Source organism: Brachycentrus maculatus, unplaced genomic scaffold, assembly GCF_059751285.1.
Source record: "Brachycentrus maculatus isolate JH-2025_06_01 unplaced genomic scaffold, ASM5975128v1 h1tg000361l, whole genome shotgun sequence".
Lineage (NCBI taxonomy): Eukaryota > Metazoa > Arthropoda > Insecta > Trichoptera > Brachycentridae > Brachycentrus > Brachycentrus maculatus.
Window position 1 is genome coordinate 696,701 of NW_028281110.1, and position 133,300 is coordinate 830,000.

At 31.4% G+C, this 133,300-nt stretch overlaps 2 protein-coding genes across 2 annotated transcripts; one reads left to right on the plus strand and one right to left on the minus strand.

Annotated features, from left to right (window-relative positions):
* The first annotated feature begins 572 nt into the window (after nucleotides 1-572).
* LOC148303589 (mitochondrial disaggregase-like) lies at nucleotides 573-9,395 on the plus strand. Its single transcript, XM_088269715.1, has 11 exons — nucleotides 573-1,133; nucleotides 2,864-2,915; nucleotides 3,870-4,069; nucleotides 4,806-5,035; nucleotides 5,729-5,843; nucleotides 6,226-6,404; nucleotides 6,490-6,651; nucleotides 7,047-7,209; nucleotides 8,002-8,204; nucleotides 8,287-8,419; nucleotides 8,863-9,395. The coding sequence occupies exons 1-11, from the start codon at nucleotides 899-901 to the stop codon at nucleotides 8,985-8,987; spliced, it is 1,797 nt and encodes a 598-aa protein (XP_088125841.1). The 5' UTR covers nucleotides 573-898; the 3' UTR covers nucleotides 8,988-9,395.
* A 4,819-nt stretch (nucleotides 9,396-14,214) lies between these two features.
* Trpgamma (Transient receptor potential cation channel gamma) lies at nucleotides 14,215-103,415 on the minus strand. The gene is made up of 23 exons (XM_088269724.1): nucleotides 103,335-103,415; nucleotides 78,863-78,993; nucleotides 59,183-59,420; nucleotides 50,140-50,282; nucleotides 47,238-47,427; nucleotides 44,988-45,170; nucleotides 40,847-41,081; nucleotides 39,749-39,898; nucleotides 38,636-38,891; nucleotides 37,789-37,922; nucleotides 33,071-33,176; nucleotides 31,943-32,138; nucleotides 31,464-31,655; nucleotides 29,853-29,888; nucleotides 28,448-28,631; nucleotides 27,249-27,370; nucleotides 25,837-26,009; nucleotides 24,089-24,187; nucleotides 21,067-21,251; nucleotides 19,365-19,468; nucleotides 18,187-18,286; nucleotides 17,216-17,361; nucleotides 14,215-16,550 (listed from the first exon to the last, which is right to left on the minus strand). Exons 1-23 carry the CDS (start codon nucleotides 103,392-103,394, stop codon nucleotides 16,461-16,463), a joined length of 3,453 nt encoding a protein of 1,150 aa, XP_088125850.1. The 5' UTR covers nucleotides 103,395-103,415; the 3' UTR covers nucleotides 14,215-16,460.
* Between the last annotated feature and the right edge of the window lie 29,885 nt (nucleotides 103,416-133,300).

The window sequence follows — 133,300 nt, forward strand, 5'->3', positions numbered from 1 at the left end:
CCATCTTGTTCTTAACTTATCGATTCCCTCCTCATAAAATTTGGCCGGTTTTGACTGAAAGAACTCAAGGAATAGCCTTATTTACTGTTCTGAAGTGAATCTTTTTCCACAACATTTTGAGTGTGTCCAAATACTTGTTCACAAAATCTGGATTATCTCCATTTACAGGAGTTATTTTCATATTATTTTTTGACATCTCATCAAAGATGAAGAAGAATATGGAAGTCTGGGCATTTACGGGGCTTACGACCGTCATAGGCTGGTTTAAGTGATCACTTTACACACTAGTGTGTAAAGTGATCACTTAAACCAGCCTATGACGGTCGTAAGCCCCGTAAATGCCCAGACTTCCATATTCTTCTTCATCTTTGATGAGATGTCAAAAAATAATATGAATCTTTTTCCATTCAAAAAATTCTGCAAGGAACAGAAAAGGTGGTAGTCTGTTGAAGCAAGGTCTGGAGAGTATGGTAGATGGGGCAAAATAGGGAAGGGGACAGCACTATTTTTTATGTATTTGTGAGTTCGTGAACAATTAATTAAGGTTTGGAACATCGCTGGCGTTATTTTAATTAGTTGGCATCCGTGACTTAAATATGTCGTTTTTTTGACATCTTTCGTTGTTTGACATAAGATTCTACGAAAATCTTTTAACTTTTTTGAATTTTCAATTAAACATTTTAACTTGGGAATCGCATACAATTGCCGTCTCTACGGAGATCTCCGGAGCTTCATAACTGATCTGGATCCCGTATTAGTTATTGAGAAATAATAACATTGGTTGCATACTTATTGGATCAGTTTTGTTTGGTATTATATTCATCAATATTGTTTCCTGTAACTCTCGGAAAACAGGAACATAAATTTTTTTTTTCGTAAATTAAATTGATATTTAAAAATGTGGTCACTGAATATATTATTACAAAACCTGTACGCAACGCGCCGACTGTCGGTATTTCAAGTATGCACTATTATTAAATATTCGATCATCAATCGTCAAGCGACCAAATTAAAATATGATGTTTTATTTAATAACTTCCGTCAGAATCAGAAAAAGTTTTTAAGGTTTACTCTGGGTACAGCTGGTGGTGGGAGTGGAATATTTTTCACCACTTCTGTATTGAATTATAACGGTAAGGATATTTTTCTTTCTTTCTGTCCTTTTTCTATTTTAAATTCTTTTGCATTATACAACATAATAGAAATACAAATACAAAACAATATATATGTATAAAATATAAATACTAAAAAAGATCTCACAAAGGCATGGCCTGTGTGTGGGAATACAATATAATTTAAGTCATAGTAAAGGGCACTCGCAAGCGAATGTTTTTGCCTAGAATTTTCACTCATGAATTACATGAAATTATAGTAACTTTAAACATAAAGAGTTAATCCACTCATAAGTAGGCATAGGCTATGAAACTTATAAAGTTGAAGCCTGAGCAGGGACATGATAAACGGTGTTGCATAAGCTGTAGCTAGATTTCAGAGTCACTTGGACGTTAGGTAATTAAAAAAAAAGAAAAGGGCACTGGCAAGAATACAATAGTTATTATAAGAAGTAGAACTAGAATAAGTGTTCATATAAAATACAAAAAACACAAAATACATGACTAATAAAAAAAATATGAAAAAGTAAAATAAAAAGTAAAGTAAAATATCTTATATCTAAAATCTTATATCTAAATATCTAGAGCATATATTGATTGATTTATGGTTGTAAAATGCCCTTATCTCCTTTCTGTGTTATTCCACTGAGGAGACTTAACGCATTGCAACACAAAGCTGGCGAATCGCTGGCCAATTTGTCACTGACTCACAAAGCCGGCGATTCGCCGGTTTGTCTTTGAAGTGATTTTTTTAACATTAAAATTGAATGACACAACTCTGAACTGAACACACTCTTTCAAAACTACCTGGGAGTGAGCCATAACGATCTAGCTTATGAACAAACAATAAAACAGCTTTTATGTTTTACCATTTTTATTTTGTGTGTGATTAAGTCTTAATGTATTTATTGACTTGGCGTTTAATTTGTAGAACTCCATTTTAATTTATGTATTAATTTTAAATCAAACACAGATTTTTTGAGTCTACTAAGTTGTATTTTATTAACAAAAAACACATAAAAAATTATATTGTGACAATTGTTTCGCCCTAACAAGGCGAAACAATTGTCACAATATAATTTTTTATGTGTTTTTTGTTAATAAAATACAACTTAGTAGACTCAAAAAATCTGTGTTTGATTTAAAATTAATACATAAATTAAAGTCTTAATGTTGTAATAAAATTTTAATAAAAAAAGTGTCAAAATTCAATAGTGTGCTGTATGAACAAATTATGTCATCTTTATTAAGGTGGAGAATGACCGGAGCATTTCATCAGCATGAAAGAGCATCACCGAGCATCCGAAACTATGGATGGAGCGCTCGGCTCACTGTACTGACTGCCTGAATGCTCGCATCGTAACGTGTTACGTTATGACGAAATGCTCCGGTCAGTCTCCTCCTTTAGTGGTGCTGTTGGTTAAAGTAGTGTGTTGGTAAAAGGTTTAAATTTGGCTCATTGTTGCAACAAAATATAGCGTATTTAAGAAATGTAATTTTTTTTTCAAGACTTCATTAACACTTTTCATGCCGGCTATTCAAAATTGATTTGTTTTTGCATTTATTACTTAATGCTCATTTTACTAATGAGAGTCAAGTGTTTTTGACAGTGTCACTATTGAAACACGCAGAGAAATCTCTTGGGATAATTGTGACATACAAAGTTATGTTAATTAAAAAAAGAAGCAGCCTCCTGGGCTCCACCGTGCTATGTATACACAAAATAAAGTAATCATGTATTATCATTCCAGAAAAACGAGTGTTAAGAGCCGCACAGCTTGGTAACACTTCGGAAGTAATAAAGTAAGTATATATTTCACGTCAAGTGTGAACTTTGAAAAAATAACTACACAGGAGTACGGCTGTCCAAACTTAAAACACAGTAAGGGATATTTTTTGTTGTTGTATGCTTATTGTATGTTCTAGGATTTTTGGACTAAGTAGAATCTACTTAGTCCAAAAATGCAAAAAAAACATACAACAAAAAAATATTCCTTAATGTGTTTTGAGTTTGGACAGCCGAGTAGTCCACTTGCAAACTACTGCAAAAATTAAGTTTTTTAGCCAATGGCGGCAATCGGTAGAAGATTTAAAATAGTAACGTCTATGTTTAACATGATCTGCCAAAATTAATTAAATTGGGAATGAAATGGAATAGAAAAATCAATACTCTTGCAAAACTCGATATGCCGATCGTCAGTTCACTTTAAAAAATCACTAAGTTACCGTAAACTTGCTAAGTTACGTAGTGACTCATGCTAAATCGTGAAAATCCAGCGTCAAAATCGTACTTAAGTTACCTGGATCTTGGCACTAAGTAAGTGCCAAGATCCAAGGTTAAGTACCTAGAATTGTATAGTTATAAGGACCATCAGTCCATTTAATCTTCACATTACTTTGAAAATGTCATAACAAGGCGAAACAATTTTCACAAATTTTATTTTAATGTGTTTTTAACAATAAAATACAATTTAGTATCTCTCAAACAATCAGTGTTTGATTTCAACATGTAATATATAAATACAAATTAAACGTCAAATCTATAAATAAAGAAATACACAATGTTTTCCGAAGCGGGATTCTTCTACACCTTTAGCAATAGTTTTTACATATATTTTATTTTAATGTATACGATTTAAATTTTTTATAGTTTGTAATGTATACATTAATTGAAATAAATAAATTGAAATAGAAAAAATGTTCCCTTTGTGTTTAAAAATGCACAATTAAACTTTTTTTTATATTATCTTTTTCTAGTATATGTGGTAAATCTGGGGAAAAGGTGTCTCCAAATTGTAGACACCCCTTAGGATGGACTCCTCTCATGGCTGCAGCGGCTAATGGGCACACGGACACAGTTAAAGCTCTGATCAAGTGCGGCGCTCAACTAGACTTACAAGATTTGTACCATAATCCACAAAAGACTGCTAAGCAACATAACCTTCACCCCCTCGATGGTAATCAATCGTATAATATCCTGGCATTTAGTTTCAGACTTTTCATATTTCAGATTGGGATAATTAATAAAATAAACAAATAGATCTGAGATTATGTAATTTTTGTAATCGGATGTTTTGCTTTCTTTTTACATTATTTAAATAAAATAAAACAAAAAATTGTTATATAATAAAATAATAACTATATAAGTAAATATTTTTTTCCACATAAATTTTATTTTACCGAAAACCGGGTTTCTTCGTAACCAACATAATCAGACTGGTCATCACCAGTCTGATGATGTCGGTTACGTCAAAACCCGGTCGCTGGTCAAATAAAATTTATGTAGAAAAAACTATGAAGTTGTTATTTTATTATATAAAATGCAGTTCCACCAAGAAATATCAGTACAAAACCTTAATCTAATAAATTCTTACACACATAACTAAAGTGCATAATTTTTTTTTGATTTTTCTTTAATTATTAGGTATAGTTTACAAATAAATCGGTGCCAGTTGAATTCTTAATGTTGTTTTCTGAGAATCTTATTATGATAACCCTATTTGTTAATCTACCATGGAACTTTAATAATCTTTAAATTTGTTATTTCTAAAAACGTATTTGATGTAAAAAGTATCGTTTATAAATTTTAAGAGCATATAACATTCAAGTGGCATAGATTTCATCATCTCTGTTGGGGTTATCGGCGGCTGTTGGCCATCTGCTTGAACATTCAGTTGCATGTTTTGTTGACAGTTATCGCAAGGCGGGAAGAGGAGTTTTGCGAGTCCCTGAACGGGCGAGCCACCTATTCGGGTTTCACAGCTCTGCATTATGCCTCCCTGTCGGATTCTTCGGGAGTGACTCGGGCCCTCTTGGAAGCTGGAGCCAGCCCGATAGTCAGGGATAACGCCGGTAGGGGACCGCTGGACTATGCCAAGGATAAAAGTACCACTAAAGAGCTACTCACCGTATATACAAAACAGGTGAGAGATACTTTTTGCTGCAATTTTATCATAATTATCTTTTTGATAAAAAGTTATTATATTTGTTATCACTATTTATAATTCATTTATCTTCTTTTTGTAATTTTCATTATAAAATATGGTAAGAATCTCGCTGAATTTAATTTACTGGCGAATTGTCCCGAAGATAATGATAATGTATGAGGTGTTCTAATTGATGCACAGCATATTAACCAAGTAAACACCAACAGCATCTTATTTATCATTTCATATTTTTACTTTTTTTTTAATTTCGAAATTCTCACTAAGCACAGCCCATATTGAGGCATTCATATACATTATTTACTCTATTAAAACAAGTCTATTCATTGCTTTGGTAGGGTGACCATCTCAATGCAGTTCTCTGGACCCAAATTGAGTAGCCATTTTTTGTTTACGAATATTTAAATTTTACATTATTATTAGTAACTTTTGTAGCAAATGGCAGGTTATTATGTGTTCTCAGAGCAAGACATGCATGACCCCTCCGGGCAAATAATATTTAAATATTTGGTGCCAGTTTCCTTCTAAGGCACGCATAATATTTATCTCTACCATTTTTATGAGTGTGAACATTAATAAAATTTTACTAATGATTCGAAGGTCGTAGATCTCTTATACATACACTTTTAAAGGATTTATTGAATCTTATCTTTGATATTTTATTTTTTATAGATAGAAGCGTTAATTATAGAGAAACAAGCCGAAGAAAGACGTCGCTTTCCATTGGAACAAAGATTACGCCAATTCATTGTTGGACAACAGGGTGCTATTAACAGCGTTGCTGCCGGTATGTATAACTCTAATCATATCCCTATAACTGGAAACACGTTGCGAGACCGCGTAAGAAACACTGATGTCCGGAGCAAGTGTAAGACGGAAGATATCGTAAGGTGGGGTCGACAACGAAGCCGATACTGGAATGAGCATGTAAACAGAATGTCAGAAGACAGACTTCCATGTATCGCCCTTCAAGGAAACCCTGAAGTACGTAGACCCCCAGGCAGAGCTCTAAAAAGGTGGCAGATAGCTGGCAGTCAATGTCCCAAGAGCGACAGCCGGCGGCACAGACAGATACTGAGGATCTATAAAAAGAAGAAGAAGAAATCAGTCACGATGACAATTATTTAGTCTTCTTAATTTGTGGTTTGATTTAAGTTTTGTATTTGCAGCAATCAGAAGAAAAGAAAACGGCTGGGCCGATGAGGAGCATCCTTTGGTGTTTCTGTTTTTGGGGAGTTCTGGTATCGGGAAAACAGAACTAGCCAAACAAGTAGCTAACTATTTACATCCAAATAATCCCAACGGATTCATAAGGCTCGACATGTCGGAATATCAAGAAAAACACGAGGCATGCCATCCAATTATTTATAACATGATATGAATGTATAGTTTAACTAAATGAATTTATATTTTTTAATACTGATGAATTGTAGGCAGCTAAGTTGATCGGTGCTCCGCCAGGATATGTTGGTCATGATGACGGAGGGCAACTAACTTATCACCTTGCTAAACAGAAAAATGCTGTTGTATTATTTGATGAGGTGGATAAAGCTCACCCTGACGTCTTAACTCTTCTATTGCAACTGTTTGATGAAGTATGTATAAATAGTAATATGTATTGATAATTTTATTTTAAGTACAGATCAGTTTTGTTTAGCCTTTGTGGTATATATCGTAGGTAAAAAACGTTGACTCTAAAATTCCTGTTATTTAAAGCTGAATAAAATACCCGTTATTAAACTCAAAGTTGAATTTACTTTTAAAACCACATTAATATGACATTTCAAACTACTGAGTGTATTTTGTTATATGCATCATTAAGTCAAAATTGCATATTTTCGAGTTAACGTTTTTGCAAGTGATGGGGCGATTCTTAGCTAAGTCATTTTTTCTTCTGTATTTGTCTTTTGTAATGCTGCATACAATATAGATGCAAGCTCAAGTATTTTTGATTTGTATTTTAAAGGACATTTCTGGCTGTTATTTGTAGGGAAGATTAACAGATGGAAAAGGAGTGCTCATTGAGTGCAAGGATGCCATTTTTGTAATGACCAGTAATTTAGCTAGTGAAGAAATTGCCAACTATGGATTGGAGCTAAGGAAAGAAGCCGAGTTGGTGAATAAACATAAAATGGAAGGAAAAATTCTATCAGGTCGATTTGTTATTTTATCAATTGACTCTCTAGTTACTTTGTGCTGACATATAACATATTTTATTAATTTTTAATTAAAAATTTATTCCGTAAATATTTATATTTCTTAAAATCTATTGTGACACAAGTTTAGATGCGTTCTGCATCATTATCAAACACTGTATGTGAAGCTATTTGGTGGGAGCTGTTTTTATTTATTTTTGAACACTGGGAATATGTACAATTTGGGGAGGCGTTAGTCATTGTCATATTGTTAATTTTAGATTTATTATTATTTATATTTTTATAAATTTCTATTGTTTCAAAATGTTGAGGTTTATGATTTTTTGCTAACAATTTTATAAATAACAATCAAACGATAACAACAATAATGTAGAAATCCTACAAACGAAAAGTACTCATACATATGTAATTATAAATAAGTTGTAATTATTTATTCAATATTACCCTGGACTGGTACCTGAAGTGGAGGGCTGATTACCTTCCCTTCATATGTTAACGATCAAGATAACACTGTGTTTATATGACGGAGTGCCTTATGCACCATCGGGGTGCGGATAAGGGTTGAATTATTTATATTTATTATATATAAGTTATAATTTAGACTTTACAAACGGTGTTTGATAATGCCGCGGAATGATTCAAAACACGTGTCACAATAGATTTGAAATAAAATGCTAATCATTAAGCTAAATTCAAATAATTTATTATCATTTTATGTAATTCATGCATTTATTCATCAATATAATAATGAAATTTAATTATTAAAATAAATATTTTGAAATATTTTAGACGTAACACCAGATTCTGAAGGGACAGAAGAAATATCGGTTTCTAAGCTGTTTAAGGATAATATCATTCGTCCAATTCTGAAGGATCACTTTTTAAGAGACGAGTTTCTTGGTAGAATCAATGAAATTATATACTTTTTACCATTTTCAAGACAAGAACTTTTGACTCTTGTAACAAAGGAGTTAACACTTTGGGCTGCAAAGGTATACATTTTTATATCAGTTTAAAAATGTCTTTATGTTTGTATGTATAATTATAACTCTTATACAGAATATTTCTTTCTAGGCTAAATCCCGGCATTCAATAGAATTGACTTGGGAAAATGGAGTCTTGGGTTCTTTGGCAGACGGTTATGATGTTTATTATGGAGCAAGATCCATCAAGTATGAGGTTGAAAGGAGGGTGATTAACAAAATAGGTGTGTATTAAAAATATATACATAATTCTATATATATAAAATTTTGTGATTTGTTGAAATATTTGTACGCTTTTTAGATAAATGAATATATTGAGATTTTTTGTTGACATCTCGATGTAGATAAAGAAGAATATGGAAGTCTGGGTATTTATAAGGCTAATGACCTGTCATAGGATGGTTAAGTGTTCGCTTTACACGTGTGCAACATTCACCATTCTACCCATGATTGACAACCACATTCCTGACTTTCATATTCTTCTTCATCTATGTTAAGATGAAAAAAAAATACTTCCAAGTGGAGAAAACTCAGATTTGTGAATAAGTATTTGAATGCACTCAGTGTTGTGAAATTATTGGCAACTGGGTGTCACATTCTTCCCCCACTCTGCAACTTTATAGGAATAAAACATTTGCCATTTCAATATTTTTTCATTCACTTCCAGCATTAGCCGCGGAGCGTGGTCTGCTGGGCTACGGTTCGAAAGTCGTCATTACCTGCGCAGACGAAGGAACGATTAACATCAAAGTGAAAAAGAAGGGAGAAACGAAGTTCACCGCAATTATATAATCATGAACCGATATAGTTCCTGTTAGTGTTTAAATCTGAGAGATATATATCAATCAAAGATATGTAGGTTCATACGGGTATATTTATAATTATAGACAATCTTCGGTCAATGAGACATTTCCACTCTATGAGAACTATAAACTTTCTGCGTCTTATTATCACCAAATACTTAACCCTTCCTTTACGGTGCTAAAAAACTTCCGCATGCAACGGTGATATGTATTTTGTAGTTCTTCTTCTTTCCATGTTCGCTCCCTAAGTGGAGCATATAGCCAACACGAGACGTCTCCAAGTTACTCTGTCACGTGCCATCTCCTTGACTTCCTCCCAGGTCAGTCCGGCGTCTCTAAGTTCCGCAGAGTATAGTCGGTGAATAGTCGTCAGCGGCCTTCCGGGGCGCCGGAATCCTTAGGGTTAGAAAAAGAGACATGAGGGGTGACTTATTATCACCAAATACTTAACCTTTCCTTTACGGTGCTAACAAACTTCCGCATGCAACGGTGATATGTATTTTGTGCACCATATGAAAATGTGATTTAAAAACTGGAAAAATGTGAATATTCCTATATATTGCTTTTATTGACCATAGTTGAAGTTGAAATGTAACAATTTTAAAATGTTAGCTCTGGTAAGTATTTGAAAACGAGAAATAAAATACATGGCAAGTAGCTGCCACAGCTAGCGTAGCAATATGACCGCTGCGTATCTACTTGACGATACTACCACTACTAAACTTGCTACGACATGCGCGTATATGCAAAGCAAGGCACACACGCATTTTGGAGATTCTGTCCCCGATGTATTCACAACCTATTTATTTCCATCTCTACAAATGAATAACTTTATATTATAATACGTAATTATACTACGGAAGAATACAAAAATTCTGAGCCCGTATCTATTATATTTTATATTATTTTTCTCATTTTTAAAGTCGAGTAGTAAATACATATCACCGGGAGGGAAAGGTTAATGTCCTAATTAAGTTCACTTTGTTGTTAGCGAGGATTGTCTATTATAATAACTAATATTTTTTCTATTTAAAAAAACTCTAGCCTTGTCAGTGCAGTACTTATTGTGTAAACAAACTTAAAGGAGTTGCCTTTAGGTTGATTTACTCCCGTTGATCACTGGCTGGTGAAAGTGTTATCTTGGCTTATGATTACCAATGATACTGGTGCTAACCTTGGGAATGTTTAGAGCATTAAGTGAAGTATAGATGCATTAACTTGTGAACACCTTCCCTTTGACAACAGATATTATATTTTTTATTACTAAAGCCAAATATTTGGATCTCTAATCCTATCATTTACTGTCTTAGAATTATGACTATATATAGATAGGGTTTTTATCATTATTGTTTTGTATGCCATTAGCACTTGGTATAATATCTTGTCAGCAATATGAATCACATTGCAATATACATCCAAGATCCGGTGGGGTATTGACCCAGTAAAATCGGGAACTACCGACTGTCCTAGCTCTTCCCTTACAATTTATTTTAAATCCTTCTATGATATTGATATGATAAAAGTGGCAAGCCCTCTCATACAATGTGGTTGGATTTGCAATCTTTATGCAATTTATCCCATCTGACAGCATTTATTTTAATAATCGCAAACAAATGTGTGTGTACTTAAGGCACCAAATGAGTTATCCCTACCACCTAAAAGTTTGGCCACCCTTACAAGTTTGGCCAAGTATCTTCTTCTTCTAACCCTTATCCACACTCAATGGTGCATAGGGCACTGCTTATGTCAATGCAATTTTTATTGTTAATTGCATGAAGGCAATGTGCGATTTTTGTACCAATCCAAGGTGATATTGAATAAATATAATAGAGGAAATTACCCTTTTTTTGTTATTTATCATGGTGGCCAAATGAGCTTACCACTACATTATGGAGGCGGCCAAGAATCTAGTCTATATTAATTATAAGTATTAGTAGTATTTATTTTCTATAATTTTTTTAAGTAAGAACAATAATAATAAAATAATAATAAAACCCTTATCCGCACCCCAATGGTGCATAGGGCACTGCGTCATATAAACGCAGTGTTATCTTGATCGTTTACACATGAAGGAAAGGTGATCAGCCCTCCGCTTCAGGTACCAGTCCAGGGTAATATTGAATAAATATTAGAGTGAAAAAATCACTAATATTTATTTTACCCCCCTTGGGAATCGAACCCGGGACCTCCGGAACGGTAGCCGAGCGTGCTGACCATTACACTACGGAGGCGGACGATAAGAACAATATGACAGGTATTAAAGTGTGTTTGTTATATTACTACAATATATTCTTCCTTGGTTTGTCAAACGTCTTAAAATTATCTGTTTACTAGAGATTAGTAAATATAGTAAAATTAAATATATTAGTACAATTTTATAAATAAAAGTACATTTTTTATGTATAAACTTTATTGATCATTATGTACAAATTATATATATATATATATATATATATATATATATATATATATATTTTTAATTGTGACATAGGATATACACCTACCTTTATAAATTGTTTATGATTAAAATATAATTATTTTATAAAATGCTTTTTATTTACTTTTATCTTGACTCGGGCGTCGGTCATCACAAATTTTAAAAAGGGAGAAAAGCTGTGTGGTGATAGCTGTGATTACAATTATTATATTTAAGGTATTTCACATACATAATCATGTTTTAATAAACATTCAATACACATCTTTTATTACAAACATGCAATTTTGGACACAGCATAATGTAACAAGAAGATTTATTCTGGAACATTTATTCAATGAACACATTGAGTAAGTTTACACTACATATCGCTCACTCCTTTCAAGAACGTCATAAATCAAAAAACGTCAATTTTCAGTTGTGCATATTTTCGGAATGCCCAGAAAATGTACTATTTCCCAGAAAAAAGGCATATTTTTAACTTAATATTCACCCGCTACAGGGCAGAAAGTGTTGTTTTTGCATTTTGAAGAAAAGGTATTGTTTAATTATTTTTTTAAATAAACTTAATATTTTTCAAATGGGAAAAAAACCTTCATGTTTTACCTAAAAAGATATGTTGCACAGTAAAAATTTCAGTAAGTGGCTTGATATTTATTTTTAATACATTGTATTATATTTTCAAACTTTAAAAACATTCTCCTGAAAAATCGAGTATTTTGATTTATGACGTTCTTGAAAGGAGTGAGCGATATTTGAGTATGAAGTGGTTGAAATTTATTTTAACGTTGTATAGTTGTCATTATTATTTTTTTTTTTTTAACCCTTATCCGCACCCAATGGTGCATAGGGCACTGCATCATATAAACGCAGTGTTATCTTGATCATTAACACATGAAAGTAAGGTGATCAGCCCTCCGCTTCAGGTACCAGTCCAGGGTTATATTGAATAAATATTACAGTGAAAAAATCACAAATATTTATTTGACCCCCCCTAGGAATCGAACCCGGGACCTCCAGTATGGTAGCCGAGCGTGCTGACCATTTCACTACGGAGGCATTAGTTACACAATAATAAATTCTCGAGTATTCATTTAGAATCTGACTCAATTTTACACAACAATGAAAGTTTATTTTTAATAAATATTTACAGTTAAGGTGCATGCCGTTATTTTATTGGTAAAACACTTTGCTGAAAAAGTTTTGTTTCGACTTAGAAATAGACTCTTAAAAAAAAAATAGGGTGGTATGTTTTTTTAACGTCTCCAATGAATTTTCTGAATTAGTTTTAAATACGGATATTTCTAATTACCTATAAAATGACATTTACACACAGTATGCGCGATTGTCCACTACCCGGAATTTGACCGTCCGGCAGTCCGGTTTTGAAAAATGAAAGCGACTACGACAGTTTAGCGTGATTGAATTTACGCGCAACGTGTTCACGCACCGATCAAGAGCATCGATCCGAAAAAATATGGACAAAAGCACAAGCCAATCGTCGTTTAAAAACGCTAACTGACGTGCCGGACGGTAACATTCCGTGTAATTTCGTGTAGTGGACAAATGCCCTATGGATGTAAATTAGACTGGGACTCTGAAAGTTCACGCTATGAACTGGTTGGAAGCATTAGAGATGACCACATCTCTAATGCTCTAATGGTTGTACAGACGAATGCTTCGCATACCGTGGACAGATTTATTCACCAACTTGGAGGTTTTGAGGAGAGCCAATTGCAGTAGACAACTGCTAAAAGAATTAAACATCCGAAAAATTTTCATATCTGGGTCACATCCTGCATAGAAAGAGGTACAGTTAGGTTCAAATGGTATTGATGAGTAAAATTGAGGGGCAGCGTGGTCCTAGCAGAAGACAAACATCTTGGCTGTGCAATATAAGGGATTGGACCGGGATAAGACATGTGGGGGAGCTGTTCCGGGTCACGCAAGACAGAGAAGCCTTCGCCAGAGTGATTGCTGACACGGCACAGGAAGAAGAAGAAGATGGATGTAAAATCTATAGTCGTATACATGCTTTGTTTTCGGGAAGGATTAATCACATATAATAGATGCAGAACTTTGTGTCATTATTTGAAAAAAAAATTTTTTTTTTACAATTCTGTGATTAGTTTAAAAATTGATTTTCTCAATTATATTTTTAAATTTTTTTAATGATTTATGTTTTGTTAATGCTAGATAATATGATATGTAATGGCCATAAAAATAAAATTATATTTTACGTTGCAGAAACATAAAAAGAAAATTATTCCAGAATTCATTCCTATTAGAATAAATATGCCATAAAATTGTTAGATAATTTCCCCATCCAGAGAATTTTCTAATATTTCAAAATATTGTTTCTTTTTATATGTAAATAATAGTACTATTTTCACAAGTAAGAGTACTGGACGAAGTTTTTACATTAAATTTAATTTACAAAAATCATGTTTTTAAGATTGGTCTGCAAAAACAGCCTTTTATTTAGCATATATACTTGCAAATAAACGTTTTACGGCACATGAAATTTTCAGGAAATATTTTTGAAGATACTTTTCCTACTATTTTTTTCACATGGTTAAATGTTAACACCATTGATAAATTTTCAAGGGTCTGAAATATTACACCAATTCAAAAATTGTTTGAGGAATGCCAGATCAAAAAGTGCTAAGTAAATGGGGCTATTTGTTTTTGAATATGAAATTCAGTAAGACTGGGTATTTCTGCTAAATAGCAGAATAAGGGTTTAATATTTCAATCAATAGTTCAATCATAATAGTTCAATCATAAATATAATACTGTAGGCAAAATTAATGCAATCTCGACAAAGATGTCATCACCAAATTAAATTTCCTTCATAGAATTTATTATTGTATATCTGAAACTAATAGTCATTTGGTCTTATAATTATTTTTCCTTAGATAATTTTTAAGTCCCTGTTTTCGGATAAACGAATAATATTTTTCCTAGGAGAAAAGTGAGGGTAATTAGCGGTATGTTTCAATAACATTGTTGTACATAATAAGGTTAATCCAGCCAAGAAATCAGTGATATTACTTTTACATGACTAAAAAGAAAATAAAATATTATCAAGTAACTTTGTTGTAAAATCACTATATATCTTATTATAACTTTAGTTATAGTTTAGATGTGTGGTGGTTTTATAACCAAATTATTTCTTAAATGGAAAATCACAAAGTTAGTTAGTTATAAAGTAATATATTTTCGCCTTGAGGCGTAGGCAGAATGGATCGAATGCCAAACTAGCTTTATACCTGTATCATCACATAGATATTGTTTTTACCGACAAACCGACTTACGATACTTAAACTTAAACATTTTTATCTCATTTAACAAACATTGAAGTATATAACTAACTAAATAACTATCATGGTACTTTTTTGCAAGGATTGGTGGACAGAATAGAACGCCAAACCACTATCTCGGCAAGCAGGCTTTGTGTCTTCCATATCAGTCCGCATTTTTTCTACTTTTGGTAGCTCTATGTTTCGCTTCTGTACATTGATTGATTAGGGTTGGAATAGAATGTTAGACAACAAATATACATATGTTATATCAAAATGACTACTCATTGTGCTTCGAAACATGACATGTAACTGTGATAAATTTTAGTATTCCTAAATTAGAGTTACTATACATTCTCCTTTCCTTAAACTAGAAATTTTTAAGGCCTTAAACTGCAAATGGGTATTTTTTTTATTTGTGAAAATGTAAATGTTCAATGCTTTTGATTTTTTTTACTATAATTATTATTGGGTAATGGCTGTAAAAATCAGCATGTAAATTTTCATGAGTTGTTGAATAAGTCTGGGTTGTTTTAGATATTTTATATTCACTTAATTAAACAGATAAAAATAAATCATCTGCAGTACCTACATATTGAAATTAGTTTCATCTGCCGCATTAGGAGTAAATAGTACATATGGAAATATTTTTCATATCATTTTACTTTGGATGGTGTTATATATTTTTTTGTTGGTCCCAAATATGTAGCTACGATACACATATTTTGAATTAGAATACTGTGACATAATTCTGGGAAAAAATTATATTTAAAAATAAATAATATTCATTCTTCTAACATAATTGAACAATTACAAACATGTTAAACGTAATTGAAACAAATTAGCAATTTTTTATGTAATTTTTTTATCATATGAGGGGTATAAAAGCAAAAGTTTCTCTTTGCAATAATTATTTGCAGTACTCAAAAACAATCATCTTTTTTACCCTTGTCTTGAATATTCAAAAAGTTTTTAAAGTAGCTTTAATTATCCCAATTTCAATGATCTTTTGTCATTTATTATATCCACAAATTTTACAGCTATTATCGAACATAACCTGAAAAGATTAATTACTTTGCATTCGTACCCCTCACCCCCATATAGAGATATAGAACATGTACATTACTAGTACAAACTTGTATATTAAGAAAGCAACAACCCATTTGTAAATTTATAATATCAAATAGGCAAGCAAAATGGACTGACAAATAATGTTTTTCTACATTGGATATTTCTTTAAAATAGAATATGGAATAGGGTTTTTATAATATAACATACAAAGATACTGTACTTTTTATATTATTTGAAAACTGAATCTGATTAATTGGCTGGATTATAAAATATCCTTAACATTAGACATATATTTTTATACAATAGTTGGTTCTTTAAAATATAGGCGTTGATTCACCCTGCTCTGCAAAATATACAAATAAATGTTTATAACCTTACATTATAAATTCATATTGATATAACTCGATTGTATCTTTAAAACATATTCAAATATGTATCTTTCAATAATTTTTCATGCTAACTAAATATATTTACGCCATAAATATTGTTTTTTGTTCACTACAATATCTATTTATAACAAACACCGAAACACAATTTCATTATCATATATTTACATACTATGTAAACAAGTTGTGCATATTATCAGTCACTGAGTTAGTTATGGAAGTTCAGTTCACTCGGTCGTCAAGCCAACAGCAATGTCCGGGAGGGTTGGTTAGAGCCATCCCGATGGTTGTGTGTGTCCGCTTAGAGGAATAATTCCGGGAAGCCGCGGTAACACGACGATCTTACCATTTCGGTGGCCCTGTAAAATAAATAAACTCATTTGATCAAAATCACATTTTCAGCAGAACCCCTTTTGTCCGCCCTAGGCCCTGGTCCGCCACTTTGGTTGATCCAACCGTGCTCTAACTGACTATAATTGACTTTTTTTAAATTAATTTAAAACTATAGGCTCGCTTCAATTTTAATATACATGTATTATTAAATATGTATTTTTTTGCTCTTTTTCAATAATTATACAGCTTTTGTGCGGTTAAGAGAACAATACATAGTCATTTTCAAGTTCAGAGATTGTTTGTTTTATTGTAAATCTATATTTTTTATTTTTACTGATAATCGAACCTTTTTTGCATTCCGACCATACCCTAGTCCCAAAGGTGACATAATAGAGGGGTTTTACTGTATGAATAATTTGAATCTGCTATCTTACAGTGAAAATACATTTACCCGGCCAGAAATTTGAAAATTGTCTCTTAATAACTTAAGTATGGACTTAAACTTTTGACAATAGACAAAACAGTGTGATTTTATAAAATTGTTGATAGTTTTATTGTGAATATCGCGGAATACCTCATTTACTGAAGATTTTAATTTGGATCATATTTTATTGGATGATGAACTTCAAGTACGAACTTGAATTTAAAATTTATTATTTAAAAAAAGATTAGTTTATGTTATTATGTTTACCTTATAAGGAGACTCATCTAACGATGTTAAAAGTGGCTCTAAAGAACTTCCGGCAGGTTTAGTTTCTGTGGGCTTTTTTCTTGAATCAGTTTCTCTCTTTCCTGCAACGCTCTCCTCTGTTGTGGACGGTGTTATCCCTTGTCTCTCTGTAATATTACATTGAAAGCTATTAAATGGAATTCACGGTAAAATCAGGACAAAATTTTAACATTTTTTAATATTTTTCTACTTAGTTCACAAATAAATTGATTTGAAAGCGTTACCTAGCATTCCTGCTACAGTGTCGGATCCAGGAATATGATGAAAGCTTCCAATGTCTTCTTGTAATAGTTATTGGTATTTTGTATTGAGATTTTACAGATTAAATTTAAATATTGATAAATAAATTTAAATATTTTACAGATTAAATTTAAATATTGATAAAATTGATGTCACAATATAATATAGAGTTCCGACTTCTTGTATCAAGAACATGTTACTGCAACTATTTCTTCTTCTTCAAACCCTTATCCGCACCCCAATGGTGCATAGGGCACTGCATCATATAAACGCAGTGTTATCTTGATCGTTAAAACATGAAGGAAAGGTGATCAGCCCTCCGCTTTGGGTACCAGTCCAGGGTAATATTAAATAGATATTAGCGTGAAAAAACCACTTATATTTATTTAATCACCTCCTGGGAATCGAACCCGGGACCCCCAGAACGGTAGCCGAGAGTGCTGACCATTACACTACGGAGGTGGACGAATTGCAAAGTTTACTGATATTAATGATAATATTAATTATTGATGATATTAGTGATAAGCCTCTAAAATGTCTTTCTGTTGAAAAATCAGAAGTATTCTGATGTATTGGAATGCTTGAATTTATTAAATTGATGATAAATAAAATGTATACAATTTTGAATACTGAAAATACAGTAATTAATATTTACGATGTTGTTTTAATAATGAATGAGTATTTTATCCTACCAGGTTGTTTAGTAACTTCAGAAGAGTCTTGACATGTACTATGCGCTGTATGTATTGTATCCGCCACTCGGATAGGAACACTGCACGCTCTCTTCAATATCTGTTTTAGAAGGAGATAAAATTAGTTTGCTATCCAATTTACTTTTTTTAATACTACATATGATTGTTGAGGTAATTTTACTGATTATTACAGGGTTTTGATTGATTATCCTTATAAGTGATTGTAGGTGTCGCTATCGACACCTACAATCTGGGTCAGAAAAGGAGTAAGAATAAAAAATGTAAATTAAGTGAAAATAAGCCAACATTCTTGTTGGGTAATATATCCAAAATTAAACACAGTTAACCGTGAAAATTTCTGGATTGATTTCTACTTTATTTACATACATGATATGTGACGCGTTTTGTCTTATTAGGACATTATCAAACACATGAGTGTTAGTGGAATTCAATCCATTAACCGTGTTTAATTTTGGATATATTACCCAACAATTCAACATGGAATTCTACAACTGTCTGTAGTTACAATAAAAAACCAAAATTCTTGTTGTTCTACCTGGTATTAAATCTGGGACTTCATTTAACATGTTGAAATTTTAACGGCTTCTATATGGATAGAATATCATGTATTGATTGCACAGTGAATAATAAAATATATTGTGATTCATTCATAATTGTGACTTTGGTGATATGGCATTATAAAATATTAAATAATTAATCATTGCATTAAACAAGGGTCTTCTTTCAAACAAATCTTTGTTCACAAATTCAGGAGTTAATTATTTCAAGATTTTTTATTTATTGTTATCTCAACATAGACGAAGAAGAATATGGAAGTCTGGGCAGGGATTATAACTTGTCATAAGCTGGTTTAAGTGATAGCTTTATACACATGTAAATTACCCATGATTGACTACCATACTACTCAAATTTTGGAAGTTATATTTAACCACCTTCTATGTTAAGATATCGGTAAAAAAAAAATTTACAATATACAAAATTTAAACTTATCTACACTATATACAGTATATGATGCGTTATCTTTTTGATGTAGTTTTCGCCCAGCTTTTTTCTTGCTCTCAAACGTTATATATGTAAGCGCGCTAGCTGATAGTTAGTTTCCTTTTGTATGAAATGGTAAAGGATTCAGGAGAATGTATGAATAATATAAGGTTGACCTTTTTGTTTGGTTGTGGATTGAGTGGAGGAGGATCAGGACTGGCGTTACGTGAATCTGAAAACTTTTTCCGTTTTTTCTTGAGGGCTACCAACGCACTGATCCCTGGAAAGTATTATTTAGAAAGGTCAAACAATGTTCACATTACATTTAACAATATCTATATGATGTAATATACATATTTACATATTTAACCCTAGATAACTAAACATTCATCCACGCGGCGACACCCTTTCCCGAAAAAGTCAAGTGCACTTACTTCCCTGCATCCCGCACCCAACGGGCTTTGTTTACAGAATAGTGATTTATTGTTAAATGTCTCTTACATTCATTCCTAATAAACCAAACTTAACTGTCATGTAACCAGTTAATATTTTTAATAAATAATTTTGATAATTTTCACATTTTAAATTGCGTAGTCCGCCTGATGAATGTTTAGTTACTATGAATCTAAAAATAAAGCTAAATTACGAATCACGATAGTAAATAACTATATGCTAAAACAATCCTGATATACATACACCTCTTAGCTAAATGACACACAAATCAACAAAAATACATTAGATGAAAACATTCATGAAACCACAAGATTAAAAATACAGAAACAAATAAAATATAATATCACATTCAGTCAGAGAAACTTCGAGTATTACGTAGGTAATGAAACTCTTTAAGCTACTTGCATAATACTTTTTAAATAACGAAAGTATTTATAAAAAAAAAGCCGTAAAAAGATAAAACTGGAGATAGAAACAAAAAATCGTGTCATTTAGCCACGTCATCTATGGTTGTATGACTCATGACAGACAAGTACTAACAAATAAAATATTAAACATATTAAGTACCCAGTAAAGACACAATATAATTAATTTTTAAATTGTATGTATCTGTAAGACAAAAAAATATCCTGGCAATAACGGAGAGTCAAGTGAAGGTGAACGGCAGTGCAATCTCTTTATAAAAAATTATGGACTAAAAATATTTATTTTATTTATCTAAAAACATTTTATTTATTAAATATTTATATGTTAAAAAAATGTTTTGTCAATAATAACAAAATGTCACTTGAATAGTTTTTAGTCCTACAATTAAAACTGTCAATCTCATCACACCAATCTGTTGTAACTAATTAAATTCACCCATCCCCAATATAAAACAGTCAATATTCATATATAAATTGATTAAGTCACATTATAAATACAAATAATGTTAATAATTCATTTATTTATATGGTATGCTGACTACTGCTAGCCTGGAACTGAATGATTTTGGCAAGCTATCCTATAAAGAGCCTTTACATTTATTGATAGAAGCATTTTAAAATAGTACGACATAACGTTATTCCATTAAATTAACAATTTAAAATACACCTCTCTCAAATCATGGGTATAATAGCGAAAAACTTTAACTTAAACATATGAAATTTTGACTTAATTATGCATATTATGATGTTTTCAACGTTCTATAAATTGGCAAAATACACTGGCAAGTAGTAAATGTCATATATATCTGTGGTTTTAAAAGTTAATTTTACTTTAGGTTAAATAGCGGGTTTATACAGGGTAAAACTTTAAAGAACAGGGATTATTCAAACAGGGATTTTACAGTTAATGTTTTTGGCCAGTATACCTACGAAATGGACCATTTATTAATTATAAAAGATAGATTATTAAAAAATAACAGTAGATAACAATTCCACTGACCATGAGAGTGTGATCGATGTCCAGAACTCGGTTGCGTTGAGTCAAACTTAGCCTTTGAAGCTTGAGACCTTTCTAGACTACGATTGGAGTCACTCGGTGAATCTGTATTGTCACTCGGAGGACTATTAGAGTGACTGTGAGAAGAACCCTGTCTGCAATGGGAGTTGCAAACTGAGTCTTCTGATCTGGAATATAAACATTATACCTTCACATGTACTTAATTCTATATATGGTAAATATTTAAAAATTCTAACTAATGATTCAACGTAGTGTCCATGGGTGCCCACAGAAAATTTTCTAGGGGGGGGCATGATATTTTTAGTAATGTTTTAAAATAGTTTTAATTTACTGTAGCGTATTTGTATAGTGAACAAACGGACACTGTAGTAATGAAGGGCATGCTGTAGCAATTTTGTTTTTTAACACAATATATGTATATTACAAAAATTTTACTATTTTCAATCAATCCAGGGTGGGGGGCAAATGCTCCCCCTTGCCCCCCCTGGGGGCGCCTATGGTAGTGATTTAATCCTTCTGAAAACTTATAACAAGCGTTGGCACAAACTGTGTGATCATATTATCTGAAATTGATTGTGAGTGTATGCACAAAAATAACAGACAATTATTTTACTTAATTCTTAATCACACCCAATGGTTGAGAGTGATTGTTAATTACATAAACGCATGGTGATCAGTCTTGCGCTTCAGGTACAAGTAAGGTATGATAGAGTGAAAAATCAACGCTTTTTTGTTTACCCCACTGGGAATCGAACCGGGATCTTCAGCACGGTAGCCAAGCGCGCTAACCACTACATTTCAGAGGCGGGTAAACAGTGTTTAATAGTTGGGACTATTATTTTGTATTACGCTGCCCTTGAGCAAGCAACAAAATGCCAACCTTATTGAAAATGCAACAATAAAAAACAGAGTAGTCAAATTCTTAAACCATAGAAAAAAAGCAATTTTATCTGTTTAAAAATGTATCGCCACTTGAAAATTTTTTAAAATTTTTATCTTTGTCAAACCTATAACCATAGTAACATTTCTAACTGTGTTGGCCTCTAATATGGTCATAAAACACATTTGGCCACCGTGATCGGAAATATGTATGAATACCTACTCTATAAAAAGCTCTTTTACAAAGAAAATATGTATAGAATGCAACATTAAAAGGATTTGATAATTGTTTTCATATATCTTAATTTAAGGTTGTTCAACTGAAGGATGAAAAAAGGAAATAAAAAGATATTTACCACTACTAAGTACTTATAACAAAATTTCTGTATGAATTTAAAACCAGTTTTCTACAAAACTATACATAATAGGGGTTATTAAATATAAAACAACATTAAAAAACATAAAGCGATAATAAAAAAGCCATTACATGGAAATAAATTACATCTTTAAAATTTTGTTTTGTAGATTAGGCGCTTTGACAAAAGTATATAATTACTGATATTTGTAAAACTCATTCATCATTCAAAAACATTTTGGTGAAAAATAGTTGTGTAATTTGGTAGTTGAACTTTTGTGATATGCATCCACTGGACCATGTTACGGGTTTATTTTTAAAAATTATTTAGTATCTACCGATGGTAGGAATCGGAATATGTGTAGGTAATATGCGTAATAAGAAAGAGGTTTGATAAATTTGGGTTAAAATACCAAAGTTAAAATACCAAATTAATGATAATATACGGACAAAGTAATGATAAAAGGTGGTTAGTTACGAAAGCTGGTGCTTTTAGTAAAATGAGAAAGTGCATGATTGATTAATATGTATTAAAAAAAAATCTTTAGTACATAAAGGTAGATCATTTTGAAAGATTACTCTTCTTTTGACCCTTATCTACGCCCAATCGAGTATATAGGGGACTAAATCAAGGCAAATTGATCAGTCCTGCATTCTTTGTATCAGCCCAGGGTGATATGAAATAAATATGAGAGTGAGAATCACCCGACCCTCCTGGAAATCGAACCCGGGACCTCCAACACAGTAGCCAAACGCGCTTACCCAGACTTTATCTTAGATTTTGGGATAACAGAAATGACATATTTAGATTTACTTTATCAATATTTTATCATACATACAATACAAATATAAAATATAAGTATTGTATAGTGATAGAGATTCTACATTCTCGAAAGATAATTAGACATACTCAATGGAAAATCAGTCAAACATGGAGGAAGGGTTAAGAATGATCAAAATACTATTTGAAATGTACTATTTTTTTTATAAATTCATGGACTTACTTATGTCCTAGAGTATATAGGACCTATATAAACGTTTTACTACCAATAGTCGTTTTATGTTGGATTGTATCGTCACTGTATGTACAAGTATAATCTGTTATTTAGTGTTTTTTTAGATTTGTCATGTGTCAAAACATAGTAACCATAGTATTAGGTATAATCCAGAAAAATAGTATCAGAATCAAGAGATACTTTATACATTATTAAACACCAATATGCAAAGTATGAAATTAGTATGATGATTATAAACAAAATTGTACCGGGGTATTCTGGATACCTCTCGCCGGAACAGAAAAGTTAATCAATTACATCTGATTCTAAGTAAAAATTGTTGGCATGTTGATATGTTGCAGCAAGCAAACTTAAATGTTGTCATTTATTCATTTTAAATATTTTTAAAACAAATGTAAAGTAATTTAAAATTATTCTCTTGGCAATTGTTTCGCTTTCCAAAACCATTTTTAAAAGGAATATTTACTTGAAAATATTATTTGAAAACGTAAACAGAAGGAGAAACACAGCCGTGAGGATTGTTTTGTCATTGTTATGATGCAATTAGAGTAGAAACATGGTAACTGTAATCATTGCAGAATGCCAGGTGTGCAGAATAGTATTTGTAAATGGCCGTTTCTTGTTTAGCTATAATTTTGTCGCTGGCAGAGCTGGTTTTACTGTGTTCCTACTGAAAATGGAGAGATATTCTCGGAGTCGCTCTACCGATTGAAGTACTAAGTCCAAGGAGTAATGAGTCTATATGCCAACACACCTGCTCCTCCCAATCAGCCGGCTAACTCGGCCCACCTTTGCAGCCTCTATAAGAGTTCCCCAGCGCCGTTTGTGGGAAGAAGGTCTCTTCATGTGGAATCTGATTTCAACATTACATATTAAGTCTTCCTCTCATTCAAATCAAATGGCATGCAAACTTTGCTTAAATTTTTCTGCAGTGCATAGTTGTGGAGAAATCAGTAGATACTAGTCAGTCTTTGTATGTCATTGAAAAAAAAGCTTTAATATTTTTACTCTAAAATTTATTTAGCCCCGATTTTGTAAAATACTACCTCAAGGCCCTTAACAATTTTACTTACTTGGAAAAATTTCCATGTAGTCGTAAATAAATAAGGTGCAGTTTGTGATGGAACCCAATACCCCAATGTATTTTAATTATAAAACATGTTTTATAAATCACATTATGTTTTTTTTTACAAACTAGAATGTGTGCAAGGTTCACGCTAAATGGTTCTAATAATACAATTCTATCGACTTTAACAATACATACTTTTTTACAATCTATTTTCATATGAGAAATGTTTTAATATTCAGAGTGTATGTTTTATTCATACAAAAAAACATTGTTGTATTTTTTAAAGAATCATTTGTCATAACATAAGTGTCTTATTTAAAAATATTTTTTTATAAATCTTTATGACTTAAAACGTTTGAAAATTAATGTATAAGTTATTATCATATTAAATTAAATTAAATTCAATGCTGGGTCAGTAATTTGGCAACAACAGTTAATGTCAAATTTCTTATTCATGTTTATATAAATATTAAATTCCTGAATTAAATGTTTTGAGTGAGTTAATTGAGATTATTGATTTTCTAAACATGCCAGAAATCTAAGAGCAGTAAAAAATATGTATCTATTAGTAAAACTATATAAAAAAAACTACTCTAGCAAAATAACTTATTAAATATGTTTTCACCCCAGAGGTAAATACAGATATCCTTTACATTTTACATTCATGTACTTTCACGAAGAAGTTTCCAATTAATACCGAACTGATATTTTTTATTGATAAGATTGTAAAATCAATTATTTTTGAACTTCAAAAGATCTACAATATTTTTGGAGTGTATATAACTCGCAAAAGCCGTTTTATACTATTTTTTACCAAATTCAGTTATTTTGACTCGTTACTCTGAAATACTGTGCAACTGATGAAATGATAAATGTGAGATCACCCTTGAAATGTACGACTATATAACCTTATTCCAAAGTAAAGATAAAAACATAATAAATAAAATTCCTAGGTCCACTCTTAAATGCGCCAAAGGTGCATAAGGCGCTGCAACTAATAGACACTGTGTTAACTTGATCATTTATCTCACGAAAGTGGTGTGATCTGTCCTGCGTTTCAGTTAATGTTAATGAATAAATACTACAGAAGTTAACAAAAATAAATTACTTTCATCCCCCAGGGAATCGAACCCGGACCTCATGCAAGGTAACCGAACGGGCTAATCACTACCCTATGGGAACAAATATTGACAAGGCATTTACACAATATGACATTACAAATATCACAATGTTTCTATCGGCATGAACTATGTGAACAGAGTGTTCATGGGGATTTTTTAAAAGTTTTATAGATACACCTATATTCTATAATATACCTTATGAAATTGGAACTTAAGTGCTGTATGTGATGGGTTAAAAACTTGCGCAGTTCTAGTATATTTGTGTTTGTAATAAATATAAGGGCATGGTAAATAAAGGGGTTGGGAATTGACCTGCCCATGTTGAGGGTGAGTCCACGATGGTAGGGGTTGGCCTCGCTGCTGAGGGAACTCTGCGACGTGGTCCTCATGGTGTGATGCGGAGGCTTGTGGACACTCCCACCGCTGAATATTCCAGACAGGGTAGAGCCAAACATTTCATGGTGAGTGTGAGCCTGCTCTGAATGCTGGAAACGGGTACAATGCAAAATCATCATTAAATTTTATTTAATTAAACCATAGATGTAAAAAAGATCATGATTTGTGATGTAGACTTTATCTGAACGGAAACAAATAAGTATTTGAGAAGGCAATATGGAAACTTTTAACATTTCCTTGGCTACTTTGAGTGATTATCTTATACACTTTGTATCATTCATTATTCTGCCAATGATTAAACATCCATATTACATCAATAATTTAGACATCTGTAAGTATGTTTAAGTTCTGTAATAACGTTTCTTGGTCGAACTGCATTTTTTACAGTAAAATAACCAGTTTATAGTTTTTTCCACTTTTATTTTATTTGACCAGTGACTGGGTTTTGTTGTTATCGACATCATCAGGCTGGGTGTGATGTTGGTAACATCAGTCTAATGATGTCGGTAATGAAGAAACCCAGTTAAATAAAATAAATGTGTAAAAAAACTGTATAGTTATTTTATTATATTCTATAAGTATAGTCTTATGTGACATAGAACATACCACTTGTTAGTTTCGAAGTGTCATCTGTTAAAATTCTTATGAAATAATACAGCTGATATTCATAAACTAATTTGTGAATGACTCATGTATCTAATAAAATTTACATTAATTGTGCATTTTAAATTACTAATTATAAGCTGTGAACATCTGATGAAAGCATTCAAGCTCTATCGTGATTTGCAAATATTTTTTTTATATATTTGTAGTTACACATGAGTATGAACTCAATAATTTTATTTAAAATAAGTTACATATTATCTAAAAAGTTATTTGCCACGCATTTGAATATTATTTTTCACAATTAATTTGTTGTACAATTGTGTAAAAGCTTCAATATTATATGGGTTATTAATAAATAGAAACATGTTTGAAATAAACAAAAGGAATAGCAAAAATACTTACATATCGTTTTAAGCAAAGCTTCATTCAATGAAGAACAATTATTAAAATAGTAACATGTCAAATATAAAGTCACAAAAGCACAAAAAAGTGGATTACAAGTCAGCATGTAATTTGGTTAAAACATAAAAAAATAAACAATACTGCGCTGCATCCATCCGAATAAAGGAAATGCTGAAAAGTGACAGTTGCTGCCAGGGTATTATATATATTATGTGGTGTTAGAATATTTCAAGCAGTCAGCATGGCCAGTTAGTGTGCAGCCTTTGGTAGTACAATGCATTGGGCAAAGCATCTCCGCCGGGGATCTAGTCCCAACAAACCTGGTGATGTAAGGAAGCTATGAATTCGGCCACAGGGGGGAGAGTTACATTATTGGACGGGGCGATGTTGAATCCCTTCATGAGACGGCGCTCCTTCTGCCTGTTCTTCTTGCCACCAGAACCTGTAAAGGAAAGTTCTGTATCGGCATTTATATCAATGAACTTCAAAAGGTCTTACTCTAATTTATAACATGCGAATATCAGTAATATAAACACAACTAGATTAACTAATACATAACACAGTAGAAACTCATAACATATCATCTAAATGCAGCAAGGACAGCCAAACTGCATATTGGGAAATTTTACAACGGAAGCAATTAAACTTTTAAAAATGAGTTACCTCAATCATTTCATAGTATTTTTTTTAATGAAAATTAAGTTTCGTAATGTTTGAATAGCTATTTATTTAACTGATTTAGTACTGAGATTTCTTTCTTATATGTATGCTGATTAATTATAAATTTAGAATTGATGGGCATTGTCAGAACAGGTTTCTTTTTTTACTATAAATGCATTTCTATTTTTTAATATAAATTACCTAGTAATTTATATAATGTTCACAAATAAACTTATTTTAATAAATAATTTTATTTGTGAATATTACTGATGAATCAGAACATCAGAAACGCACAACTTGGGACACAACCTCCCAGCTTGACTGCCAAAATACACAAAATCGACAGCAAACACACTTTTGGCAAAGTATACCACAATCAATATAATAATACAATGCCGAGATAAGCACTATTGATAAATTTAAGATATGTGTGTTGAGATGGTTTGGACACGTGGAATGAATGAGTGAGGAAAGAACAGTAAAACAAATTTATGAGGCAAATGTAGTTGGAAATAGGAACTGAGTAAGACGGAGTAAAACTTTGCATGATCAAGTATGTCAAATACTTGAAAGGGGTCAGGTCAGGAGTCGGAACAATCAGCGGTATGTATGAAGAGATGCATGAATGTGGAAGAGGTGGAGAATATTTGAAAAGATAGAGTGGTGTGGCATTCTATCCTTTCTGCCTACCCCTGCAGAGAAAAGGCGTGATGGTAAGTTACTTAGTTAGTCTTTGTGTAAATGGAGCCAGTTCAAGTCAATAATTAATTTTAGGAAATTTTGTATGTTGGAGCCTTGGTATTCTAGGGGTGAGAGATTTATGTCTATGGCTGTTGAATGTAGTGGAAATAGTACTCACCGGAACCCGCTCCACTGGCTGTGGAAGTGTTCATGCCACTATTCTTGAGTATCTCCACGAGTTCACACCGGAAGGCCGAGATGTCCTGCTTGATCTCATTCACATCATCCTCCGTCACCCCCTGCGACTCCGCCTTTCGCTGCTGGACCGTCACATATCTCCTCACAAGGTTACGCATTATACTCTGGAAACAAGTTACAGGCACACATAATAACACCAGGAGTTAGTCCATCATATCCATAAACTATGGCATACAGTGTTAGTAAAGAGTTACATATTCAAACTGGATCCTGCCAATTCGATGAAAAAGAAAACCCAAATCAGGAATGTAGAAAATATATGTAAATGACAACTAGGCGGAAATATACCGGATATTTCTCTCTTGTTCGAAGACATTTGACATTTCTACTGACCATTTTATTAATATTTATTAAAACACAACACTAAGGAACCAAAATAAAGTATAATTTGAACTGATATTTATTAGGTATCCAGTTATTACTGATGGTACAATATAAAGACAACATACGCATAGGTATACTAGTAAGAGTAATATTTTTAGGAAAAAATAAAAATTATATCAAAAAAATTAAACCTACTTATATTTTTTACCCAAACTAAATATTTACAATGCTCATAGCATTTGATTTATTAGAAGAAGAAAAACTTTAGACTAATTTATAAAAGTTTTAAAATTTTTAAAAAAGTAAAACATTTTGATAAAATAAATATGTAATATTATCTATCGTTAACTTAGAGCGCTAAACTGCAACTTATTAAGGTTTTATGAGAATTTTGTTGCATAGAAGAAAACTATCTGCGAGCGTCAAATTATCAAATATCGGGGAGTAAGCAGTTATGCATTCTAAACCATCAATGTAATATCATGAATATATGTTTCTTTTATTATGTTAGTATAGTTAAAAAAGCCAACACAAGTTAAATATTTAAATCATGCAAAGCACGTTAAAATGCACAGAAGATTAAAATTAGTTTGATTATATTTTTAGTCGTAAAAGAGGAGTTCAGAATGGACTGGAGTGAACCATAATACTACTGATTCGTAAGATTCTTACATGTCAGTATTTTTATAAATATATGCTAATTGGTTTATACCAAATTTGACATAAAAAACAAGTTGATTTATTTATTATGAAATTGAAAAGTGATTTAACCACCAAGTCACCTTCATTGTGCAATATTCATAACGGCCAGAGCCATCTTTTGAAAACGAGCTAAACTAATTTGTACTCTAAATTAATCAATGTCTGATCGATGACATTATCGCTACAGTTAGAAAATAAGAGAACCACAGAGGTCTTTAACAGGATTTTGTAGATTGTTCTGTGTCAGTTTTGAAAATGTTCCATTTCAAACCCCGTACGAAACTACGACTACAACTTACCTGATATCGGAAATCTCGCTCATTAGCCTGCTTCACCTTCCGCTTAAACAAAAAAATCAAATATACTCTCCATTATAAACAAAATATAATTTAAATTTAAATTAAACAGTATTAAAATATATTTCTACTAGTATTTTAACTATAGTTTATAGATAAAATACAACCATATCAGATTTATTTTACCTCTATGGATATATGAGGTGAATCAAAGGTTATCAAATGTGATAATTCAAAAAGATGTCACAGGAAGTGGTACTATACATGCAAAAAAAACTAAAATGGTAAATGCTGATTAAATGTAGTAAGGACTGTTGATGTCTATCAACTGCCAGGCTTCTCTTAAGGAGTGTGGTTTTCTCATCACAAGAGTTATTTCAGCATAATTGGCCAAAGCCAATACAATCTCTTAATATCCTAATACTGAACATAGATAAGAAAAACAAATTCTTTTCAGCAAAAAATACAAACCATATATGTATAAGCAAGGTAATATAGAAGCCACCACTTGTTTTATCAGAAAGAGGTGAATGCTGTCTGTTAGACATACCCTTTACGTTTTAAGGTTCAATAACTATGGTGAATGGTGTTTATTAGTCTAATGTAGAATCTCCTTCAAATGTAGATTCATTTGGCTAAATATGAGTGATACTACTCATGAAATACACATTCTATAAGTGTATTGGTGCATCTAGCTATTTTGATATGCAAGTTTTGTTTATGATCCGTAACAATTGATAGTACTTACGGTGTGTTCCACTTATTAAAGCAAATTGAGAACCAATCGGACATTCAATTCGCTTGATCACTTCAAATCTCGTCCTTGTTCAATATTATAAAGCTTCAATGTATGGACAATCATATAAACCATATTATTATTTTGTGTAAAACAACACAATGAATCAATTGTTTCTGTCTGGCTACAGAAAACGGGTTATAGTCTTTTCTGACAGTTTTTCGGGCAGTGCACCAACACACTGATAATGTATATTATATATACATAGTTTCACTCATACTTAAGCAGAAGAGTAGCTTGTTTGGAATCTTTTTCAAACCCTTATCTGCACCCGGTGCATAGCAGACTGCATTATATAAACACAGTGTTATTTTTATCGTTAACACATAAAGGAAAGGTGATCGGCCCTCCGCTTTACGTACCAGTCCAGGGTATTGAAAGCTGTCCCACCACATTCCCAGATCTGATACAGAAGCATCTAGGCTTCCTGACGGACCCTCTCTTGTACAGCATATTTTTTTTAAGTAAGTTGAGAAATTTATTGAAAATGTGAAACACAATTGTATCCCGATTTTACTGTGAATTTACATTTAAAAACTTTCGACCACCAAATTTTCTAGAACCAGTCCAGGGTAATATTGAATATATGTTTGAGTGACAAAATCCTTAAGATTTATTTAACCCCTTCTGGGAATCGAACTTGGGACATCGAGTATGGTAGCCGGGGGTGCTGACCATTACACTACGGAGGCGGACAAGTGTTTGGAATCTAGTCTACGATAAAAGTTTAGAATTGAAAAATAAACATGGCTGACCGCTGTTTTGGTACCATGATTGGTTAGTAGAAAGCAAAGCTTCACGCCAGATAGGAAACTGACCCTGATGGTCCGCATGTGCTCCTTCTTGGCGCGGGAGTGGCCGCACATCTTGCGCTGCACCCACTGCGACGCGTACCAGAGCGACTTGGGGGTGGGGATTATGTTGAAGGGGGGTGGGACGGTCCCACCCTCTTCGAAGTAGCTCACCCACAACTTACTGCGAGCAAATTTCCACTCTATATCCGCTCTTTCCTAATATAAAAAAAATACATATAATATTTATTATAACTGCAGACAAGTAGAATTCCATAAATTTTTGGCTAATATATCCAAAGTTAAGCAAGGTTATTGGATTGAATTCTAATTTTATTTACATATAAATGATAATATGTGAGGCGTTTCGTCTTATTAAGACATTATCAAGTGTGACAATTTCTTAATAATACCTAGATTCAAGTTTAGGTATTACAAACATTTATTTTATGGTTTAGAGATAAAAAGGCAGATATTACATTGTTTAAATAATTTGTGCTTCTCACCGATATGAGCTGATATGAGTGGTTCATCATCGCAATAAGCAAGTTGAGTAGAACAACGATGTTGATGACTGAGTAGGTGCCAAACATCAGCATTCCCCAAAAACGAGTGAAGGTCTTTATTCCCTCGAGTTCAAACGATTCCAAGTCCACGAGACCGAACACGGCCCAGAACAAAGTTTGAGCAGTCTCGAAAAGGCTGAAAAGGGTGGTAATAATAAACATTAATAGATAAAAAAATAAGGTTAGAAAAACAATTTAATAAATGTCACGAGTCCATTTGTCTGGAGTTGCACTTGGATGCCTTGACTCTGGCCAGTGTCTGTACACGACGGATTCTTCTGTTCTCTGGACACTTTGCGCGTAGCAATGAGGATAGCCTGGAATAACTGGTTGTGATTGGCAGCCTGGAGGGTAAGAGGGGGTGAGCAAGATCCCCACACAATGGACCAAACAAGTAAAGACAGCAGTAGGCACCTCGGTGGTTGGAGCGCTACGTGCAGCGCAGTCAAGGGGTAACTGGAGAAGAGTCGTTGCTTCGTCAAACATCATAACCCTCAGTAATTAAAAGTGAGACAGAAGATCGTAACGTAACTAAATTGATGTCGTAGTCGTACAGGAGAAAGTGACCAACTAACAAAACGGAAAATGTCCAGGAGGGCCATTTAAGTCACTTTTGCTTGGCAAGAAAATAAACATCAATGCTGTTAGTCATTTTTAACAAGTCAATATATTATAATTGCAAGTTTAAAATCCTTTGGGATTTTTTTCAGGGCAATATTAAGCTAGTAAGATATCAAATAGTCAATGATCACGTTTTTGTAAAAAAAATGCACTTGGTCACTTTCTCCTGTATGACTACGATATTATTCTTTTTTATTATTTATTCCATCAGACACGGATTATTCACCTTATGGATGATATACAATATCATCATCAAGGTGTCTCATTAATTGATGTCCCACTAATTCTGAATGAATCTCACCTATGTTCGAATAGAGTAAGCTATACACTTCACAAATTCTTAACTGAGGGCGCCACTGTCAGCCCAAATTCCAAACCTGTCAAAAATTACAACTAACATGAGATCGAAATCCAACAATATTGCGATTAAGCCAATTACCAACTTACTTTGCAAATCGTCTCCATACAACGCACGCATTATGGTCACTAGTTTTAGGGTTGTCGCATTTATTTTTCTCCATTACAGCGTAGTACCACAAGAGCTGGTTCAGACCTGAAATTATTTAAATAAACATTGTCATCACTGGAAATTTAAAAAAATCATGAAATATAAAAGAATTTAAAAAATGTTTTAAATTTTATGAAATTTGTTTAACTGCTTTATTTACTGGCAAACATACCAGTTTTGACCCGAAAGGAAGAAAAGAGAGAGAGAAAGAGAGAGAATCAATATTTTGTTTCTACCCCTTTTATTTTTATTTTCCTTATTTATTTTTATAAAGGAATAACCGCAATGTTTCTACTTTTAGAGGTACTAGTGAAAAATTATCATATTTGTATACGTAAATACTTATAAAAGGCTCGATATTTCAAATATCTTATGGCCTTATCAAGTTTAAATCCGGCCCTGGGTATAACGCAAGTAAAAAAAAAAACAGTCTCGCGCGTATTAGATATTCAAGCATACGTTTAAATTTCTCAAAAGTTTATTTTTTTATCCAATCAGGTGGAGGTTTTCATAACGCAGTAAAAAAAATCTAATAAGATTGTAGATTAGTGCATTTTTTTAAAATAAAAAAAACTCAAAAAAGCTCTGTAATCTCCTAGCCCGTTGCTATGTGCGCCGTTCGTGTCGTTGACTGAACGGACTCAAGCGGTATATTTGTGCAGGAATTCGAACAAAGCTTTTGACCCAAATTCGATAAAAGAATCAGGTGAAATTTTCCAACAAAAAAATCGGGTCATCAATTTGTACGATAGTGGAAAATGTTGAATGTGTAGGTACATATGTACATATTATGTATGTGTGTATGCATAATTATTATTTATTCACTACAAATGTGTTTCAAAATTAAAACAAAGTTGTAAAATACGTAGCAGTAAAATACATCATTGTGAAATTCGAAAAAAAAAGTGTCATGAATTTGTACGATCGTGTAAATTTTTAATGTGTTGGTACATGTACATAACATGTATGTGGTGTATGCATACTTATTAGTTATTCACTACGAGTGTGTTTTAAAATCAAAACAAAGTTGTTAAATACCAAAAGTATTATTTAATGATTTTTTATTTCCAATGCACGTATTGTATTGAAAAAATAACGTATTGTGAACAGCACTGTCATAATTAAATACAGTCATATTGTAGCAGTAGGTTTTAAAATTCTGTAGCACTCTTGACTATCAAAATATCCAAAAGAGACCCTCAGCCCTTGGGTCGGCTAAAAAACGGATATTGAAGGTTAAAAATTCCGTTCGATTTTATTTGACGTATACGTCAGGGTTAAAAAAAATCGGTGGGGATTGGATGAATTCAAAAGGTTTCTTGATTTTTAAAATGATTGATACCACTGTATTGTAGATACAAGTATTGAGGAATTTGTTCAAGTTAACACGTAAATTATCCACCTTTGCCGATCGCTGAATGAGAATTGTTATTTTTGATCTGAAGTTCAATTAGCTATTTAAATAAATCGTTTCCTTAATAAAAATACAAAAGACCTTCTATGTTATTCAAATATTTGAGTAAATTTGTGGTCGGCTTTTTTGTTGAAATGGAAACGGGAGGGGTTAATTTTAGAAATAAATTAATTTTGGATGACAAAGACCAAGTATAAAAAGCAAGTATGTACTGTGTATTTAATGTGAGTGGAATGGTCGGGAGTAAAAATGTGAAAGGTTGAATGAAGAGGATGTTCAGTGCTACCTAAAATAAAATTTTATGTAAGTTAATTCGGTGTTAAAAATAATTATTTTATGTAAGGTGTCCGCGTCCGTAGTGTTATGGTCAGCACGCTCGGCTACCGTTCTGGAGGTCCCGGGTTCGATTCCCAGGGGGGGTCTAATAAAATTAGTGATTTTTTTCACTGTAATATTACCCTGGACTGGTACCTGAAGCGGAGGGCTGATCATCTTTCCTTCATGTGTAAACGATCAATATAACACTGCGTTTATTTGAAGCAGTGCCCTATGCACCATTGGGGTGCGGATAAGGGTTTGTTATTATTATTAATACGGTGCAGGTAAAGTAGATATTTAATTTTTGTATAATTTCAATAATAATTGACAATAGGACGTCACGTGTTCTCACTGAAATCTTATCTAAGGCGATTAATTGATATTTCATTTGATATTTAATTTATTTAATGATATACCACTTTAGGATATAAAAAGTCAAAGAGACGATGGTTCACACATATTTTTTTCACAAAGCAGGTTGCTTTTTGAGATGTTTAACTATTTTTTTGCGATATTCATTTAGGTAGTGTGTCTTTAAACATTAAGAATTGCAAACCTAAATTAAAATCGTATAAATATGCCTGTATTCTGTAAATATTCAAAGTTTGACCGTTTAATAAAAGATCAGTATAAAAAGAGATCAAGACAAGGTGTGACAAATGTTTTTACCTATGGCAAGTTATGACATCCTTTGTTTTGAAAAAATATTTTTAAAACAATGGCTGCGCCATCTGTTGTACGTAATTGCCACACACGCAATGAACACGGGCCGTAGAAGTGAAACATTTTAGGTTCCAGAAATAGTTGATTTAATGCATTGCTTTCTTTGCATTTGTTGGCGATTTTATTATTGCACGATACGATAATGGTTATGTGGAATTTAATTGAAGAAAAGCTCTCTTAATTAAATGGAATATTTCTTTGATTCGTTGATTTCCACTAATGCATACTCTAAGAAAGAAATTATGGGTTTATGAGAACTGAAATATGATGCGAATAAATTAGATGCAAATTTTCTAAATAACGAGAGAATACTGCGTCGATGGCAGCGCCTGATCTGGTCGTAAAATCTTATCAATCGTTGAGTTTCGTCAGAGTTGTAGTCGATGTTGAAATCATTGGCATTATGCCAGTACTTTTCCTAACAATGCTTCACCTTCAATGGTGGAAATTGTTAAGTAATAAATATTAAAACATGTTCAGCTAATGTAAACTATAATATGAAAACATCTACTGGTTTCCTTTGCAACGTTTTTTCACTCTCTATGATACTCTCTACGACGTATGTCGATTTTCTCTAGTGCCTTTACATTTTTAAGCCTTACCTCACCTATAAAAGTTTCGCTTCAAAAAATTATAACTCTGAACTTCCCCGCTGCGTTCTCTCTGAGGTAACATTAATAATATGTTATACCCTTCTGCAAAGTGCCAAGTGATGGGTAGGTAACGGGCAGGCAATAAGACTGAAGTGGGAATAGGGTACGATGGGTCCTGCGGGATAAACTTGATCAACTGGCTACGGTGAGTTTACGTCGGCTATTCGCAGTTAATCTGTTACTGTCGATTTCTAAGCAGTGTAAATCGCGTACCGATTATTCACGAACAGATTCGTCTTATTGAATTTAAATTAGAAATACAAAACTTTAAATATCTATCTTTGGAATTGAAAAGGATTTAACAATAATAAATAGGATTAATACCTCAGCAGCGCACTGATTTATCAATATATTGTTTTAGTTTATCTTTTGTACAATTGTCAAGGACTTTTTTGTTGGTATATATTTTGGTATGACAACAACAGGAAAAATAGTTTTAGTGTGTATTAAGCTTGGATTTTTTTATGTTACGTTCTTCAATTTTCAGTATTTGCAGGCATGTACAGGGTGAGGCGCGGTCACTTCCCTATTTCACTATTTGAACTTGCGACACAAAAGTGACAGTTACTTCCAGAGAGCGTTCCTATAGCGCGCTCGAAAGCACGGGATCTAATTTTGTTGTTGAGATTAGTTAAGTGTCAAAGGTGCTATGGATGAACGAGGCCTACTTTTCCTTGGGCCATTCAATACTTTTTGTGTTACGATTTTTTAAAATAAGGAAGTGACCATGCCTCACCGTGTATAATCATTATATGTTATACCGCACACGTTTTTAAGTACATTACACCTTTATAATACGTAACGTCTGAATAGAGTTAAATATTTAAAGAAAATATGGTCACTTTGCAATAAAATTTGTCTTGGTAAATAAATGCCAATATTCTTTTAATTTTTTTGTTGCAGATGTGTCAATGCTTTTCACATCATTATCAATCACCATGTCTCCATGGAGACACACGTGTGACAATAGGTTTTAGAAAATAGCGGTATATATCAATAATTTTTTTAATTAAAAACAAATAGATGGGTATTACCACAAATTTCTGTTGAATCAATTAATGAACTAACCAAATCAGATAAAATTTCTCGATTTACTAATATTTTACACACAGATCTACTTTCACCTCTTTCAAAAATCATGACATTTGTCAATATTTATCAGAAAATCACTTTCCTTGCACACATTATACACATTTGTCTTCAGCGCCTGCAGGTCTTCTCTACTATCGGCAAGAAGCATAGCATCGTCAGCATACAAAAGGCAACAGAGAGTCAAAATGAATATTTTACTCCAATATTTAAACTTCAGTTCTTTCATGCAAATTATCCATTTAAAGATTAAACAGACCCGGCGACATTACACACCCCTGTTTAACACATTTAGAGATGCCAAACCAGTCACTTACCCTAATGCATGTAGTACTATCCTCGTACAAGGCTGCAATGCCGTTGATAGGTTTACTGCTTACTCCATACTTAGATAACACATTTCTTAGCTTTGTTGTATCAACTAATATCAAGTTAGTATAAAATGGGTATAAGAACTTACCACAAGAAAAGGCAAAGAGGACTAGAACGTAGAGGAAGAAGAACTTCATAATGTCCATGACCATCCTAGATAAGGACACTTGGAGTGGGCCCAGGTGAGGGTTCACGGAGAATATGTATACTAGCTTCAGTGAACTGAAAAATTAAGCAATATTAAATTTTTTTGTCAAAATTTAGGGTCTAAATTCATGGGTCTTAAAACGTCGAATTTATTATGTGTAACTAATGCAATTCAGGCCAATGAAATAATTATTTTTCTTATTTTCTATTTTCTTATAGGTATTTATAGATATCGAATGGACAAACGGATCTGCGATGTAAAGTGATGGGGCAACTAAACAAGGCTGCAGTAATCTCAGGATGCCCGAAAAATTGTATATGGAAAAACCGTGACATGAAGATCGGCAGCAAAATTAAAATATATAAAATTTGTGTGCGACCCATCATATGGGATCGAATGCAGAGTGGACACCGCAGTAACAAAAAAAGAAGACTCTAAGAACATATCTGGCAAGAGTCTATGATATAGAATAAGGAACACCAGGATAAGAGAGAAGAGGAGTGCGAGATCTAGAACATTACTATTATTCTTCTATTTCTAAGTGTAGGCCTAGTGGCCTTTTTTTAGGAGGGATTAGCCTTCTGCCATGACTTTGGTGGTCTGCCCGGAATTCGTTTACCTTGGGGTTGGCCATGGAATGCAATGTGGGGGAGTTTGGGTGTTTCCATTCTCCTCAGATGCGCATACCATTGTCTTCCCAACCAAGCGACATCGTTGATCTCGCATATTTCTCTATATTTTTGAACTGCATTTAGTTTTGAATGAATCTAGGGAATGAACAAAACACCTGAAGATGTTCGCCGCTGAGAAGAGTCCCTCGGACAGCAGCATGGGGTCCCAGGAGTCCCAGTTCTCTCTGGGCTGGGAGGCCGTCTCCTCGCCCCGCATGATCTCCTTCTGCACCTTGTAGTACGACACCAGCCTGAGCGCCACGGTGGCCACGTACAGCGAGTTGGTCACAAAGTCTATCACATTCCACATGTCGTTTACGTACTCCTCCAGTCCAACGTCCCATAACTGTTTCACTTCACTCCATATTAAACCTATGGGCATTTTATATTGTTACCTATTAGCTGGACTGGCCACACATTACTGTGGTCAAATCAGAAGAAAAGGAAGTAAAGAGCGCACATTAAATATCCCTTTTTATATCTCAGCATAGATGAAGAAGACTATTGAGTCTGGGTATTTACAGGCTAGTTAAGTTATCGTTTACACACTTGTAATATTCACCCATGATTGACAACCACATTAGAAAGGTACTCAATTTTTTTTAGATCTCCTACATATATCATTAATCTCATGACGCTGTACATATGAATTCACAAAAGTCATCTGTGTTGGTTTGAGAAAGCTTTTATTTAGCAGAGACGCTTTTAGGATGTATGTATGCTTAACCGACCTATGACAGATCAGAAGCCCTGTAAATACCCAAATTTCTTTATTCTTCTTTATTTATTCTAAAAAATAAGTTTTTTTTTTGAAAAGTGGACAAAATTTTGAAAGATTAATTTATTAACTTCACTTGTGAATCAATGAGTATATTAAAAAAAACTATGAAACGATAATGCAATTGTGATCAACATGACTAGTTTCGAGAACTACAGATGTTCTCATCAATGGATGAAAATACAATACAATTGTATTTTCGCATGCTGATGATAACATCAATAGTTCTCGAAACTAGTCGTGTTTACATTAATAAACATAAAAGTGGTTTTACAAGTATACAAGTGTTTTATTTTAATACTTATATCAATATGTTATTCCACAAAGTTTACACCGAATGAATAAAACATAAAAATGTTATAAGTTACAAGTCAGGTAAAACTAATGTAATGATTGTTGTATTCATGATGCGATTTTTTTATGAATAATGGTAATAAAATATAGGACTTACCGCTAACCCACGCTAGTATAAAACATTCTACAATTGACGGAAGCGATCCCCGTTTGGTCCTCATGTCTTCTTCTCTATCGGGTTGGGGGTCTTCCCAAAGCCATCCCCCAATCACAGATTCAATACGCTGCGAGGCCAAAATAAGCATGACTGAAAATAATTAAATAACCCATGAAGCTTCACTTTAAAACAACATCAAATTAATTTTTACAAATCTATCTATGAATATAATAGAAAAAATGTTTATAAAATTTTACAATACAGGTCTACTACATATCTGCGGACTTTCAGTGCAAAACTATAATTGATGTGTGAACATATCAAAAACATGATCAAAACTTTTATTCATAACATATTTTTAAGCAGTTTAATGTACATATGTACATACAACTATCAATGTTGGATCTGCAAAAAACGACTAAATGAAAAATGAATAACTGATACTATATGATTAAGGTTCTAAAATAACTTGATATTTTACGTTTGCTTTTTAGAAATCGTTTTTTTTTTTTAATTAATACTCGTACGTTATGCATATCAAAAAGGACGTTATTTACTAGCCAAAGTACCAATATTTAAAGTATTTTATTAAAAAAATCTTTAAATTCATCGTACGCATATTATCAATTTAAAATAAGGAATCCTCACTGGGTTTTCCCGTACCGAGGGCACATTTTACGGGTATTGTTTAATGAGTGTTTGTTAGTTATTCTTGTATCAAGATATACGATATGTTTCAAATCTACCCACCTCTATTATCCAATTGTAATCGTAATATAATGTAATGTAATATAATTTATACGTTGTTTCGTGAATGACAATAATATTGACATTATTTATTAATTTTTCATTTTATATAAAATTATTGTACAATTTAAAATATTCCACCCTTACTTGAGTTTTTTCATACTGAGGCCACAATTATTGATAATGAAAGCAGGTAATAAAGTAAATATTCTGCATATTTCAGTAAGTATTCTACAGATACAAATTGAGTAAAACAAAATCAATTTTTATTATAATCAATCACATTATAAATTATCGTAAATAACAGCAAAGAAGGAAGATTTAAATGTATCCTGAAGAAATTGGACTTACACAAAAAAGTGAAATAGCTCGCAGAGTGGCAAATAAATTTGATAAAGGGTTTTCTCATGGTCCTGCCAAGGGCGGAGTGCGGAGCCAGGATGTACGCGATGGAGAACAGCGGGAACATGATGCCGATCCTGACTATCTCCAGCGCCTGCAGGGCCATGTTCTTCCTCCTGAAGCCCGGAAGGCCCTCGTACCAGATGGAGGCGAGAAGCTGCTGGACGTTTGGGTGCGCTACAAACTGAGCAGAAAGTAATCACATATTGAGTGTGTCCAAATACTTGTTCACAAATCGCTCACTCCTTTCAACAACTTCATATGTCAAAAAACTTGATTTTTCAGGAGATCGTTTTTAAAGTTTGAAAATATGTATAATAAAATGAAATAAAAATAAATATCAAGCCACTTTTTGAACTTTTTACTGTGCAACAGATCTTTTTAGGTAAAACCTGAATGTTTTTTCTACATTTGAAAAATATTAAATTTATTTGAAAAAATAATTAAACAATACCTTTTCTTCAAAATGCAAAAACAACACTTTCTGCCCTATAGCGGGTAAATATTAAGTTAAAAATATGCCGCTTTTTCTAGGATATAGAACATTTTCTGGGCATTCCGAAAACACGCACAACTGAAAATTGACGATTTTTGATATATGACGTTGTTGAAAGGAGTGAGCGAAATGTGCGTTTATGCACATTTATGCACAAGGAGTTATTTTTACAATTTTGATATCTCAACGTAGACGGATAGAAGTCTTTGGAAGAATATATAGGAAGTCTGGGTATTTACGGGGCTTATGGCCTGCCACAGGCTGGCTAAGTGTATATTCTTCTTCATTTATGCTGAGATGTCAGAAATGTAAAAAGAAGTATAAGTTGATGCAAAAGAATGTCGAAGTCGAATGTTAAGTACTTATGGAAAACTATTTTCGATAATAAAAATTCAAAATAAACTCATAAATGAGATTATGACTTCGCATTTTAAGTGCCTGAAAATATATCATGAAATTTTGAAAACAAAATATAAATTTATTTTTTATAAGTGAAATAATAATCGAATTTACTTTTATGATAATAATTTTATCATATCATAAGCGAGAAAAATATAATTTTTCCCTTTTTTTTTACAAAAATGTTTATAAATAACTAATCGAAATTTTCGTTTGCCGGTTTTGAGACTTAAGCGTCTCTTCGTTAGGACAGTCACTACAGTAGCATACTAACATACTAACATTGCTAAATATTTATGTAAAAAAGTAAAAATGTCAAAATTGTTATGTTTACTCCCTTATTATATAGTAAATTGTAATCATAAAAGTAATTTTTATTTTTATTTCACTTCAAAATTGTACACACTTCTTTTATGTAATATTTTATGATGAAAAATTTATAACCTTTCTTTCAAACATCAGAAATTTAATGACAGTTACGAAGTTTTCCTTATTTCTAATTTTGTACTACAAGTGTTATCGATTGAGTTTTTGGACGTGTTTAAGACGCGATCTCTATTTTAAGTTTCATTCACGACGTTTCTTAGAGTACTTTTCGTACATTTAAATAAGTGTTCACTTAAAGCTGTAAGGGTAATTTCTGACCCTTCAAGAGTCGCTCTGTGACCCCCAGGGTATTTTAACTCACAGTTTAAAAATCACTGCTTTATTTAAAAAAAGGTTCTAAATACATAAACTTCGAACAAGCTGTGCTCATATAGCTATACAATAGGCTTTTGTCACGATGTTGGATTATTAACTAATAAATTAATACGAAAAATCACAAGACTATCGATAATATTCTAATTAAGGGAACTAAGGGAGATATTAAAGCTTAAACATTAGATATTTGAATAAAATGAAAAACGTGCGATCGCATACGTCATCAAATTTCCGTCATCGAACGTTTTATGACGTCATATGGTTTATTGTCTATGGTTTATAGAGCTGTAACAGTAGTAGTATGGATTGTTTGTTTACCACTACACTACCATTTGTGTTATACAAATATGAGGGGAGGATGGGAGGGAGGGTGGAGCATAGACATCAACAAATAGAGCCGCCAATAATTTGGCAATGACACCAACATTAAAATAACTCCATCGTTTCTGTGACGTCATTCATTGCCAACTTATGAAAATAACGTTTTTTCAAAGGCGAATTTTCCAAAATAAAATGATGAATGAAAATATTAATTAAATCGGCTATTATAAACACAAAACGAGTCTAATACAATATTTTATAGGTTGAGTATGTTAATTTAGATATTCCTCTAATTAATTTAGAATCTCTTTATTATGTGTGTTAATTACATTGCTCAGTAATAAACTGAATGTTTCCTTGGTATAAAAAGATGTCTCGTCGTTGAGAGATTGTTATTCGATTCATCTTAAGTTGAGTAGTAAAAATAAGGGTATCATTATGAAATATTGTAATTTTGTTTCCGCTGTGCTGGTCACGGTTCCGGAAGCGTATACATACCATCCACCCTCAGGTTGCTACTCGGATCTAGCTGACTAACGGAACTAACTAGTTACTTAATCCCCATCACAGCTAAAACTGGGACACTTCTAGAAACTCTGTGATAGTTTCCGAAATTAGTATTTATTCATATTTTCAGTGACAGGGACATTAAAAACAATTGGCAGTAAAATAGAGACATAATTATAAATGTTAATGACAATTCACAGTAAAATTTGAGATGAAATGTGTCATTTTTGTTGGAAAAGTTAATTGAAGACTGAAAAATGGATGAAAAAGGGTTAAAAATGCCTTTATTAAACTAAGAACCGGAACTTATATTTAAATTCTATTGAATATTTAATATAAAAAGTTTTGATTTAGTCTTAAGGTTCAATTAGTTTTTAAGAGTATTTTACTGAAACTTATTTTAGTACTCTACCGTCTGTGTACTTATGCATATGTTTATTTTCTCACAAGTTGTAAGGCTACTTATCTACTCAAAATACGGAGGAGAAAACGCGATTTTTTTTAAAGTCCAGGGAAATTTATGACTCTGGTTAACAGTAGAGCTTGATATATCTCGCGAAGATATATACACAGGTTTTTCTAGTATGTATTCATATTATGTTAGCGTAATATTTTTTTTCTAACGGTCTACTCGAATTCGGATAGCGTCTACGAAAATAGTAATAGCATAAGAAAATATTGGCGACAGAGTAAAGTCTGCGTAGGAGAATGAACTTATATAGTGTCTGTATAAGAAAATGTCAATATGAGAGGAAAATTAAACTCTGTTACTTATCTTTTTGAATCATATATCATACGTATAATTATTTCGAAAAGGGTTGCTCTATTCCTATTTCAATTTTTACGTGTTATTTTTAAATACACGAATATAAAAAAAATCCATTAACAATATCTTCTTCTTCGTCTAACCCTTTTCCGAACTCAAAGGTGCATAGGGCACTGCATAAATTTATCCAATGTTAAGTTGATTGTTTATTATATGAAGTAAGATCAGATTTAAGCTTAAAACAATGTACTTATGTACCTATATGATTAAATACGTTCAAGACACAAATACGCAAAAAATCATAAGTGCTTAAATGTGCTGCCAAAATCTACTTTCAAATACATTTCACAATTCTTTTGGTAAAGGGAAATTTTAACATCTATGAGTAAGATTTTTTTTAGCAGACAGTCTTTTAAGATGATATGTCAATTTAAATAACGTCTAAGTGGAAAAACCCAAATTTGTGAACAAACAATTTGAAACACTAAAATATTTGAAATTATAATATTCGTTTACTTTTCCACAAAAGAAAATCATTATCTACTAACGATTAATAATAATAATAAATTTTGATAATATATGTAGCGGCATTTTCGTAAAATACTACCTCAAGGGGGTTTGATTGCGCTTGAAGTTGTTTTACAAAGAAAATTAGTGTATAATTCATATGTAACTTTGTTTTAAAATCACTATACATATTTAATTATAATGTCTACCGATTTCGAAGCTAACCGGTAGACATTATGATTAAGTTATAATAAAATATTTATAGTGATTTTAAAACAAAGTTACATTTTAATAATAAAATGGAAAATCGCAAAGTTAATGCTTCAAATATATAAAAAAAGAAAATACGTGTATTAACAAAAAAAGATAACATCAAAGTATTCCTACTGTACCTTCTTCTGTCTCAATTTGATTGCTAATTTAAGTCTATTCAGCTGCATTCGCTCTCCGTGCTCGAAGGCAGGTCCCGTGGGATCGTGGTTTAGGAGGACTTCCAGTTCGTGGGAACTTCTTGTATGGTCTAGTAACGCTGTCGCAAACTCCTGACACTGCTTTCTGAGCTCCTGGTACTCTATCTGTAAACACGGATCAAATATTATTATTCTTTTAACCCTTATCCACGCCAAATGGTGTACACAGCATTGAATCAATGTATGTAGTGTTATATTGATCGTTAATTTCAGGTCAATGAATTTTTTCAAACATTGACAGGGATTTATGGACCAGGATTCATTAGGTAACAAATTGATAATTTTTAAGAATAGACTCTTATCAAAGTAAAAATATATGTTTATAATTAAAAAAAAAAAAAAACCCGAGTAAAGAAACCGCGATTTGAGAACAAGCATTTGAATACACGCAAAATATTGTGAATAAAATTTTAAAAAAAAAGGCTTAATCATATATTTTTAATGGTAACTAACTAACAAATCTTCACTCTGTTTCTCAATCTTCACCTCTTCCACATTCGTGCATATCTTCATATATATCCACCGATTATTCCTGACTCCTGACCACCTTCAAGTATTTCAAATACTTGATGATGCCAAGTTTTCCTCTGTCTTCCTCTGCTCATATATCCAATGACAGTTGCCTCATAAATTTGTTTCTTTACACTTTGACCATCTCCACACACCTTTCTTAATTTTATCGGTAATGTTTATCTTATTTTTCCCTTTTTATAGTGATGGGAAAATAATAAATTGTTTGAACCAAAAAAAAACGACGCCTGTATACAATATCATTATATACAGACATCCTACGTGAAAAGTATAAATTACATACGAAATTAACGAAAGAATTAATGTTTTTTTAATGAATTTAACAATTGTGGAGTTTAAACATTTTTCCATTATCCTTAAAATCCATCGCTAACACCGCAGGTGATTAATAGCGATTTAATACTCGGAATAAAGCTAGTTCAGTTCTCAGGTTAGGTACGGTAGAACGAGACTGGCCTACAACGAGCAAATGAGTTTTTTCAGTCCTAAATTGGTTAGATTAAATGCGGCTAGAGATTAAAGGGAGTCTTTTTTGCGTATCTCCTGACGACTTACAAAAGTAATAATGATAAATTATATTTTGTTTAGAGATATGTTGTAGTATAACGCATTGCTATATTCTCCAACGTCAAAATTATGAGGTACCTAATGAATCATAAAAAGAAAAGGAGAGATATGAAAAATAACCTTTCTTATATCTTTTGTTTATCAAAACATACATATCATCACTGACTTAGGTATTTAAAAAGCTACATCAATCAGGTTTATTTTAAAACGTGTTCAAGAAAATACAGGTGGCACAATGGGTATTGATGGGTTTAAGAGTGTTATTTTACATATAATAATAAAGGTTTATGTATTTTATTTACACATACAATGCAGTATCCATTTTTGTTGTTGATTATGACGGCTTATGGTTCTAGCAAGATGGGGCAAAAAGCCATACTCCGCGAATTTGCATGACTGATATAGAAATATATTTCCTTGACGTCCTGTATCCCAACACTATAGTTTTAATTAGTTGACATTACTCATTAGAACTTGCCCCAATTTTTTTATATGGAGATTTTTTCAGGCTAGAACTTCGAACGCTAAATATATATATATATATATATATATATATATATATATATATATATATATATATATATATATATATATATATATATATATATATATATATATATATATATATATATATATATATATATATATATATATATATATATATATATATATATATATATATATATATATATATATATATATATATATATATATATATATATATATATATATATATATATATATATATATATAAATATATATATATATATATATATATATATATATATATATATATATATATATATATATATATATATATATATATATATATATATATATATATATATATATATATATATATATATATATACACAGTCAGAACTTTAATTTTGACCTTCAAATCAAAATTAAGACCTAACTTAGGTTGCGCTTAGTCTTACACTAGGGAGGCAGAAAATGTGATTGAAAATTATTATATAGATATCTAGAGTATCTATCAATTTTCATTTTATTTTCAGTTTATTGGTATAGATTTTTACGACGTCAGAGGTATTTTCTTGAGGATATATTTACTTTAAATTCGTGTTCCATGAAGCTCAATCTTCTCAGCTCCCAGGAGAGCTCGAAGGCTGTGAGGATGGGGTCCTTGGAGGATAGGGCGATGAGACTGGGGCTGGCGAGGGCACGGTATGCGTTTATCCTGGATCTGGAGTGCCTCAGGGAGTCTTCCTGGCGTGACGTCACGCACTCGTCACACCCGCACCTGCGGAAATAAACGATTTGCTTTAGGGTTGATAAATAATACCGAAAATAAACATAAATAATAAATGATTAACAGCCTCATGTGTACTTATAAGAAATTCTGTGAAAAAAAATCTGAGAAAATAAAATGAAGAGATGCATGAACGTAGAAGAGGCGAAGATTATTTGAAAAGACAGAGTGGTGTGGCGTTCCGTTCTCTCTGCCTTACCTGCAGGGAAGCGGCGTGATAGATAGTTAGTTAGGGAAAATAATACTACTGATTTATTTCCACGATTTTTTCTAAAAATAATCTAAAAAAGCAAGCATTTATTTATTTATTTTATTTTCGAAAAAAAAATCAAAACATTATTTTATAAAGCTCGATTTTTTTTAGTACTTCAATATTTTAAAAAACTCATAAAGTAAAAAAACCGATATTTAAAAAAATAAAAAAAAACGGATTCGTTCTTTAAAATTTCTGGGAAAATATTAGCCCTTAAGTATACTATACTTATAAAGGTACGATACTAAAATGTGAAAAAAAGCTTGAAATATTCGCACAACATTATAACTGAAAATTTCAATAAATGCATTTTTGAAGGCTGAAGGGTCATCAGGCTATGGTTTTTTCAGCCGATATATTTTACTGCCTTAAATGATGTACCGTGTTCCGTTGGGTGTTAAATACAACTCACTCATAATGGTGATAGTTTTTTTGCACTTTTTGTTTTGTGGGCGTTAGGCTAAGGGATGAGTGACTGTGATAAATGAGGTGAATTTGTCAGTAAAATCTGAGCATAAAAACGGTGATGGACGTCGTAGGGGATGATGAGGGTGACTTCCTTATCTGACCTATTCTAAACTCGTGCCCAGATAACGCCGACAGGGCTTTTTTTTCTTTGAGTGCTCTGGACGCGTGTAAGGTTTTTGTCCGGTTGTTTTATTTAAAATTTTAGATGTTCAAATGCCTATTGAGTGACTGTTTTGAGAGAAGGTGTAATATGTTTATAAAGCTTCAAATCCGTCACGTTTCAGTATGTTACAGTAGTGATAAGTCGTTACAATATAAATCAGCATGTTTTGTAATTCGTTCCTTCCTTACAAAAATATTATATTTGCATCTATTTCGCAGTGCGCAATTAAGCTATATCAAAAGGACGTAAAAATTGCGTTCAAAAAACGATTACACATTTTTTCAACAAGTAATATATATGTAATAATAATAACATAATAAAACCCTTATCCGCACCCCAATGGTGCATAGGGCACTGTGTCATATAAACGCAGTGATATCTTGATCGTTTACACATGAAGGAAAGGTAATCAGCCCTCTGCTTCAGCTACTGGTCCAAAGGTAATATTGAATAAATATTACAGTGAAAAAATCAGTCATATTTATTTTACCCCCTCCTAGGAATCGAACTCGGGACCTCCAGGACGGTAGCCGAGCGTGCTGACGATTACACTACGGAGGCGGACAGACTAGTAATAATAATAACAATAATAATTTTGATAATTTCTGTAGCGCTATTTTCGTAAAATACTACCTTAAGGGCCTTTCACTGTGATTTAATTGGGAAAAAGGAGATTGTGGAAATGATTTACCGAATAACTGCGTTTTTAGTTTATATATATTATGATACATAAAATAATATCATTATAATGAGTCTTACGATCAATATAATATAAAGAATCAGTAAGTACTGTATTACATGCTTCAATATGGGCACTAGATTGAAATCACTCGTCTGAAGAGACAAACTGATATTTCTACATTGACCTAACCTAAAATAGTTAAAATTATAAGCTAAAATAATAAAAATGAAAATGATATTTTCTGGTGTTTCTCATGTATGTGATTATAATCCAGTATTCGGACCTCTCATATGAATAAAAGAGTTTCTGCTCAATAAAAAGCTTCTTTTCATCTCACCAATAGATGTCTCTAGTGATTCAAGAACAATGTTTCATAATTGGTTCATATAAATAGAACTTCCAAGATTTTGAGTAGTGTGGTTGTCAATAATAGGCAGAATTGGTCAATGTTATACGTGTATAAAGTGATCACTTAAACCATACTATGACGGTCGTCAGCCCTGTAAATGCCCAGATTTCCATATTCTTCTTCATTTTTGATGAGATGTCAAAAAAAAGAACAGGTCAGCTCAAAGTAAATCTTTTTATTGAGCAGAAACTCTTTTCTTGGTATGTGAGGTCCGAATCCTGGATAATAATCACACACATGAGAAACGCCAGAAAATATCACTCTCATTTTTATCATTTAAGGTTATAATTTGACCAGATAATTTATTTACCACATTTTGAGTGTGTCCTTATTCATAAATCTGGATTATCTCCAATCATAGGAGTATTTTTCATTATATTTTTTGATATCTCAAAAGATGTCAAAAAATATTATGAAAAATACTCCTATAACTGGAGATAATCCAGATTTGTGAAGAAGTATTTGAACACACTCAAAATGTTGATATATGTTGTATATATTTTTTCTTTTTTCCAGACCTCCATATTAATTTATTTGTCTTTTTCTATTCATCATCCCCCGGTGCCAGGCATGACGAATTATCGAGTTTCCGCCGTATTTGGTATCGAAGTGAATGGTAAAACATATTTTTGACACAAAAATATAATATATTGTAATAATAAAATAATAAGCACACTGTGTTGTCAATACTGTTTATGCCGGTTGTATAGTAGTAATGAGATCGTTACCTGACGTCGTGGGGCATCGGAAGCGTGGCTCCGCGGTCCAAGAGGATCTTAATGATCTCGTAGTTATCTCTGTGGGCGGCCAGGATGAGGGGGGTGATGTCGGGGGTGAAGGTGGCGGTGTCGGGGGGTAGGGCCTCCCAACTCTGGAGTAAACAACAACAAATTATCATTCTCAGCATTTTGGGTCCAATTAACAATAGAAAAGTCATAAAAATTGAAAGTCATGTTTGCAGACGTCTCCCAGTATTTTAAATAATTTGGTAAGGATCTTGCGTACATTCAAGGGTCTCGGCTAAATTAAAAGTAATATACACAAATATATAAATAAGTATACACACATATATATATATATATATATATATATATATATATATATATATATATATATATATATATATATATATATATATATATATATATATATATATATATATATATATATATATATATATATATATATATATATATATATATATATATATGTATATATATATATATATATATATATATATATAAATATATATATAAATATATATTTATATATATACATACATATATATATATATATATATATATATATATATATATTTAAATATATAAATATATATATATATATATATATATATATATATATATATATATATATATATATATATATATATATATATATATATATATATATATATATAAATAAATATATATATATATATATATATATATATTTATATATATATATATATATATATATATATATATATATATATATATATATATATATATATATATATATATATATATATATATATATGTGTATATAAATATATATATATATACATATATATATATAAATATATATATATATATATATATATATATATATATATATATATATATATATATATATATATATATATATATATATATATATATATATATATATATATATATATATATGTGTGTGTGTGTGTATGTGTGTGTGTGTGTGTGTGTGTGTGTGTGTGTATGTGTTTATTATTAAGTTATTTGTCTATCATGGGTCATATAATCATGGGAGACATGACCAATTGATACGATCTACTTCAAATCTTTCCACCTCCATTATCCAATTATGAATGGATCTTTTATAAGAAGTTTCGTATTTTTATGCCTTTTTTATTTATTTATGTAATTACAAATTACAAAAAAAGTTTCAAAAATTTGAGTATTGTGCTCGTGAATCAAGAATTGTGAATGTTACACGTAATAATTTAAATCAGTCTTCGGCAGGTCGTAAGTCCAGTAAATACCCAGAGTTCCATATCTTTTTCATCTATGTTGATATATCAAAAATGTAACTACCATGATTTGTTTATTAATTAATTTGTTTATTTTAAATATGCTTCTTAACTTATGTTTTTCTCATTTATTTCTTTCAAATATGATTATTACGCCTATTCATTATACCTGTTAATTGTTTTTATATTTTGCCATGTTTGCCAAACTTTTTATAACTTTATTATTTGTGTCTTGTTAACCTTAATAACATGTCCCAAAATGAGAAATAGAAATTACTCATCGAGAATATAATAATATGATTTGAAAAAAAAAAGAAAATTCTGTTCATTAAAAATACGTGTATTTTTGTGACGTGTTTATGAAAACTCAATTTACCATTTTACCCAAACTTGAGATGAAAAATAATAAAAAATCCTTTATAAATGTACACCTTACCAAACAACAAAGGTATTAAATAAATATTTCATGATTCGCTTTCTCGAACAGATCTTTACTTTAATTCTTTGAAATCTGTTCTATTCTATTTTGGGAATGTTACTAGCCTAGGGGCTCAATTGTTTATTTTGCTTGGAAGGAGCGTATTTTCAAGCACAGTCATCGTATACGAATATAAGCTTAAAATTTGGTGGACAATTCTAAATTTGCTTATACATAATCTCATATTAATGTTTTACATTCGAGATACTTATATGGCATATAATGTAAAATAAAATGTCGTAATATGCCATTAGAAATTCTGTCGTTATGACCCTGGACTGGACCTGGACCTGGACCTGAAGCGGAAGGCTCATCACTTTTCCTTCGTGTGTTAACGAAGATAACACACCATCAATAAAGATAACACTGCTTCTATACTATGCAGTGCCCTATGCACCATTGAGTGAGGATAAGGGTTAGAATTAAGGTGAAAAGATTAATTTAAATATTGTATCGATGGCAATTACTTTCCTCGTCTAAACTGACTGATCGTTCTAAAATTAAGGCTTGTACTAAATAACATATTCATATATTAAGAATATCATTAAAACGCTTTTTAAATCATTTTCATATTTCGGCCTTAGGATAAAGAAATTTTAAGTTTTAGGTGATAAATGTCAAAATTTCTCAGGTCGAAAAACGAGTAATTTTTTTTTGGATTTTTGAAGGCACATTTATGCAAAATAATAAATAAAAAGAGATTTACATTTTTTTAAAATTTTGCCCTTTTTTGATAATTATAATTTAATCTACGTATTCATTTATGTAGAGTATAATACCTACATCAAAATACGATATTTAATTATTTTTTGAATATGTACTTTGTACTCACCTTGTACTAATTATAAACTATCAATATTTTTTTACAAATTAGCTGCAGTAAAAAAATTGTTTGATGGATATAAAAGTATTCATTCCTTTATGACGTATGTATTGAAATAAAAAAAAAATAAACACTTGTATAAGACCACTTTTTGAATTTATTAATGTAAGCTCGGCTAGTTTCGAAAACTACCGATGAACAGGTGAAAAAACAAACTGATAGATTTGATTTTTAAAAAATTTTACTTAGTAAATACCACTTTTACTCAAAATCTATCGTGACACGTGTATCGATGAGGATCTTTTTCAAACATCGTATGCGCAATGCATCGAAACACGTATTACAATAGATTTTAACACAAAGTAACTGCCGAATTAATTAATGAAAAAATTGTATTTATGTACATTAATAAACTTAAAACAGTCGAGATGTGTTTACATTAGTAAACTCAAAATCTGGACTTTTACATGTATATTATTATTTCATTTTAATCAACATGTTATTCCACTAAGTCGATGTTATAAACATCTCATATCTTATTTATTGTTTCGGCATTAACTTTGTGGTAAGACATGTTACAATAATTAAAGAAAACACTTTGGTTTTTACCACTTGAGTTTTATTATAGACTACATGTTTCAGAAGTTAAACTTCCATCATTCAGGTCTGTATAATAACTAAAATATAAAATATAAATTTTTTCTATAAATAAGGAGAGGGGAAAGCAAGGGGAAGGGGTTAGTCAAGGAACGGAGTTTGAAAACAAAGGAAAAATTGAAAGCAATGGCGAAGAATTTTGAAACAATATATTATTTAATAAATTATTATTAGAATTCAGGTTTTTTTGTATTTCTAAATTTTCAAGATAATTCATAATTTGGCCTTTATATGTAACATGGTAAAATTATTACACCTTGTTCCATATAAAGGCCAAATTATGAATTATCTTGAAAATTTAGAAATACAAAAAAACCTGAATTCTAATAATAATTTATTAAATAATATATTGTTTCAAAATTCTTCGCCATTGCTTTCAATTTTTCCTTTGTTTTCAAACTCCGTTCCTTGACTAACCCCTTCCCCTTACTTTCCCTTATTTATAGAAAAAAATTATATTTTATATTTTAGTTATTATACAGACCTGAATGATGGAAGTTTAACTTCTGAAACATGTAGTCTATAATAAAACTCGAGTGGTAAAAAACAAAGTATTTTCTTTAATTATTGTAACATCTCATATCATTTATTGTATTATATTTTTAAAAATGTCATGAGATGTTTACAGAATAATTAGGTGAAGCTAGTTGCACATGTCTCGAAGTATAATGTGTCAGGGGTGATGACCGCAGCGAAGCTCCGTATACCCGTGGAATTGTAAGGGATGGAAAATAGGGGAACGGATTGCCTCGGGAAGGGTGGAGAAGGTTCGTTATTCCAACTTTGGTAAATAAATTGCACGAACTATTTACACCAAAGAAAAACATTTTATGAAAGTCAACCTTTATTCCTCTGTCTAATACAAAATCGCACTATTAGAAATTGGAAATAGCTTCACTGGATACAAAATACTTATGTATCTAAAATTTTTTAATAATTCTTAAATGAAAAAAGTCAATAATAATATCAAAATAAACAGACTCCAAATCTGCCAATGATTTTTTTTACTTTATATTTCTTTATAATATAAAAAAATAAAGCTTTTTCCACTTTTATTTTATTTGACCAGTGACCGGGTTCTGATAATATCGATAAAGACGAAATCCGATCACAGATTAAATGAAATAAAAGTGAAAAAGTTGTTGTTTTATTATATGAAATGCAGTTTTATCATGGAAATCCAGTGAAAAACTAGAATTATTAAATTCTACAAAAATAAAATACCTCTTGTCAACAAGGTTTATTTAATAAATTTTATTTTTTCGTTGAAACAGTTAAAGTATTTTTCTTCCTTAATCCTATTAGCACCCAAATAGTACATAGGGCACCGCAACGAATTTATGTGATCGCATTTTTATCTTTGTATGCAGGCAACGCGATTGGTCTTGCATTCTACATTCTTGGTTACAGGAGTGAAGTATTTGATGGAATACAGATGAGGTATGAAGAAACTTGAGAGATAGGACAGTACTTCTATATGTGAAAGATTGAGGAAGATCAATAGGTAATTAATAATAATAATAATTCAGGAGAGGAAATAGAGAATAGAGCTTATGAATAGGACATTAAGGGTTGTTTTTATGTTACACGAATTATTGGAAAAACTCTTGCATTGAAATGTCAGCAATATTAAATAGAAAATTGGAATTACGACTGGAATGACAATGGAACTACTATGCATTTCAACATACCAAATGATATTCGGTACGTTGAAATGCATAGTAGCAACATCCGGCCAGGTAGAAAGAAATATCCGAGTATTTTACGAGCTCACTGGCATGTACGAAATGTATTATTAAATAAACAGTGAAATGACCTTCGATGTAATGTGACTCAGTGTTACCTACAAAATAAAATTTAAATTTAAATTTAACTTGGTGAATGCCACTATGTAAATCTTGAAATCTATTGAATGTCCCAAGGTCACAACTCTAAATTTCAACTCTTACTCAACTCAACTTAAAATTTTACGGTTTTCGTAAATTCGTTCCACATATCTAAATCATCTCAACACACAGTATCATAGTTTTATGGATAATGATTATCTAAGCCTTGGATTATTTCCTCATTTCCTCGTTTTAGTGCACAATCGTCTAAGAAATCGTATTTCGACTGCATTCAGCCTAATTTCATCCTCCTTTTGCCAACTCTGTGCTTCACGAGAACTCTGTTATGTACTATTCTGAAGTTGTGATGGACTTTTATTTGCTACAACAGATTTGAAAGAAAATTTCACTCAGTTTCCAGCATTCACTCTCCTTTCTATATCTTTTTCAATATTTCCATCCCTATCAATCAATCTTTCCATACCAACACCATATCGCTCACTCCTTTCAAGAACCGACAATTTCCAGTTGAGCATGTTTTCGGAATGCCCAGAAAATGTACTATATCCCAGCAAAAGAGGCATATTTTTAACTTAATATTTACCTGCTACAGGACAAAATGTGTTGTTTTTGCATTTTGAAGAAAAAGTATTGTTTGATTATTTTTTTCAGGCTTTCCAAATAATCTTTACATCTTCCACATTCATACACACCCACCGATTATTCCGACTTCTGACTTGAAAACATTCAAGTATTTGAAATACTTGATCATGCCAAGTTTCAATAATTATACTTAAAAATATCTTCATGTACGTAACCGTCTTTTATGCTATATTTTGGTAGTTAAAAAAATGAGAACGCGAATTTTATGGCTTCTTTTGTGTGAAATTGTGCAGAACGAGTGGGTTGTTTATAGGGGAGACAAGCACCAAGATTCTTAAGTTGAATAAACTGCGGATAGAAATATTGGTAAGAGACACTTCTCTTCTCGAATTCACGAAGAGTATCTTTAAAGATATCGCGAGTAATTTATCGACTACACCGAAATAAGCTAGGCTCTTATTTTTCTTAAACCGCAAAAGACGTCCTGAGATTGGAGACAAAGATCTCGAAGCGTCTCAAAGAGAAGTAACTCTGAGCGTTACTTTGCTCCAGAAAATCTAGACTTTTAAGAGTAATGGATGCAAATGGCGGAAGAAAACTATTTACCCGAAATTAATGATGGGTCGTACAGTTAGACAAGCAATGCTTTTATTGCCTCCGCTATTCACTACTCGCTATAAATCCCAGACTTTTTACTGATTCGGTATTTTTAGATTTATTCGCTTCTACGAAAACAGTCTCGCGCGTTTTCCAGAACTACCTACGCGACGTACCATATGTATGATTTACCTTGAATATTCGGATTGGAAAAGGTGATTTCACTCAGAACTAGAGATATAATTGAGCATTTTTGATAAAATTCGACTATATGTATTTACAAACATCGTATAGAAATTTATGTTGGCTATTGTAGTGTACCCTGGACTGGTAGGTACTGAAGAGGAGGGCTAATCACATTTCCTTCGTGTGTTAACGATCCAGATAGCACTGCGTTTATATGATGCAGTTCCCTATGCACCATTGGGGTAAGGGTTTGAAGAAGAATTGTAGTGTTGTAGTCAGCGCGTTTAGCTACCGTGCTGGAGCTTAAATTCTGGTTCGATTCCAAAAGGAGTCTTTGATATTTATTTAATATTACTCTGGACTGGTTATTGATGCCCAGGGCTGATAAGAAAGAAAATTAATTAACATTTTTGAAATCTTAACATAGACAAAGAAGAATATCTCATCACGATCAATGATTTAGTTCATAACAGTCATCTATGATTGGATTTAGAAAGCTTTTATTTAGCAGAGACCCTTAAGTGCTTACTATATGACTGATCCAAAATTGTTTACGTTGAAATATTGACTTAATTATCAATATTCGCTGGCCACTGGACGGACACACCTCTTTAAAATTGAGTAATTCTATTTCCCATACTTTATATATATATATATACTTTATATACTTTAAATATTTAGCCATACCTAGTCGTATAGTGAACTATTTTAATATCACATTTTGAGTGTGACCAAATCTGGATTATCTCCAATTAAAGGAGTTATTTTAAATATTATTTTTTGATATCTCATCAAAGATGAAGAAGAATATGGAAGCCTGGGCATTTGCGGGGCTGACGACCGTCATGGGTGATCACTTTACATACTTTGAAATTCGTTCAAAAATATAGAGTTACCAAGAATTTGATTAGTGTGATTGTTAATGATGGGTAGAATTAGTTAATATTACATGTGTCAGCCCAGTAAATGCTCAAACTTCCTTATTCTTCTTCATCTTTGATGAGATGTCAAAAAATAATATTAAAAATAACTCCTTGAATTGGAGATAATCCAGATTTGGTCACACTCAAAATGTGATATTAAAAAAGTTCACTATATGACTAGGTATAGCTAAGTATTATACAGGAAGCTCTAAATAATTTTAAAAAATCAACCTACGTAACTTTTTTGGAAATTTCCTGCTAGACCTTTCTGGAAGATGAAACTCGGAGAACATCAAATTATAATTTAAACGTTATGCATTATGTATCAAACAAGATGACTATTTACATAGTAAGAAGCGTTTGCTCGATGGTAGACATGGTTGAAGATAATTAATACAGTCTCCATTCAAGTGAAAATAATGCGTGACAGGATGTCGTATTCACACTCCATGGCAGAATTTAGATGGCGGTGTATTAATATGGATATGATTTGCCCATAGCATTAATTATTATGACTTCTTTTTTTGAAGCTAGAAATAGGACAACATTTGTATCTAGGAGATTCATAATATAAAATAAATGTTTAAGAAAAAATGTAACAATTTCATAAGTTAAGTTTCTTGAATGATACTTTATAAAATTAAACAACTTTGTTTAAACCATATTTTAATTATTAGTACACTTTCACCTACCGGTTTGGACAATAACCTTGTTTCAGGGTCAAATCAGGGTTTATCAAATTCTAAAACATTAAAAACGTTAAAATACTCATTAATTACATTCCATTACCAAAAAAATCCACACACAATTTAGGATTTTTTACGGAGTGTGTTTACCAGGTGATATATATTATTATTATATAACTAACTAACCATCACGCCGCTTCCTCGCAAGGGTAGACAGAGAGAATAGAACGCCCCACCACCCTGTCTTTGCAAACATTATTCGCCTCTTCCACATTCATGCATCTCCTCAGATATTTTATGGAAAGATATATATGTAGTAATTAGTCATATTTTCTTATTTTGTTTCTACCTTTTTTTTATATTTTCTCATTTGTTATATTTTTAATTTTTTATATTTTCTCATTTGTTTATTTTAAATATGCTTCTTACATAGAAAAACATACGGTAAATTACCGTATATTTTTCTCATTTATTTCTTTTAAATATGGTTCTTGTGCCTATTTATTATGCCTGTTTATTGTTTTTATATTTTGCCATGTATTAGTATTAGTTTTGGTAATTAAAAAAAAACTTTTTTGTTATTTTATTATCTGTGTTCCAGTCTTGTTAACCTTAGTCCCATGTCCCAAAATGAGAAATAGAAATTACTCATCGGGCATATTATATGTATATCGTAGTCGTACAGGAGAAAGTGACCAACTAACAAAATGTAAAATGTTCAGGAGGGCCATTTACGTCACTTTTGCTTGGCAAGAAAATAAACATCAATGCAGTTAGTCATTTTTAACAAGTCGATATATTATACTTCCAAGTTTGAAATCGGTTTGGGATTTTTCAGGGCAATATTAAGCTAGTAAGATATCAAATAATCAAAAATCACGTTTTCGTAAAAAATGCACTTGGTCACTTTCTCCTGAATGACTACGATATATGACTTATGTATGTAATATGTTTTGAAATAAATTAAAAATAAATAAAATAAGAACTCACATGTGGTTCTCCAACTTTGTGCCTCGTCTCCTCGTGGTCGAGGAGCGCCTCCACGGCCTCCACGAACTCCTCGGAGATGGCGTGCAGCAGCGCGTCCCTGGTCTGCACGCGGTGCTCGATGAGCAGCTCGACCATCTCCAAGTTCTCGTTGTCTATGGCCATCAGCAGGGCGCTGCGGCCGAGTGGATCAACGCAGTTCACGTTTATGTAGTCCGTCTCCTGCGCGCGCTGCATCATCCTACAAAAAAGTTAAAAATTAAATATGCATAAACCACGTTGGTAAGATGTTACGCGAAATAACTTTTTAATTTGTTGCCGACGGAGGTTAGAAGCCAAAATAAAATATGGAACAAAGGCAAAATAAAGGAATGGGCGAATGATCAAGAGTTAATTCTATGAAAATTTAAAAAGAGATTTTTTTCTCTCTCTCTTTTGTGTGTATATTAGGTTAAAATAGATAAAAACAATAAAAAACGTACCGTAGAATGGGCTACTTGAACTTTGATGTGTTACTTGATCCCAGTACAAAAAATATTTAGATCGTGGTATCGATCGAAGTATCGTGACAATAAGTGACACCTGTCAGGGAAACAATGAATCATGTCGATACGTTCATTATTGAAGACCAAATACAGATTTTTTTTTGTACTGGGCTCAAGTAACACATCAAAGTTCAAGTAGCCCCGTTTTACGGTATGCAAAAAGAAAGCGTGTATAAAAATAATTCTGATGAATTGATTCAGCAGTCACTTTGTGGTAAAATCTATCCATTTTAAATTAAAATAATAATAATTATAATATAATGGATAAATAAAAATAAGAAACAGCTCCTACCCCATTTTCAACCTTCAACGTCCCAAGAACCCAACTCTAAAATTTAGAATTAGCTTCACATACGGTGTTTGAAAATGATGCGGAATGCATCAAAACACGTGTTACAATAGATTTTAAGAAATAGTGATATTTACTGAGTAGAAATTACATTAAAGATTTCTAATATTTCATTATCAATACGTATATGTGCGGAAGGGCAAAGGAGGTGTCATTATTGTTGCTTCTAACCAATCCACAAGATTGAGACCACAGAAAAAGATATGTATAAAGAAAAGATGTGTGTAAAGAAATGTATTCCTTTAATTTTGAATTTGAAATTTGAATTATTGTTCCGCCGATAAAACAGTGTGCGACAAAGAAATACCAAGATGGCGGCGTTATGTCAGTTTTGTCAGTCGCCATATGCATTCCGGCCCCGTGTGTAGGTACCAAGCATCCGAAGGACTTGTTTTTTTTCTTAAAGGAACATGAGTATTTTGAGTCTAATTTAAAAAAAAAATGTTTAAAAAAATTTATTTTCAACTCAATTTTATTTTTCAAGAGGCAAAACGAATTTCAAATATTACGTTTATATTCTTTGAAAAAAAGGTTAATCATTCCCGAGAAATTTGGTAATTAGTAACCAGTTATTAATTAATCTCCTTAATATATTTGAACAGCTTGAATGAACAAAGCCGTTGTCGAAAACCCAAGGAGGGGAACCAATAATTAAATCCTTACCAAGCGGAAACACTTCAAGTATTGGAACCTGGCGTTTATTGGTTTTTACAATAAAATCTTTTGAACGGCCTTTTCTTGCTCCTTTTTTGAGCGTTTTTTTATTAACTTTGTATTGAAATAACGCTCAATTCAGGGTTCTGAGAGTTTTTGACATGGGTTCGATAGACAATGAAATATGCTTTGTGTAAATCGAATATTTTATTTTTTAAGAAATATTCGTATATTACAGATCAAAAGGAAATGTGATATATTAAATCCATTTATTTTCAATGGCTCAATTACCTTGTTATTTGAAGACGATATGTAAATACATTACAAATGTCATATTCAAAGCGTATATAAGCAAATCGAAGAATTGAATAAAATTATAAAGAACGTATATTATTTGTTGAAAGTACGTAAAACACCCTATGAGATGAAAGTGATTTTGTAATAAATTTTCAATATTGTAGGAATATTTTGAGGAGCTTGTCAGGTGCAATTATTATAAATGAAGAAATGTGCTTATTATAAATCAAACATATAATTTATATTTGAAGCACAAACTTTGTGAATTTCCATTTTATAATTAAAATATAACTTTGTTTTAAAATCACTATAAACATTTAATTATAACTTAATTATAATGTCTACAGGTTTATATATTTTACTTTCCACTATTTCATTTAAATATACAAAAAAAATGTTTTCTGAAAAACCATTAATAGATTTGCATTTGGTAGCAAAGCACACTCGGCTACCGTACCAGAGGTCCCGGATTCGATTCCCAGGGGGGTCAAATTAATATTAGTGATATTTTCACTCTAATATTTATTCAATATTACCCTGGATTGGTACCTAAAGCGGAGGGTTGATCACTTTCCTTCGTGTGTTAACGATCAGAATAACAGTGCGTCAATACGACGCAGTGCCCTATGCACCAAGGATAAGAAGAAGCAAAGCTGTTTCCATATTGGAAGATATGTTTATACGAAGCTAGCAGCTGATACACAGTAGCTGTCCTTATCAACTGGCATATTAGTATACCAGTCGCTTTCTGTACCAGGCTTTCACAATTTACGCCTGTGATTATGTAGATTGCGCCGAAAAAATTAAGATATCCACAAAAACTCTCATCCTTTCCCAACCGCATCAGCTCGGTGGATCTAAATCAATCAACGGCTGACACTTTCATCCTGAGCCTCGTGGGCTTATCTGAGATAGGAGCTTCAGAGGACGGGTTAGATAAATGATCGAGCTTAAAAATGGTATGAATAACTATTTGCATAGTATTGTTATCCTGCGTCAGTATAACTGGATCCAGCGCTTAACTTGATCATATTTAAGAGCCTGCTTCATCCGAAATAACAATTCAATTTTGTAATTAAAATGTAACCTTGTTTTAAAATCAATATAAATATTTTATTATAACTTAATTGTAATATCAACCGGTTTCGAAGCTAACCGCTTCTTTTTCAAAACAAGATTGAGTATTGATCTGTCTTGATAATGAAGCTGTTAGCTTTGAAACCAGTAGATATTCGGAAGTTCTTCAATATACTCTTGGTTTTGTGATTTAGGCAACAAGGGATTTTAAATATATTGAGGTATTGAAGTCCCTGTATGTTGCCTCAATTAGAAGTCAGTTGGAATACGGCTCCACAGTCTGGTCTCCTCATTATGCTATACAAGCTGACAGTGTAGAGAGAGTACGGCACAAGTTCCTTTGATACGTTAATTTTAAACTAAATATCCCCATTATTGAGTTAGATTAAAATTGCATAATGAAGCGGCTAAAATTGATAAATCTTAGTGATAGAAGGGAAATTACTGATTTGGTTCTGTTATATGAAATTTTTAACAATTTTTTGGATAGCCCTGATCTCCTAAATCAAATAAAGCTAAGTGTGCGTCGAAGAGGTACTAGGCAAAAATCTATATTCGCAGTATTTGTACACAATGCAAACTATGCCATGTTCTCTCCGATTCCACGGCTTCACATGTTAGCCAATGCTTTTGAAAGTATAGATTTATTTAATATATTGTAATCCACCTTGAAGTCTGTACTTTCTCAGCATTTCTTCTCCATGTTATTATGGATATATTTAAATGTTGTGTTTCACTTTTTCTCGCTGCTCGCTGATAGTGTGTGAAGGAGACGTGTATTTACTATTTGCTATTTTATTTTATTTTATTTTATGTTTAAGACTTTTTGTTTCTCTATGAATGTATTCATTCTTGTATTTTTATATTAGATAATGTATATATGTATTATATTAAAGCCATTAGCCGTTCAATAAATAAATAAATAAATATATAAATATAACAAACGTTTTATCATTTCAAATGATTAGTTTAAAGTAAATGTGGACAAATGTTTCCGCACATCGTTAAGTTCGAGCACAATATAAATGTAGTCATATTATTCACAGGAAAGCTTACATTATTTATAAGAAAGAAAGCGTACTGCTGAGGTAACGATGAGAAGTATGGCAGCTTTGCGAAAGTCTGGTCTTAATAAATGTATGGTTTATTTGAGTAAAAACGTTAAAAAAAGATGCCTGGTAAGAAGACGGGAAACTCTACCGACATTATTTATGTACAGGATGAGTGCAAGGAACGAGTAAGGAAACTCAGATTGTTCAACCGGAAATAAAGGATTAAGTGGTATTGTTGAGTACGTCGAAATTCTAGGTTAGTTATTTTTACATTTTGACATCTCTATTTTGAGATGTCGAAATGTATTTCTATTTAGAAAATTTACAATCAAAATGATTTGTATCATACCACAGCTATAAAAAAACATGATTTTTGTCTTAGTAAGAATATGAAAATATATAATTAAAAGTTCATATTAAAAAAATCTAAAACATGTCACAGAAAAAGAAGAAAACATACCCTCTCCAAGTACAATAGGCTTAGTGCAACTATTGTAGAATTATAAGATTGTACTTAGTAGTTTTATTGTATTATTTGAAAAACGAAATGTCAATTATATATTAAATAAATGAAAATATTCCATTTAAATATGAGAGATTTCCTTAAATTAAATTCCACATAACAATTTTCCAATCCTAAAATGAAATTAATAAAAGAAAAGAAAAAAGTCAAGAAATTTGAAGAGAAAAATGCATAATATCAACTGTTTCTAGAACCTTAATAGTTCCACTCCTAACGCGTTGGAGTCTCGTGCTCTTTTTTATATGCAGAACGTTTTTCATTTTTTTTACCTCAAATTCTACTCGTTTTCTTTGACAGTAAACATGTAGAATTTGAGGGGTGTGGACATTTTTTTTATTAATCGCAAAATAAGAAAACATCAATTTAGAAGTATTTAAGGTTAGTTTTAGGAAACTTGGATGGATAGAGTCACAAACTGATAAGGTTTTTTTTTTAAATTAATGTTTTAGTTAGTAAATACCACTATTTCTTAAAATCTACTGTGACACGTGTTTCGATGCATTCCGCATCATTTTCAAATACCGTGTTTGAAAATGATGCGGAATGCATCGAAACACGTGTCACAGTAGATTTTAAGAAATATTGATATTTACTAACTAAAACATTAATTAAAAATAGATAGATTTTACCACAAAGTGACTGCCGAATCAATTAATGAAATTAAAAAGGTTTTCTTAGAGCTGGAGTAGACAGTGAACTTTTAATGAATGTAAAAAGCGCAAAATCTGCTATCTGGCATACATGCTGAGAGTTGGCGATTCCTTCGTGTATTTAACGATCAAGATGACACTGGTTCTATACAATGCAGTGCCCTACACACCATTAGGTACGGGTAAGAGTAAGAAGAAGAATCAGAAGTATTTAAAAAATATAATATGAAAATCTGTGAAAAATTATGACAATAATAGGTTCGTAATTTATCGAGTTTACGTATTTTGTACGTAATTTGACCATCTTAAAAAAACAAAGATGAAACATTCTGTCAAATTAACAACAACAACATTTGTCTTTTTCACATCTTTCCGCATTCCTTTTATGTCAAGTTCCGAGGCGGAAGTCACGCTGAGAATGATGATAAATGATAAAGGCAATGAAGGGAATATGATAGGGAAAGTAAAGGAATTTTGTTGGCAATAAAAGTCGTTAAAGCGGCTGAGATCTGATAGAATGCGAGAGGAAGGAAAGGTTCAAAGAAAAGAGGTGATTTAAACCACACGATGACATCATATTTCGTTATCTAAATCGTAATCCGAAAATTTGAAAAAAATATATTGAAACAAGTAAAATACTAGAATATTTCGAGTGTGTCCAAATTTGTATTTACAAATCTGGGTTCGTCCACTTATGAGTTATGTATATACAGTATCTACTCAATGAATTAGGGCCACCCATTATTTTTTTGAATACTCTGAAATCTTTTGGATTATTATATTTATTTTACATAAATACTTTAAGTTTTCTATTGACATCTAATATCATGTATATTACCTTCAATAATATGTAAAATATACCTGGATTATTTAAGCCTTTACAAAATTTAAAACCCTTTTTCTGAGAAAGGTCCCTAATTAGCACAGGTAGACAGATAGTTGAAAGTTCAAAAATTAGTCCTATCTTATTTATTAGTGAAGTTTATTGAGTTCTGGTTATTGTTTTGTTCAGAGAGGTTATATAGTTATCGTGTCTTGTGAAAAAAACTTAATTTTTAATTTTAGTTCATAAAGTATAATTTTTTTTGTAAACACAAGTGTTTTTTTTGAAAAAGACAAAATGGGAAAAAGTAAAGACATTTCTGAGGAAAAAAAGTCTAGTGTTATAGTGCTACTGAAATTAGGAATACTATCTAATAGAGAAATTTCAAAAAAAGAAAACGTTTCTCATCAAACAGTGGACAGAATTTCAAAATCAATAAAAAATCAGTCACCCGCCTCCAGCAATCGGCGAAAGAACTGTCGTAGGATTAGAAAATCAACACCGAGGACTGATCGAAAAATCGTTCAAAGTGCGTTAAAAAACCGTAGTGCATCAGTTAAAACATTAAAAATAAAATTGGAAGAAGAGGGTATAAATATATCGGTATCAACACTGAGGCGACGTCTTTACGAAGTAAATCTGAAATGCAGGCGCCCTGTAAAAGTACCAAAATTGACACCACGAATGAAAGCGGATAGATTAAAATGGGCCAGGCTACATCGAAATTACTCGGTAGATGATTGGAAAAAGGTATTTATTTAAATTGAATTATCAACATATCATTTTAGTAAATAAACTTATATATTTGAATTAAACTTAAATTTTCATTATTTTTCAGGTCATCTTTAGTGATGAGTGCCGGTTAGAAGCCGTGACAGAGAGCCGTCGATTCGTCAGGAGAGCACCAATGGAACGTTACAATGAGGCCTGTGTGGTAAAAGTTATCAAACACCCCCCTGCAACAATGATATGGTCATGTATTATTAACAATTTACCTGGGCCGTTGTTTTTCGTGGAAGGAACAATGAACCAAAATTCCTATAAGCAGGTCCTCGAACGAATTTTATTGCCCTTCTACCATACACTCGACCCAACAGAAGGTCCATACACCTTCATGCAGGATGGGGCACCTTGCCACCGGGCTAAATCAATAATAAAAATTTTGTCTAACAAAAATCTGCCTTTGCTCCCCTGGCCTGGAAATTCTCCGGACCTTAATCCTATAGAAAACGTATGGAGCATGTTAAAAAATAAGGTTTACTCATTTCCAAATCCGACAGTAGACTGTCAAAAAAAAAATATTCAAAAAAATTGGTCAGAAGACGAAGAAATAAAAAACATAATAAAACAGTGCATTTTAAGTATGCCAAAAAGAATTGAGGCAGTTATTTCTGCCAAAGGTGGAAATACTAAATACTAACTATATTTATATGAAAATATATGCATAATTTAAGCGTAATAAAGTGTTCATGTGTAAATAAAATTCAATGTTGTTTTATTTAAGGTTTTCTCTGAGTTATTCCTGTTTGAATTGAGAAATTGCGTGAAATTCTGCGTGGCCCTAATTCATTGAGTAGATACTGTATATTGATACCCATAAAGTATGATAAAATAAAGAAGGATGAAAGTAAACTGAATGTAGTCAAATGCGATCTCTTAGACGAATGTGCAGCAAAACGATGTTTGACAGATTTTCGAATGGTAATAAAAGGAAATAATGCAAGGCTGAGATAAGTATTAAAGACAAATTGGTGTGGCGTTCATTTCTCTCTGCCTATTCCTGCGGGGAAGTGGCGTTATGGTTAGTTACTTAGTAAGTTAAAAATAATATATCTATATAAATAACTCTAAAGTGGAAAAACCTGAATTTGTGACTAATGATTTGAACACACTCAAAATATTGGAAATAAAATAATTGATAAAAATAAAAGTTTAATAATAATTGAAAATGAGTTTTAAGTATGTAAAATGATTCGGGATTATCTAACATACATTTCATAAAGATCTCTGCTAATTAAAAAAAAATTACTCAACTCAACGACAGATGGTGCCGAGAACTAACATGTGAAAGAAAATGTCAATTGTAGCATAAATACAACTTATGAAATTTGAGTAGTATGCTTGTCAATCATGGGAAAAATGTCTTCAGTGATGATTTGAACCAGCCCATTACATGTCGTAAGTCCTATAAATGCCCAAAATTCTATGAACCATGCTCCTACATCTTTGTTGAGATATCTATTTTGCTTTGTTTAGATATATTTAGTATACATAATACGCACACATAAAGATTGCAATTAAATAGTTTTTTCGTAGGTTTAAGTGGTTTGTATCTTGAAATTCTGACACAAGAGAGTTACTAGATTACAAACCGATTGAAATTATTGTGACAGTATTTATGGTTTTATAAAAAAATAGATTATACAGCATTTCATGATTCGCTTAGCGTTAAAGTAAGATGCATAAAGTAAATCGAGAGATATTCATCATGCGTAATTAATTTGGTGAAATTCAGGAGAAATCAAGGAGAAAATTGGTCTACATTTCCCTGATAACTTCCCTAGATATCGACAGAATAAGCGGTTCTACCTTCCGCTTTCTATATCTGGTAATGACAATCTCAGTGGGGAGTGTACTTCTCTGCTTGTCTATCGATTTTGTTCAATATAATCGTGATAATGAAAATAATAGCATAAAAATTAATGTTACCATTATTTTAGACTTATAAACTGAAGAGTGACATATATTGAAAAAAAGGTCTATGAAAATTAAAGGAATTGAAAACAATTGAAGAAATTCGAAACGCAATAAGTAGATGATAGTTCGAAAAATGACAAAAATGTCAACGTCAAAATTCCAAATCTTTACTAGTACCTCGAAAGGATACATGCAGTTTGGGCTACCGCAGTTCATGTCACTCGGAATCCCATATTAGTAGAAATTTCTATTGCACAAGTTCCACTGTTTTCATATATTATATATGAAGGCGTTAGAAGCAAACTTGGAATTATACATACAACAAAAAAATCATAATTGAGTAATTATAAGTCATTTTTCGTCTACTTTTATTAATTGATTTAACATTTACGTTGTGGTAATATTAATTTCTTTCAAAATCAAAAATCATTAATTTCTGTAAGATAATGATGTAGAGTGTATCTGAACACATCGCTCACTCCTTTCAACAACGTCATATCTAAAAAAAACTGATTTTTTAGGAGATCGTTTATAAAGTTTAAAAATATAAGACAATGTATTAAAAATAAATATCAAGCCACTTATTGAACTTTTTACTGTGCAACAGATCTTTTTAGTTAAAACCTGAATGTTTTTTCTCCATTTGAAAAATATTTAGGAAGTTTATTTAAAAAAAAAAAACAATTAAACAATACCTTTTCTTCGAAATGCAAAAACAACACTTTCTGCTCTGTAGCGGGTAAATATTAAGTTAAAAATATGCCGCTTTTGCTAGGATATATAACACAACTGAAAATTGACGATTTTTGATATATAACGTTGTTGAAAGGAGTGAGCGACATGAACAAAAAGTTAAACTATTATTAGTCTTTATTAACTTAGCATTAATTTTAAATAATAACCTACATTTGATAAAAACAAATACGCTTTGAAACTGTCTCTAAATGTCATTTAAAAGTAAAAATTTTAACAGTATACATAGATTTACAGATTAAAAAAGTTAAAATTATATAATTTATATTTCACAATAACACCCTTAAATACATTGTGCGTTTTGTTATGAATTTATTTATTTTTAATTAAATATACAGAAAAAAACGTGAGTTGTTACCCTTAACGATATAATCGCGCAGTATTATGTTTAATCTTTCCACATCATCCCCTTCGAAACATTATATCAAGGTGTCATAATGTTCTTATGATTTATTAAAAGGTCTCCCGATCTCATTAAAATCCCCTGTAACCTTCCTCAAGGCATTACTGAAGTGGCTCATTAGAGGTATTATACTCATTACATCTCACGAAACATGAGATGGAGTCATTTTGTGAAAAGGGAATTTTTCCAAGTTGTCACGACTCAGCGCATAAACTTTGTAACTAATAAAACACAGGTCATTCAAAAGACTGAGGATTTTATATAGGTTTAGAAATTAACACATTTTTTCAGACGTGTTTTATATAGATTTACATTGCATACAGATATTTATTGTGGTAGTGCATTATATTACAAACTAGCTATAACCTGCCACGCGTTGCTCTCGCTCAATTTTTTTACATGAAAAAGAAAGAAAATAGTAAAAAATAAAAGAAAATAAACGTATTTCTAGTATGTTTAATTTAAAATACATGTGGGTATACAAAATTTAGCAGCTGCCAAGAAACACGTTGTGCGGCATGATAAATATTTAGTATTGTATGTGTTTTTTTTACTTACACATATATGTATATACACACATACACGGACTTAAACTAAAAGATATGGTCGAAAGTTGTGGAAATATTACATTTGTTTGCTACAGTAAAAAAACTCTTATCCGCACGTAATATGCACAGGGCACTGCATCGTAGGGAGGCAGTGTTATCTTGATCGTTAATTGCATGAAGGCAAGGTGATCAGACCTGCGTTTCTTGTACCAGTCCAGGGTGATATTAAATAAATATGAGCAACATTTTGAGTGTGTCCAAATACTTGTTGATTAATCTTGATTATTTACAATTAAAGATTATCCGTAAATGCTCTTAGGACATTATCCAACACTCTGTGTTTGATAATGTCCTAAAAAGAGGAAACGCGTCACGTATTAACATATACATAAATAAATGTAGAATTCAACCAAATAAACCATTGTTTAATTTTGGATATATTACCCAACAATAAAACAAACTTGTTTAATTTTATAAAGTTCATAAAATGTGCCACAAAGTATCTGCAAAAAACATTCAAGAAATGTATATTTTTATTCGACCAGTTTTATTTCTCCCTGCTCGAACTAAGTACATGTTTTTCCAAGTGAGGGGTGAGAAATGGGGGGTAAGACAGGTGGCCTGATTCACCCTGTATATTGTCTTATAAAAGACTTTCAACGGTCACAATGGAGTGCATTAGCTGGCAGGATCCGATAACAGATTTATAATATAACAGTACATGCATCGAGCTCCTTCACGTAACGCAAAACGAATCACCAAGGACTACTCGTACAGCGGAAAACTAACGATTATTTATAGATTTGGCGTTAATTTGTAGAGCTCCATCTTAATTAATGTATTAAATGTTAAATCAAACGCAAATTTTTTGAGTCTACTAAGTTACTTAACTTAACTGTTTAAAAAAGCACATAAAACAGTATTTGGTGACAATTGTTTCACTTAGTTATGGCAAACGAAATTTTTTTGAAAATGCCATAACTAGGCGAAACAATCGTTATAAAATTGGTTTTTTAAAACAATAAAATACAACTTAGTAGATTGTGGTGAAATTGGTTTTTGTTGAAAAAATATTTTTACCTGGGGTAAATAAAAGTACTTATGTAAAAACAGTATTTTTATAAAGCAATCGGTAGACTACTTTAGGGTATTAAAGGTTTTAACAAACGAAAATTTATATTTTTATTTACAAAGATATTGGTAAAAAAAGTAAAAATAAATAAGTATAAATAAGAAATAGCTCCTTCCCCACTTCAACGTCCCAAGGAGTTTCTAAAATTCACAATGCCAAATCAATCAAATCAGTGGTTTTTGAAAATGATGCGGAATGCATCAAAATGCATGTCACGATAGATTTTTCAAAAAAGTGGTATTTACTAAGTCAAGCTTAACTTAAAAATGACGTAGAGATGTTTTTGAATGAAAGATAACTATGAAATACTGGAAATAAAGTGCAGTCTTACTGTTTGAGAAAGTGCAATGATTGATGACGTTTTCTGTACATTTTGAGGCACGTTTGAACCAAGTTAAGAAGAATAAACAACTTTTACAGCAAACACTAATGTTCACATAATCTTCACAACTCACACCAAACAGTGAGATCAAAGAGTCGCGTCTATGCGAATTGGCTCGACCTCATACACTGCTCTCGAATTCCTCGTGTCAGCAAATATTTTCATTGTGTTTTCCGGGTCTAATATAACCCGAAGGGTTATAAGTGAAAAACACTAATACAAGGCGATCGGGTCGTTCATTTAGCCATGTGTATGTGGAAACGTAATGTCATTGTGTAAGTGTTGTACGAACACTCCACGAGTACAGGGGAACGCCCAATAAACCAAACAGGGGTCTTATATTTATCAGGTTACATTGAGGTAAGAATGCAAGGCTGAAAAAGCATTATCGTTATAATTAAGAAAGGTGTGTTGAGATGGTTTGGACATGTGAATCGAATGAGTGAAGAAAAAACAGTAAAACAAATTTATGAGGCGAATGAAGTTGCAGATTAAAGCAGAAAAAGACCGAAAAACTTGCCATGAGCAGGTATTTCAAATACAACGTAGTAAAGTGGTCAACAATGGTAGAATGGTGAATGTTACACGTGTGTAAAGTGATCACTAAACTAGACTACAATAGGTCGTAAGCCCTGTTAATACCCAGACTTTCATTTATTGAGATGTCAGAAATGTAAACATAACTCTCAATTTCCAAGAAACCCAGATTTGTGAACAAGAACAGATACACTAAAAAAACAAGTTTTTCATATTATTTTTTGACATCTCATCAAAGATGAAGAAGAATATGGAAGTCTGGGCATTTGCGGGGCTGACGACCGTCATCGGCTGGTTTAAGTGATCACTTTACACACGTGTAACATTCACCAATTCTACCCATTATTGACAACCACACTACTCAAATTTTTGGATACAGGATTTGGTCCTTACATACTAATATAAGAGTTTCTGCTTAATAAAAAGCTTCTTTACATCTCACCAATAGATGTCTCTAGTGAAGTTCTAGTGATTCAAGAACAAGGTTTCTAAATTGGTTCATATATAAAGAACTTCCAAGAATTTGAGTAGTGTGATTGTCAATAATGTCAGCCCCGTAAATGCCCAGACTTCCATATTCTTCTTCATCTTTGATGAGATGTCAAAAAATAATATGAAAATAACTCCTGTAATTGGAGATAATCCAGATTTTGTGAACAAGTTTTGATTTTGGACACACTCAAAATGTTGTAAACAAGTTTTTATTATTTATCGTTCACTTTGTGTTTTATCACTTTTAAAAATTGTAATTTTTCAAATATATATTTAATTTAAAAGTAGTATTACACAAAGTGAACGATAAATAAAGTTAATGAGAGTGTAATATAACCAAACAACAAAGTTATAGATACTTTTAATGTACAAAATATACTCAAAATATTGTGAATTTTGTGTGTGATGCTTTTTTACGGTTATAATACACGGTACATTAGATACAAACAATGTTTGCTATACATAGATTATAATAATGCCAATCGATCAATAACCATAAGTTGACAAGTATCCGCAGATTTTCTTTGACCTTTCAACTGGAAGAATAAAAATGACCGCTTTAATGGTATTTCTCTTGAAATGGGAATGATGGCTATTAGGAAGAGCATTGAGACGTAAAGCGGACTCAATCATGCGCACTCATCATTCATAAAAGCCAACATTCTACTAGCCCCCGCGGCTAATCTTTTATTGGAATTTGAAGAAAATAAAACAAATGATAATAATTCGCTTTAAACAGCAATCGAAACCCCTCTTTCCATCCATATCCCAACCCTTGTTTCTGTTTTAAAAAATTCAGCAAATTATTTCTTTAAATTATCATCTTCCGTTAAAATAATAATAAAATGTGTCGGGTTGTGGTCTCGTGGCTAGTGTCGCAGACTCTTGAGTCAGAGTTTCTCGGTTCGAACCCACTCTACCAGAATTTGATACCTATTTCTAATAATGAGCCGCTTAGGCTCACAGAAATAGTATGAAATTAAAGTATTTTTGTAAATGACAAAAAACAAAAATACTTCTCTTTAAAAACAAAAAAATAATACTATGAGGGTTTTCTTTAAAAGGCATATAAATTAAAACAATATTTTAGTATTTTGTATGTAAGATATATAAAAATCATTAGTTGATTTGACATTAGTATCTTGGAATAACATGACAATTTAAATATTAAAATATAACACAAACTATACAATTTGTATTTTCACCTGTCTTGAAAACATTTGTAGTTCTGAAAACTAGTTGTGTTATTACATTAATGTAATCAAAAGTGGTCCAAGAGGTCATATACCAAAAGTGTTTTTATCTGAATTAAATGTATGATATATTTTACAGCGTGAAATGTATGAACAGCGTAATTAATTTTAAAATTGAAAAGTAGAAATGTCTAGAAAATTAATTGGATTACAAAAAAAACTCTATGTACGAACAACATTTTGAATGCGTCCAAATACTTGTTCATATATCTGGATTATCTCCAATTATAGGAGTTATTTTTCATATTATTTTTTGACATCTCTACATAGATGAAGAAGAATATGGAAAAATAGTCAATCATCTCACCAATAGATGTCTGTGGTGAAATTCGAGTGATTCAAGCAGTATGTTTCAAAATGGAACCAAATACGGGTATGGAAATTCCAAAAATTTGAGTAGTGTGGTTGTCAATCATGGGTAGAATTGGTGAATGTAACACGCATGTAAAGCGATCACTTAAACCAGTCTCTGACAGTTGTAAGCCCCGTAAATGTCCAGACTTCTATATTCTTTTTCATCTTTGTTGAGATGTTAAAAATGAATGTTCATATTCATTACATGTCTAAGATGTAATATATTTTATTCATGACGTTAATACCCGAACAAGATGTTGTAAATAAAAAGTGTATGCAATGAATACTATAAGCATATACATATATATATATATATATATATATATATATATATATATATATATATATATATATATATATATATATATATATATATATATATATATATATATATATATATATATATATATATATATATATATATATATATATATATAAATATATATAAATATATATATATATATATATATATATATATATAAATATATATAAATATATATATATATATATATATATATATATATATATATATATATATATATATATATATATATATATATATATATATATATATATATATATATATATATATATATATATATATATATATATATATATATATATATATATATATATATATATATATATATATATATATATATATATATATATATATATATATATATATATATATATATATATATATATATATATATATATAAATATATATATATATATATATATATATATATATATATATATATATATATATATATATATATATATATATATATATATATATATATATATATATATACATATATATATATATATATATATATATATATATATATATATATATATAAATATATATTTATATAAATATATATATATATACATATATATTTATATATATAAAATACATTTATTTCCCGAACTTCTAGTATCTCCATGCAAGTTGACAGCTCATATTTTCATTTTCGCTTGTGTGTTTTGTCTCCAAAAATGTTTGTGAAGTGTCCGGTAACGTTGTTGACACAAAGGTCATATACTTGGAAGCGCTTTCGATCATACTTTGGTAGAGCTTTTAACCGAATTAATATGGTTGAAAATTTACAATAATCATGGTGTATAAATGAATGATACTACATACTGTGTTATGTGTTGATCAAATTTTCTAGCATTGGAATATACTTAACATTCTAACTCTCAAACTATTTTATGTGAAAAACACCCAATCGTTTTTTAATATAAATTCTTAGTAAGGTATTGGAAAACACGATACGAACATAGAATTTAAATTATTCTTGAACACGATAAAAGATGAAATATTTTTGTTGATACTTGTGACTTATATTGAATTACGTATTGAATAAAATTTTACGATATGCTGTTAATTTTAAGAAGTAGAAATTTTATTTCAAAATGGTAAATTTATATATTAATCACAAAGATTTCCTATTAGAATTACAAATTTACTTACAGCTTAAGTTATGCTCACAATTCTTTGAGTGTGTCCAAACACATGTTAACAAATCTGGGTTCTCTCTACCTAGGAATTATTTTAACATTTTTTTACAAAATTGAAAATCATGTTTTCAGTCGCGTCCCAGTTTGTAAAAAATCCGGGTTCAGATCTCGCATACAAATAAAAGGGTCTCTGCTAAATAAAATGCTTTCCCAACCGAAATATACATGGCTTTTGTGAACTCACATGTATAGTGTTATGAGATTGATCAATATATCTAGGAGTTCCGAAAATTTGAGTCACCCTATGGTAGATCGCAAGGTCTGTAAATACCCAGACTTTCATTTCTTCTTCATCTTTATCGAGAAGTCAAAAATGTAAAAAAAAGTTCGTTTGTTTAAACATTTAAATCTCCTAAAGTTATTCACAGATTACTTTAAAAATTGTCACAACGTTGCGTTTAAACTCGTGTTTTTTTATATATCTATTAAAACAAAAATGTTTATGCTTTTAATTCTTTTCTTTTGAACCAGACAGTGCCACAGTGCATGGCCGGGTGCAACTAGTCCTTTAATAATAATAATAATTTTGCCACAATTTCCAAAACCCTCGACTACGTTTGACAGTACACATTTTTCCTGTACACTCCGTATACTAGATGGAGAGTGTAAAGTATAAATAAGCCATAAGGTGGTTTAATTTTTATTCAGATTCGCCAACAAGCACCTCTGGAAAATTTTCCACTTTTCTTGATACAAAGTATAAGATTATGAGAAAAATTATGTGAGTGTGTTGGAAGGGGAGTAATCCAGTACATGAAAAACCAACGTAAATAATAAAACAAAAATATTAAAGGAATTATAAAGATAAAACGAGTAAGAAATGGGTGGGTAATTTAATGATCAATTCTCTCCATCTACGATAACGAATTATGGACTTAATGCTTATTTTGAACGTTTTTTTCGAATGCTTGGCTTTAATTAGTTTAACGAAAAAACATATTAAATTAAAATTAATTAAATAGAGGTAAGATGAATCTCAACACACCTTTCAAAATTTTATCGATAATGCTTATCTCAGCCTTGGATTATTTTATTATTTCACCATTCGAACGTCTATCATACATCGTTTTGCCACACATTCGTCTGAGGGATCGCATTTCGACTGCATTCAGTTCTCTTTTGCCAACTCTATGCTTCGCCTTCATACATAAGGGTTCGAACCAGGACTCCGTTATGTACTGCCAGTTTAGCCTTCGATGATAGGTTTTTATTTGCTATAACGGATTTCAGTGCACTGCTAACTGCAGAATATTTTTATAGTTAATAGCAATTAATGCATTAATTTTCAAATCAAACACAGATTTTCAAACGATTGAAAACTAGGCGAAACAATTGTCACAATATAAATTTTTATGTGTTTTTAAACAATGAAATAGAACGTAGTAGACTCAAAAAATCTGTGTTTGATTAAAAAAATTATACTTAAATTAAACTGGAGTTCTACAAATTAAACGCCAAATCAATAAATAAGTTCATATCAACCCTGAAACCATATATACCAGTCTGGTAAAGATCGTATTTTCAGGCACCTAACCACGTTATGCGGTATAGGTAGGTAATTACATCGTTGATTTTGTTGTGACAAGTTTCTCTCTCTCTAGATTTTTGGAACTCAGTGTGAAATATATTTCTTCAGATACTGATTAAAAAATACTAATGAATGAAAAAAAACCCTACCTTTTTAGGTTAAAAAATAATTTTTCAACACCTAAATACAATTTCGAATTATATCACAAAATTAAATTAATCACGAGTTAATTAAATTTACATGTGTGGATTATATTTTACGAAGGTAAACAAACCATAATAAATTTTAAGCTGGCAATTAATTAGAAAGTCAACATTGGAGTGTATAAATTAACACAACCGTAGGGGATGATATATAAAATGAGGGTGATTTCAAATGATGTTTATGCGTGGTTAAGGTTAGGTCCTTTATTGTATGTATTAAGCTACACGTATACCGTACATACACACACGTACATTGTAGCGAGGGGTAGTATCGTGACATCGCTTAAATGCCTTCATTAGGGGTGCTAATCATTTAATTACAATTGCTTAGTATCAAACTTTAAAAAAGGTCGAAAAACAAAATATACAAGAATTATAACCAATTATGCATATTATTGAGTAAAAAAATTATACTGTTTTTTTTAAAAATAACATTGTTTTATATAGGATTATGTTCATGCCAATAGTTTTGTAAACAAAATTTAAAAAAGGGGGTAGAAAATGAAACATATCAGATTAATAAGTAATTACACGTTGTTGACTGAAGAAATTATACGTTATATTGTAAAATAACACTGTTTACATAATTATTTTCACACCGATAGTTTTGTCTCACAACTATAATTCACGAATATTTAAAAAAAATACTTTTGATACATAAAACTCTAAAAAAATGTTAAAAAACTAATTATTTCACATAAAAAAGTAATAATGCATTTTTTGTTTTTGTTTAGTTTTTTCCAAAGCCTCCACTTGTTAAAAATGCATGTTGTTCAATGAATAAACTTTATTATTTATGTTTAAATAATTTTATTTTATGTTTTCAATAATTATTTTCATGCTTATAGTTTCATCTACCGAGGATATTTTGAAATAAACGGTGTTAAATATAGTACTGAAAGCCCTTATTACATCGTTATATAAAGATTATCAAAGTAAAGGGTAATTGACACTTAAGAAATGGAGCTTGCGCTACCACTTTCGAAGTTTTAGAACAAAGTATATAGTGAATATGTATTTTATATGAAAATCTTTAAAGCTTTTATCACATTTTATGAAAAATGACTTTAACGATATTGGTATTATTATTCCAAACCTATAAATCTGCTTATGTTGTAATATCATTCCTGATAACTAAAATGCGATCAAATTTGGAAATTTCAATGATGAATGCTGAATGAATTTATTGATATTTGGGATTTATATATTATTTTTTTTTATTAGTTAATATGTAGAAAAATATTATTTAATATGTGTAAATTTAATATGTCGATATTCGATATTCTTCGAGAGTGAAAAAAAATCATTATGGGTTCGTTAGGTCTGATATTTATATGAAGAATCTACTGAGAAAATGCTTAATATTTAATAACTTGTATACCATTTTTAATAAAGTCTTTCATTTGTTTTTTTTTGACAATTTTATGACCGGAGTTATTCTGAATGGTTTGATTTGACTAAAGTTCCTGTTTTTTTTTAACCCTATCTCCACCCAATAGTGCATAGAGCACTGCACAGTACACAAGTAATATAGTGTTATCTTGATCGTTAAATACATGAAAAAAAGGTGATCAACCGGGCGATTCGGATACCAGTCCAAGGATAATTTTAAATAAATATTGCAATGAGAATTCACTTATAATTATTTTAATTTTCCTGAGAATTGATTCTAAGTTCTCTAGAGCGGTAGCAAAACGCACTGACCACTGCACTACGTAAGCGGACAAAGTGTCTAAAGAAAATGCACGATTTCTTAAGGAAAAAAAAGTAAAAAAAACATTATTATTTTAAAAACCGATTGTACAGTAAACATTGCATAAATTTTGTCTCTTCATATATTTTTTTCTCTCTTGATAACATGACCAAAATTGTCAATAATATGTGATATTTGTTGATCTTACCGTCTGGTAGACGCAACGTCTCCTCGCTCGACTGCCAAGAGGAACTTTTTCTCATCGAGAGACAGCTGCGCCATCTCTTGATGAGGTCTGACGACATTCTCTTCCTCCATCATGCCGTGGATGCTGTGCCTCTGGAATCATAAAAAATATCCATTAATTAAGTAATAAGAGGGGAAGCACTTAAACTAACATAAATTGGGGTAGCGGTGAAAGAAACGGGTCAAAAAAACGCTTCTGGAATTCAAAATCTGTTTTTTTTTAGTGATTTTTTTAGCCGCAGTAGGACAAATAAGTCGAGATTAGACGAAAAAGTAAAACGTTTAAATGTATGTTTGTAGTTTTCTGGTTTTGAAGTCGGAAAACTTATGTCACATTTCAATATTTATTGTAAATTTCAACAGATGACACTATGGTCTTATAACGAATTAAGTGTTAAAAAAACACATTTAAAATTTAATTGTAAAATTTCAAATAATTTTAATAATTTTATAAAATATCAAAAATCCATTATTTCTTCCTTAGAGTATGAATTAATGGAAATTGATGTACAAAATGAATATTTCATTGAATAAAGAAAGATATTTTTATCAATTAAATTCCACATAACTTTTTTTTATCCTAAACTTCAATAGTTTTTTATCCAAATATTTAAGTCAGTTCAATATATAAACTCAATTTTAATAGCTACAAATCAGTAAATATGGTTTATGGACCGCAAGTAATTGCATGAAATAGTTCAAAAACTAATGTTTTGTGAAACGATTCCCGATAACCTTTAGAAATCAGCTTACCGAAAAGGTTTAGGGTTTCAAACACATGGGAATACATGTATATATTTAAGAAAATGGGATTCAAGAACTGAAATTGCGCTTAGGACTTGCGGGCACCGTATGAAAGCTCTCGCAGATCAAAACTATACTTGGTGAAGACTAAGTGCCACCTACTTAACGCCTGCATCATACATATCCTATTTTACGGGCATGAAATATGACACGTTACAAGGGGCTACAACAGGCTAATTTCAGCTTTAAAATATGTGTACGTAGATTCTAGCTGACGGTGGTATGACTTCGTGAGGACAATTTCCTATCACAGTGGTCCCCAACTTTTTTTACTATTAAATTAAAAATTAAACCCTCAATCGCACCCCAATGGTGCATAAGGCACTGCGTTATATAAACGCAGTGTTATCTTGATCGTTGTTAACATATGAAGGAAAGGTAATCAGCCCTCCGCTTCAGGTACCAGTCCAGGGTAATATTGAATATATGTAACAGTGAAAAAATCACTTATATTTATTTTACCTCCCTTGGGAATCGAACCCGGGACCTCCAGAACGGTAGCCGAGCGTGCTGACCATTACACTACGGAGGCGAACAATTTTTATTATTATGGACCTGTAAATGTTTGATAACTTTACCGCGGTCCGCTGAGGGAGGAAGTCAATTGTTTATATTTTAGATTATTTTATTTTGATTAAATAATACAAATATTTTTTTTTAAATATGCTTAACAAATGAAATGCAATAATATAAAAAATAAGTGATTTAACATTTCAAGTCACTAGAACGCTAAATGAATGAGAACCCTGAACTTATTTCTTTGCAATAAGACGATTTCATCCGGGGTGATAGGAGACAATGACACCCAACGTGTTGGCGGTAACTTGGCCTGAATGCGTTTTCAACATAATGTTTTTTTTTGGGTATTACAATTTCTTAATTGGGTATATTCTACTTTTTTAAAAACGTAATCCAGATTTTTAAACAGGGCTCAGGCGACGTGGTATCATTTGATTAGTACTAGTCCGCGGTCCAAGGGTTGAGGACCACTGTCCTATTACAATGGTTGCATCTACAATGGTTACTACTGTCAATACAAATATTTTTTTTCTTTTGAATACTTTGTTTAAAAACAAAGCAGGAAAAATAAAAAGCACTGTCATTTTATCATGTTATCATGATCATGTTGAAGTATAAATATTTATTATTAAACTAAATCAAACATTTAAATACGATTTTAATGCATATCCTATTGTTTATTTGATGAAGCGATACATTAAATTCATCCCACGTTCCCTTTATGATATTTTTTACGTTTTTTTTTTTTGCATTTGGAGTATATAAAGCAGAGTGTTTTTACGATGAAATAAACACTTAAGAGGTATAAAATAAATAAAACTCGTATTGAGATGTGTTTTTTGATGGTTCACTTATGAGATAATAATACGTAAGCTAAAAGAATGAAAATAAATACAGAAAATTTTAAATTATAGAACCTTATAACACGATTTGGATATATTTTCCGTGTGGCTAAATATTTATTCACAAATTGATGGATTTGGTTAATTATTAGATAGTGCATTGTAATTTAATGGGTAACGAGAGAATGACCAGGAAAATATATGTGGCGAATGTCGAGGACGGCTGAAAAAGACTTGGCACGATTAGATCAATCAGAACCTAAAATCTGGTGGTGTCAAAAGTCTGCGTAATCGGAGGAGATGTATGACTAGATGTATGGTGTGAAGGAGGCGGAGAGTGTATGTCAGGACAGAAGAGTGTGGCGTTCCATCCTCTCCTCCTACCCCTGCGGGAAAACGGCATGATGGTAGTAGTAGTAGTGGCATTGTAATTTACTCAGGACATTACTTAAATAAGATAAACATAATATTCTGAGTGTGTTTAAATCGTTGTAAACGAATTTAGAATTTGCTCTACTTCAAAGTTATTAATACCACGATTTTTTTTATCACAGAGATTCATCCCGAATTAGTCCACATATGTAATTTTTTTGATACTTCACCAAATTAACAGAATTTTAAGTGTGTCCAAATACTAGTTCATAAATCTGAATTATCTCCAATTAGGAGTCACATAGATTTAGGAGTTACAAATATTTTTTTGGAGTTCAAGAAAATAACTTCTTTCATCTCACCATCGATGTCTCTAGTGAAATTCTAACAATTCATGACCCATGTATTTATAGAAATTCCAAGAATTTGAGTAGTGTTGTTGTCAATCATGGGTAGAATTGTTGAATGTTAAACGTGTGTAAAGTGATCACTTAAACCAGCCTATGATGGTCGTAAGCCCCGTAATTGCCCAGACTATATCAAAATATAATGTCCGAATTCATTACATGTCTAAGATGTGATATATATATATATTTTATTCATTACGTTAAAACCTGAACAAGATTTTGTGAATAAAAAGTGTAAGAAATGAATACTACCTCCTGGACGAGATGCTAAATAGCCTCCGGTAAAAAGAACTCACCGAACCCTTTGTAATCTTGTTAAACCCTGTAAGGGTAGGAGTTTTTATTTTTCAAAGAGCAACTAATATAAACCCCCTTTCAGTCCCTTTAAAGCATTCGATTGTGGTGAATCTAAATACTGAGTGCGAATAAATTCCCTTTTGCTGGACAATTTTTTTCTAAGGAAGAAAATTAACTGATAAACATTACAAGTAAATTATCGTGATAAAATAAGTTTCATTAATTGGTTTGGCAGTTTGTGGTAATCTTTAGTTTTAATTTCACTTGTTCAATACAACTTGATCTAAAAGTTTATTATGACACGTGTTTTGATGCATCCTGCAAAATTTTCAAACGCCGTACATATGTTAAGCTTGTCATAATTTAAGAGTTTCCTTAGGACGTTGAAGGATGAAGAAAATTTAGAACCTTTACATCAAAAACGTAGATTTCTGATTTTTTAAGTCAAAAATTGCAATATTTTGAAACTATAAAAATGTGTAAAAATAAGAGTTTACGATAAGTCAATGACTTAAACTTTCCCCTAGTGTCCATGTTCTACTGATTAATAAAAACACAAATTGAATAAAAAACAGCGCCTTTCAACGTTGCATTGAAATACGTGTCATAATCGATTTTTAAGAAATAGTAGTATTAATTCATTGAAATTTAAATTAAAAATGGTAAAAATGGTGATAGATACAATTATTTTATTTAAAAATTAAACACTTAAATTATACTACTTAATGAGATTTATTTCATTACGCACGACTAGATTCGAAAAATAATAGATCATTAAATGGTATAATAAAAGCGTTAAGTTTTTATAAAAATAATAAATATCTCATTCCATAAGGATAATGCCGAATCAAGACATAATGTACATTGATACAAAATGTTTTTATTGAGATTTAATCGTTTTGAGATTATATTGATAGGGTAGTCTGATAATATCACAGTTTCTGTACATAAAACGGTATTTGAAGCAGTAACTGTCATCACGAATATCCATTATTTCTGAAACGTGGGATGGATTACCTTCGTTTATTATTTACTTCAAGAGGAGCCATGAAAAATATATACACCTGTTACAATTCCTACACATGACACGAGTTATTAAAATTGGTACCTCCATATATCACATATATGAATAACATATATGTTTTTGCGTATCTGAATCGCAAAAAATATAACAAAAACACATATTTATTTAACAAATAATAAATTAGACAATCTATCATAATGATCATGAAATATTTGTCACAGGAAAAGTAGATTGTAAGGGCGTTTGTCCACTACACGGGATTTCACCTTCCGGCAGTCCGGTTTTAAAAAATGAAAACGACTACGACAGTTTAGCGTGATCGAATTTACGCGCAACGTGTTCACGCACCGATCAAAGAGCTCCGATCCGAAGAAAGATGGACAAAAGCACAAGCCAATCGAAGCCAATCGTCGTTTTAAAACGCTTACTGACGTACCGGACGGTAAAATTACACGGAATTCCGGGTAGTGGACAAGCTCCCTAAGGGATATTTGAGAAGAGTAACTTAAGAGTACTTTGCCTAAGAAAAGTACACTCTAGCTTAAAATATCAGTAATAGTTTAATGAAAATAAACTGATCAGGTTTTTCTAGGGGGAGCTGACTATGCCCGCTGTAGTTAAATAAAAGTTGTTTACAACATTTTGAGTGTTTCCAAATACTTGTTTAAAAATCTGGATATCTCTAATTAGAGGAGATAATCCAGATAATAATAAAAGTTGATTTAATTACGGTTAATTCTGGTCTTCTGGAATAACATTTTCAAAAACTGATCAAATCATAAGTTTGAAATTTTTATGACATCTCAACATAGATGGAGAAGAATATGGAAGTCTGGATATTAACAGGGTTTATGACCTGTCATAGCCTGGTTAAGTGATTACTTTACACACGTGCAACATTCACCATTCCACACATGATTGACAAATACACTACTCAAAATTTTGAAACACCTAGATATGTCATTAATCTCGTGATACAGTACATATGAGTTTACAACTGCCATCTGTGTTTGATTGAAAAGCTTTTATTAAGCAGAGACCCTTTTATTTGTATGCAAAATTCAAACCCGTTTTATCTGCTAAATAAAAGCTTTCTCAATCCAACATAGACGGCTGCTGTAAACTCATATGTACTGTGTCATGAGATTGATCAATATATCTAGGAGTTTCGAAAATTTGAGTATTGAGTTGGATTGAGAAAAGTTTTTTTTAGCAAAGCCCCTTTGATTTGGATGTATGTCACATATAAGTTAATCAAATTTCGAAGATGTAATTTTCGTTTTTTTTTATAAAAAAAAATATATTACTTTTTATAACAAGGATTTTGATGTAGTGATTTATGACAGTAATACGATGTAATTATCTTAGCAATAGTGTACGGGTTATGAAAAGCGTAAGAACTTATCTCAGAAAGTTTTAAGCATCATCGTAAATTCTTGATGATCATAAATTTCGGTTAATTAAAACAAAATCCTGGAAAACGGTACCAAATCCTCGGTAATTAATCGCTGGGGGTTTATAAAAAAGCAAACTAATGCTATGACTATTATATGGAATGGTTAGAATAAAATCTAACAAACCGTGAAAAGTTTAATTTACTGTAATATTATTCATTCAAACCCTTATCCGCACCCCAATGGTGCATAGGGCACTGCATTATATAAACACAGTGTTATCTTGATCGTTAACACACGAAGGAAAGGTGATCAGCCCTCCGCTTCAGGTACCAGTCCAGGGTAATATTGAATAAATATTAGAGTGAAAGAATCACTTATATTTATTTGACCCCCCCTGGGAATCGAACCCGGGACCTCCAGAACGGTAGCCGAGCGTGCTGACCATTACACTACGGAGGCGGACAAAATGTAATAATATACTTACATTTTTTTATACCATAAATAATGTTAGGTGACATGACTTTCAATGAGCAGGTTACCAATTATGGACACTAAAAATTCAATGAATATTAAAATGTAAAAATATCTAGAATTACCTTATAATATATAATAAACAAATCAGAAAATAGTTAGTTTTACCCAAAGTAACATGTAAAATATTTTTTTATAGTGTTGTCATTTGTGTTTTTAAAGTATTTATCAAACATTTTTATCCCCATAATCTGAAGGGTCATCTGGTACATGCGTGTGCAGTACTGTATTCATGAAACAAGTGAAACACAATGATAAACATTACTTAAACAACGTGTGACACCTCATTGTTCATATATAGCATCTGACATGTACACGCCCGCATGCTATCTTATTCTATCGCTTTGTATCGTTGTGTATACGTCTCTCTCTTTTTCCCCACTCCCGCGGTTTTGGAATGTATAGCACTCTTTCTATCTTTCTCTACGTTATATCTTTCTTCTCTCTCATGTAACGAAATGTGCCACGTTTATGAAATTTCACCCTCAATTCTCAACCAACTATCGAATATCGAAATGGTTTCCCTTCAAGAATATTTTTTTTTATGTTTGTACGTCCGAAGAAAGCATTCAAGTTTATTTATGTGTATAGGAGAAGTGTAAAAATATGTTGAAAATAGAAGTGAAACCGTATAATTGGCTCAAAAAGAGCTTTAACTTTTCGGAATATGAAAAGAATATATGTTTATTTAAAAAAAGTTTTTTTTTTCTCGGTTATTTTTTGGCTTCAGTCTGAAAGCTTAATTGAAAAATTCAACATAAGAAAAATTTCGATATTTTAATACAAGCTTAAATCAATCTTTGTATTTTTGTCGAACTAGGGGTGATAAAGCATAAAAAGAGTGTTTTACGAAAAAAAAAGTTTTATTGTTATATATGAACATGTGTATCCTAGCATAAAATGGTATATTTATTTAGTGAAGCCATGTAAGGTTTTCTTTATAATCTAAATAAAAGAAAATTCACCCCCAGTTAACATAATGTTTCTTGTTAGCGCTGTTTATTTGAGGTAACATGTATTTTGTACTTTTTGAATATGAGTATTTTCGTAGTCACGATTCTTATCGCGAATACGGTAGACACTTTATTTAATTACAAATATTTGACATTTAAGCATTTGGTAGCATATTGCGCACATTTAAAGTACAATATGGATGTTTTAGCACCCACTTTACGACTAACGAGCATCTTTTAAGCGCACAAAAGTATTTGTTTTATTACACAAAATTTAAAAACATATGGTAGTCACAAGGGATGATAATAATTGATCATGAAATTATTTCATGTAATTTTTTTTTCATATACTTTTTTCAAAAATTCATTAAATATTCAAAAAGAGTGTAAAATTAAAATTAAATTAAGTAAATTCATCATTTTAAAAGTGCACAAATTGAAGTCAGCTCTCCTATCTGTGTTTAAATACACATGTGTATATATGTGTAATGAGGGTTTATACAATTTATAAGGAACATTTTATGACATACATATATGTAGTTCATTATAACAGGCACAATGATATTGATAAAATTTATCCATGATTGACAACCACACTACTAAAATTTCACATATGAGTTCTCGGTACCATCTACGGTAGAGTTGAGTAAGCTTTTTACTAAGCAGAGATCCTTATGAAATATTTATAAGATTCATCTCAAAATATGTTACATATTAGGGGATGCTTAAAAACACCATAAGGGTCTCTGATAAATAAAAACAGCTTTCACAACTTAATCATAGATGGCGCCGAGAACTCACATATGAAAGAACGTGTCAATAAAAAGATATATACATGTTCCGAATGTTACACGCTTATAAAATGATCACTTAAACCAGCCTATGACAAGTCGTAAGCCCTGTTAATTCCTATATTCTTCTACTATATTAAGATAACAGTTTTAATAACTCTTAAGCGGAAAACCCAGATTTATCGACAAAGATTTGGACGCACTCAAAATATTGCGAATTATGATTAAGTCAAATTTGAATGTCATCCTTACCATCTTTTTGGTTTATTGTTTCACAAAATCGTTTCCCGGAAAAAAATTCAAAAAGTTAGACTGACTTTCATCTGAAATGTAGACTGATGATTTTTGAATCAAGTATGTTATACATACATCCAAGAGAAGCCCGTATATTTTTTTTCGAAACAATGTAAAATTCTCAAAAATGAAATAATTCCTGTAAAAAGTTGAAGATCAATACTGTAAAATTTGACAAAAGCTTAGGTAGAGAGTCACGTTATAGACACAGGAGTATACATCTTATACAATTAGATATGCGATTACCTACGTACATGTCTCGGGTGATAAAATTTTATATATTATACACAAAATTTAATTACTTATGCTTTACGGAGCCGAATCGAGGGAAATGGTAATGTACGGTGGAACCTCGCTTAGCGAGCATCTATAAAAATCTAGTAAAAAATGACTCAATCAGCGAGCGTAGCTTCGTATAACGAGTGACGAGAAGAATACCGGGAATTTTCAGTATTGTAATTCTGGTAAAGCTTACAATACCGGCGCAATAACTGAAGTGCTGAAAGATGCTGTATTCTTCATTGAGAAGCGTCAGCATGCTAATGTATCGCATTTTTTCGAAATTTTTAAGCGTCGGTGTAAACAAATGTCTCTAGACAAGTATCGACTAAAATAATTGAGCAGGAATTAACAAACAATAAATTGCTTTGTAATAATGTTGTTTTTGTACAACCTAATCTAGTATTCTATGTTGGTTTATTCTTCATACAATAGAAACGAAGATAAAGGTAATACAAACCTTCTCTTAGAAGACTTGCGTAGTACGGATATGAAGAGCAAAGTCCCTTTCTTTTGATTCATAAAGTATCATTTATATATTTTTGAATCATTATTTATTCATTACTGCATTACATCACATCCGACACTTTATTAAATCAAAGTAAAGGATATATATTATAGGTGTCTTAGCCTGAGACGAGACATCTATCATTTTATACTAAAGAAATATAAATCTAAAAGATTTTCAAGGCTTATAACCTGGCATTTAGCTGGCTTAAGTGATATATTTATACACTTGATGTAAAGTTCACCATTTTGCTCATTATTTTTCATTTTGCTCATTCATTTTGCATTAATTTTTGAAAGATGTATATATCCGCTATTGTTGGATTCATTTCGTATGTAATATGTAATTTTGATGGATTTGGAATTAAGACTGATGGTGGTGCCTTCGTAATTACTCGTATAAAGCTTTCTCCAACTTTTTCTTATCACCTATAAAATAAAATGAAAAGATGCATTAATGTGGAAGTGGCGTGATAATTTATTAGTTACTTAGTCCAAACCATAAGATATAAGGTATTATATTATAGTTTAAAAAAATATATTATTTTGCTTGTATTTTTTAACACTGTTCTTCGGCACGGGTACTGTCTTTATCCGAAATCTTTCGCCTTTCTATTATATTTTATATTGATTCATTTGAAAAAAAAAAATGTTTCGTTTAACGAGCGTATCGCGTTACGAATAACGAGGTTCCACTGTAGTCGTTTCTGAATATTAGTATAAGACGATACGTACATATTACTTTAGCAGTGGCATGTTTTAGATATAAAGTGAGTACGAGTGGTGTGTGTGGTATTATGACTCCCCCAAGGGAGGGGCTGCTGACTCAACAGTACTGAGTAAAGGAGATCACGTAAGGTTTGTATAGGTAATCATATTATTTGCCAAGCACTTTCTCACTTACTCGCTCACCTTCGCATCGTATTAAGGAGATAGCGTGTAAAAGGGGAGAGGTTCGTACCTTGGGCAGTTTTTTTCAGTCTCATAAAATGGTTAATTAACAAAGTACGTTAATTTTTTTACTGTACCGAATAGATCGTTTATTTATAATCAACTTGTTAGAAGATATAATATACTTATCATGCATAGTATACATAGGAATGACATTTTACAAGACCTCTTCTCTTGGCCTTGGCCTTGGCCTCATCCCGTACCTTGGACCATGTGGTGTCGTACCTTTATGGTGCCTCGGCCGTGTAACAACATGACGTCATCCGTCTATGGTTTGTCGGGCCGACCAAGGCACCATAAAGGCTTATCTGGAGGTAGAACAGTAAGGATAGGGAAGGTTCATGTGAAAAATACATCTCAAATACCCAGAATAAATGAAAAAATAATCTTTTTTGAATTTATTTTAAATTGGCAGAAATCAGTCCCGCAATTGAGCATCTAAGTACGCCACGGTGCTTGTCAATTTTTTTAAATTTATATGACGGTAAGTTTTTTAATTTAATTAAAGTGGAGTACCAATATCCATAAGATTAAGTAAAATTATAAATAATCCATTGTGGTAATCCTCCCTTGGAAAACTTTTTTAGTTTGCCTCATTGTGGTAATGAATAATGAGGAAACTTCTGGCCCCTTAAACCTTCCACTGCTTTTGTTGGCACGACCAGCAAAATGTTTTTATTTTATGCTTTATACCGTAACAAGCAACTTTCACAAAGTATGAAACAATTTTGTAGGGGTTGAAATGAAATCGTTACCACTTTTAGAAACGTTATAACATAATAACGATAAATACTAACTAACTAACTAACTAACCATCACGCCGCTTCCCCGCAGGGGTAGGCAGAGAGAATAGAGCGCCACACCACTCTGTCCTTGCAAACATTCTTCGCCTCTTCAACGTTCATGCATCTCCTCATACATCCCCGCCGATTGTTACGACTCCTAACCTGACCACTTTCAAGTATTTGGCATACCTGATCGTGCCATGTTTTTCTCGGTCTTCCTCTGCTTCTTTTCCCACTAACATTCGCCTCATAAATTTGTTTTACCGTTCTTTCCTCACTCATTCGTTCTACATGTCCAAACCATCTCAACACACCTTTCTTAACTTTATCGATAAATAAATAACAATAAATACGTTGTTTAAAAATAAAATCACTAAATATTTTTTGCTGCAATATTTTGAATGTGTCCAAATTATTGTTCACAATATCTGAATTTGTTCACTTTGGAGATTTTAATAATAACAGCGTACAGCAGATCTTTTCATTTGAAGTTTACAGAACTATCTCGAATTTTGAGTTGTGTGGTTGTCGATCATGGGTAGAATAGTAAGTGTTACCAAGTGTATAATGTGATGACTTTAACTAGCCTATGACAGATCGCAAGTCCAGTAAATGCTCATACTTTCATATTTTTCTTTATCTATATTGAGATATCAATTTAAAATCTTGATTTCAATAACTCCTTAGTGCAGCAAATCCAGAATTTATTTACAATAATTTTGACACACTTAAAATGCTGTGAATAATGAAAACTGGTCTAAAAATGGGTTTAAGTCAAAAATTAAAATGATGTGTTTAGGCTTCTCTTAGTATGTTAACTTATTCGAGAAGAATCCTTCATAAATTTATTGAACGTACTGCTTATATGTCACCGACAAAGTAACACTTATGTTAAAAGATCTTTTCAATTGAATCATGAGAATTTGAGTATTAGTGATCATTAAAAAGTGTGAATTTACACCATAAAAAATACCAGTTGTTGATGTTTGGGTGCTTTGCCAAAATATTTGAAATTTGAGTTGTGTTGTTTTCAATCGTGGGGAGAATGGTAAATGTCAAACGTATAAAAAGTAATCACTTAAACAAGCCAATGATAGGTCGTAAGTCCTGTATATGCCCAGACATACATACACCTTAATTAAAGGTGAGATATCAATGAATAATCTTTATAAAATTAATTCATTTCAAAACATATGTTTCAACATCTAACCAAATATGTTTTAGTTAGATTGACTACTAGAAGATTTGTTTGCACTGAGAGTAGAGAGAGAGAGCAAACTGACATGGTAGTCTCTATTTTCCATATTTGTACTATTTGCGTAAAAATATTACATCAGGTACTTTGTTGTATGTTACCAGTTAACGTTGTTTCAGATATATGTTACCTCAATGGTACTGTCAAATTAAAGTTAAGTTATTTGTGTAAAACAGTCGGAGCTTAAATAAATAAAAAGCATTCGATATTTTTTATTTATATTTGAAGTACTTAATTTGTGATTTTCCATTTTATAATTAAAATGTAACTTTGTTTTAAAATCACTATAAATATTTTATTAAAACTTAATTATAATGTCTACCGGTTTCGAAGCTAAGACTGATTAATACAAGTATTAATAAGTCTTGATAAAGAAGCGGTTAGCTTCGAAACCGGTAAACATTATAATTTAGTTAAAATAAAATATTTATAGTGATTTTAAAACAAAGTTACATTTTGATTATTAACAAATTATAATTATTAATTTAACAACATTTTGAGTGTGTTCAAATGCTTGTAGACAAATCTGGCCATCCCATTTGATCCATTTGTTCCATCCATTCCATCTGTTCACTAACCATTGAACTCACACAACAAAACAATAATATAAATATAAACCCAGTTTTCCTTGAAATAAAAAATCGTTTTAAGTTAAAATTCCTTATTTTATGAATGACATAAATAAGATTTAAAAGAAAAATATTTTCAAAAAGCATGGATCCAAATAAAAGGATCTCTACTGAATAAATGCCTTCTCAAAGCCACGTAGATGGTAGGTGTGAAATCATATATACTATGTCATGAGATTAATGATATATGTAGGAAAAAAAAACTAACTAATCATCACGCCACTTCCCCGCAGGGGTAGGCAGAGAGAATAGAACGCCATACCATTCTGTCTTTGCAAACATTCTTCGCCTCTTCCACGTTCATGCATCTCCTCAAACATACCCGCCGATTGTTACGACTCCTAACCTGACCACTATAATATATGTATAATAATAATATATGTATTATAATAATATATGTAAAAAAAATAATATCGAATATATGTAGGAAATTCAAAAAATGAGTAGTGTGGTTGTCAACCGTGGGCAGAATGGTGAATGTTGCACGTGTATAAAGTGATATCTTATCCAGCCTTTGACAGGTTATTTTCCTTCCTCTATGCTGATATGGGGGAAAAATAAATAAAGGTGACTTTAACTCTCTTTTTTTATTTCATATTACCATGGACCAGTACAAGAAGCCCAAGACGGGTCAAATTGCCTTCATGCAATAGACGATCAAGATAACACTGCTTCTATACTATGCAGTGCCTTATGCACCAATGAGTGTAGATAGGGAGTTAGCTAAAAAAGATCAAGTTGCCAGATTCCAAGTAAAAATAAACCCCATATTTCATTTCCTAACATACCAGCAATTTTGGTTTATCATAATGGTACTTGATTTCACGTTATATACAGAATTCCAGTCAACCCAAAAGGAACAAAGAAGGTTCTACTGGAGTCAACGCCCTTAGAAATATCTTCTTACGAAAAACACTAGGCGAGATCGTAACTTTTTTTGAAGGAGAAATTTATTCGGCTAATAGAAAAGGTTTTTAGTTTCATCATTGACCGTGTAGAAGAAAATTTATCTTAGATGTACAATGGTTGATTTATTTAATGGATAAAAGTACGATTAGAGTTATTTTAAATTGTAGTCGGAAATAATTAAAATGAATCTTATTACATAAATGTATTATTTTTGATTCCAGAATTATACATGATGGTTTTCGAAAAAAAAACGAAGTAAATTATTCCCAATTTTCTAATAAAACCCTCTTTCTTCTTTATTGTTTTTTGCAGATACTTTGACACATTTTACAAACTAAGTGTTTAATCCTGATGATGACAAGGTTCTTGTCGAAACCGGTTGAAGAAAAAAATTACTAATAAAAAAGTGGTTAAAAACAAAGTCTTTTTATTTTATAAAACCCCTTTTCCTAAGGACCGTAAAAAACTTTATAATTTATAAAAAAAAAATAGTTTATTAAAATTCATAAATCTTCTTACGTAATTCATAGATGGCTTTGAAAGTTTGATCCAACGTTGCATTTGAAAATACGCGCATTTTTATACCCGTGAAAAGTATTGTTTTGATCGGAATGGCAGCGCCATCTTTTTAACTTAATTGCAACATACGAAATACTTAACGTTGCTCATGGCAAACAGCGTGCTTCTTGACAATGCTATCACTTAGCATTTTCAATGTTGCAAATTGCAATATATGAAGATTTTTAATATTTGCATTAATTTTTTTTAAATAAGACAAAGTACTTTCTATTTAATTTTTTCCACCAGATATTTTTTTTTTAAAAAACTTCAACTTTAGTAAAATGTTTGTTTGGTCTAAATCATGGGTTGGCAACCTGCGGCCCGCGAGACATCTTGGTGCGGCCCGCGAGGTTCTCGCCGCAACGCACATGACGGACGATATTATACACAATCGAGTGAAAGGAAGCGAGAAAGGGAGCGAAGGGAATCTCATTGATATTATTAAATACAATAAAAGTCGTTAAAATATACTTAGCGTTTTATTTTTAAAACTAAAATATTTGTACATAAATATTGTATGTATACCTACTGCAAGTGCGGCCCGCACTGATCCCCATGAAAAATATTTGGCCCTTTTACAACAAAAGGTTGCCGACCCATGGTCTAAATCAATCTTGGATGGTGATTTATATTTTTTAAATAAATAATATTTTTTCCTTTAAACATGCTTCTTACCTTATGTTTTTTTGTATGCCTATATGCTGTATCTTTATTTATTTTATATTTAACATTTTGCCCTGAATTTTTTATTTGTTACTTTCTTATCTGTTTTTCAATATTGTTAACCTTAATCCAATGTCCCAAAATGAGTAATGGAAATTACTCATCGGGAATATAATATAATATGTGACTTATGTATGTAATATGATTTTTAAAAAAAATATAAAAATACATACAATTAAAATGCTTACAAAATAAATGAAATTACTCTAAAATATAATATAAAAATGTTTAAACGTTTTATGGAAGCAAAAATCAATTAACTTATGTTTATATTTAGAGATATCTTTACCAAAGGACCAAAAAGACCAGCTCATGGTGGGAAATCTCAAAAGGGTTGTAATGTTCTGAGACAAGGGGGTGAATAATAACAGAGAAATTAAAATAAATACTCGCTTAGTTGTATCTGTTTCAAGAATAACGCCTGGAATCCAAGCTCATAAATATAGATAATCTTTTTCACTTCGCAAAAAAATTAAAATAAATATTTGTATTCATAATATTGTGGGTGTGTCCAAATCAGGGTTTCTCCACTCAGGAGTAATTTTTACATTTTGACATCTCAACAAAGATAAAAAAGAATGTGGATGTCTTGGTATTTACAGGGATTATGACCTCGATTATGATATATATCGCTCACTCCTTTCAAGAACGTCATAAATAAAAAAATGTTTTCAAAATGCCCAAAAAACGTAATATATCCCAGCAAAAGCAGCATATTTTTAACTTAATATTTACCCGCTACAGGGCAGAAAGTGTTGTTTTTGCATTTTGAAGAAAAGGTGTTGTTTAATTATTTTTTTAAATATACTAAATATTTTTCAAATGGAGAAAAAACATTCACGTTTTACCTGAAAAGATATATTGCACAGTGAAAAGCTCAATAAGTGGCTTGATACTTATTTTTAATACATTGAATTATATTTTCAAACATTAAAAACGTTCTCCTGAAAAATCAAGTTTTTTGATTTATGACGTTCTTGAAAGGAGTGAGCGATATGTATGAGGTCCAAAAATTTGAATAGTGTGATTGTGAAACATGGGTAGGATAGTGAATGAACACGCCTGTAAAGTGATTACTTAACCAGCCTATGACATATCATAAGACCTATAAATACCCAAACTTTCGTATTCTTCTTCATTAACTTTAATATGTCTAAAAATTTAATTGATTTTTGTTTTTATTAGCTCCTAGTGTTTTACAAAAATAACCCACCAAAAAATGTAAATAAAATATTTGTGCATATAATAAGACAATATAAATTTTCCTTTTTTAAAAACGAATTATCAAAAAATATATTTTTTATATTGACATCACCGGGAATCGAACCCGGGACCTCTAGCATTGTTACATTAACCTCCAAATCACCTTTTCAGGTACATATAATATATTGAGAAATCTATAGAATTTTGAAAATAATTCCTCAAAGGTTATTGAATCATCTTCAAATTAATATTTGAACATTTATACAATACTCTTTATCTTAAAATATAGCAGTACAAAATGTGGAAACAACTACAAAAATACGTAGAAAACGGGTGTGTTAAAATGAAATTCATGTTCTAGAAAATTTATCCACCCTTTCAAGAAATCTTGTTAATAATAAATTAAAAATCGATACGGCTTGTAACTTAAAATTCGAAATTCTCAGAGCTGTGGCAGCAACTGCGTTGAAAAATATTTTCCAATATCCTGTGCTGTTTTCCTGACTTGAGATGTCGTCACCTTTCTGATGCCAACTTCCATGAATTACGGTTGGTACCAGGACTCATAAAATTATAGATGTAATAAATATCAAGAAAGATTATTTCGATTTGTAACACTAAGAATATTGAGGTATCTATGCACATGTATATTTTATTGTCTTTATTATGTAGTCTGTTTTCCTTACTAGAATATTAAATCTGTCCAGTGGTTTTCAATTTTGCGAAATTCTTTGGTATGATTTCAATTCCAACAATATTTTTGTATCATTTTACAGTAACTTTTACTTGAGATTAGAAGCGTTTAGGGTACACAAGCTAAGGACTGGGAAATATTTGGCAAAAAGCTTGCAAGTATTCCTTGAAGAATATAAGAACCTTTGCATTTATGGTATATAAGAGAAAAAGCTTGTATGCTTAAATATTATGAACATCCTTTTACAATATTTCTTTCATCTAATCTTAAATTTTTTTTAAACCCTTATCCGCACCCCGATGGTGCATCGGGCACTGCTTTATATAAACGCAGTGTTATCTCGATCGTTTACACACCAAGGAAAGGTGATAAGCCCTCCGCTTCAGGATCAGTCCAGGGTAATATTGAATAAATATTACTGTGAAAAAAATCACTTATATTTATTTGACCCCCTGGGAATCGAACCTGAGACCTCCAGAACGGTAGCCGAGTGCGCTGACCATTACACTACGGAGGCGAACAGAATCTTTAAAATTAATACACAGTATTTTGCTTTTTATCAAAATATTTAACAAAAATTGAGATTTAGATTGCTCCTATTATCAGAGACATTCGCCTCATACGTAAATATATATTTTAAGATTTATTTTTTCACATTCGATTCACATGCCCAAACCATCTCAACACACCTTTCTTAATTTTATCGATAGTAATTATATAAGCCTTGCATTCTTTCTTTATATCACCATTCGAACATCTATCATACATTTTTTGCAGCACATTCAACTGACAGACTGACTTTCATCCTTCTTATGTGGTTGGTAATAGAAGCAGAAGAAGACTGAGGAAAACTTGGCGTTAAAAGTATTTAAAATACTTGAAATTAGTTAACTCGGCGTGTATATGCGAAGAGATGCATGAATGTGGAAGAGGCGAAGATTTTTTGGGTTTGCAAAGACAGATTGGTGTGGCATTCTTTTCCTTTTGCCTACCCTATGCAGGGAAGTGGCGTGATGGTTATTAAGTTAGATAGACATTTATGTAGATTGAAAAACTAATTTTGTCTAGGAACGACGTTAAATTATAAATAAAACACTTGCCTTTTCCACTTGTATATTATACTTTCTTAACTTGTTTCGGAAGCTGCATTTGCTTCCATCTATAAGTTTGAATAAAAACTCTAGTTTATATTCAAACCCGTAGATGGAAGCATTTGTAGCCTCCAAAACTAGTCGTTATAATATAATACTCAAGTGGTAAAAAAACAATTGTTTTATTTATAATTTAATCATATCTTACCACAAAGTGAATGCCGAAACAACAAATAACGGAAAAGTAATTAAATTTGAACTGGTAAAAATGAAATTTCCTGGATGATTGCCGAACAAGCCAATTAAAAATTGTTATTTAGGCCAAAGGTGCGATAACCCTTTGTTCCGGGTACAAACTACAATAGTTCGTATCTAGTGCACACGTGTGAGGCCCCACAACTTGTAATTTGATAAACCTAAAACATTTCCTGAACTCTAACGGAGTATTTTTAAAATTCATTTAAATATCGGGTAAGTGGGTAAGTTGATTCTCTAGAGAGTGGTGGTTTGTTGGTTAGCTAGCAAAACACATAATGATAACGGACGTGCAATGGAAGTTTATCCGTTTTAATATTAAGTTTTCCTTACATATCGCTCACTCTTTTCAAGAACGTCATAAATCCAAAAACCAAAATTTTCAGCAGAACGTTTTTAAAATTTAAAAATACAACAAAATGTATTAAAAATAAATATCAAGCCACTTTTTGAACTTCTGACTGTGCAACAGATCTTTTGAGATAAAACCTGAAGATTTTTTCTACATTTGAAAAATATTTGATATATTTAAAAAAATAATTAAACAATACCTTTTCTTCAAAATGCAAAAATAACATTTTCTGCCCTGTAGCGGGTAAATATTGAGTTTAAAATATGCCGCTTTTGCTGGGATATAGTACATTTTCTGGGGATTTCGAAAACATGCATAACTGAAAATTGACGATTTTTGATTTATGGCGTTCTTGAAAGGAGTGAGCTATATGTATATGGTACTGTTTCTTAAAATCTATTGTGAATGTGTTTTGATGCATTCCACATAATATTTTCATACAACATATATTTTAAATTTCTTTAGTTAGCTTATATTTCATTTAATACAATCTATTTCCCACACTTCGGTAGTGTAAAGGCAAAGGGGTATATCTGTTTTGAAGGAGAGCAAAAACAAACTTATGAAATTGAATAACTCATTTATTTTATGTATTTTTATACGCACATACCTTAATAAAACTAAATAAATATTTGAACTATAGCTATATCCTTTTTCCAGATTATGGAAAACACTATTTTAGACATTTTGTGGAACAAACTTAGAAAATGAAAAATTTGATAGATATACCCTTTTGCCTTTACATTACCGACTTAATTTACACCATACGAGAATATTAATATCTTCTTACTGTACACAAAACATTTATTTTTCAATTCTTTCAGACGCTTTTCTTTCTTTATACATTCAGGCATCTAATTATATATTTTAAAAACATTATACAGTTCTGCAATTCTGTTTTTTTTTGTTTTTTAAATGGCAGTCTTATTTTATTCTTACTTCTAGTTCTTACTACATATGTTTATAAAATTTTCACCTAAATTTGTTGAAAATTTTGCTAAACATGCTAAGTTGTTTGAAAATTATGTGGAATGCATAGAAACTCGTGTCACAATAGATTTCAAGAAATAGTAGTATTTGACAAGTAAGAATTAAATTCAAAATCGACCCATATTACCAAAATATGAAAATAATAATCAAAATATCAATACTTTTAAAAAGTTGTAATTTTCATTGACAATATTTAATAAAAAAATAAATTAATCACAGAAATAATATGAAACACAAAGTTACTCAAGGAATTTGCACATATTGAAAGTACCTTACCAACATACATTGGTTGCAGACATTGCTGTCGATTTTCTTTTCTCACTTTCTCCTCCAATTAAAATTCAATTTGTGGAGAAAGAGTAGTAGAAGTAGAAAAAAAAGGAGGAGAACAAGAAGAAGAAGTAGTAAAAAAAGAAAAAGGGGAAAAAGAATAAGAAAATGTAAAAAAAGAAGAAGGAGAAAAAGAAGAAAAAGAAAAAAGAAAAAGGAGAAGAAAAAAAGAAGGAAAAGAATAAGAAGAAGTAGAATATGAGGAAAAATTTGATAATATTTACTGTCCCAATTCAGTTTTTTGGCTTATTAGTCGTCAAGGCATTTTGTATTATGAGAAGTATGATTAAGATTCAAAACAAAATCATTAAATTTCAATTAAATATCGATGGCTATAAACCAAGAAGTAGATTCACTAGAACCCGGAAAGCAATATAGGAAATTCCTATCTGCCTTTGACTGGCATGTATTAATTGAGTAAAGGTGAGATTCCGAACGACACAGAACCCTTCGGACACCACTCAATACTCCTTACCTTGCGTTTCCTCTCGGGAAACTTGTTTTATTAGTGGTTCCCTATGCCGCGTAGAGCGAGACGGGTACACGTCAAGTCCTTGGATGGGAGAGAGATGGATTAAGGTCTCCTTTTATGCGGTGGATAAGTTCGTCGGAAAATAGCTTACAAAACGTCGGACGAAAAAGGCACAATTTATGTTGAAAAATTGGGGTAGTGTCGGTTAGATCCTACGCAAAATTGCTAAGCAATGAGTTAAAATCGGTTCAGAATCGCAGTGTTTAGCAAAAAAAAACAGAAAAATGGAGTATCATGGAAATTAATATAAGGTTATTTTAAAGCGTTTATTTTTAAACTTAATGGAAAAGTAAGTATTCGTATTGTAAAACTATTTTTGATCAAAGTTTTGCATGGTAAATACTATTTACCAAATAAAACTAACATATATTTCAACTATACCACAGAAGCGAACGTATACAGTGATTAAAACCTGCGACTATAATTTCTACTATTTTCAAATTTCACATTTATAACAAAATATGTCTAGACCGATGAAAAATTATTATTTAAAAAAAAAGTTGAATATTTGTGTTTTTATTATTTCTACAAATATTTCAATTTCATACTATTTCTGTGAGCCTAAGCGGCTAATTATGAGAAATAGGTATCAAATTGTGGTAGAGTGGGTTCGAACCGAGAAACTCTGACTTAAGAGTCCGTGACACTAACCACGGGACCACAACCCGACGCAACACCGCGTAAATTGAAAATCGTAGGAAAAAACACTAGTAAACAATTTGACTGAATTTGTGAGTTGGCGGTAAATTGACTTAGGATTTTGCTTTGTTGACTGAACTTTCGATCGGCGATAGAAGAACCACCAAGGTATTAATACGCCTGGCTTTGTAAAAATGTAATAATGAAAATAGATGGCCGTTTGTACTGTTTTATTAGAAGGATTTCAAGGAACAACCGCCTAACAGTCGCTACTTGAACAACGAAGGAATAAATTAATATTACGTGTATATCTAGCAGTAAAGTTACGACTTGTTAAACAATTAATGTTTTTTCATTCCGATTATTGTTCATATTTCCATTTAAAAATCATTTGATACAATTACAAGCATGCATTTTTAATGAATATGTATTGGAAGGTTTTTATTTGTTGCATGGTATAAATATTGATATTAATATTTAAAATTATATATTTTACTATCTAAACCCAGCCACTTGTTGCTGTGACTGAGTCTGATGTAATGGAAAAGAACGAAAAGGGATGGATTTTATAAATAAAATGTTTAATTTAACAATGTTTGTGGGTGTACAATATTTTAGCGGAGGTCAAGAAACACGCTGTTCGCCATTGACTATGCCTGAGTATTGGGTGTGTAGCTGTAACGTTCAAGAGATGGTGCTCCTATTGAGTTAAAATAAAACTGTTTATTTTTTGTAAAAACAAGTTTTCACCTATCACAGGTAAAAAAGTATAGGTAAAATATATGCTAGTCGAAGTACAAAAAAACTCGTATTCGAATGCAACGTTGTATCAAAATTTCAAGAAAATCGATGAATGACTTAAGATATATGTATATATATATATATATATACATACGCATACATACACACATATATTGTATATATGTGTGTGTATGTATGCGTATGTATATGTATGTATGTATATTTATAAATATATTTTTAAACTTCGTACCTAGAAAAAAAAAATCCTTTAACCACCCTTATTAATTCCTCTCCTTTCCTTCTCCTTCCTGCTAAATCTATTATTTTATATAATACCTTTTTTTTGTTTTTTTGTTTTTTGTTTAATCTCTGAATGTTTTTTAATAGTTTTATAAAATGATTGTGGAATTGTTTAAATGGCTTTTTTTAACGTAACTATTTTTTGTCAATGTAATGTAATGTTTATTATTGTTAATGTAACTATTCTTTTATATCATTTTTTTATATGTAAGCTGTACAATTCCCGAATAAATAAAATAAATAAATAAAAGATTTAAGATTTTAATTAAACTAACATTAACATATATTTCATTGCAATACATACGAAAATTTAATGAGATAACGTGTTAAGGTAACTCAATAAAGCTACTTAAATATTATAGGACATGATATTTCACTATGAGAGATAGTGTTTCTATTTTGATTTTAATGTTTCCGAGAACCTGATTAATTAAGAGTCCGTTACTTAATAATTTTTAATTGTAACGTTAGATTTTCAATTAATTTAATTTAAAGAATCATAAATTCGCACATTAAAAGAATGTATTTAATATATAAGTGTAATCTCTCAATAGTGACGTATTAAGTTTATCAACGTACTTTCAAAGTATCGCAGTGTCCGCTGTAAAGCTCTTACTTTATTGCATGGGGTTGCGTTCTTTGCGGATTAAGTTCTTAGAGTTGAAAAAAGATAGAAAATTTAATCGAAAAACCATTGGAAAAGGAGAATAAAACGAAATAGTGAGCGACAATTGGAAAAGCCATCGCTGCAATTGAATATTCAATTCGATTTCATGGTCGTTAGTTAACATTGTAGGTATTTCGGTTAAGAAACTTTTTATTCAATTTTGGAAAAATTATATAACGATTTGAATTCAATTCATTATTTTTGTCGAACAATCACTAAAAACTTTAAAAAAATATTTAATACCAAATATTTAAAAATATTTTATGATACCAACTCTAAGTGCAACTCAAAACAGTACCAACAAAATTACATTTATTCAGGGATAAAAACAATAATGGCCTCCCTTTAGAAATAAAAAATTAAATAGACAATTTAAAGAGACTACAAAAACACTTTTGAAAAGAAAATTATCGAAAATTATTAACATCTACAGACTATATAATAATAAAAACAAAAAAAAAAACTAAACAAGATAACTCCCCTGCTCCGCACAAAAATACATAAATGTTCACCAGTAATATACTATTTAATATTTATCATTAGAATCCTAACTGTCCATCAAACCTCCTCCCTAAGTTTTCCCTCTACCTCCTTCCCTAAACTCCCTTTTCCTTTACCTTCCTTATTATAATCAATTTGTTATTTATGTTTTTTTTTCAATGTTCAAGTTCTATCTACCCTCTGATTGCAAACAGCTAAATATGGTATCAAACGTTTTGATCAATATCACTAGTCTATTTTAAGTTGGTTGGAAGATATTACTTTTTAACAATAAGCCCGCTAATGTACTTTTTCTTTTTTGTACATGAAGTTATAAATAAATACTATGTACATATATGTTTTTAATTTTTTACTTATCACTATCAAAAAAAAGGAAGAAAAAAGTACCTCTCCAAGAACTCAGTTATTTTTTGGAGAGGCTCGCGCAACTAAAATTTTAATCACAAAGTTAGTGCTTCAAATATAAATTATAAAATTCTAAGATTGTTTTAAGTAAATTTATTAAAGTAACTTTATTAAAAAATTTAAAAAATATTGGTGTATGGTAGGCTGTGTGGCATAAATGGGTAAGGGTTGAACAGCGAAACGTTGTTATGCATTCGAATGAATCAATCGATCTTCTGTTGAATTTTTATACTTTTTCTCTGCAAACTTTCTTTCCTTAGACACTCATTGATGGTGAGGGTGATTTTCCATTTTAGAAAAAAAAACAAACATAAACAGTTTCCTTGCGGTAACCCTCCCTTTTTAGTAGCTTGTTTAGGGGTAGATTAGTTAAGGTGCGGTGATGTTGAGTATTTTTTTCTTTCAGCGCGGAAGTGGATGGCTTGAGGGTGAGGTCACATCTGAATAATTTAGTAAAAATCTACTAGAAATACAACCGCGGGTCAGATTGTGACTCGCGACTCGTATGTTGGGTAGCTTTGAAGTATACTCTGTTTTATTAGTGAAGGTTTCTATTTTTAGTATACATTTTTATTATATCGGTGTTTTATTTGAGTTATTACATTAAATATACAATTAAACAATAAAATAAAAACTATGTAGTTTTTTTTCACATGAATTTGGAAAATACACAAAGTTGTTATTTTATTCTATAAAATGCAGTTCCACCAAGAAATGTCAGTACAAAACTTAAATGTAATAAAATAAAATTATAATTATTTTTTATATATTCTTGCACTGCCTCCGAGCCACACTTTGTCAACCAATGTATTAGGGTAAGTGAGGTTGGGTAAGGTAAGGTTACGATAGGCAAGGTCAGGTTACTAAGGGGTGAGTCAGGTAAGATAGGGTGAGGTCTAGTTACCTTGACCTTCTTGTCGTCCGGCCGGTGGTCCTGCGGATGGTGACTCAGTAGCTGGGGCATGTCCAGGCGGCAGGAGGAGGGGCGCCTCCCCCCCACGGCCCCACCGCCCCCCTCGCCCAAGGGGTGCCCCGTCTCTTCTTCATCCTCGCCCGCGCTCTCTGCAACAACAATTAATACAATCAATATTATGTGTTCGACCAATAGCCACTTATGGGATTGAGGCAAGAACAGATACTTCCAGAACAAAATCTCGACTTCGAACCTCCGAGATGAAGACTCTCCGATCCATAACCGGAAATACATTGCGAGACCGAGTAATAAATACCGACATCCGGAGCATGTGTAAGACGGAGGATATCGTGAGGTGGGGACGACAACGAAGGCGATACTGGATGTTTTTTTTTTAATATTTCTAACATTTTTGTAAAAATATAAATGTAACAATTAAGACAACTTACTTTAATATAGCCAAACAACAAGGAGATGAACTTGCGCAAACCTAGCGGGCAGTTTTATTTTTAAAGAAGAAAGACATTCATTGTTTCAAGGACGATTAGTTCGTCTTTGATGTTTCAGAACTATTTTCGTAAAATTGACTGATGCTAAAATAACAAGAGATGTAAGGGATAATAGAAAATATTAAGAAAAGTTCTTGAAAGTGGTATGTGGAGTGAACGAATAGCGAGAGAATGACTAAAAAAGTATATTTGGCAAATGTTAATGGAGGAACAGACCATGGATCTTCTTCGAAAGACATCTGGAGGAAGACTAAACAATTCATGGATGCTACAGAAAGATAACATGATTCGAATATATAGGCCTAGGTAACGTTGTATATGATAACAGTCTACAAAGACAATAAGTTGGGATGGAGCCAGGAACAAATAAACGGAAGAAGAAAGCAATGACGGACAAAAAAGACTTGAAAGATCAATCAGAATCTGGTGGTGTCAAAAGTATACGCAATCGGAAGGCATGTATGACTCTAGATATATGGATGTGAAGAAAGCTAGGAGTGTGTGTCAGTAGAAAGAGTATGGCGTTCTATCCTCTCTGCCAACCCCTGCAGAGAAACGGCTTGATGGTAGTATAAGTATAATACAATCTTATTCGGGGAAAGGTTACATTATATTTTAAGGGATATTGTATATTGAAATTCTATGTCTATTTCATGACCATATCCGTGGTTTCTATTTTGAAAAAATTGAAAGGTTAATCTAGATTTTATGTCATGTATCCTTGGTAACGCAGATCATTACCAATAATAACCTTTTTACTGTTTTTTTTGACATCTCATCAAAAATGAAGAAGAATATGGAAGTCTGGGCATTTACGGGGCTGACGACCGTCATAGGCTGGTTTAAGTGATCACTTTACACACGTGTAACATTCACCAATTCTACCCATTATTGACAACCACACTACTCAAATTCTTGAACCAATTTAGAACCAATTTAGAAACCCTGTTCTTGAATCACTAGAACTTCACTAGAGACATCTATTGGTGAGACGTAAAGAAGCTTTTTATTAAGCAGAAACTATTATATTATTATGTATTATATTATATTATATTTGTGAACAAGTATTTGGACACACTCAAAATGTTGTAACCTTTTTAATGATTTATATTCAACTGTTGATAAAGATCAAATCATATATTCTGAGAAAAATGGATGGAACGGTTGATCTGTTTCACGGTTGATATCGGTAAAAACAGACGAAGATTTCGTAAAATAAAAGAGAATAATACAGTAACGAGAAGTTCAGTGATTCGCATTCTTACATTTCGGGAGATTTATAACATGTGGAAAAGATATGGTATTCACATCAATGCACACAAATTGGGGCGGTAAAAAGGTCGTGTCCGTAGAAAGATGACGACGATAAAAGGTTTAATAAATCTGTAGAATATTATATTTGTATCCTAAATCCTTTGTGTGCATAATAAACCAAGATTAAGGGGTAATGCCTTCCGAGTCAGGAAAGCTTCCAATTTCGCAAGACGACAATGGCGGACTGCAAACAGTTCACTAACTTTTCATAAAACATTCAAGTTGCAAAAAGCTCCGGACTTGGGTTTTATGAGAACCCGAGTACTGCTTTGTTGGGTCCAATAAGAGTTCTTGTGGTTTCCATCAAAATGAAAAACCTTTTATGCTACAACCTTCCAAATTACGCCATAGTTTTGTGCTATTTTTATTAATTCTACAAAACGACCTCAAGATTTCAAAATTATCTTTCTAGAAAATTATGTGCTATTGTTATATACAAAGGAGAGTGAGTGAATGCTGGTTGTAGAGTGAACGGTACACTAAAATCACTTGTAGCACATAAAAGCCAAACAAAGATGAAGAAGAAAATGGAAGTCTGGGTACTTACGGGCCTTACAACCGTCAAAGGCTGGTTAAGTGATCACTTTACACACGTGTAACATTCACCAATTCTACCCATGATTGACAACCACACTATTCAAATTCTTAGAACTTTTAGATATATTGATCAAAGTCGTAACACAGTATGCGCGAGTTCATAATAGCCTTCTATGGTGAGATGAAGAAAGCCTTATTAAGGAGACTGTTTCCATTTGTATGTGTGGCCTGAATCCTGGATTATATTCGCGTACTTGAGAGACGCCTGAAAACTCGATTTTAATATTTTATTTAAGCTTATGATTTGACTAGTTAATTTATTTACAACATTTTGAGTGTGCCCCAAAACTTGTTCACAAATCTGGATTATCTCCAGTTAGGAGTTATTTTTTACACTATTTTTCGACATCTTTGCATTACTTACTTCGGGACTAAATAGTTTTAATGCATGATGTTATAGAAAAACTGTCAATAATAAACATATAAATTATTTAATTAAAAAAGTAGAAAAATATAATTTAATAAAGGATAGCTGGTTTACTGCAACAGGATATCAAAACTTTCTGGAACGAGAAAAACAGCCCCCATTCTTTAAAGAGACAAACTTTAGTTTGAGAAGCTCTTATTTAACCATTTCTCAGCCAAAGGCGACGTTCCAGATGCACATTATCTGCTAGTTTCATTTTGAGTAATACGAGAAGCCCTTAAATCGCGGAAGACGATGAAATGCTTTTAAGTTTTGCAGTAAAGTGTAAACTAAGGGAAGTTTTTAAGTTATCGGTAGCCCTAAAAATAGGCCAATAGAAAATGAGTTCAAAGATAATGAGATTTACTATACTTGTTTTATTGTATTGTTGGTTTTGATTAAGGTCAATAATATGAATTATTTTTAATTTTCCGATAATCACTTTAAAACAAATAAGTTATATAATACACACTTCTTCTTATTTAAATGGTTGAGAAAGTCGTGGAAATTTTTGTATTGTATGCAGCCACCTCAAATAGCAATTTAGTGCTACAGTAAAACAACTATTTAAAGTTTTTAATCTAGGATAAACATATTTATTCGACATTGTACGTATTATTTCTTTTTTTTTCAATTACTAAATGACAACAGTAATTTATGCATAAATAACTCAAATAAAAAGACTGAAACCGGAAATAATCAAACATAATGGCGTCGAGAGTATAATAAAATTTGAAAATGAAGAAAAATCAATATTTACAACATTTTGAGTGTGTCCAAATACTTGTTCACAGAATCTGGATTATCTCCAATTACAGGAGTTATTTTAATATCATTTTTTGACATCTCATCAAGTGAACATCACATCTCTAGTGAAGTTCTACTGATTCAAGATCAATGTTTCAAAATTGGTTCATATATATATAGAACTTCCAAGAATTTGAGTAGTGTGGTTGTCAATAATGGGTAGAATTGGTGAATATTACACGTGTGTAAAGTGATCACTTAAACCAGCCTATGACAGTCGTCAGCCCCGTAAATGCCCAGACTTCCATATTCTTCTTCATCTTTGATGAGATGTCAAAAAATAATATAAAAATCATTATCATTAAACGCTTATAAAACCCCATAAGTAAATACTTTTGTAAAAATTAAGGACCATTTTGATAGGTGGAAACTAATACAACTATAAGAACAAAAAGTACTTAAGAAAAGGTAGTTAATGTGAAGAAACTTACCACACGAATTAAGGTATAAACCTACTTATCAAGTTACTTAAATACAAAGGACCAATCATATTATGTAGATTAGATTGGTCTAGCCTCTAGCCAGTTTCCTTATGTTAAGTGTTTGCACTTTCATTTACTAATCCCTTACGTTTATAAGCGCGCTTCAATTTTACCTTACAGCGATCCAATTTTCTTTTAAATGAAGAAAACGAGGGCTTCTCTAGACGGGAAAGCTCTTATTCTACCCCCTTAGTCACGAAATTCAATTTTAGTTGTTTTTAAAAAGAGCTTTGTATAAAATCGGCATCAAATTATCCATACTCTACATTTCAACTGCTGTCTTTAAAATTTTTATTTCCGGTATTCTTTCTTGTGCGTTAAATTTAGATATCAAATGCGTTTGTTTTGGAAAAAAATACTGTTATTTTGCATAAAAATTGTTTCTTTTTACATTTGACTGATTTTAAAGGTTTTGTTGTTATTATTGTCGATGTCTTTTTTTAAAATGATGAATGTTCATAAATTGTATTCAATGATATTTTAATAAAATTATTACTTTGTAGGTATCGTAAAAATCTATAAATTACAATGAATTCAATACAACAGTTTTTTCATTATTATTTTTTAGGTGCCACTATTACTTGGACTGTAAAATTCATAATTAAATTTATTTTCTTAACGGAAAACCAAAATATATCAATTTCGCGTTCCTTTTTTATGTCTAAATTAATGATGGACAAAATTAATTTCTGACATTACCATTTTCAGATATTACCATTTTCATCAGCGTAAGTCAAAAATAGGTATTATATAATATAGTGGGTAACGCAACAGGATTGGAATTCCAAAAATCTAGATTAAGGCTACCGACGACTCCTTCCCATTAATTTTTAATTTTTAATTGCCATTTATTCATGAATTTCCGAATGTAGGTACACAGTTACTAGAGCAATTAATCAATGTAACAAGATGTGTTAATATTTTGGGCGTTTTAAGTAATTGATTATAATTATATAATATGAGAAATTTATAATGTGGCTTACACCGAAATAAATTAAACAAAAAGCTTTTGAACGCGAAAAATTTTAAAGGTCTCAAAAAAAGCTCCGATTATCTCCAATCCGTATCGAGTTTTCGTTTAAAAGTTTAAGCTTCGAAAGAGTTTAATTTCCATCCAATCAATATTACTATTTTAAATTGTAGATATTCCGACGTGGTTAGAGTCTGTTTAAAAAAAATCTTTTAATCTTTCACGACAAAAGTCGGGATCAACCCTTAGAAGTTTAATTTGTAAGTCTCGCCTTTTAATAATGCCCAATTACAATTTGTCCTTGTTACGCTCACAGCGAGAAGAGCAGTCAGAGCGGAATGCAGATCGGAGATGGAAGGGTCACCGGGGTGAAATGTCGTTAGCGGCTGGTAGGACTGGATTCTCAATTCAGGGCACGAGCACTGGTGTACAAATCATCCCTCTAATCAGAATATTGGTTTTGGTTTGGTGATTGAGGACTGAACCAAGAGGAACAATCACTTGTTGTATGTACATTTATGGTAATTCTATAATAAACGTTGTTAATTTTAATAAAAAAAATCAAATTGCATATTTGAATGAATTTTCTCCTTTTATTTGTTTGTCTTCTAACCTTTATCTGCACTCAATGGTGCATACTCCCAGCAATGAACAAGTTGCTGATTGGTCCACACTAGATTATTATCCTTCCTGTTCAAATAAAACACTTAATGATCTAAAAAAATCCACTTAATGGTCTATAAACCCTGTATAGCAAGGTAAATAATGAATACAATTCCCATCTCAAAAAACACTCAATAGTGCATAGGGCACTGTATCATATAGAAGCAGTGTTATCTCGGCTATTTTACTTGTGTAACGAAACGTTTTCATTGAAGGTTTGTCACAAATATTGAGTAAAAATCTGCTTTTTAAATTTGTATAAGATGAAATTACGATAATTTATTTTGTTTGTGATGCAATAGAGCGGAGGCAGTCATGATAGGAAATGAAAATAATTGCCCTCATTATTTCTAATGAGTAGAAGATACTCCAAACAAAAGCATTATTCACTTGAACTGAATGCATTAATTGTAAGGTATACTATGGGAATAATAATTGGGATATCTAACTTTCGAAAACACTATTATGTTAGAGTGGAAAATGGTAAGACAAAAATTAAATTATGATTAAGAACCAAACAGCTATGTCCTTTTAAATGATTGAAATAAAGGATTTGTTTCAGCTTTTTTGGGAGTTATAATGTGTGTATGACTGATTTTTGTGTATGATTGAATTTTTTATATGTGTCGCTTTCTTTCAAAATCCGCCAGATCCAATTTTATAAGATTTTTAAATAAATACTCTATCGGAATGCCAACTGTGGATTTTATAGTTTAAAATGTTTACACACTTGAAAACCCTGCTAAAATAATACTTAAAACAGCGTTGTATTTCAAATTCCGCTATATTCATAGAATTTGCCTTCTGACTCATATCGGTCAATCAGAGAGCGGGGATAGGTCAAAATTAATATGACGTCATTATCGGTTTGTGTCTAGTGTTATTTTTAAATAGTCTTAAATATATAATATTTATATAAATAATATGAAAAAAAATCTCAAAAAAATGCGAAAATTCTCTATTTCATAATATTTTATCTAAAGATAGACAAATCTTTTAAACATAAATGTTACCCGGAGAATTTTGCATTTTTTGTAAAATCGTCTTACATGGATCTGGCGGATTTTGAAAGTACGCCACACATATCGTTCACTCCTTTCAAGAACGTCATAAATCAAAAATCGACAATTTTCAGTTGTGCATGCTTTTGGAATGCTCAAAAAATGTACTATATCCCAGCAAAAGAGGCATATTTTTAACTTAATATTTACCCGCTAAATGGCAGAAAGTGTTGTTTTGTATTTTGAAGAAAAGGTGTTGTTTGATTGTTTTTTAAAAAATACTAAATATTTTTTAAATGAAGAAAAAACCTTCAGGTTTTACCTAAAAAGATCTGTTGTACAGTTAAAAGTTTAATAAGTGGCTTGATATTTATTTTTAATAAATGGTATTATATTTTTAAACTTTAAAAACGTTCTCCTGAAAAATCAAGTTTTTTGATTTATGACGTTCTTGAAAGGAGCGATATATCAAATGTTACTTGAGTAATTTTATAAAAATAAATATTTATTAAAAATACGCGTACTTCGGAAACAATTATTCATTAACATTTAATTAAACATAATTACAAAGTAAAAACAATTCAGTTAGGTACATCAATTGATTTCGATAATTTTAATTTTAATTTTTATGTTTATTTATTAGAAAATGCATTATTTCGTCAACATAATGGTAAACGTTACACAACGTGTAATATTCTCTATTTTATTGTAATCTCCATAAAGTTATAATTGTAATAATAAATTCGGACAATTTTATAGCGCCATTTTCGTAAAATACTACCTCAATGGCACTTCAAGTTATCACACTTAAGCCGGCCAAATGCCAAGTCGTGCATATTTTTTGCGCATTTTTTTGCTTACATCAAATAGATCGATAACTCTCGATTTTTATGACAATCTTTTCTGAATTATACAAAAGCAATATATCATATGTTTTCTTTTATTCGCGTTTTATAAAGGCAATAAATTATTAGTAGATGTAAATATTCAGGATTCAGATAGGACCGCATCATAAACGAACGCAAAATATAATACTAGGATTTTGAGGGATGAATCCTACAGAAATGTAAGGAAAATTTAATATTTGATTAAATTTTTGTAATGTTTCTCATAAAAATCTTTATTTGGAAGATAAAATATGGAACTTTTTCATATAATAAATTTCGTACAAAAATTACCTGGATATTAATAATATGAGGTATTTTTTGGATTTAATAAGGATCATATAAATAAATTTATAAGCTGTCAATATTATCATATAAAACAATCCATCGGCTTTTGAAATATTATTAAAATTCGTTATGTTAAGTACAAACGAATCACTTCGCTATAATTCCATACATGTGAGAGTACGAAAATATTACGTGAGAAATAACTAGTATTAATGATATATTGAACTGTGTTACTTTATCCTTGAGTTGATAAATGATAAATGATATGCTTGATATCATTTATACCTCTCCTTTATACTACAAACTCCTTCAATAATATAATTTAGGTATTTAATAAATTAAAGCTGTCGATAGTTCGCAAATTGTATACCAAAATAATTCTCAAATATTCATACAACCATTACTCATACGCATTATACGAAACCACGCCCCGATTTATTCAAAACGAATCTTATACAATATATTAATCAAAATCACTCGTAAAACCACATTATCTACTAAACATATTGAAACAATACCAATTATTCACTTTATTCGGTTACAGAAACATTCAATATTCCATTTCCATCATCAATTAAGCTAACAGACAGCGAATTTGGATTCAAAACGGTTAACTTAATGTGAATAATGTAAATGAAATGAATCTAGTTTTATACGCAATTTCAAATGATCTGGAATAAGGCGGTATATTGTTATGGACTGTACTGAAATGGGTTGGTTCTTTATTTTCAGTTAACTTTGTAAATACATATATTTCTTAAAATCTTTTAATTTTTTTTTTTAAATTTAGGTACAAACCTACTATATTTTATTGATAATTTGTATTATGGCTTTTCAGGCATAGCCTGTGCTGAGCTGATTACTTACACGTTAATACAATATAGGGTTAAAAAAAAAAACTAACTAACCATCACGCCGCTTCCCCGCAGGGGTAGGCAGAGAGAATAGAGCGCCACACCACTCTGTCCTTGCAAACATTCTTCGCCTCTTCCACGTTCATGCATCTCCTCATACATACCCGCCGATTGTTACGACTCCTAACCTGACCACTTTCAAGTATTTGGCATACCTGATCGTGCCATGTTTTTCTCGGCCTTCCTCTGCTTCTATATTATTCAATATAGGGTTTATATGTATTTTTTAAATTACCAGATTTTATACATGACAAGATATAATACAATAAAAAGGTTGTAAAATAAAATAACCACAAGTATTAAACCTGGACTCTAATTAAGTTTGTTTACACCTTTTTTCTACAAATGAGGAATACTCTAACATAAATAACATTTTTATACAAAAAAGTAAAAATGCTTAAACCAACCATTATATAAATTTGAAAAATATCACTTATTTACTAAATGATATAATAAAATAGATTTCATACCCCATCAATTTTAAATCTGACATTTGGAAGTATGCTGATATGATAATATGATTATCAGTAAGTGAATTGTATTAATATTATATATGTACAGAGATCATAATAAAAAAGCAAATAATATGAAATTTTTAAATAAATAAAAATACAATTAGTATACTTGATATGAAATTATGATTAATAAATGAAGGTGTATTACATTTTGATATACATACATTGGAAAATTATCAGAAGGAATTAGGTAAAATTTACTTTGAATAATTAAACAAAGCATTGAAATTTACTGAACTTTGTAATTGTGTGGCACGTGTTTCAAAACTTTATCTTCAAATACGTTTGACAATGATGAGGTAAAGATTGAAACTTGTGTCGAATAATTGTGGTTATTCACGAAATTATATGTCACAAATAAAATTACGATGTTTTACTGGAAGCTATATTCATTTCTAAATAATGATAAACGTACTATTAGAAAGTTACTGCTGAAAGAGTGCTATTTATAATAAATAGAGACAACATTTTGAGTGTGTCCAAAGACTTGTTCACAAAATCTGGATTATCTCCAATTACAGGAGTTATTTTCATATTATTTTTTGACATCTCATCAAAGATGAAGAAGAATATGGAAGTCTGGGCATTTACGGGGCTGACGACCGTCATAGGCTGGTTTAAGTGATCACTTTACACACGTGTAACATTCACCAATTCTACCCATTATTGACAACCACACTACTCAAATTCTTGGAAGTTCTATATATATGAACCAATTTAGAAACCTTGTTCTTGAATCACTAGAACTTCACTAGAGACATATATTGGTGAGATGTAAAGAAGCTTTTTACTAAGCTGAAACTCTTATATTAGTATGTGGGTAGAATGTAATAATGGGTAGAATTGGTGAATGTTACACGTGTGTAAAGTGATCACTTAAACCAGCCTATGACGGTCGTAAGCCCCGTAAATGCCCAGACTTCCATATTCTTCTTCATCTTTGATGAGATGTCATAAAATAATATAAATAGAGACAATAAAAAAACTTATATTGATAATAATGTCTTATCTTCCTAGCTCCATCTCAACTTATCGTCTTTGTAGACTGTTGGGGCAGCTTTTCTCGTCCTCAGGTTATAGGTCCTTCTGTCAAGGGCAACGTCACCTAGGCTATGCTTTCAAATCATATTTTCTTTCAGCAGCATCCAAGAGTTCTTTGGTTTTCCTCTAGATGTCATTTGAGGAGATCTACGGTGATCGCTTGATTCATAATATGATCAGGTTCTCTGCGTCCTATGTGCCATACCATATTAATTGCTTCTTCCTATTGATGTCTGTTACATCTAGGTTTTATCGATGAAATTAAGAAAGGTTTATTGAGATAGTTTGAGCGTGTGAAGTGAAGCAAGAACCGTAAAATTATGGAGTGAATGTAGTTAATAGAAACAAAATAAGACCGAAGAAAACTTGGCATGATCAAGTATTTCCATTATGTGAAAGTGGTCAAGTCAGGACTTGATCAGAAATGATCGGCTGGTTTGTATGAGCAGATGCATGAATGTGGAATAGGCGAAGATTGTTAGCAAAGACATATTGTATCGGGTTGTGGTCTCGTGGTTAGTGTCGCGGACTCTTGAGTCAGAGTTTTTCGGTTCAAACCCACTCTACCAAAATTTTATACCTATTTCTAATAATGAGTCCCTTAGGCTTACAGAAATAGTATGATTAAAACACAAATATTTATCTTTCAAATTAGTCTAAATATTGGTGTAGCGATGTATTATCTCTGCCTGCCCTTGCAGAGAAGCGGTGTGATAGTAATAAAAAAGCCATTCCTCTTTATTATGACTTAAAACGATATTAGCTCGAGGTCTCGTAATACGAAAGGATTAGTTTATTTAGCAAATTGAATGACCACGGAACGTGAGTACGATTTACAAAAGTTTCAGATTTGATCGTTTAACCTCATGATAGCACCCTTTTGTGCTCTTAATGGGGCGAGGAGAAGTAATGACACGGGATGTTGTGCAGCCCGATTCGGGGTGTAGGGCTACCTCCACCGCCGCTGCCCCCCTTGCCTCAGCGTCCTTTATGGCCAATAATGCTAATAGCCCATCGACAGCCTGAAAGATGGAAGCGAGTGTCTGATTAATGTGTACGGGTTAACTTGTAGGCTATTAGCTGACGCCCTGGTCGGATTTACAACCGGGAAGTGCTACGGTCTTTTATTACTTTTATTTTATAAGGGCTATTTTGTTTACTCTGTCCGCCTCCGTAGTGTAATGGTCAGCGCGCTTTGCTACCGTTCTGGAGGTCCCGGGTTCGATTCCCAGGGGGGTCAAATAAATATAAGTGATTTTTTCGCTCTAATATCTCTACCGCAAAAGTTCTACAGAGGCTGCAATATTGTTCTCGAAACAATATTGCAGCCTCTGTAGAACTTTTGGTATAGATCTCCGAGTCAAATCTTGTTCTCTAATTTTTAATTTTAATTTGGCTTGGTAAATACCACTTTTTTTAAATCTTTTGTGACACGTTTTTCGATGCATTCCGCATCATTTCCAAACACCTTGTCCTCTAAACCTTGATCTTTTATAAACCTAGCTCTAAGTACGGGATGAACGTTCTAACATCCTTAGGTCTGGCTTAGTATCTTCCGAGGATGCGGTTTCTTGTGTGACATAGGCAACACATTCAACCAGTCTTTATAGGTGTATCATCATATTGTATGTAGAATTTACAGTTTGTTATTTTAGTAAGGCCTGTTTTTTTTAAGAAGTTCTAGTTTAAGAAATTGACTTCGCAACGTTCAGTGCGTTATCTTGTTAAAACCTTTAATTGGTTGCGACTGAGTTATATCAAGTCGGAAGTGAACTTTTGCGAGTACATAGCACCTTTATATGACGTTGACCGGATGTTCTTAAGTAGAGTATTTTACTTCGGTGCAGTAACGAGAATTCATGACTAGAAACCTAACAAAGCTCTGAGTCTTTTGAGGTTGTCTCTGTTTCCAGATTGCCCAGTTCATATGCTGTTTCATTATAATCAATAACCAAGTACTTGGTACCTAAATTAGGGCCAATTTGTTATGGTCGCCGACACAACCACGTGACTGTGAGCATTTTGAGATTAGTTTGGAATTAACCTCGACTAATGTGAGACCTGGCTGGTTGTGTGATTAAATACAAATCAATTGGTTTTCAAACTGCCTATACTGGTTTTCAGGAGAATCAAAGAGGCAGGCTGTTTGAAAGGGATAGAATCTTAGACTAATTAGGAGCTTTTAACTGTGTGCAAAGAGAGCAGACGGTGAGTAACTAAAGGGGTTGAAAGCAAGAAGGAGATAATCCAAAATAGGATGATTTAACGGATAGCCGTAATTTAAAGTAAATGAAAATAATGTTACAAATGTCTTAAATACAAACAAAAAACCTTTACAACATTTTGAGTGTGTCCAAATACTTGTTCACAAAATCTGGATTATATCCAATTACAGGAGTTATTTTCATATTATTTTTTGACATGTCTTCAAAGATGAAGAAGAATATGGAAGTCTGGAAGGCATTTACGGGGCTGAAGTTCTATGTAGTGAAGTTCTAGTGGTTCAAGAAAAATGTTTGAAAATTGGTTCATATATAAAGAACTTGAGTGATTGTCAATAATGAATTTGAGTGATTGTCAATAATGGGTAGAATTAGTGAATGTTACACGTGTGTTAAGTGATCACTTAAACCAGCCTATGACGGTCGTCAGCCGCGTAAATGCCCAGACGTCCACATTCTTCTTCATCTTTGATGAGATGTAAAAAATAATATTAAAAAAAACCTTAGTATTTAAAAACACATTATTAGCAAACTTATTTCAATCAACAAACTATGAAGAAATATATTGTACTCCAATACTATATGCAAAACCTATGGCTTAAACTAATCACGTTGGCTTCATGGAATTGATGGTGAATTCAACACATTATGCAGTATGCGTGCCCCATAGATATACCAAAGATTTCCATAATTGCTCATTAAAATGCGATAAATTGTTTATTAGACTTTGTTACTCCAGTAATTTTTTTTTTGCTGATATCATAATGTTTTCCGTTCTGACGATAATAAGGAAGATGTTAAAATTTAATATTAAAATCGGGGTAGTTTTTCGACAAAAAATAAATGCAGTAATTATCGATTGAAATATAGTACCTTCTTATTATATTGGCATATTACATAAAATATAACATTTTTGACCAGCTGGTCAAATAAAAAAGTAAAAAAAAAAAAAAAAAAAAGTGGAAAAAAAAAAAAAAAAGTAAAAAAAAAAGTGGAAAAGCTAAAAATATTGGTTTTAATCTAATAATAAATTAAAAATGCAATTCCATCACGAAGTGTCAGTGGATAATATAAATCTATTATAACATTTTTGTTATGTAGGTAAGTATGCGCCGTCACGCTCTCCCATAGAAATTGAGTTAGTGCACCATATTTTGTAATTATGTTCTCATTACGGGCATTACAACTACTGCTCCACTGTAGAACAAATCATAATTTCAACGTAAACCTTTGTAATATATTTTTCACTTGTAATTAATGCAGATTTTACTCATAATTTATATTACTTAAGTATGAAAACAAGGAAATATTTTCGAAAAGGGTTTATAAAGTTCCTTCCCTTGCATTTATTGAAATTTATAGGAAGTAAGGTTTTTTATTGACCAGATATATAGAATCTGGTCAAACTATATGCTTAATAATAAAAATGAAAATGGTATTTTCTGGCGTTTCTCATGTGTGTGATTATAATCCAGGATTCGGATCTCACATACTAATATAAGAGTTTCTGCTTAATAAAAAGCTTCTTTACATCTCACCAATAGATGTCTCTAGTGAAGTTCTAGTGATTCATGAACAAGATTTCTAAATTGGTTCATATATATAGAACTTCCAAGAATTTGAGTAGTGTGGTTGTCAATAATGGGTAGAATTGGTGAATGTTACACGTGTGTAAAGTGATCACTTAAACCAGCCTATGACGGTCGTAAGCCCCGTAAATGCCCAGACTTCCATATTCTTCTTCATCTTTGATGATATGTCAAAAAATAATAGGAAGTAAGGTGTTTTATTTACATAAAATGATGTAAAAATCTGTAATACAGGATGCAGCAAAAATTAATTACTCTCTCCAATGATGCTTTAATTTTTGTAAATGGCATTGTACGTCAATCATATTTGACAATTGTGAACTTTTTTTTATTTGAAGCGCCCTTGAGACAGTATTTTACTAAAATAGCGCTTTCAAAGTATCCATAATTAGTCTTTTTATAACCAAGGCGGTTAAAGTGAAATTAAATGTTATTCATGAATGCATTTTTACTTAAATAGCAAAATGACTGTATTGATCTGAATTCCACAGAATATGAAATTGACCTAGATACGGATGAACAGAGAGATGAGTCATATTTTATTTCCAGAATATGTACCTTAATGTACTTGAATTTCATGATTTATTACTCACGAAAATGTGTTCAAATTATGCAGCTGCGATGCATCCAAATATGGTTTTTACATAAATTTATCATATATGCCATCCATTATATCACAAATTCAATATTCAGTGGAGTTGATGTGCATCATGTATGCATTCCTGAAATATGATATTCATTTTCAGGAATACATACTTAACGCGAAATCATGTAATTTATATGAAATATTTATTTATCAAGACGACGCCAACGCTTGATTTAATGCATTAGAGTAAGCGTTAGAATAATAGGACTGAACAAGCGTAGGTGAGATCAACAAAAAACTTGGTATTTGACTGCAATTTGAGAATTTTGAGAATGAGATATATAAAACACATATCGCTCACTTTTTTCAAGAACGTCATAAATCAAAAATCGTCAATTTTCCGTTGTGCATGTTTTCATAATGCCCAGAAAATGTACTATATCCCAGAAAAAGCAGCATATTTTTAATTTAATATTTACCCGCTACAGGCCAGAAAGTGTTGTTTTTGCATTTTGAAGAAAAGGTATTGTTTTTTTTTGTTTTTTTTAAATATACTTAACATTTTTCAAACGGAGTAAAAACCTTCAGATTTTACCTAAAAAGATCTGTTGCACAGTAAAAAGTTTAATAAGTGGCTTGATACTTATTTTTAAAACATTGTACATATTATATTTTTAAACTTAAAAAACGTTCTTCTGAAAAATCAAGTTTTTTGATTTATGACGTTCTTGAAAGGAATGAGCGATATGTCATACATTATATCATAAATTCAATATTCAGCGGAGTTGATGTACATCAGGTATGCATTCCTGAAATATGATATTCATTTTTCAGGAATACATACGAGAAATCATGTAATTTATATAAAATATTTATTTATCAAGACGACGCCAACGCTTAATCAAATGCATTAGAGATCAAATCTATTCAGGTAGTATTTTACGAAAGAGCGTTATAAAATTTTTCTAAAGTTATGATTTATAATTGTATATCATATATTTTTTCTCTTTTCACTATGTTTCTTATTGATTCTCTTTTACACATATCATAAACAGTATATGTGTGTAAAATAATCGACGTTCTAAATATGAAGTGAAAAAGTAACGCAATGCTTAGTAAAAAGTGTAGGCAAAACGAAAAAAAAATACCTTATTTAAATCTTAAAAAACTTGACTGGAAATAAAGTGTTAAAAAAATATTAGTGACGTTTTTAGGATAAAAACGTTAACGTTCATTCGAGCTTGTTAAAAGCGTTTAATAATACCTTTTCTAACTTCGCTTATATTTTATTAATGCGTATTAAACATCTCAATCGTAGTTTTCTGTTGAAAAGAGCGATTTTTCGTTGTTAGGATGATCGTGTGAACGTTTATTTGAGTTTATAAATAGCTGAGAGTAAAATAAGCAAAGGCATAAAATGGTCGATTCATTCATCCATGCTAGCCCAACGAGCACATGGTAGAATGTATGGCGAACCACTACTAATAAATACTAGGTTATTCTATTTTAAATTTCAGTTTTACTTAGTAAATACCACTATTTCTTAAAATCTATTGTGACACGTGTTTTGTGATGCATTCTGCAAAATTATCAAACACCGTATGATAGATTTTAACACAATAGATTTTAAGAAATAGTGGTATTAACTAAGTAAAACTTAAATTAAAAATGGATAGATTTTGCGAAGTGATGAATTAATTGATGAAATTAGATTATTCCAGTCTATACCTAGACTTACTGATTGCGATAAAACAATAACACTTTTCTGATATAAATTATTTAATACTAGCTGTACCTAGCCACATGTTGCTGTGGCTCAAGCTGCTTAAATAAAAAATAAAAAAGAGAAGCACACACATTTTTAATGTTTAATTTCACAATGTTTGTTGTTATACAATATTTTATAAGCTGTCGAGAAGCACGCTTTCCGCCATGAGAATGTTAAGTATTGCGTTTATTCCTATGTTTAACAGATGACGCTGCAATTCAGGTATTTTTTTTTCAATAAAACACGTCTCTACCTGTCACAGGAAAACACGTTTCGTTAAAATTTCAAGATGCACGCCATCCGCTATGTTCAGTGTTAAGTTTTGTATATGCTGTTATGTTCAACAGATGTCGCTGCCATTGCTGTCATAAAGTTTGTTTAAAAAACATGTTTTCGTCTAGTACAGGTGAACTGAGAGGTTCAATGAAATTTGTAAATAACTTTGAAAGACTTAAGATTTTGAATAAGCTAACGTTTGCATTTTTATTTAAATGGATAAATAAAAACACGCGCGTATGAATGAAACCTTGTGTCGTCAAAATTTTGAGGCAATCGGTAAATTACTTTGGCAGATTAAAGATTTTAAAAAAACTAGTATTTTTATATAGATTCCAACTGAATTAATGAAATAAAAATATTGCGAATTTAAAGGGTTAAAGATTTCCAATCGCCTTTAAATGTTAATTTAAATATCTAATATCAAATATTGGTACAGCCTGCTACGAATTAATTGTCTTCAGCGAGATTAATTTCGTTGTCATTGACGATCACCCCGACAATAGTGCGCTAAGTCATATATTGTGTATATTACACATACACAATAAGTGACTTAACGCACGTTTATTACATAAATTCATATATGTTTTGTATTATAATATGTAAATACACGTGTAATATCAGCGGTATTCTACATGTGATGATATTTGTCTACCTCCTTAAGCCTCTTTAAGAGCTTTCGGTGCGTATCATGTGTGTAAACGTTGATTCGGCTAGGATAACACAACGTTATAATAATAAAACATAAAAATAAACATATATATAGAGTAAACAATAAAACTACTGGCCCCCTAACAGTGATTTTGTCAGATTAAGTTTTGTACTGACATTTCTTGGTGGAACTGATTTCATATCGCTCACTCCTTTCAAGAACGTCATAAATCAAAAATCGACAATTTTCAGTTTTGCATGTTTTTGGAATACCTAGAAAATGTACTATATCCCAGCAAAAGCGGTATATTTTTAACTTAATATTTACCCGCTACAGGGCAGAAAGTGTTATTTTTGTATTTTGAAAAAAAGGTATTGTTAAATTATTTATATTAATTTACTAAATATTTTTCTAATGGAGAAAAAACCTTCAGGTTTTACCTTAAAAGATCTGTTGCACAGTAAAAAGTTTTAAAAGTGGCTTGATTTTTATTTTTAATACATTGTATTATATTTTTAAACTTTAAAAACGTTCTCCTCAAAAATGAAGTTTTTGATTTATGACGTTCTTAAAAGGAGTGAGCGATATATCGTAGTCATACAGGAGAAAATGACCAAGTGCATTTATTAAAACAAAAACGTGATCATTGACTATTTGATATCTTACAAGCTTAACATTCCCCCGAAAAAAGTCCCAAAGGATTTTAAACTTGGAAGTATAATGACTTGTTAAAAATGACCAACTGCATTTATGTTTATTTTCTTGCCAAGCAAAAGTGACTTTTCCTGAACATTTTACGTTTTGTTAGTTGGTCACTTTATCCTGTACGACTACGATATGTAGGGCAAACAATACAATTACTCGCTCCTTATTAGTGTTTTAGTCAGATTTAAGTTTAGGACTGACATTTCTTGCATTTTATAAATGTAATAAAATAACAACAACAACAAACATTCCACATTTATTTCAATTCACCAGCGACCGGGTTTTGTTGTTACTGACATAACCAGATCAGTCTGATTTTATTATGGTAATTTTGTCCTTTTTTGTTGCGATATATGGGATTCTGCCTTCTAGGTTTATCTTTTTATAACAGATATTCTATCGATATTTATCAAGAGTCAATAACGATATCACCTATCAGCGAAAACTAAGCTGGGAGTACAAAATGGGGTCCTGTTTCTAACCCTATTGTTTGGAAGTGAAGCAAAGAGTTGATATAAAATGATGACACAAGACTGAATGCAGTCGAAATGCGATTTCTCAGACGAATGCGCGGCAAAAAGATGTATGATAGATGTTCGAATGGTGTTATAAGAATAAAAATGTTAGGCTGAGTTTATCAAAAAAATAAAGAAAAGTATGTTGAGATGATTTGGGAATGAGAATCGAATGAGTGAAAAATAACAGCAAAAAAATCATGAGGCGGATAAAGTTGGAAATAGAATAAGGGAAAGACCGCAGAAAACTTGACATGATCAAGTATTTCAAATACTTGGGCATGGTCAGGTTAAGAGTCGAAGAGAGAATAATCAGCTGATATGTATGAATGTGAAAGAGGCGAAGATTGTGTGCAAAGACAGATTGGTGTGACATTTTACTCTATCTGCCTACCCCTGCTGGAGAGCAACGTATGGTAAGTAAATTTTTTAGTTTTTATATTTATCTCGAGTATAAAAAAAAAACATTTGCGAGTGTTTAAAAATACAATAGTCCAGCACTTTAAAAATAATTTTATTTGTGTGGTAAAATTTATGGTATAATTGTATTCACACGTTCAAATGTAATCCCTATCAAGGCTTGGAATTTAAACGCTATTTTTCAAATTTGCGAATAATTTCGTTGATGTGTTTATTTCTCTCATTTATAAACGAAGCAATAACAAATTTTAATTAAAAAATTCTCCAATACAACGATTTTTTTTTACATAGAATAGGGGTGGCCAGTAAGTGTACGTCTAATTCGGTACAAAACAATTACTGGCCGCCGGATCATCCAGTAATTGATTTTGTTATAATTTGAAAACCTGGATGATAATAAAAAGAATTAATAATTATTAACTAGGCACTTATTCCACTTAATATATAATAATTGTATATTTTTGTAATTTGAGGGTTCTCTAGAGGAATAAATTACCGGTGGCTTGTATGTCACACAAGCTTCTGCGAGTATGAATATGTAACCCCGAGTGCCCTAGCCCTTGAGACTGTTTTCCTTAATGTATCGTCAATGATGTCATAAAATAATTATACTTAGTAATGTTCATTACATCGTTGCTTCATGAAGGATAATTGTATTCCATAAAATTTACTCTATTCCAAGGTCAAAAAAATATAGCTAAAATATAGAGTAATCCTTCCCTTTATGTAATAAACGATCGAGTTAACGCTACTTCGTTACAATCCGGTGCCTTATGCACTACTCGAGTGTGGATAGAATCCAGGAGAATCATTACGTAATAGGGATATAAAAAAGTTTTTAGATCACAAAAGTACAAAATAAAATGACTCCAAAAGCACAAAAATGATTACCCACACAATTTTCAAAAGCTCTTTGTTTTTTAACGATCCACTTTGCTTTGAAGGAGCTTAAATAGAGAAGCACATCATTGTTCTTTTTTTTCATTCACAATTCAGTAGCCTTTTTGCCTTTTTTTTACATTAATTTTATAGAGGTAACTTTACATTATTTTATGAATAAAAGATTAAAGTATTTAAGCGTGTCAAAAATTTTGATCACAGATATTGTATTCACCTTATCTACTTAGTTAAAATTTAAATAAATAATTCATTGTTATCTCAATAAAAAAGATCTTTATCAATTAAACTTTATCAAGGATGTTGAGATATCAATAAAATATCGATAAAATAATTAAAACTTAAATATAACATATTTTACAGGCAAATAAAAGTAGCAATTAAAGTATCTTGTATCAATTACAAATCGATTTTAAAAAAAGTATTATGATTTTAATATGGATTACATTTTACCAGTGATTCGATATATGAGATGTTTTTTAAAATTTCATTTGAAAAAGAGAAATATTTGTGTTTTTATTATTTACACAAATATTTCAATTTCATACTATTTCTGTGAGCCTAAGCGGCTCATTGTTAGAAATAGGTATCAAATTGTGGTAGAGTGGGTTCGAACCGAGAAACTCTGACTTAACCGCGCGACACTAGCCACTGGACCACAACTCGACACTGACCGATGTTGACATTTAATGAATACATTAAAAGTTATAATCCTATGTAAAGCAAAATAAGATAAATCTGTATTCAGGCAATGAAAAGCGAAATAATTAATTCAATCTTTAACGTAAAAATTCGTTTTTTATTAAAAAAAATAAACACTTGCATTAGACCACTTATTAAGTTTTATTTATATAATTTATATTGAAGCACTAACTTTGTGATTCTCCATTTTATAATTGAAATGTAACTTTGTTTTAATCAGTCTTAATCAGTCTTGATAAAGAAGTGGTTAGCTTCGAAACCGGTAGACATTATAATTTTGTTAAAATAAAATATTTATAGTGATTTGAAAACAAAATAACATTTTAATTTTATTTTTATTTCATTTTACATCACAAAAATCACAAAAAGATCACAAAAAACTGTGAAATGAAATAATAGTCAATTAGTTGTCGTATGCGGGTGATAATTATTAAAAATAATCATCACGTCATTCCACAAAGTTATTGCAATAATTATAAATGATAGAAATTCATTTAAGCGCATTTTACATCTTCATTAAGAATTCCAAAAGTGATCATGTTTTTAAGAACAGTGTCCGTCGATGGTTGCTTCTCGTTGGTATGGACAAGGTGGAAGGATAATGAATTAAAGTCCAGCCGTAATTATTTTTTTTGTAAAACCTTTCTCCTGTAAATTTTTATTGTATCTTTTGTATGTAATGTATAAAATCTAGGAATAAAAAAAAAGAAAAAAAATACTAGCTTGTAAGTATTTCGGCTCAACACAGACTATGCCTAAAGAGCTGTAATACATATTATTAAAAAAAATGTAAAAAAAGTAAAATAATGATTTTCGCCATAAATAACAGGTTAAAACAAAAGTTTAACTTCCCTTTTTTAGTTTTATTTATTTTGTTAGCATTTTTATTTGATTTGGGAACGTACGATTACCGATGTTGAAGGCATAACATAAGTATAATTACTGAAAATGTCTTACCTATTTGATACATGACGATACATTATTTAAAGTAATCGCGTTTTTATTTCAGCAGTCTATAAATGTAAATGATTCACAAACACCAAACAACTGTAGCAATAATTGAACTTACGAACAAATAACGAACATGAATTATTCACTCCCCGTCGATACAAATGAGAATATTTCGCGAATCACGTGAGCAGACCGTAAACAACACATTCCAATGAGATGAAAATACGGGAGAATTGGATCACAAAGTGTCGGTCAGCGGTGAAACTTTACGGGAAAATTAGAGATGAATCAAGACGCGAGTGGCGTTCGGGAAGCTGCGATCTGGACTGGGGGATCGGGACCGAGCTATAGGGAGGGAGGAGAGACGAGGCGCTTCGAGGCGCTCCGAGGCGCTCCGAGGGGCTCCGAGGCGCTTCGAACTTGTCTTGTAATCAGACTAGTTCCATAGGAGGCCATTACATACGATCCGAAGGGGGAAAATGATAAAATCACCACTCGACTTTCCCTCGAGTCCCGCAGAGACGGCGGATTTCAATGCGAATATCGCTACGACTTTATGCTCTCCGGGTCACTTTAGATACATTATCGTTGGCTTTTGAAGAATCACCGCGACAAAACAACGTAGCCCGTTGTCTGTCGGGCTACAAAATTCATAATCACATGATCAAAAATATGTATTTATTTAAAATTCATGTACAGGAAATAAATAAGTACATTGGGAGGATAATTGATAGAAAGCAATATCTTCCAACCAACCAAAAACAGACTAGGTATATTGGTAATAACGTTTGATACCATATATTGGTACCAGTGATATCAGAAGATAAATTAAAGATTGATGATAATTAGGAAGGGAAAGGAAAAATGGAAAAATGGTTATGGGTTTGATGGACAGTAAGTTTATGAATTATTTCATTACATACACAATTACAAATTACAATAATATGGCCTCATTGTGTTTTCCTGTGCCAAGGGCACATTTTATAAGATTTGTTTATGTTTTTTATTATTATTTTTCTTCAAACCTTCATCCTCACCCGATACTGTATAAGGCACTGCATCATGTAAATGCTGTGTTATCTTTATCGTTATAAATAAAGGAAAGGTGATCAGCTCTCCGCTTCAGGTACCAGTCCATGGTAAAATTAAATAATTATTAGAATGAAAAAATTACTTTTATTTATTTGACCCCCCCCCTAGGAATCGAACCTGGGACCTCCGGTACGGTAGCCGAGTGTCTGACAATTACACTACGGAGGCGGACATAAAATTATGTTGTGAGAAAATTGTTTTTGCAATCCGTCATGGCTGAATGATGCGATCTATTTCAGATCTACTCACTTCCATTATCCACTTATGAGTAGCACTTTTATGTTTAGGTTCTCTTTTAATTACTTTATATATAAGGAAAGCAGGTAACACAATTTTATTGCAAAGTAATCAAAGTTCGTATGAACAAAAGAGGAAAAGAGGCATATGTCAGATTTTGTCTGAGGTGTTTAAAATACACAGTAAAAAACTCTCATAAACGAAATAAATTCTTTGTAGTCAAACGTGACGTAGTGAAACTACAAATCGCTCACTCCTTTTAACAACGTCATAAATATACTTAATATTTTTCAAATGGAGAAAAAACATTCAGGTTTTACATAAAAAGATCTGTTGCTCAATAAAAACTTCAATAAGTGGCTTGATATTTATTTTCAATACATTTCATTATATTTTAAACTTTAAAAACGATCTCCTGAAAAATCAAGTTTTTTGATGTGTGACGTTGTTGAAAGGAGTGAGCGAAATGTGTTTTTATTTAATAAAATAATTCACAGTTTTTCCACTTTAACATATTTATAAAACCAGTGATAGGGCTTCGTTGTTACCGACATCATCATACTGGTAGGAGGACAACATTCTAACAAAACCTTATTCAAGCGCTAAATTTTCGCTTTGTTATGTATATTTTGGATGTTATTTTCTGCTTCTTTAATGCATTCGAGCAGATATATGCGAGATCGCTTTGATCGCAAGATCTATTGTCGTCTTGGGCAGTATAATAAATGAATAAGTTATTTTTCCACATGAATTTATTTTTCTACGTAAGGGTTGATTTCGGAGCAAAGTGCAAGATACTCGTCTAAGACATGTTAACTTAAGATAAGTGTTTCAACTTGATATGAAACATCTAGAAGTCTGAGCATCCCAGGGCTTACGACCTGGCACTTGGCTGGCTAAAGCGATCACTTTATACACTTGTGTAACCCTTTGTTACTGTATCCGTCTCCCGAGTATAATGGACAGCACGATCGGCTACCGTACTTAATGTCCCGGGTTCGATTTTCAGAGGGGAGGTCAGATAAATATAAGTAATTTTTCACTCTAATATTTATTGAATTATTACCTGGACTAGTATCTGAAGCGGAGGGGTGATCACCTTTCCAACATGTGTTAATAATTAAGATAACACTGCGTTTATATGATGCAGTGCCTTATGCACTAACGGGTGCATATAAGGGTTCGAAGAAGTAGTAAGAAGCAGTAACGTCACCATTCTGTTGATTATTATCTTATTCCACTAATTCTTGAAACTTGTATGTATGCAATGATCTGAGATCTTACTGCGTTTCGGTAAGGATTTTGATACATCCGTTAATAATGGCCGATTGATACACCATCAGTTAAGCGATTTGTGAACTTGGATAAATAATCCAATATCAGATATCGCTCACTCCTTTCAAGAACGTCATAAATAAAAAAAAAGTCAATTTTCAGTTGAGCATATTTTCGGAATGCCCACAAAATGTGCTACATCCCAGAAAAAGAGGCATATTTTTAACTGAATATTTACCCGCTACATGGCAGAAAGTGTTGTTTTTGCATTTTGAAGAAAAGGTATTGTTTAATTATTTTTTGAAATAAAGTAAATATTTTTCAAATGGAGAAAAAATCTTAAGGTTTTACCTAAAAAGATCTGTTGCGTAGTAAAAAGTTCAATAAGTGGCTAGATATTTATTTTTAAAACATTGCATTATATTTTTAAACTTTAAAAACGGTCTCCTGAAAAATCGAGTTTTTTGATTTATGACGTTCTTGAAAGGAGTAGGCCTTAGTAAATAAAATTAAAATATGTTATTTATTAAGTTGTAAATTTTCATTCGTACATTAAACATAAAATCGTATTTTACCCTTTTAAAAATAAACGAATTATTTAATCAGTATTAATGGAGGAAGATAACAAGGTGCTAAATGTCGACAGGATGCAAAATTACTCTTCATTAAAAGGGTGGTCTTCATCATTAATCAAGAACCATAAAATAGTGTGACCGGGTGGTAACTAATAGTCACCGTTGGGCGGTACCTACCTGAAGGGTTTGTAACACACCTCTTTATTTTATAACCATTCTAAAGGGGTTGTGGGGGTAGGAACGATAATAAGGGTCGTAATTAAATTAATTCACATCAGCTGGGCGTGGTCAATTGTATTGGACAAATTCAATAAAAGTCCAATTCTCATTTGTTGGGATACTGACCCAGTGATAAAAATGTAGATATTATTATATTATCAATGAAAATTTTTGTTTTTTTACCACTTGAGTTTATTTTATGCCTAGTTTCGGAAGCTTAGCTTCCATCTTCAGGTCTAAATGTAAATATGAATATGGGAGCTTAGCTTCCGTAACTACTAATCATAAAGTCCGGCAGTCCAGTTTTGAAAAACAAAAGCGACTACGACAGTTTAGCATGATCGAATTTACGCGCAACATGTTCACGCACTGATCAAGAGCACCAATCCGAAGACAGATGGACAAAGGCACAAGCCAATCCAAGCCAATCATCGTTTTATCATGCTAACTGAAGTACTGGACGGTAAAATTCCGTGTAGGGCACAAACGCCCCTACTTTATCATAATTGCCATAAAAATTGTTTTGGATTATCTCTATAAGCTTTGAATCTTACAGTTACAGTATTACAGTTTGACCCCATGCTTGTCAGAATTCAATCCAGGGGGAAAATAAGTATTTTCTTTAATGATATCATCATGTCTTACCACAAAGTAAATGCCGAAACAATAAATAAAATAGATATTATTATGTCAGATAATTGAGTGAAAAATGCTAAATGGAAAATATCTAAAAGGAATGAAAGTAACAAAAAATAAATGTATGCAAATTTAAATAAAATTCATAACACAGAATATTATCACGACTGGTTTACACATCTATATAAAATTTAAACAAATGCATTCAAATGGAATTTACCATTATATCAAACATAGTATTACGACAATTGATAATGTTGCTGATTAATGAAAAAGTGATATTTATTAAGTAAATATTTAATAAAAAAATATATTGAAATACGTACATATGTACTACCACAAAGTGACTGTAGAATCAATTAACGTAAAATTGAGTAATTACAAAGCGACATTTTCATCAAAATCAATTTTGAAATATTATCTGATCATCTTATTTACTTGCAATTATTAGATTTCCGATATTGTTGTGTTTCTTTCATATAATACGCCAATAAAAAAGTATTAGAACCTAAAAACTGTATAGTTTCTAATTTTACTATTTTCTAGGATTTGTTTTAAAAATGAATTTTCCTCATAAAATCAAGATGAATATGAACGAAAAAGAAGCTGAAGAATGAAAATATAAGTACGCCTTTGGCTAGTAGATTTTTTCCGGAAAAGACTTGTAAGAAAAAAGTATAGGATGTAAACGACGATGTAAGAAGAAGTTCAAAGAGAATGAGGAAAGTATCAAGAAGGTTGATGGACTTCACTTCTCGAGAAAAATTACTGACACAATTAGTTCTTCTGTTGTGTATTAAAAAGTTTCTTGAATAATTTAGGATTCCTTTGAAACGCTTGAAACTTATACATTCAAAGATATAAATAATAAAGTTCACCACCAGTTCACACTCAGTTCAACGAAACTTGCGAATTAATACTTCTCAACATTTCTACAATGCACTCAATACTTCACCATAACAAAACAAGTGGAATATTCGCACTGGATTCGGAAGACTCAGTATAAAATTGAGTGGATTTGAGGGGATGGAGAAGCAATTATTTTATTCTTCTGCTTTCTAGAATACAGTTACGTTCATGAGATTTTCAAGTCATTGTTACTTTTAATTAAAATATAACTTTGTTTTAAAATTTCTATAATGATTAAGAGTGACTTTAAAAAAATATATAAAATAGAAAATAACAAATTTATAATTTTTTAAACAAATTTATATTAATGTTACTTATTCAAGAAATGAGACCTTTTATTCATATATGATATCATATGCATACAATTATTATACATTCAAATTTATACACTAAATATTGAGTTTTGTGTAGTGAAGATAAGAAAAAAAACATACATTTAATATGTTTATAAATACAAACATTAAAAATGCTTTATGTTGTTTTTAAAAAAAAATTAACAAATAAAAAAAACTTTTGGTATTAACATATTTTAAAGGAAAGAGAACCGGAGATGTGTAATTCAATAGGCACGCTGATAACGGTTCAAAAGCTTTATATTTTTATATTGAACTTTTGCATGATAAAAATCACTATTTATCTGTATTAATTGAGTAAAATTTTTTGACACATTCTTCATAAAAGCGACATGTTAATTTAACATTTGAGAGTTGTGGTATTAGGATATTAAAGGATAAGAAAGATTAAGGTGCTGTTTCTAATTATTTTTCCGTGGGAACTTGAAAAAAATAAGAAAAAACTTTTGCTGGGTTATTTTTATTATTTATTGTCGTCATATTGATAATTAAGAATTAAAACCATGATTTTTTATGTTTCAAAATGTCGGAGTTTTATATGTTCAATACGACTTATTTTGAAGACTTCAAGATTAATTTTGTAATATCCTAGATCGTTACTTATTATGTTGTTAGCGAACCTAGAAAAAAAATTGTTTTTAAAACACATTTCTTGTTACAATGATTAAAGAAAACACTTCGTTTTTTACCACTTGAGTTTTATTATAGACTACATGTTACAGAAGTTAAACTTCCATCATTCAGGTCTGTATAGTAACTAAAATATAAAATATAAAATTGTTCTATAAATAAGGTGAGGGGAAAGTAAGGGGAAGGAGTTAGTCAAGGGATGGAGTTTGAAAACAAAGGAAAAATGGAAAGCAATGGTGAAGAATTTTGAAACAATATATTATTTAATAAATTATTATTAGAATTAACATTTCTTGTGTTTAAATAAAAATTTAACCACTTTTTCTTAAAAAATTTTATGACACGTGTTGCGATGCATTCAACATCACTGTCAAAACATCACGGAGTTTGATAATGACGCTATATAGTCATAGAAACACCTATCGTAATAAAGTTCCAGAAACCGTAGTATTTACTAAATAGAATTTAAATAAAAAAATAAATCCAAATTACCACAAAACGTAATAATAATAAATAATAAAACCCTTATCCGCACCCCTATGGTGCATAGGGCACTGCTTCATATAAACGCAGTGTTATCTTGATCGTTTACACATGAAGGAAAGGTGATCAGCCCTCCGCTTCAGGTACCAGTCCAGGGTAGTATTGAATAAATATTACAGTGAAAAAAATCACTTATATTTATTTGACCCCCCCCTGGGAATCGAACCCGGGACCTCCAGAACGGTAGCCGAGCGTGCTGACCATTACACTACGGAGGCGGACAAAACAACTGAAGAAAAAATTAATGAATTAATTATTGTTATAAATCTTCGAGATGCAAAAACTTCAAAAGTCATATGTTGTTCATAGTTCGACCCAGATTTGTGAACAAGGATTTGGACACACCTAAAGTATGGTGAATGAATCATACTTGTACACAAAGAATACCTGACTGTTTTCAAACATTTCTTTTTTTTTGACATCTCATGAAAGATGAAGAAGAATATGGAAGTCTGGGCATTTACGGGGCTGACGACCGTCATAGGCTGGTTAAAGTGATCACTTGATTCTAGTGATTCAGAAACCTTGTTCTTGAATATCTAGAATCATTGATGGGATGTCAAAAAATAATATGAAAATAACTCCTGTAATTGGAGATTTTGTCCGTCTCTGTAGTGTAATGGTCAGCACGCTCAGCTACCGTTCTGGAGGTCCCGGGTTCGATTCCCAGGGGGGTCAAATAAATATTAGTGATTTTTTCACTGTAATATTTATTCAATATTACCCTGGACTGGTACCTGAAGCGGAGGGCTGATCACCTTTCCTTCGTGTGTAAACGATCAAGATAACACTGTGTTCATATGAAGCAGTGCCCTATGCACCATTGGGGTGCGGATAAGGGTTTTTAATTTTAAATTGGAGATAATCCCGATTTTGTGAACAAGTATTTGGACACACTCAAAATGTTGTAAATTTCAATTTTAATGTTTCAAATGCTCTATTTCCCTTTAATACATTTTTCTAGTTGTGTTTTCACCGGTTGATCGATGGCACCGTGACTCATGCAAATAGACGCCGCATAGACGAATTTGCTCTTTTCTCCGTTTCTTCGTAAATTGTTTCTTAAAAATAATGAGACAGTTCCCTGAAGCGTTGTGTGAATATTTACATAATCCCGTTTCACCCTTAACCGTAGTTGGGTCGGTGAGGCGGGGCTTGGGGAGGTTTACCATTGTGCTGTCAGAATGTAATGTGTATTATTATTGTTATAAAATTTCGCGATGTATGTATGTTCGCATCGTAATAATGTCATTTAATGCACGATTTCTCGTACATGAATTAAATTCCTGAGATAGGTAGAGTTAACGTCTGTAGCTTCAGGTGTCTTAGAAATAAGAATATTTATAAAAAAAAATTGTCCGCCTCCGTAGTGTAATGGTCAGCACGCACTGCTACCATTCTGGAGGTCCCGGGTTCGATTCCCAGGAGGGTCAAATAAATATAAGTGATTTTTTTTCACTCAAATATTTATTCAATATTACCCTGGACTGGTACCTGAAGTGGGGTGCGGATAAGGGTTTTTATTATTTATTATTATTATTATTATTATATATATATATATATATATATATATATATATATATATATATATATATATATATATATATATATATATATATATATATATATATATATATATATATATATATATATATATATATATATATATATATATATATATATATATTTATATATACTACTACTACTACCATCACGCCGTTTCCCCGCAGGGGTAGGCAGAGAGGATGGAACAATTTGGATGATATATACACATGTTGGTGATTTTACACTCTAATATATGTATTATTAATATT

Coding starts and splice junctions, on each gene's coding strand:
- LOC148303589 (XM_088269715.1), top strand. CDS start 899: ATGTGGTCACTGAATATATTATTACAAAACCTGTACGCAACGCGCCGA. Junction 5,036..5,728: donor TCACCGTATATACAAAACAG/GTGAGAGATACT, acceptor TATTTTTTATAG/ATAGAAGCGTTAATTATAGA. Junction 5,844..6,225: donor TATTAACAGCGTTGCTGCCG/GTATGTATAACT, acceptor TTGTATTTGCAG/CAATCAGAAGAAAAGAAAAC.
- Trpgamma (XM_088269724.1), bottom strand. CDS start 103,394: ATGCCCCAGCTACTGAGTCACCATCCGCAGGACCACCGGCCGGACGAC. Junction 78,994..103,334: donor CGGACGACAAGAAGGTCAAG/GTAACTAGACCT, acceptor TTATGATTCCAG/AGGCACAGCATCCACGGCAT. Junction 18,287..19,364: donor ATCCACAACCAAACAAAAAG/GTCAACCTTATA, acceptor CTTCTAAAACAG/ATATTGAAGAGAGCGTGCAG.